This window comes from Sorex fumeus, unplaced genomic scaffold (assembly GCF_029834395.1).
Source record: "Sorex fumeus unplaced genomic scaffold, SorFum_2.1 ptg000067l, whole genome shotgun sequence".
NCBI classification, from domain to species: Eukaryota; Metazoa; Chordata; class Mammalia; order Eulipotyphla; family Soricidae; genus Sorex; species Sorex fumeus.
Window position 1 is genome coordinate 4,609,533 of NW_026606124.1, and position 121,896 is coordinate 4,731,428.

General features: G+C 47.4%; 3 protein-coding genes and 1 pseudogene across 6 annotated transcripts; 3 read left to right on the forward strand and 1 right to left on the reverse strand.

Moving 5' to 3' along the window:
• Positions 1-6,384: 6,384 nt before the first annotated feature.
• On the reverse strand, positions 6,385-15,732 carry TMEM202 (transmembrane protein 202). The gene is made up of 5 exons (XM_056128737.1): positions 15,652-15,732; positions 15,188-15,443; positions 7,964-8,113; positions 7,494-7,625; positions 6,385-6,578 (listed from the first exon to the last, which is right to left on the reverse strand). Exons 1-5 carry the CDS (start codon positions 15,730-15,732, stop codon positions 6,385-6,387), a joined length of 813 nt encoding a protein of 270 aa, XP_055984712.1.
• A 27,585-nt stretch (positions 15,733-43,317) lies between these two features.
• On the forward strand, positions 43,318-66,535 carry HEXA (hexosaminidase subunit alpha). The gene is made up of 15 exons (XM_056128823.1): positions 43,318-43,604; positions 45,047-45,169; positions 56,964-57,056; positions 57,672-57,737; positions 59,083-59,129; positions 59,509-59,619; positions 60,336-60,437; positions 60,760-60,892; positions 61,529-61,709; positions 63,074-63,160; positions 63,351-63,423; positions 64,131-64,314; positions 64,427-64,517; positions 65,159-65,263; positions 66,316-66,535. The coding sequence occupies exons 1-15, from the start codon at positions 43,349-43,351 to the stop codon at positions 66,377-66,379; spliced, it is 1,716 nt and encodes a 571-aa protein (XP_055984798.1). The 5' UTR covers positions 43,318-43,348; the 3' UTR covers positions 66,380-66,535.
• Positions 66,536-74,830: 8,295 nt separating this feature from the next.
• Positions 74,831-78,357, forward strand: LOC130036833 (RNA-binding protein EWS-like; annotated as a pseudogene).
• A 2,906-nt stretch (positions 78,358-81,263) lies between these two features.
• Positions 81,264-112,897, forward strand: CELF6 (CUGBP Elav-like family member 6). 4 transcript variants are annotated; one of them, XM_056128709.1, is made up of 12 exons: positions 81,264-81,795; positions 85,708-85,790; positions 94,707-94,755; positions 109,089-109,217; positions 109,331-109,410; positions 109,544-109,687; positions 109,767-109,899; positions 109,989-110,135; positions 110,539-110,616; positions 110,706-110,849; positions 111,369-111,522; positions 112,498-112,897. In XM_056128709.1, exons 1-11 carry the CDS (start codon positions 81,534-81,536, stop codon positions 111,494-111,496), a joined length of 1,377 nt encoding a protein of 458 aa, XP_055984684.1. In that variant the 5' UTR covers positions 81,264-81,533; the 3' UTR covers positions 111,497-111,522; positions 112,498-112,897. The 4 variants fall into 4 exon arrangements, with proteins under 4 accessions (XP_055984684.1, XP_055984683.1, XP_055984685.1 ...); XM_056128708.1 differs by having other exon boundaries at positions 81,267-81,795; positions 110,536-110,616; XM_056128710.1 differs by having other exon boundaries at positions 81,273-81,795; positions 109,992-110,135; positions 110,536-110,616.
• Positions 112,898-121,896: the final 8,999 nt, after the last annotated feature.

Below are 121,896 nucleotides of genomic sequence, written 5' to 3' on the forward strand. Positions count from 1 at the left end.
GCTACATGCAAAGGTAAGCACCTTAACTCCTGTACCTCTCTCTAGATGGCTAATACTTTTAAGTTTAAGGCCCCTGGACTCTGCAGCCCTATTCAGCGTTTGCTTATACAACTCATTCTGTGCAAGACATTTACCTGAGGAGGTAAAGAAAGAGAGAGGAAGGAAGGAAGGAAGGAAGGGAGGAAGGAAGGAAGGAAGGAAGGAAGGAAGGAAGGAAGGAAGGAAGGAAGGAAGGAAGGAAGAAAAAGAAAGAAAGAAAGAAAGAAAGAAAGAAAGAAAGAAAGAAAGAAAGAAAAAGGGGGAAGGGAGAAAGAGGGAGGGAGTGAGAGAAAGAGAAAGGAAGCAAGCGATGATAAGTAAGAAAGTTTATGAGACAGAAAGTAACTACATACTTATGTGTATATTGTATTATATTATAATATATTATTCAGCTGTAGTCCTACCTTTCCACACTCACGGTCAAAGTCAGCCAGCATTTGTGCCGCTTGGCTGATGTTTGGTGTTATTAAAAAATGTCATCAGCAAAGCGGAGGTGGTGTAATTGGTGTATATTATATATACACATCTCTCAAATTTACAGCTATGTAAGGGATAGTGGAATGATGAGTGGAAGGAGCAATTTCTTTTAGGATAAAATGGCCAAGGAAAGACTTTTTGAAAAGTGACATTTAGGCAGTCCTGAAGGAAGTGAAGGTGTAGGATTAGTAGGTTTCAGGGTTAATGCTTTAGCAAGGCAGGAAATAATGCAAGGCCTGGAGATTGTAGCATGTTGGATGAATTCAAGGAAGTACAAGAATGAGCAGGAGGCTGCAGTAAGATACAAAATTCTTTCTTCTGTCCATGAGTATTGAAGTTGTTTTTAATTTTTTGGGAGGAGGGAGGGCAGATCCCAAGCAGTGCTCAGGAAGCCCAGGGGCTACTGCCAGCAATACTCCGCCAATCTTGTCAGTAGATCAACGCAGAGGCCTGAGGGTATAGTGTGGCTCAGACTCTGCAGTGCTGGGGATTACAAAGCCACCCAGGTGGTGATGGGGGCCCTCCAGGGCTGTACCCTGCCATTCTCAGAAGGGGGGAGGGGAATGAGGTTGGGCCAGTGGAAAGCATGCCCCTAAGTGCTGTACTATCTCCTGACTTCTAGTTTATTTTTTAATTTTTGACTGTAACCGACAGAGGAACAAAGGCATGCGGGTCCCGGGGCTGAGATCTCCAAGCCTGCTCAGATCGGGGCTGAGCATCCTCCACCCAGATCCTCCAAATTCCAGTAGGCAGGGGTCATACTCACCAACTGGCCCCCTGGCGCCGTGTAATCCCATCAACGGCCAACACCTAGAGACTATAAAACCCAGCTCCCGGAAGAGATCAGCGCAGAGTCTCCTGTCCCCGCACCTGGCTGTCCTCACCGGGGCCCCTTGGAGGGAGCGGGTTGAGTTTTCCTCCCTGCCCCAACCAGGGCTCCGGCAGCCGAAGACCTTCAGAACCAGCCACCACCATGCTGAGACCACTCTCCACACACATGAAGGTACCAGCAGAGGAACAAAGGCATGCGGGTCCTGGGGCTGAGATCTCCAACCCTGCTCGGATCGGGGCTGAGCATCCTCCACTCAGATCCTCCAAATTCCAGTAGACAGGGGTCACACCCACCAACTGGCCCCCTGGCGCTGTGTAATCCCATCAATGGCCAAGACCCAGAGACTATAAAACCCAGCTCCCAGAAGCTCTCATTCCTACTTTGGACAAACTGGCAGGTTACCGAATGTAACCTGCCCACACGGCAAAGTCTGGCAAACTCCCCGTGTTGTACCCAACATGCCAAATACCAGTAACAATGATGGGTCTCATTCTCCTAACTCTGAAAGAGCCTTGGATATGGCACTTTTTAAAAAAAATCTCAGGGCTAGGACGAACGAGACATTACTGGGGCCTGCTCAAGGTAATCGATGAATAACAGGATGGTTGTGATCGTGATCGTGATCAACTGTAACAAATGGTCTATACTGAAGATCCTTATATATGCCTTTATTCAATACCAAAATCCCTCCTGAATGTTGCTATCTAAAGATTCAGTTATAGGCAGGAGAGATAGTAGAGCGGGCAGGGTGCTTACCTTGCACTTGGTCGACATTGGTTGAATCCCCAACATCCCATAAGGTCCCACAAGCCCACCAAGAGTGATCCCTGAGCACGGGGGAGCCAGGAGTAAGCAGAGCCAGGCGTGGCCCAAAAACAAAACAGAAGGTTCAATTTGCAAGTCATAGGTTGTGTGTATCTTCCTGAATGTTAACAAAGGGAGGGTTGAGGTGCTCAAGACTTAATCCAGGCTCTGCTCAGGGATCATTCCTGATGGTTCTTAGGGGACCATATGTGCTGCTGAGAATCAAATCTGCATCCAACACATGCATGCTAAGTACCTTATCTCCATATTCTCTCTGGCCCAATCAAAGCATTTTATTTTATTTTATTTTTATAAAGTTATTCACAATAGTTCATTGCAGTTAATATTCAAACACCAATCCCACCACCATGCACCTTCCCACCATTAGAGGAAAGTATGTGAAGATTGTTGTATTTCATCCTGGAGCCATTTAAGCCCTTATATAAGAAATTACAATTATGTATGTTAAAACCAAATAAATGTCTGCTACTTTTGGTGCATTGGTGGGGTAGTGTATAAGAGGTCAAGCGGCTGCGAATGTGGCCATGCACTCCAAGACGTTCTATGTTGCTCTCTTACAGGAGAATCAAAGCATTTTTAAAGCAATTTACACTACCACCAGTGGTGTAAAAAAATTCCAATTTTCAATTGCTAATGTCAGGCTTTTTAATTTAATACTAAATTATGCATCTTACTTTCACATTACATTAAATGCTATAATATGTAGTGATGTTATTATAATAACATTTTATCACTGCTGATTTATTTTGTTTCCCTAATGATTGGAAAATTTGAACATTCTTTTTATGTTATTACCATTTGATTTCTTGGTTTTCTTTTTTTTTTTTTAAGCTTTCTTGAGGGGACCAACCTCCTAAGTAGTGCCCAGGAGGCCTGGGAACCCCAGCAGGGATTTTTCGCCAGAGAGCGGCATACAAGACAAGGACAGGGGATGCTGTGCTGCCCAGGTACAACCGTGCTGGGGCAGGAGCCCTGTGGGAACAAAGTCAGGCGAGGATCAAACCCAGGTCAGGCCTGTGAAAGACAAGCATCCTACATTAAAAAAAAAAAAAAAAAAAAAAAAAACCCTTTTAGCTTTTCAGTCTTTGTACCTCTCTCTCTCTCTGCCTCTGGCTGCTCTCTCTTCTTCGGGGACACACCAATAGTCCTCAGAGGCTATTCTCTCATTCTCTCTTCCATACTTGGGAGTCACTCTTGGAGGTTTTCAGGGGACTATATCATGTCAGGGATCAAACCCAGATCTCCTGCATGCAAAGCATGTGCTCAGCCGGTTGAATGATCTCCCAGACCCCCAAATTTTCTAGTATACTTTATGTCAAGGATGCTTTTAATAGAATCCTAAATATATAACTATAGTCATTGTTAAATGTTCCTATCTCAAAATTGTAGCAAATAAAGGATAGATGTTGTTCTACAGTTCAGTCCACCTTTTCTCCAAATTATGCACATACTAGATTTTTTTTTTTTTGCTTTTTGTGTCACACCCAGCGATGCTCAGGGGTTATTCCTGGCTCTGCACTCAGGAATTACTCCTGGTGGTGCTTGGGGGACCATATGGGATGCCGGGGATTGAACCCAGGTTGGCCGCATGCAAGGCAAATGCCCTACCGCTGTGCTATTGCTCCGGCCCCAGCACATACTAGCTTTAAGCTAATTGTGGGTTATGTTATAGGTTGTTGTGTTGATTTTTTGGATATATTTTTCATTAAAAAAAATTTTAATCACCATTTTTTGTGCACTCAATGTTTCAATACCACACCCCACCTCCACGAGAGTGTCTATTTCCCTTTACCTTCGTCTCATGGTCCCCTCTTCAAACTCCCTCCCACCCTGGCATCTGAGTGACCCCTAAGTGTAGACTGGAAAGATACCTCAGTGTTAGGGGACTGACCAGGGTTTGATTCCTTGTATCACATACGGTTCCCTGAGTCCCAGAAGGATGATCCTTGAGCATAGAGTCAGAACTTAGCCTGGAGCTCTGCTGGCTGTAGCCCAATCCTCATCCCAAATAAATAAAAATAAGAATGTTAAAATTTTTAAATTGTCCAAAAAATTTGTTCTATCTTTAGCAGTATATAATTGGAACAATATCAAGATTAGACTGCAAAATTAATTGGTTACAAAATTAATTAATTACAAATTTTCAAAAATAGTACACATAAAAGAAATCTTTAACCATTAAAAGATCCACTTAAGTTGTGTTCCCCATTCACAGGGTATATAAAACATAAAAAATATCTTTCAGTCTTGTCATTCTTTATACCTCTCTCTCTCTCTCTCTCTCATTCCCTCCTCCTCTCTCTCTCTCTTTCCCTCCCTCCCTATCTCACACACACAGACACACACAACAATTGAAGAAAGTATTTAGCCCCTTTTGGCTAACAAAATGTAACTGATGCCTGAGGAACAAGGGTACCAGGAGGTAGCTCAATGGATAAAGCACCTGCCTTGCAAGCATGAAGCCATGAGTTTGGTCATGCTGCTGCATGCACTGAGCATGATCCTGGAGCTCTGCTCTCACAAGTCATTTCCAGCTGCACCACGTATTGAGTATTGAGCTGTATTGAGTACTGCAACTCAAAAGTGCACCCCTCAGCAAGTACATGACCGAACAGATGTGAAAACACCGTGGCCAGGCATGTGCACCCCAGCAAACACATGTGTGAGCACACATATGAGAACACTGGTCACTGCAGTAACAACATCAAGAGATCACAAAAACAAGAAGGAGGAAAGCGGAGAATTAACAAAATAATAAAATAAAACCAAAGATGGGGTGTGGGCATTTGTCTTGCACATGGCCTAGCCAGGTTTGATCCCTGGAACCCCATATGGTCCCCGAATCCTGCCAGGAGTGACTCCTGAGCACACGAACAGGAGTAAGCCCTGAGCACTGCTGGATGTGGTCCCTATGCCCTCGAAAATAAAACACCAAATCAATGAGTTCGAAATAGATAACAAATGAACGTCAAGCATATGATATAATCTGTAGTCGCCTTCACAGAAAGATATGTATGGAAGTTCTGTATAAAGTTTTGGGGTTGGGGCTGGAGTGATAGTACAATGGGTGGGGAGCTTGCATTGCACGCAGCTGACCCCGGTTCAATCCCCAGAACCCTATACGGTTCCCTGAGCCTCACCAGGCGTAATCCCTGAGCATATAGCCAGGGATAAGTCAGGATCAGGACCCTAAACCCAAATCAACAACATTTTCTGAGTCACATCTGGCGGTACACAGGGCCTACTCCTTTGCGTTCAGGGTTCACTCCTTGTGGGGCTCACTGGGCTCACTCATATGGGGTGAGTGCACCTTACCTACTGTTCTCTCTCTCTCTCTCTCTCTCTCTCTCTCTGGTTCCTCACTTTTTTTTTTCAGTTTGTGAATGCCCAGTCAAAGTATTTCCCAGCCCAGGGTAGTAAGTTTACATAATTGATTGATTTCAAATTAGTGACCCTCAAAGAAACTGGGATCCTCAAAGAAACTGATTCTCTAGAATCCACCCCCATCCCCAACTCCAACTCCTTTGGGTGGTAGGTATTATCCTCATTGGCATCACTGGAATTGATCATTCCATTTCTGGTAATGATCTCCAGTTCAAATTCAATAATTTGTGTTCATGTTCCTTCCATCCTGACTAAATCCAAAGTCACACATCACAAAGAAAATCTCAAACAGATGGGTAACATTTCTCTCCACGAACCATTTTGTTCCAGAAGATTCCCTGACGACCAGCAAGATCTTTGGTCCCCACAATGCCTTAATCGCTGGTTTCTTTCCTTCATGACACTCAACAATGATATTTTACTTTACAATTTTCCTTGTTATTTTGTTTTGGGGCTCCAAACAGCAGTGCTCAGGGCTTACTCCTGACTCTGCACTCAGGGACCACTCCCTGCAGGCTCAGGGGACCATATGGGGTAGTAGAGATCAAATCCAAGCCATCTGTGTGTAAGGGAAATTCTCTACCTTCCCGCTCTACTATTGCTCCAGTTCTAGAATTTTTCTTAAGGGAGGTTTGTGACTTTCTTTATGACTTGCTTCGATATTTTGGGCCCAGTGCACAATATAGGACATTTATAAGCTTTAATGCTGTTTCCTTCAGTAATGCAGACATGATATTAGGAGTTTCCTAGGTTCTGCACATTCTCAGCCCAATCAGCCTCTCCCCAATGTGTTTGTTATAAGGCAGGCAAGGGTTTTCTTGGAGCCATCACAGATCTGCATTTGGAACTTTTATGTTTTCCGCAGGTAAATATTCTTTTTCAAATGCTGGTCTTTCGACTTCAAACAGTTCTGGTTCTGTCACAGGGCCAACCCCCAGCCTTGACTTCTCTACAGGTTTCACATTGACATTTTGATCAGGAAGTTGTCTGGAATGTAGGTGGTTGAGGAAGGAGATGATCCCTAGAGAAGTAGAAGAATTTTATGTGAGGTTCTGTAGACATCAGATCTTTTGGCTTTTGAAATTCTTGCTCATTGGGTAAATGCTTGGCTCAAAAAAACCCTTGTTTCCAGTAATACCCACCCCTCTCACACACACACCAACCCCCACTAGGCAGAATTTTTTTCTTTTGGCATTTTGGGTCACACCGGCAATACGCAGGGCTTGCTCCTGGCTCTATGCTCAGGAATTATTCCTGGCAGTACTTGGGGGATCATATAGGATGGATGCTGGGGATCGAATCCAGGCCAGTTGCATAAAAGGCAAAAACTTTACTGGCTGTACTATACCCCCGGCCCCAGAATTATTTTACCTTACTGTGTACCCACTGCATTACAGTATTTCTCACGTGGTTAATAAAAAACTCGAACCACATGAATTTAAATCGTAGGTCCACTATTGTCTCTGTGGACTTGGGCAAATTACCCACCATATCAACAAATCATCAACAGATCTACCACAGTTAGAGGTAGAATAAATAGTCAGCTTTCAGGGGCCAGAGCAATAGCACAGGGATAGGGCATTTGCCTTGCACACGGTCAACTTGAGTTCGATTCCCCAGCACTGCTTATGGTTCTCTCAACCAGGAGTAAGTCCTGAGTACTTCCAGATATAGACCACCCTCCCCCCGAAAATAAAGAGGTTTTCAGATTCCAAACTCCATATTTCTTCACCATCCTTTCTAGCTGCACACAACCAGATGTGAGTGAGCACCACAACTAAAAGGTGCAGGCCCCAGCAAGCACACACCTGCCCATCAAGGTATCAATTGTATTAAAAGCACTAGCCAATGTTTCTGTCGCTACTGCATGCCATCTCTCATGCAAGAAGTAAATTTCCCTCCCATTCTTCTAGCATAAAGCAAGAAAATGACTCACCAGCAAGGGTGTACAAGAGATCACACCAACAATTAAGATGATAAGTCCATAGAAAATCTATCTCCATGATATCCTTCGCGTGCCAGTGAACCTGTTCCAGAAATAGGATGAGGCAGAGGAGCAAGCAGATGGCTAGGATCAGAAGAAAAGATGTCAGGTCCCCTCAGCGTTTCCAATCTGCCTTAATCACCACCCCCGACTCCTCTGTTTCCACACACACCATCAGTACAAAAAGATCAAAAGGATCCCAATTGGGAGATTAGCCTACATGGAAGAGAGAAAGGGGCTTGTCCTTTGCTGGGATAAGTGAGCCAAAGTATGTTTTATAGATTAAGAAAGGGCAGGTAGCTGGCAATGTGTTGTGATACTGAAGAAGAGAAAAGGGGCACATGAAGGAGGAGGATACCCATAGAGACATTTTTTCCCTTGTGACAATATTAGATAATTACCCTGTAGTTCTAGGTCTATACCTGACAGGAAGCTGAGTATGGTTAGCTTCAGATCCAAGTTGTCTACTATGCCTCCTCGTCTAGGAAGGCAAGAGGCAATGAGGCAGCCAAGGGCAATGAGAATAAAGAGGACAGAGATGATGAAGAAGGCTCTGGAATATTGGAGATAATCTGTGAAGGAGAAGGAGAAATAAAAGTCTTGGTTAGTTCAGAGGTGGACATCCTCTTTAAAAACCAAGAAGTGAGTTAGGACAAAGGAGGATGAAGTATAGATTGACCCACGGAATCCAGGAAACAAGTAAGAATATTTCTCCCAACTCTTAACTGATAGTTAGAATGTTCTAGGCAGTGCCAGAGCCTTATACATGTGAGGCAAGCACTTGACTGCTGAGCCATTTGTCAGGACTGAATTTATTTACTATGAAGGCAAGAACTTCATTGTGAAATGAAAGATAATCTACTAATACTTTCTAAGTAAGTGACACTTGAATGTTGGTATTAAGCTTGTTCATAAGAGTTGCATATGCATTTGCAAGACACTATTTTCATGTTCTTAATTCTAATTGTAAAAGCAGTCCATGTTCAATGTAAGTTTAGGAAAAGTTATATTGTACCAAATATCACAAAAGTACCAAGAAGAAAGAAAATTAGCCATAAATTAATTACTCATAACTTACTATTTTAGTGGACCCGGGTTCAATTCCTCCGCTCCTCTCGGAGAGCCCGGCAAGCTACCTAGAGTATTCCGCCCTCACAGCAAAGCCTGGCAAACTACCTGTGACGTATTCGATATGCCAAAAACAGTAACAACAAGTCTTACAATGGAGACGTTACTGGAGCCCGCTCGAGCAAATTGATGAACAACAGGAGGACAGTGCTACAGTGCTACTATTTTAGTATTTAATTTTCTATTATCTTTCTATTATCTTTCTTTCTATTATCAATATATAGTGATAATGCAAATCTTGTGATTTACTTAAAATCAGTTAGTGAAAGAGGAGAGATGGTACAGGTTGTAAGGTATTGGTCTTGCATGTAGCTAACCCTGGTTTGATCTCAGTCACCACATATATGGACCTCCATAACCAATAGGAGTGACCCCAGAGCACAGAACTAAGAGTACTATTGAGCACTGCTGAGTGTGGCCCAAAAACAGATAACAAAAAGTCAAAAATATTAACATGTATCACTTAGTAATTTGTTCATGTTGAACTTGGAGTATGTTTCTACTTGCTTTTTCATTCAAATAAATCTTTCAGGTCATGCCATGCTATGACTACAAAATGAAGTAAAATTTACTTTGACTCTTATAATATTATGATTTCCAGTCCCAATTTTATGGATTGTAGAAATTGAACCCTACCATCTTCCCCACACCCTTTTAAATTTTTTTTTTGAGGCAGAACTGGCTTGCTCAGGGCTTTTGCTCCTTGCTCTGAGCTTAGGGATCACTTCTGGCAGTGCTGGGGGCCCATGTACAGAACCAGGAATTGGACTGGAGTTAGTTTTACTGAAGAATGAATAAATACCTTACAGTTACAAGTAGATGCAGATTTTCTGAAGTCCAAAAATATTTGAATATGCTTTAAAGTGTAGCTTCCTTTCCTTTTTAAAAACTCTGTTTCAGCTATATCAGAGACCAGCTCACCCCCACCACTAAAAGTTGTCTCAGTGATTCTATACCTAAGAAGTCAAGTCTTTCAATGAACACAGAAGAAAGAAATAGTAAGTATACTGCGCTTAGCCTAGTCATTCTCTGAAATTTAGTAGTAGCAGGATTAGTAACAGTGATTTCTATTCAGAGAAAATGCATCCTTACTTATGAAGGTGAGTTGTTCTGTGATCCCAGCAAATTATCCACATTAATAATCAGGGGCTTGAGAGATAGTATAGTGGGTAAGGCACTTCCCTTGCACACTCCCCGAGTTCAATCCTTGGCACCCCATATGGTCCCCTAAACACCATCAGGTGTGACCCCTAAACACACAGGAAGTAAGACCTGAGCACAGCTGGGTGTGATCCCACACTTCTCCCAAAATAAACTGAAACCTGAGAGCAGCACGTTTTCTGAAGACTGGGAAATCCAGAATTAGCACTATATATGACCAACTAGAACTATCAGGACAGATGGAAATGCTCCTAATGGGGTTCAGAGGACCTTATGGGTGCTGGGGATCGAACCTTGGTTGTCCAAGTGCCATGCAAGTGCCCTACCCACTGTACTATCACTCCAGACCCTGAATCAACACTTTTATATTCAAATAAATGAAAATCTCCATGCTGCTGCTATCATGCTTCCCTTCTAATACACAGAAAGCTGAGAAAGAATCATATCAGAATCATAGAACCTGCCCAGAGATCATAATTCTGGATCTAACATCCTGGAGAGGAGGGTGTAAGGCCTGCGTAGTATTTTGAAACATGAGGGTGGAGCCCACAGTGGTACTCTGGGACCTGAGGGCCACTTTCAGCAATACTTGGCCAACCAGGCCCGAGGGAGCAGTGTCGCTAAGGTCTTGGGGTGCTAAGCACCACAAAGCCTCCCTGACAGCACCCAGGGGCCTCCGGAACTGCACTTGGTGATGGTGATACTCTAAGGACCATGCGGTGCCAGGGACTGAGCCCAGGTTGGGTATATGCCAGGTTAACTACTGTACTATCTTCTGGGCCTAAACCCTGTCTAGTATTTACATTCTTTCACAAACAGGCTGGCGTGTCAGAATCCAATATTACACACAACTTGGAACTGTGTCTGCGTGGTGATTTCCATGGCGCTGACTCTGGAGTGCCCAGCGCCTCTCTACCAGGAGCCCTCCCCATCCTTTCCACCCTAAACAAGGCAGCAACTTCCCCAACACTCTGCTCTGATTCATCGATGATGTGACAAATTCAAAAGAAGGCTCTGTTTGGGCCTGAGTGAGAGTACATTGGCCAACTGGGTTTGAATCCCCAGCACTTCTTATGTCCCCCAAGACAACCAGAAGTAACCCCTGAGTGCAGAGCCAGGAATATGCCCTGAGCACTGCCAGGTGTGGCCCACCAATACACAAAAAATGGTCACGGTCACAGTCACGGTCCTCTCGTTGTTCATCGATTTGCTCGAGTGGGCCCAGTAACATCTCCATCATGAGACTTGTTGTTACTGTGTTTGGCATATCGAATACGTCACGGGTAGCTTGCCAGGCTCTGCCGTGCAGGCGAGATACTCTCGGTAGCTTGCTGGGCTCTCCGAGAGGGGCAGAGGAATCGAACTTGGGTCAACCATGTTGGCCGTTTGTAAGGCAAATGCCCTACCACTGTGGTATCACTCCAGCCCATAAATTTTAAAAAGAAGATGGCTTTGTGAATAAAAGTGAAAAATGATATTTTCTACTCCTGGGCCCTCCATCTTTTATTATGGCTATTCAGCAGCTCTGAATCCCCTAGAAATGGGGAAGTTAGGGGTGGATATCTCAGGTTGAAGAAATAGCACACTACACACACACACACACACACACACACACACACACCTGAACTAGCCCTGTACAATTCTCAGAAACAACTGGCTGTACCTATAGAAGAGGGTTACGTTCTCAAATTTAGCCAATAATGTATTTGGGAGATTAATGTATTATTGTCAAAGATTGTGGAGATCTGAACACACTGATTATGTTTATGCCCTAGACTTAGGAAGTTAACTGTGAAAACAGAGAGACAATACAAAGGTTCATTTTCTTGCCTTACTTGCAGCCTACCCTGGCTATGTGGTCCTCTGAATACCAGCAGACATTAATTGGACTGAATACCCCAACACTGCCAGGTGTGGTCCAAAACCAAAACATTTAAAAAATAAACACTAAAAATAGGGCTTATAAGAACAAAATAGAAGAGAAGAGGGTAGGCACTGTGGTCAAACTAGGATAAAAGGGTCAACAGTTTGGTAAAATATGAAAATCAGACATAATATAGTATATAAAAATGTCCATTTATACGGCAGTACAACTGAGAACTATATACTATTATGAACAAATGTTGCTTCAACAGAACTTTTTTCTTGTGTGTGTGTGTATGTGTGTGTGTGTGTGTGTGTTTGGTTTTGGTTTGGGGGACACATCTGGCTGTACACAGAGATCACCACTGGCTCTGCGCTTAGGGGACCGCATGTGGTGCCAGGTTTCAAAACTGGGTCAGCCATGTGCCTTACCCGCTGTACTCTCTCTCTGGCCCTCATTAAAATGTTTTTAAAATAAATTTGATCACTAAAATATTTAAAAGAAAATAGGATGGTACTTGACTTGTAGTTATTATACTTAAAGGAGTTGCTTTATCAACTTTCTTTAATAGTTAACAGCATCTTTAGTAAATTCAAGGCCCTAAGAAATAAACTGTTTACACACTGACGGACAATGTTTCAGGATTGCTGCCTATTAAAGATATAGATAATAATCTTTTTTTTTCTTATTTTGGGATCACACCCGGTGATGCTCAGGGGTTACTCTTGGCTCTGCACTCAGGAATCACTCCTGGCGGTGCTCAGGGACCATATGGGATGCTGGGAATCGAACCCAGAGTTGGCTGCGTGCAAGGCAAATGCCCTACCTGCTATGCTATCGCTCCAGCCCCCAGGTAATAATCTTAAGACCTACTATTTAGCCTGATACCTGTTGACACAAATTTAATTGCTGTTTAATTTTAGTCCTATATCTTTTACTGTTTCTTTAAAAATTGCATTTGTGAGAGAAAATCTCTGAATATCATTGACATATTGCTGTAGTTATCCCCATTTGCATGGAACTCCAGGGTGTATAAGAATGAGCAGCACCATGAATAACATTTTGAAATTCTCTGGTTTGGCTTGCAGCTTAAGCCAGTGTTCTTCCTTGAGCACATATCTCTCACTTGTTTCTCTGCTTCTCTGCTTCCCTGTTGCCACTGTGGGGAAGCCTGTGTTCTCCCAATACACAATTCTCCCATTCTCTCCCCTCGCATCTTTCTAAGTAAGTTTCAATAAAAACTATATCGCTTCACCAAATCAATCATTTAATTAAATAAAATTATTTGTTTCGTGTGAGGCCCTGGATTCAATTTCTGGCACTACAAAAATGATTAGTTAAGTCATCTGGTAATGTCTTAGTGAAAATTTTTATCTCACTTATATTTTATTCATTTGATTTGCCTTCCTATAGGGATTAATTAGGGTTGAAATTGTTTTGCCATTAGCTATTAGACATTTGTAATTTCTATTTTATGAATTTTATACTTACAGAAAATTAATTTCTGTAATTAATTAATGTATTTTTATATTTTTCTGTTTTACTTTTTTCTGGTGCTGGAGATCAAACCAGGACGTCACATTTGCAAAGAAGGTGCTTTACTGCTGAGCTATATCCCTCTGCCCTCTGAATAATATTTTGTATCTTCCTTTCTTTCTTTCTTTCTTTCTTTCTTTCTTTCTTTCTTTCTTTCTCCCTTCCTTCCTTCCTCCCTCCCTCCTTCCCTCCCTCCCCCCTCTTTCTTTCTTTCTTTCTTTCTTTCTTTCTTTCTCCTTCCTTCCTTCCTTCCTTCCTTTCTTTCTTTTTTTCTTTCTCCCTTTCCTTCCTTTCTTTCTTTCTTTCTTTCTTTCTTTCTTTCTTTCTTTCTTTCTTTCTCCCTTTCTTTCTTTTTTGGTATTAGGGCCACACTAAGAGATGCCCAGTCATTACTTCTGACTATACACTCAAGGATCACTCCTGGTCAGGGTCAGGGTCAGGGGACCATATGGGATGCTAGCAATTGACCCCAGGTAAGCTGTGTGCAAGGTTCTCCCCACTATACTATTGCTCTGACCTCAAGTCTTCTATTTTTCAAACTTCTTTCTGCTTTTTCTTTTTAGTTGAAATTATAATGTCTCTCTGCCAATTATTTTTTATCGTCCAAAGATCTTGCTTTAGGATTCTGTCCTTTAGTTCCCAATACTATTGTTTCTGCTCATGCAGCTGATGTGCTACCTTCTGCATGGGTCCTGGTGAGACCCCATCCTAGAACATCTGGAACCTCTGTTTATCTGAGAAGGACAAATAATTTGGTCACACATTTTCTTTTCTTTTTGAGCCACATCAACTGTGATCAAGGCTTACTCCTGGCTCTATGCTCAAGGATCACTCCTGGCGGGGCTTGGGGGACCAAAAATGGCGCCAGGGATTGAACCGGGGTCAGCATATGCAAGGCAAGCACCCTCCTTGCTGTGCTCTCACTCTGGCCCCACTTACGTGTTTTATTTCATGACAACTATTTCTCTGTGGAAATGTTATCTCTTGAGATTTATAGGGAAATGGTTTAGTGCAATTCTCTCCTGCCTCGAACTCTGGCTGGAAAATCCATGCACGTGACATCTTGCCCTAGAAGCTTTTATTTTTATTTTCTTTTTGTTTGGGGTCTACACCCATGGGTGCTGAGGGCTTGCTCCTGGCTCCACACTCAGAGGAAGGCTTGGGGGACCAAAGAGGGCTCTGGGGATCAAATCCAGGTCTGCCACAAGCAAGGCAAATGCCCTATCTATACTATCACTCCGCCCTCCTTGAAGCTTATTTTTAAATATATTGTGCTGAATTTTCAGATTTTACTTAATCATAAAAAATAGACATTAGTAATTTACTCTTAGCAGCTGCCACTGATTTTTAATAAGTCGCTGTGTTTGATTTAGACTTCACTTCTGACAGACTCATCAGTACTTTTCTATTGCTAGCAGGACCAGCTGACCTTGAATGTTCGATCTGATGGAGGCTGAGACACATTTGCTTTAACTCCCGAGTATGCTCAAGTACGTCTCTGTTTGCAAGCCTTGTTGGAATACCATTCAAGGGGCCAAATGATAGCACGGCAGGCAGGGTGCTTGCCTTGTGGATGGCCGACCAGGTTCAATCCCCAGCACCACACAGAATCCCTTGAACCCTCTCAGGAGTGATTCCTGAGCACAGAGCCAGGATTCAGCCCTGCACACAGCTGTGTGGCCCCCCAAATCAAATAAATAAACATGCAAACTACCAGAGTTCCCAGAAAGTAAAGAGTATATTAACACATAGTATGGAAGAGAAAACTGGGGCAGGAGGGAAGAAAAGTATATGGAAGACACCAAAACAAAACAAAACAAAACAAAAACCGGTTTATCTTCTCAGTTTGACAATTTTCATCAGAGCCAAAAGGTCTTGGAGAAAGAAAGAAGAAGGAGCAATATGGAAGACAGTTCTGAAGCCACGGACCCTATGGCATTTAGTTGGTGGCACTCACAAGGGGATGTCTCCGTTTGTCTCCAGCACAGTTCGTGGCTGCAGGTGACCCAGAGTCCTGCGTAGAGCGCATGGCCGGTCTTGATCACCAGGAGCTCCACCCAATTCAATGGGGACGTGCTAAGCACCATGAGCATGCCGAACCCGCAGAGGCTGCCACTGAACATTCGGAAGTAGAGGTGTGTCTGATCCACATGATGCCGCCGCCTCTGGGGTGACATCGAGGCACCTGGGTGATTGCTGGTGGGAAGGGTAGGCTACAAGAGAAATATTGCCTAGCATAAAGGATGATTCTGGTCCCCATGGAGCCCCTCTCCTCTCTTCCAGCACCCCCAGGTGCTCTTGGTTTGTGACTCTTTCCCTACCCCTTCTTTAAAACCCATCTGGATGGTCTTTTGGGCTCTTAGACCTTGCTCGAAGCGAGCTCTGTTCCACCCATCTGCCTACAGTTCTCTGTCTCCTTACCCTTTTGTATTTTCGGTCCCCCTTAATTTTGGGAACTTTAGGAATATGGAAGGTCATGATTACTTCTTCCCTACCCTTCATCTGGGCAGCCATTGCACCGTCTAACTGTCACGGAACTTTTTCCCGCATCACCTCACACATGCTGCTAGATTCCGAAGGGGCCAGCACCCATGGCTCTAATATCATTTCTGCTTCATATTCCAGTTCTGGTCCTATCTGGAGGAAAACACTCCATTTAAACATGCACACATAGATGTGATGTTCTCCCACGCTCCCTCCACTGGCTGCTCTTACTCCCCAAAGCAATCCACAAATGCCTTGTGTGTTGCTCTTTGCACTACATCCTGGGACATAAAGATGAACAAGACACAGTTTCTTATGGAGAACCTAGAGGCCACACCTCAATGGTCCTCAAGGGACCCTGCAGTTGCTGAGGGTTAAACCTGGTCCTCAAGTCAAGGCATGGGATCCAGCGCTTTGAGCCATCTCCCTAGCCTTGCCCCCTTTTCGGTTGTTGGGCCAAATTCAATTGTGCTCAGGACTTACTCCTGGTTCTGCACTCAAGGCTCACTCCTTGTTGAGTTCGAGGACCGTATGAGGTGCCAGGGACAAAACCTGCGTCAGTCATGTACAAGGCAAGCACCCTATCCTCTGTACTATGACTATGGCCCATCTCTGCAACCTTTGGATTGATTTTGGATTTTCTCCCTGGTGGAAGAAAAGTTAGAGACAGTGTTGATAAGGTGACTTGAAAAGAGACTTGGAAACACTCTGGCACAAGCTGTGTGGACTGTGGCACCAAGGCCGTTCCCTCGTTTGTATGTCAAACAAGTCCTCTGAATGTCTGAAATGATTGTGCTGAGACATTTGTCAGGAGGTTCCTGAACTCAGGACACTGCGTTTTCCCAGTGGACTCTGTCAGTAATGGCAGCAAGAGAGATGTAGTACACTTAAATGGTTCCATGAGGGTATTGAAGTGAGGGCACCAGAACAAGAAAGAGGTTCAGGAAGGACTATGGGTGAGAAAGCAGTTCATGAGCCACTGGATTCCACTGAGAGTTGGGTTAAGAACATAAATTCTGTAATTTGTTTTTCTTTGTTTGTTTATTTGACTTTGTTTTGCTTTGGTGCCATATCTGGTTGTACTCAGGGCTCTGTGCTCATATATCACTCCTGGTGGCTCTAAGATCCACATGGAGTGCCAGGGATCAAACTCAGGTGCAAGGCAAATGTCATACCTGCTACACGATTGCTCCAGTCCCTTAAGAACATAAATTCTCAGCCTCCAATATGGTTTGGGGTTACTCCAGCACCAAGCTGAGAGTAGTACCCAAATATTGCTGGATATCATCTCAAAACCAAACTAAATAAAAATTAATCAGAGATGCCAAAAAGATGCCATTTTTTTCACAACATAAACACTGGAATAAATTTCCATCTGATGACAGTGCTCGGGGTCCTAGGGATCCAACCTAGGACCTCACACATTCACACATGCAAGGTAAATTCTACCACTGAGTCCCATCCCTGGCCCTCAACGATCAGCTTTGTTGTTCATAAACAGATAAACTTTGTTTCTAAGTCTGTGCTGAGTCAGAGTACCTTGCCTCATCTTTTTTTTCCAGCTTACTTTCTCCTCACCCACTGAAACTGGAAGCTATTCCTGATGACAGCTATGGAAACAACTGTTCTCTCTGTGCACACTTTAGTGTCTAATCCTCTGGAATGAGCATTATTTTTGTTGTTGTTGTTGGTTCGGGGCCACAGCCAGTGAGCAGTGAGACGTTGGGGTTATTTCTGGCTCTGCCTAAGGAAATACTCCTGGATATTCTCAGGGAACCACATGGGATGCCAGGAATTGAACCTGGGACAGACACATACTAGGTAAGGACGTTACCCACTGTGCCATTACTTTGGCCCCAAACAAGCATTATTTGAATCTCATCCTTCCACGGTACTTAGACTAGGGACTTGAAGACATAGTATTTAATGTTCAACAAATAAGTAAGTGATACATTTTAATATAAAGTACAGAGGTGAATGCAGAGGTCAGAGGTTGATCATTGTCAGAGAAACTTTAGGGAAAGTTTACTGAAAGTCATATGTTAGACGAATTTGAAAACAATGTGGCTGGCAACTGTTGGTGGGCATCCTTTTAAGACTTTTTTTAAAAATTTTTTAAAACTTTTATTACTGAGACACCATGAGGTACAACTGTAGACTTACAACTGTACCTTATGGTGGTGGAGGGATGGGTATTTGATCATTGTATAATTGAAACCCAAGCACAAGACTTTTTATTTTGGGGCTGGAGAGATAGCACAGCGGGCAGGGCATTTACCTTGCATGTGACCGACCTGGGTTCGATTCCCAGCATCCCATATGGTCCCCCGAGCACCGCCAGGAGTAATTCCTGAGTAACCCCTGTGCATCGCCAGGTGTGACCTCTCCCCCCCAAAAAACTTTTTATTTCAAAATGGTTTTCTCAAAAATTCTTTTTTATTACTTCGAAGGGTCTTTGAGACAAAGAGAACAATGTATTTTAAGGCAGTAATCCATAAACATCATGCAATTCTGCTAAGAAGCACTATGATTCTATTGGATAAAAAATATGAAAATTTTCAGTGGAGGGCACAACTGGATGTAATCAGGGCTTACTTCTTCACTCTGTACTTAGGGATCACTCCAAGCAGTGTTTGGAAAACCATATATGGTACTGGGGGTCAAACCCATGTTTGCCCCATGCAAGGCAAGTGCCTTACCTGCAGTACCACCTTTCTGCCTCATTCTAAAATTTCTGTTTGTTTGCTTTGGAACTACAACAGGTGATGCTCAGGTACTAATCCTGAGTCATACTAGACGTCACTCCAAATAGTGCTCAGGAAACTCTGAGGTACCATGAGTTGAACCTGGGTCTCCTGCATGCAAAACATGTGTTCCAGCTATTGGAATCTCTTTGGTCCCTACCTCCTAGGACCATACCATGCTTTTGCATGCATGATACCTGGATTCAATCCCCAACATCACACCAAAAACTTCCTGGAATTTTTTCAATGATTTGATAAGTTACTAGTGCGTATTAAACTCTCAACAGTGCCTTAATAAGTGCAAAATAAATGCTGTTTTGATGTATATTGATGCTACTGACATATAGTCTTGATATGTGATATACTGATATAGTATTGATAATGTTGTTTGATTAGCTTTGATTTTTTGTTTGTTTGCTTGCTTTGGGTCCACAGCTGGCAGCACTCAGGACTTTCTCCTGGCTCAGCATTCAGGAATTATTCTTGGTGTGGTTCAGAGGACCATATGCAGTTCTGGGATCACGTTTGACAGGCTTAGGGGACCGTATATAGACCGTAAACTGGGTCAGATGCATGCAAGGCAAGAGCCCTACCCAATGTTCTATCACTCTGGCACTGATATTTGTTATTGTTAATACATTATCTATTTTTAAATTGGTAATTTCTCAGTAAATAATATTAGTGATTATTTTTAAACTCTTTCTCCAAGTTTGCTTGAGTATGACCTTAGCCTAGGTCAATATGAACGTATGTGATATGAATGAAGTTTGAAAGGATGTGTTCATCCATCATTCCCTCACGACTGACTCCAAATAAGCAATTACCAAAGAGATGAAATTGAGACAACTTGGGGTAATAGGCCATTCTGTTAATAGGATCTCATTTGGTAAATGATACAAGTCTCTTATTTTATTTTTGTTTGTTCTTTTTTTTTTCTACTGGAAAGCCAACTTAGGTTTTATTCTTTCATCAACCATTCTCTAATGAACTGGAACTGGAACAATCACCAGGATTCACTAGAAAACATATTTTCTGAGCTGAAGTTATTAGTAGTGAATGATAAAAGTTTTTCCTTTTCTCTTATAGGTGTATAATTTTATTTTAATTGAATCATCGTGAGACACACAGTTACAAGGCTGTTCGTGATCAGGTTTCAATAATACAAAGTTCCAACACCCATCCCTCCACCAGTGTGCATTTCCCACCACCAACACCCCCAGTTTCTCTCCTGCTCCCCCTGTTTTGATGGCAGGCACTTTCCTTCTCTCTCTCTCTCTCTCTCTCTCTCTACTTTTGGGCATTATGGTTTGCAATACAGGTACTAAGGTTTTTATCATGCTTGTTCCTTCAAGCAGGCTTCCAACTATGGACCAATACTCCTAACCCTTGTTGTAAAAGGAACAGGTTAGACACTATTCAACTCTCAGGTCTACGTCAGGCCTAAAAAACTTACTAGGGCCTATGATGTAAATAACAGAACAAATGTTCATTCATCTCTGTCTATAACGTCATTCACCTACTTTAAAAAAAAACAGTTTGGCAATGTATCTAGTCAAAGTAGATAGAGTATTAACTAGAACTCATCTGCCTCACAGGAACTGGGAGGGGTGGGAGGTGGGGTTCTATTGGGGTTCACGGTTAAAAATAAGTATTGGTAAAGGGAAATGTGTTTGATACTTACATGACTGAGACCTAAACCCGAAAGCTCTGTAACTTTTCCCACAGTGATTCAATAAAGAAATAAACTATTAAAAAAAAAACAGTTTGGGAGCCTCAGTTAGTGAACATGCATGTAGCCCCTTCATGGGTACATGAAATCTTTTTTTTTTTCTCTTGGCAGAGGCGACACCTGACAGTGTTCAGGGCTTACTCCTGACTCCGTACTCAGGGATCACTCCTGGTGGGCTCAGTGGACGATATGGGGTGCTGGGGGAGGAACCCTTGTTGGCGGCATGCAAGGCAAGTGTCTTACTTGCTGTACTATCGCTCTGGCCCCAGGCCTGTGGAATCTGGATGAGTAGTGGCCACAGCCTGTAGACTTAGAGCTTCAGGCAATGAACCCAGGGCACACAGCTGCTGTGGGGAGATTATGAGGCTATGTGTGCTTCCTGCAGAAACCTGAGCCTCTGCATGTGTGTGTGCATGCACAAAAGTGTGTGATTGTATGTGCGCATGTGTGTGCGTGTGTGCATATCCGTGTATGTATGTATGTGTGTAGGGCCTCCAAGTGGTACTCAGGGAGCCAGGGGCCATCCTCTGATATTCTTGGACAACTGGACTAGCCAATTCAAGGTCCGAGGATGGTAGTGGTTCAGACCATGGGGTACAACACTCCTGGTTTGAAACCTGACACCACATGCCATTGTCCACCCCGGTGTCACTAGGTACAGCCCCAGCACATCACCAGCTGTGGCTCTGAAAGTGTCCAGGCACCACTGGGGTTTCTTGGTGGTCCCTGGCACCACAGGGCTGGAGCAGGCCTTCCTTTTTAGGCCTTGGCACGCAACAGTGCCCGAGTTAGTCACGTATTGCTGGAATGCCCCCGACACCCCTGAGTAAAGTTTGTGAGGCCAAGAATATGTTTATTAAAATTTTTTAAATGATTTGAGCCAGAGTGATAATGCAGCAGGTAGGGCATTTGCCTTGCACATAGCTGACCTGGGTTTAATTCCCAGCACCCCTATGATCCCCTGAACCCCTTCAGGAGTAATCCCTGAGAGCAGAGCCAGGAGTAATTGCTGAGATGTGGCCTAAAAACAAATAAATAAATAAATAAATATTCATTTACTGGGCCAGGGAGATAGTACAGCAGGTAGGGTGCTTGCTTTGCATGCGGTTCACCCAATTTCAATCCCCAGCATTCGATATGGTTCCCAGAGCACTGCCAAGAGTGATTTCTGAGTGAAGAGCCAGAAGTAAGCCCTGAGCCTGACCAGGTATGGCCAAAAAACCAAAAAAAGTTTAATTTCAATTATTTCGATTATCATATTTTTCAAAAAATAAAATTTTAAAATATTTTAATTATAAAAATTTTAGCATAAACATTTAAATTATTGAAATATTTTTAAACGTTTACAAAATGTTTTTAAAGAATAGTAATGTCATTGATAATGGGGAGAAAAGTAATTTGATTCAGAAAAAAATCTTTGTAACATTGTTGTAGACCAGAATTTAATGGGATATAAAAAAAAACTCATCAAGAAAGGGACCCTCCTTCACTGCTGGTGGGAATGCCGGCTGGTCCAACCCTTTTGGAAAACAGTATGGACGATTCTCAAAAAATTAGAATTTGATCTCCCATTTGACCCAGCTATAGCACTCCTGGGAATATATCCCAGAGAGGCAAAAAGGTATAGTCGAAGTGACATCTGCAATTGTTTGTTCATTGCAGCACTCTTTACAATAGCCAGAATCTGGAAAAAACCTGAGTGCCCGAGAACAGATGACTGGTTAAAGAAACTTTGGTACATTTACACAATGGAGTACTATGTAGCTGTTAGAAAAGATGAAGTTATGAAATTTACATACAAGTGGTACTACATGGAAAGTATCATGTTAAGCGAAATGAGTCAGAAAGAGCGGGATAGACACAGAAAGATTGCATTCATCTGGGGAACATAAAGCAACAAAAAGGGAGACTAACACCCAGGTATGGCTGAGATTAGTACCAGGAATTTTGCTCCATGACTTGAAGGCCAGCCACACGTTCTAGGTGAAAAGGAAGCTCAGATAGAGAAGAGAGCACCAAATGAAGGGTGTTGTGAGGACCCTCCCAGGGTGGGAGAAGCATGCTAAAAGTAGTCTATAGACCAAACATGATTGCCACTCAATGCCTCTCTTGCAAAACACAATACCAAAAGAAGAGAGAGAGAACAAGGGGGAATACCCTGCCACAGAGGTAGGATGGGATGGGGGGGATGGGGGTGGGGGGATGCTGGGACCCGTGGTGGTGGAGGATGGGCACTGGTGGAGGGATGGGTACTTGATCATTGTATAAATGAAACCCAAGCACAAAAATTTATAAGTCTATAACTGTACCTCATGGTGTTTCGCTAATAAAAAAAAGAACTCATCAAAAAGGAAAATTTTTATAAATTGTGTTTTATTAAAATTAAAAATGTTTTTAACCAGAAAATTTGACTGGCAATTAAAAAAGGAAATCCATATAATGGCTAGGAAATGAACATCTAACAAACGATTCATAGCAAGAATATACAGTCTTTCTAGCAAATCAATAGGAAATTTTAAAAAATCTGGGGCTGGAGCAATAGTACAGAGGGCAGGGAATTATTTGACTTGCATGCAGACAACCTGGGTTTGATCCCTGGAATCCCATATAGTCCCTCAAGCACTTCCAGGAATAATTCCTGAGTGCAGAGCCTGAAGTAAACACTAAGCATTGCCAGATGTGGCCCCAAAACAAAACGAAGGAAATTTTTAAAAATCAGAAACTTCTGGGCCAGAGAAATAATGTGGATGTCAAGGTGCTTGGTCAACCCTGGCTGGATACCTGACACCGCCTATGGTCTCCTGAATATTGAGTCCAGCCAGGAGGGATCCCTGAGTACAGAACCAGGAGTAATTTAGGCCCTGAGCACTGCCGGGTGTGGCCCTTCTATTTCCAAATCAGAAAATACTCCATAAAAGCTTTACAAAAAAAAAAAACAAAAGGAGCCATTAAACGATGCTAAGCTTGGCAGGAGAGACAGTACAGTGGGTAGGTGCTTGCTTTGCATGCTGCTGACTGGCTCAATCCCTGAGACCCCATATGGTCCTGCGAGCTCAGCCAGGAGTGACCCCTGAGCTCTGAACCAGGAGTAAACCCTGAGCACTGCTGAGTGTGACCGAGAAACAAAATAGTGTCCGACTTCATTAATCAGAGAAACACAGTTTAGGTCCATAAGCAATATCACTCACTGCACACTTAACAGAATAGCTCAAAGTATTGGCACGTAGATGAGCAAATGGAACCATCTTATGCTTCTGTTGTGAGTGTAAATTGGTAAAATCACTTTCAAAAACTGCTTGGTATGTTTGCCGGAGCTGAATAAGCACATGCCCTTCTCATTCTAAGTTGACGGGCAATAGAAAATAGTCCACATGTCCACCAAAAGACATGTATTCTATGTATTACAATTTCTCACAATGGCATGCTTTCAAAAGGCCCCAATTATAAATTATGCAACTGCCCACCAACAGAAGAATGGAGAGAGTGGAACATTCCTAGCATGAAACATTCACTATACAGCAGTATGAATAATCTACAGACACATGAGAAGGCTGAGTGAAACTTGTGTGATACTGAGTCAAAGAAACTAGACCAAAAAAAAGGGGGGGTACATGTGTATGTACTATTCATATGCAGTACAAAATAGGCAATAATTTGGGAAGAGTGGAAGGAAGAAGCAGATTCTGTGGTAGGGATGAGAAGTAGGATGGGTCTTGGGATATTCTACATTATTGACTCTGAATAGGATTAACTCCTATTAAGGAGTTAACATTAACATTAGTTCAGTGACTTGTGAAGATAATAAACTCCCACTCTTTAGGTAGTTGGTGTTCTTGCAACTAAAAGACCTTTGATAAGTATGTCAAGTGTTTGAGCTTTTGTACATAGAACAAGAGGAATCTTTTTTTTTTCCTTTTTGCCTTTTGGGTCACACTCAGTGATTCTCAGGGGTTACTCCTGGCCCTGCACTTAGGAATCACTCCTGGAGGGCCTCCAGGGACCATATGGGATGCCAGGAATTGAAATGGTGTCGGCCATGCTGTACTATCGCCCTATCCGTTGTGCTATTGCTCCAGCCCCAGGAATCTTTTATTTCTGAAGGATGCTTCAGAAATAAAAGAACTGGAAAGAGAGCACAGCAAGTAGGCCTTGCTGACCTGGGTTCGACCCCCAATATCCCCTAAGGTCTCTTGAGCACCGCCAGGAGTAATTCCTGAGTGCACAGCCAGTTACTCCTGGTGTGACCCCTAAGCAAAACAAAACAAAGGAAAATAAATCAATAAATCAATCAATGAAATTGAAAGTTGACCATGTGCATTCGAAGTCAAAACTCATTCCTTTTTTAGAAGCAGGTAGTCGATTAACACCAGGATGCAAGCCTGGTGAGCTCCACGACCAATCAGCACCTCATCTCAAGGAAATGGAATAATCACAGGAATTTCTGGAGGCACACTCCACACTGTAGGGGAGTACTGGTGAGGAAGGTCACAGATACGTGATCTATTTCCTTTATTACCACTCTGGCTATATTTGAATTTAGTTGAATTGTTTTAACTAAAAATTGTAATGGCATGCCTACTGTCTGCAAAGCAGTGTGCTATATGGAGTAAGGAACAAATTTAGTCATTTGACAACTGTGCTAGAGGCTAGAAGTATCACTACATAAAAGTTTGTTTTGAAATTTTATGGATTTTTGTAGTGCCAGGAGTTAAACCCAGGGTCTTTCATGTACAAGGCAAGCACACTCACTCCCTGAGTCGTTTGCCTTGCACGTGACCAAGCCGGATTCGAATCCCGGCATCCCATATGTTCCTCTAAACACCGCCGGGAGTAATTCCTGAGTGCAGAACCAGGAGTAACCTCTGTGCATCGCTGGGTATGACCCAAAGAGCAAAAAGAAAGAAATAAAAAAGAAAGAAAGAAAGAAAGAAAGAAAGAAAGAGAGAGAGGGAGAAAGAAAGAAAGAAAGAAAGAAAGAAAGAAAGAAAGAAAGAAAGAAAGAACAGCATTGCACCCCACTGATCATCACTTCTCTTTTTTAAATGCTGAGTTCAAGTTAAATAGTTCAACAAAAATTTTTAGTTTCAACAAAAATTCAAAGGTGATGTCTACTATGTACATTAGTTTGTTTCCCCCTGTGATGTAATTCTGGCTATTCTCACCATGGGAAGACTGGTCCCTCCCACACTCTGTAAGAAAGACTCTTTCAATCTCATACCACATCTGGCCAGGGCCTAAGGTCTTGTGTTTGAAGCACAATAGTAGTAACAAGAGGTTTTTCTGATAGTTGCTCACTACGGTCCAGCCTTAAAGTGTCCTAGGGCTCTCTTATGCTTAGAAAAATATTCTTTGCTTTTCTGGACATCAGGATTGATGATATCACTGCCTGGCTCCCAATCACCTGGGGACATGTTACTGTATCTGTTGGTGATGGCATGCTGTAGATGTCTGAGAAAGTCTGTAGATGTCTGAGTCTCATCTATGAGTGGCCAAGAGAAAGGCCATTATAGCAATCTGCCAAAGAGAGGCCTAAAAGAGAGGCCTTCATCAACCTTTAAAATACCATCACAGAGGACCCTAGGATGCTCAGCATTCCTGAGCCTCTTCCTGTTTGTCCCCAAAGCTGTGCTGTTCTTCTTCCCCTCCCAAGTCAGTTAACCCGTCAGTATTTGAACCTGGGACTTGGCTTTCTCCGTGCACGTGCCCCAGGCGTCCTCTAGGACCCTGGGACACCCAGCATTCCTGAGCCTCTTGCTGTTCGTCCCCAACACTGTGCCAGTCTTTGTCCCCTCCCAGGTGGTACCCCCCCACACACCAGGTACCCATGGAGGCGTGGCCTCTTCAGATGTGGGCGTGGCTTCTGTAGAAGTGGGTGTGGCCTGATTTTGGGCGGGCAGATGCTCACACGGCTGCAGGTAGGTTAGTCATACCAAGAAATCTAGTGTAACATCTCAGTCCCCATACCTCCGCACCAACATGAAGAAACAACGCAAATCCCCACCACGTGGGGAGGATGATGGAAAGAGTCCAGAAGCTTCACTAGGTGTTACTCACCTAAAGGACCGCTCTAGAAAGAATTCAGATATGAAGTAATGAAGATGTTCAATAAACTCAATGAAACAGTGAGACAGATATCCAGTAACATAAGAGAAACAATCGAGAAATTATGGGAAGAAATGAGAGCAGAAATTGGAAAGCTATGCACAGAAATGTCAAAAAAAAGTATAGTCAAAGTGATATCTGCCCTTGTTTGTTCTTGCAGCACTGTTTACAATAGCCAGAATCTGGAAAAAAACCTGAGTGCCTGAAAACAGATGATTGGTTAAAGAAACTTTGGCACATTTACACAATGGAGTACTATGTAGCTATTAGAAAAGATGAAACCATGAAATTTACATACAAGTGGTAATACATGGAAAGTATCATGCTAAGCCAAATGAGTCAGAAAGAGAGGGATAGACATAGAAATATTGCATTCATCTGGGGAACATAAAGTAACAAAACAGGAGACTAATACCCAAGAATAGCCAAGATAAGTACCAGGAGATTTACTCCATGGCTTGGAGGCCAGCCGCACATGCTAGGGGGAAAGGCAGCTCAGATAGAGAAGGGAGCACCAAATAAAGGATGTTGGGAGGATACTCCCAGGATGGGAGATTCATGCTGAAAGTAGACTATAGACTGAACATTATTGCTACTCAATGCCTCCTTTGCAAACCACAGCACCCAAAAGGAGAGCGAGAACAAAAGGGAATGTCCTGCCACAGAGACAGGGTGGGGTGGGGGGATGGGGGTGGGAGGGATACTGGGATTAGTGGTGGTGGAGAATGGACACTGGTGGAGGGATGGGTACTCTATCATTGTATAGCTGAAACCCAAGCACAAAAATTTGTAAGTTTACAACTCATGGTGTTTCACTAATAAAAATTTAAAAAAAATAAAATACCATTACATGTGCAATGGTTCACTAGAGTCCAACGCCAAGGGAATGTTCAGGGGTCCCAGTCTTCCTTATTTCTTGGATGTATTAATCCATGCCAGGGAACAAAAGTGAGAACCCCAGAAGCACCAATCACTTTGCAGTTGAGTTTATTAAATTCTTCTGCTTTATCATTGAACAATATGATCTCTGTGATGTTCACAATGGTGAAGTTGAAAGTGAAAGAACACAACGCATTTTCCTTTGTAGTCTGATAGGGTGAACATCTTTGGGTTGACCTGTACAATGGCTGTGGCACTGGAGTTGGGAGCAGAGCATCCAATTTTGACATTTCTGAACACATCCTGATATTTGGAAGCCCTAACAGATACCACCAAGAGAAGTCAGGAAGAAGACCACTACTCAATTCCCTTACACTGTGTGACGGAAGTGATCTCGAAGTTATGAAATCATGTTTACTGCTACAGTTTTATAATTCTCCATGTTTTCCTCAAGACCTCTGTACTCCTTTTGGTGGTGGTGGAGAGGAAAAACACAGAGATACTTTTGTTATTGTTGCTTCCATTCAAGGCATAGTTTACAGCCACACATGAAAGTTTCAGATATACATGCCACGTGGCACATATTAATTTGAGTTCTCCCCTAAGTGTTTGTTAGAGCTTTAATTATTTCTATGTGAAATTTTGTGTATGTTTGATCTTTATTCAGAATGGTAGAAAGCCAGTAGCAGCATCTTCAGCCATCAAATTTTGGCCAACTGCCTTGTATCTTTAAGACCCAGGCAGGCCCCTGAAGAAAGACAGGTTAGGGACACTCAAAGCTGTGCAACTTTCTAGCTAGGGCTTTGCTCCAATTTATGAATGAAAACACCTGGGGTGATTTAGGAATCACTGCTTTGAAGCAATTCCTTTTGCTCAGGCTGCTTCTGCCTGCTCCTAATCTCCTACCCTCAGTTCTCTCCAAGTGAGAGGCAGCACCAGGTTTTGTTTTGTGCCACTCCTGGGAGAGAAATTTTAAAAGGAGTAATATATCCCCAAATGAGAAAAAAATCACAAGAATCCCACAGAAAGATGAAAAAGGCATTGTAAGCAGAAAGTTAACCTTTGGGGGGAGCAGTTGGGCGGGGGACACACCTTCTGTTACTCAGAGTTTCTGGGTCTGTGCTCAGGGGTCACTCCCTGTGGACTTGGGGGACCATATGAGATGCTGGGTATCAGCCAGGACTGTGTGCAAGGCAAACCCCCTACCACTTGTACCACTGCTCCAACCTCAAGAAGACTTCTCATTTTATTTTCTCATCTAATTAATTTTTACAAAGTTGTTCATGATGATTTGTTACACTCAATATTCCAACACTAATTCCACCACCATTACACCTTCCTACCACCATCATTTCCAACTTTCAGAACCACTTCTTAAACCTGCCTCTATCGCATGGTTTCAGTAATTTAGTTTCCATTGCTAGTTATGAATAATTTGCTAAAAATTATTTTAAAATTTAAAAGTTTAGTGAAGATTATTGTATCTCACCATGGAGCCATTAAGCCTTTGTATAAGAGATTACTAACACGTTGTTACAGGTTAAGTCTTCTATTTTTATATTATATTGAGATTGGTTACATTCTACATTACATCCTATCCAATACGTGTACTACTCCTGATTTATCAGTACTGTGGAGTTTGAGAGCGCCACATTCATGGCTGTGCAGCCCAGGATATCCATAATTTTTAATGGAGTGATACAACTGGAGTTAATTTTTAACTGGGTAGTGGCTTTGGGTGTGTGCATGATTGCCAGGGCTTCCGGAAGTACAGGGAGATGGGTGAGGGAGGTAGCCCTTCCCTGACTCCCAAACAAGCCAGATGAACTTAGGAAGGAATGAGGTGTGCTAGAATTGACATAATGACAGTGGTGGATAGTCTCTGGCACATTGGTGGGAGCAAAAGTGAGTAACTTTGTACAACAAGAGCATAAACTAACAATATTGGGAAAAATAAATACCTTTTAAAATAAAATACCATGTGAGATAATGGAGAGGTAGTACAGCAGGTTTTCATACAGCAGGTAGGGTGTTTATCTTACACAGCCAACCTAGGTTCAACCACTGGCATCCCATATGGTCCCTCAAGCCCTGCCAGGAGTTATTCCTGAGTTCAGAGCCAGGAGTAAGTCCCGAGCACAGCTGGACGTAGCCCCCAAACCAAACCAAAGCACATTTAAGAAAAAAAAACCAAAAATGTGGAGCTCAGTCCAGATAAGCCATTCTGATGTCTAGGACCAAAAGAAATGGTTTAAGCAAAATTAATTCTTAACTATGAGCCTAAATGTCACACTACTGTCCTATCTTTATGATTTTTGCCTTTTAAGAAGAATACAAAATTCCTAACATTCTGCCAAAGATGTGGCTCAGTGGTAGGACACAGGCCTCGCATGGTTAATCCCTGAGTTTGTTATCCAGAAACAACACACACACAAATACACACATACCACAAACACACACACACACCACCTCCAATACCAGGTGCCCTGAGCATTGGTCTACCCCAGAATAGAATTTCTGATATTTTTCCATGAGATTATCTGATTTAGAGAAAAGCTTAAAGTGGGCAAAAGCCTTAATCAAACAGCTGCTCTGATAAAAGGGATGCTAACAATCCCTTCCCCACGGCATTCCTGTGAGAATCAAAGTAAATTACACAGGTTAAAAAAGCAGGAAAAAGGCTGGGATGTAGCTCAGGTAGTAGAGCACATACCTAGCACACTTATGACCCCAAGTTTGATCTCTGACCCTGCATGGCCCTCTGAGCACAGCTGATTATGGTTCTATTTAAAAAAATTTTTGGAATTTCTTTATTTCTTTTTCTTTCTTTCTTTCTTTCTTTCTTTCTTTCTCTTTCTTTCTTTCTTTCTTCCTTTCTCTCTTTCTTTCTCTCTCTTTCTTTCTTCCTTCCTTCTTTCTTTCTTTACTTCCTTCAGTCCTTCCTTTCTTTCTTTTCCCTTTCTTTCCCTTCTTTTCTCATTCTTTTTCACTTCCTTTCTTTCTCTCCTCCCTTTCTCTTTCCTCTTTCTTTATTCTCATTATTTTCTCATTCTTTCTCTTTTCCTCTTTTTATCTTTTTCCTCCTTCCTTCCCTCCCTTCTTCTCCTTCCTTCCTTCCTTCCTTCCTTCCTTCCTTCCTTCCTTCCTTCCTTCCTTCCTTCTTGCCTGCCACATCAACTGTGCTGGGGTTTACTCCTGGCTCTATGATCTCTCTGGCCCAGGGATATCATTTTTTTTCATTTTTTTAAATCACCATGAGTTTGAGTTTCAGTCATATAATAATCGAACATCCATCCCTCACTAGTGTACATTGTCCACCACCAATGTCCCCAGTATCCCTACTACCTCCATACCCCACTCCTCCCCCTGCCTCTATGTGAGAAAATTTTCTCCTTACTCTATCTCTATTCATGGACATTGTCACTGTCACTGTCCCTGTTTTCCCGTTGTTTATCGATTTGCTCGAGCGGGCCCAGTAACATCTCCACCGTGACAATTGTTACTGTGTTTGGCATATCGAATACGTCACAGGTAGCTTGCAAGGCTTTGCCTTGCGGATGAGATACTCTCGGTAGCTTGCTGGGCTCTCCGAGAGGGGCGGAAGAATTGAACTCGGGTTGGTCATGTTGGCCGCCTGCAAGGCAAACGCCCTACCCGTTGTGCTATTGCTCCAGCCCTCATGGACATTATGGTTTGCAATACAGATCCCAAGAGACCATCATTTATGGTCCTTTATCTGCTTTCAGCACACATCTTCCAGCCCGAGACATCCCTCTAACCATATTTGACCTAGTGGGGATACCTTTTTTCAACATAGTTATTTCAGGGAAGTGACTGAAACCAGTCTGAAAAAACATTTCTTTTGATGACAGTAATAGAAATTGAGACTAGTTGTTTTCTTAAGTAAGATATCATGTGATGTTGGCGAAAAAGCATCATCTTTTTAAGATTTGTGAATAACTAATGATGAATAATCAAAACTTAAGAGAAATCCATTAGTCTCACTTCGATGGGTGGGAAAAGAACATTTTTAAACCACTGGAAGTATCATTTTCTTACTGAACCTCATCATACTCTCAGTCAGGGCCTGAGAGTCAATCCCTGATGTTTCGTAGAAAGATAACTGAGACTAACAGAAGCAGCTATGCTGGTGAATCTTACCAGCACTGCCCAGGGCCACACCTGGTGAGATGCCCAGGGGTTACTCCAGGCTCTGCACTCAGAATCACTCCTGGAGATGATCTGGAGATGATCTGAGATGCCAGGGATCAAACCCAGGCCAACTTCATGCAAGGCAAGTGCCTTACCCACCGCACTATCTTGCTAGCACCCATCAACATATATTTTTAAAGAAAAATAACAGACAACACTAGGGACTGGATAGGTAGTACAGCAGGCAAGGCGCTTGCCTTGCACACAGCTGACCCAGATTCAATCCCCCACACCGCATATGATTCCCTGAGCACAGAGCCAGGAGTAAATACTGAGCATTGCTAAATGTGGCCCACTCCTCAAAAACAAACAAATAAAAAACAGTATTGCAGATCCTGGATTAAGTACACTCTGGAGGTTCTTTGTCACCTTTATACTCTTGATGCTGAGATAGACGAGTAACAGGAAGTAAGAGTAAAAACACAGATTTTTACTCTTTTTACTATAGCTTTTTACTATAATCACTTAATCACTTAACTTCCCGTTAGTCGTCGATTTGCTCGAGCGGGCACCAGTAACGTCTCTATTTGTCCCTGTCTCGTGCTAGTGTAGCCCAATGGCATCTGTTCGCTCCGGGAACATGAAGGGCCTCAAACCGATCGTTCATGATCTTGACGAGGAAGTCTGACCATCTGGAAGGTGGGCGGCCACGCGGTCTTTTGACATCCTGTGGAATCCAGTCGGTAACAGCTCTAGTCCAGCGGTCGTCTTTAAATCTCATTACGTGACCAGCCCATCTGATTTTCGACACCTTGGCAAATGAGACAGCGTCCCTGATTCTTGATCGTCGACGGATGTCGGAACTCCGGATTCTTTCTCTCATTTGAGTGAAACGTGATATTCCAAGCATAGCTCTTTCTATTCTTCTTTGGGAGACCTGAATATATATTTTACTCTAGTTTAAATAAAATCATCAAATTGAGATATGTCAGAGGTGAATTCAGTATCTCCTGAAGACGAGAGGAGGGCTTGTGATGACACATTCTGATCAGAAGGGACTGTGATGTGTTTAAAGTGGGAGGCTGGCTAGAGAAACAACGCAGAGGGCTGAGCACATGCTCTGCATGCTGGAGCCCCAGGTTTGATCCCCAGCACCACTAGGGGTAACCCCCAAGCACAGAGCTGGGAATGTTCTTAAAGATCGCTTGTGTGGTCCAAAATCCAAACTTTTAAAAATAATTATAAAAATCTTTTAAAAACTTGATAATGAGGGTTGGAGAGATAGCACAGGAGCTAAGGGTATGTTTAACATGCACCTGACACAGTTCAATCTCGGGTACCGCATGGTCCTCTGAACTTCACTGGGTGAAGGCCTGGAAGCCCCTAAGGACTCCCCATGTAATTCCCCACTCCACTAGCCCCAGAGCAGCACCACATACATCTTTGCATTGAACCTTCGACCCAATTGGCTGAGAATCTCCAGAGTTGGCCTCTGGTCCCCCTGAGCACTGTTTGGGAGACTCAAGCAGAGGAAAAAAGGAAGGAGGAGGGAGAGAGGAAGAGAAAGAGGAAGGGAAAGAGGGAGAGAGGGAGCGAGGGAGGAAGGAAGGTCATTCCTGGTAATCTCCTTTCTTTATCTAATCTCTGATCTACTCGTCCACTCGTCTACCACACTCTGTCCTCTTTTCTCCTCTTGTCACTCACAGACTTTTCTCTCACTCTCCTGCATTTGACTGCTTTCCTCGACCTACTGCATGATTTCAACAGTCATCTCCAGAAATATGACAGAACACTGGCTCTAGATCACAGATACAAAAATGCAAAGTAAGGAGAGAAAGGAAAATGTAAGAATAAGAAGGGGGAGGCGGGCTGGAGCAATAGCACAGCAGGTAGGGCGTTTGCCTTGCACACAGCCAACCCGAGTTCAATTCCCAGCATCCCATAGGGTCCCCTGAGCACTGCCAGGGGTGATTACTGAGTGCAGAGCCAGGAGTAACCTCTGTGCATTGCTGGGTGTGACCCAAAAAAGCAAAAAAAAAAAAAAAAGAATAAGAAGAAGGGGCTGGAGCAATAGCATAGCGGGTAGGGCGTTTGTCTTGCACGATGCTGACCCAGGTTTGATTCCCAGCATCCCATATGGTTCCCTGAGCACTTCCAGGGTAATTCCTGAGTGAAGAGCCAGGAGTAATACCTGTGAATTGCCAGGTGTGACCCAAAAACCAAAAAAAAAAAAAAACAAAGAAGAAGAAGAAGAGGTCTAGAAGTAACATAGGGCCAGGGTCAGGGTCCTTGGACTCATCTGAAGTTTAGAGATGAGGTTCCTGCGTATGTCTAAATCACCCTAGTCAACACTACTGAAACCATGGGCCCAAACAACAATAGCTGAATTTTATAAAATATCTGTCAAGTCTTCAATCTGGGGGTTTGGAGGGAAACTGGGGGTCATAAGTGGAGAGATGGTGCCACCGGTTGGTGGAACTGGAAGTGGTAATATTGTAAGCTTGAAACCCTATTACACGGCGCCAGGGGGCCAGGTGGTGGGTGTGGGCCAAGACTCAGAGACTATAAAATCCAGATCCCGGACGAGAACAGTGCAGTCTTCTGCCCCCGCGCCTGGGTGTTCCTTCCAGGGGCCCCTTGGAGGGGAGCGGGTTGAGCTTTCCTCCCCGCCCCGACCGGGGCTCCGGCAGCCGAAGACCTCCAGGACCAGCCACCACCATGCTGAGACCACTCTCCGCACACATGAAGGTACTGGCAGAGGGACAAAGCCACGCGGGTTCCGGGGCCGAGACCTCCAAGCCTACTCGGATTGGAGTCAAGCATCTTCCACCCAGATCCTCCAAATTCCAGTAGGCGGGGGTCACACCCACCACCTGACCCCTTGGCGCGGTGTAATCCCATCAGCGGCCAAGACTCAGAGACTATAAAATCCAGATCCCGGAACCGCGCAGCCGCATTCGCGGCCGCGCGACATCTTATCAGAACTTTTTTTTATGATATCTTATTGTCTCATTCCTACTTTGGACAAACTTGCAGGCTATCGAATGTAGCCTGCCCACAGGGCAGAGTCTGGCAAACTCCCCGTGGCGTACCAAATATGCCAAATACCAGCAACAATGATGGGTCTCATTCTCCTAAAGAGCCTTGAATATAATCTCAGGGCTAGGATGAAAGAGACGTTACTGGGGCCTGCTCGAGGCAATCGACGAATAACAGGATGATGAAATGAAATAAAAATGAAATGAAACCCTATTATAAAAAAATCATGGCATCTAAATAAAAAATAAATTTAAAAAGCAATAGACTTTGGAACAGAAGACCTGGACGCAAAATACTGGCCATGACAACTGGTCTTGGCAAGTTATTTTCATTTTCTATCCTGTTTCCTATTTTGTAAAATGTTTCATAGACATGCAGCTGATACATGGTGGCTTGCTCTCTAATTTCCTGTCTTTATTTTCATGACCCAACACCAATGTACATTTCTAGCATTTTTTGCATTTCTCTTCATGCACTGCTGGTTCTAAGCAAACAGATTCCTCATTCCTCTGCAATTTCTCTCTCTTTTTAAAAACCTTATTCTAATGTAGACAAAAGCCACAACTCTACAATTCTAGATTTGAAATTGATTAGATAACAAAGATCCAATATTAAAATAATTATATAAAAATCTGCTCATTCTAGGAACATGAAGAGCCTCAAACTGATCATTCAGGGTCTTGACAAAGAAGTCTGACCATCTCGTAGGTGGGCGTCCACGGGATTTTTTGGCATTCTTAGAACAAGCAGATGTCACTGGGCTACGCTAGCACGCAACAGGGATGAATGGAGACTTGACTGGCGCCCGCTCGAGCAAATCGATGAGTAACGGGGTATCAAGTGATCAAGTGATATAAAAATCAGTTTTTGTGTGAAAATTGTTATATCTGTTCACAGGGTTGTTAAGACATTTTCTAAGAATTTATTAAGTTACTTGTTGCTAGTTTGACTTTCTGTGTTACTGTTTTTGTTTGCTGACTTCAGTTGGCTTCCATGTTCTTTGCCATCTAATTTTGTGTGCTCCGACTGGAGTTTCCTGCGGAACTAGGAGGTTCTGGTATGGCTGCATAGTGGCCACAGGGTCCAGAGACTTCAGGATCTTTGGTCTGGGCTAATGAGTTGACATGGCAGTGGTGTGGGTCGCGGGTGTGGTTGCCAGAGCTTCTGAAAGTACAAGGTTGGGGGTGGGGAGGCTATCCATCCCAACTCTGAGAAGACTGGGCACCGAGCTACCTGCAACCATTCACAGTTTGGTGTCTCTGCAGAGAATACTCCTGAAGGAGTGGAGCTGAGCCCTTGGGGTGGGCTGCAACAGTAGGGTGTGGGTGCAGCTCCCTGGGCTTCCGCAGAGTGGGGACTCAGCCTGCCCACCTCGTGAGGTTGTCCCAGAGGTTTCAGTCACAGGGATGATGTTTCCATACGTTTTAGCTGACTGGTGTGCATCTCCTAGATGATATAGTCGGAAATTGGTAGAGCTGGTGCGTGTGAGTCAATATGGCAATGGTTGTCTTCCTCTGGCAATCTTCTATGGCGGTCATTAAATGATCATGATATACCAGGAACATTCTTGGGATCTGGAGATACTAAAGTGAATGAGTTATCAACATGAGATCCACCCTCAACAATGTTTTAAACAATTTTAAATATATAATGAGTAGATGCCATTGGGCTACATTAGCACGCGGCAGGGTCGAATGGAGACATTACAGGTGCCCACTCGAGCAAATCGACAACTGATTACAAGTGATAATAAAATATTGTTGCTCTATTTAAACAAATAAATAAAGTGAATGAGTTATAGTTTCCTTTAAAAAAATTTTTGTTTTTGGGTCACACATGACTGTGCTCAGGGCTCTCTTCTGGCTTTACACTCAAAGGTCAGGTCCCTGTTCGGCTCAGGGACCATACAAGGTGCTGGGGATTGAACCCGGGTCGGCCATGTGCACAGCAAGTGTCTTACCTGCTATACTACCTCTCTAGGCAGCTTTCTTTTTTTAAAATTTTTTTATTTTATAAGGTGGTTCACAACATTTTAATACAGTTAATAGTCAAACACTAATCCTACCACCATTACACCTTCCCACCACCAAATTTGGGATGTTTTCACCCCAATCCCCAATCCCTGTCTCAAAGCACAACCAAAATAACATATTAGTGGTAGGGCATTTGCCTTGCACATAGCCAGCACGGCTGAGTTGGGCTCAATTCTTCCGCCCCTCTCAGAGAGCCTGGTAAGCTACCGAGAGTATCTCACCCTCATGGCAAAGCCTGGCAAGCTACCCGCGACGTATTCAATATGCCACACACAGTAACAAGAAGTCTCGGGGCTGGAGCGATAGCACAGCGGGTAGGGCGTTTGCCTTGCACGCAGCCAACATGGCCGATCCAGGTTCAATTCCCAGCATCCCATATGGTCCCCCGAGCACCGCCAGGAGTAATTCCTGAGTGCATAAGCCAGGAGTAACCCCTGAGCATCGCTGGGTGTGACCCAAAAAGCAAAAAAAAAAAAGTCTCACAATGGAGACATTACTGGGCCAGCTTGAGCAAATCGATGAACAATGGGAGGACAGTGCTACAGTATTGTCTGTTATGGAAAACCGCTGAAATGCTACAAAAAAGTATACATAAAGGAGACAGTGTGAAGATTGTTCTATTTTGGCAGGGGCTATCATGACATTCTTTAGAATATCACTAACATGTTGTTCAAGGTTGAGTGATGTGAGCTTTCGTATATATATCTAAAACTACATATATATGCATATATATATATATATTTCCCTCTGTGACTTGTTGCCTACCATTTGAACCCCATCAAATGTGGTGTGGTACTTATGGAGAATGGGTAGGGAGTGTCTTATAATGTGTCACGCGGCTGAGGCCTCGGTCCAGGAATACGTTCTCATACATGAGGCTCGGCTGGAGTGTGTGGGGCCTTGAGCGTGGTGGCGATTGGGTTCTGGAGGTTTTCAGCTGCTAGGGCTGAGTCCCTTGGGGCAGGGAGGGCTCTCACTCATCCCCTTCTGGGGTGCCCGAGTGAAACAAACTGGTGCAGAGTCCAGTGGCATGACTATGGCGGGCATCACGTTGCTCCCTTCCAGGAGAAAAACCAGTGTGATCTAGATGGTGACCAATGAGGAGATTATCTGGCACCGGCAGGAGGTGGCTTATGGGCATGACCCCTGGGTCATCAGCGACTGATCCCTGGAAGTTTTCTTTTATACTATAGTCCTCCATGGAATGTCCTTTGCAATTACTTGTTAAAATCATGAACTTTTGGGTTTTGTTTTGGGACCAAACCCGGTGGTGCTCAGGGATCACTTTTGGTGGGGATCAGGGGAACACAAGGGGTACTGGGAGCAAACCTTGGTCAACCATGTGCAAGGCACGTGCTTTGCCTTCTGCAATATCAATTCACCTGCTGAAATTATGGCTTTAAATAGCTAATACGAGTGCATTTACATGCATACATTTCACTCTATCACTGTCATCCTATTGGTCATTGATTGCCTCGAGCAGGCCCCAGTAACGTCTCCTTCGTCCTTCGTCCTAGCCCTGAGATTTTAAAAAGCCCCAATCCGAGCAGGCTTGGAGATCTATGCCCCGGGTCCTGCACACCTGGGTTCCTCTGACGGTTGCTTCATACGTGAGGCTCGTCCGATCGTGTGGAGAGTGGTCTTAAGCATTGGCTGTGGCTGGAACCGGAGGTCTTTAGCTGACGGGGTTCTGCTCGGGGTGGGGAGGGAAACTCAAGCCTGCTCGGATTGGGACTGGGGTCTCCTCCACCCAGATCCCCCACCTTCCAGGCGTTACACCCACCAACTGCCCCCAGCGCTGTGTAATCCCATCAACGGCCAAGACCCAGAGACTATAAAACCCTGCTCCCAAAAGAAAACAGCGCAGAGTCTCCTGCCTCCGCGCCTGGCTGTGGCTGTCCTCACCGGGGCCCCTTGAAGGAGGGTGGGTTGAGTTTCCCTCCCCACCGCGATGCATACATTTGCTCAAGAAATATTTGCTGGAAATTTATGAATGTGCAGCATTCTGGCTCAGGTAATAGGAAGCAAAGCTCTGAACAAGATAAAACCCGTGCAGCACGTGTTGTAAGGAGGACAGAGATAAACGGCTGAATTGAAGGTGATATATAGAATTATTCAAGAGGAGGAGATGTGTGAATGTTCCCCAGAGTTTCCTGCATCAAAGTACCCCAGGGGATTGATTTTAGCTGGAGGGGACCAGATGGCCTGGTGCAACTTGGCCACTGTAAGGACTGAGAGGATCACTGTCCCAGCACACCTGTAATTTCACACAAAGCATCCTCGTTGTTCTGGGCTCAACTAAGAACTGGAGTATAAATAGATATTGTACAGGAGAAAAGTGATTTATGGCCCTTCAGAAGCTTGTATGGTGCTTGTGGAGTAACTGGACATTGCTGCGAGTTACAACAGTGAACACAGGAACATGTAGTCTCATAAGACAGACAAGTGGACAGGAAGTTGCTGTATTATGAACTAAGTGTTCTGATGAGGATATATTCAGAGGATGATGGGATCATATCCAGGTCTGAAAATTCGGAGTTGGGGGATTAAATTTTTTTGAGGTGAGAAAGGCTCAGGGATAAAGGGGTATGGTCCATCTTTTGCTATGTCCTCAAATGTGATGCTCAATTTATAAAACTTGTCCACACTTCCATGTTTTGTCCCTGCTCCTTTTCCCTGCCTGGATAACTCATGTTTTGGGAACTAGCTTAAAAGTTACTTTCATCCTGAAAGACTTCCCCAGGCAGGGACTGAAGAGATAGTATAGTGGGTAGGGTTTTGCCTTGCAACGTTCCCTATCTCTGTCAACATCTGAGTTCACAAGGAGTGATTCCAGAGCACAGAGACAAAAGTAAGCCCTAAGCACTGCTGTGAGAGACCCCCCCCCAAAAAAAAAGACTCTTCCAGGCAAAATTAGTCCTTGTCTCGTCCCGGCTTCTATAGAGATGACCCTACTTTATAAGCCAAAAATCAGGACACATTGTCTGTGAATTCTTTTCTTATTAAGTAAACAAACTGCATTAAAAGTGACAAATTTGTGAATCAAATCATATTTTGTTCATATAACAAAGCTGCCTTTAATTTAAAAAATGGGAAAAGCAACCATTAAACATTATTTATGCCTTTGTAATTTATATAATATTAAACTTATAGCTATATATATTTACTAGTTCAGAGCTAAATAACTGAATTTAAATTTTCGCTACCATATGATAGGCTCTAAAAATAACCACAATTTTAAAAACCTTTTTTGGAGGATTCAGAGAGATAGAAAAACATGTAAGGCATTTGCCTTGAGTGCAGCTGACTTGGGTTTAAGCTCTGGCATTCCAGGTCCCATAACACTACCAAGAATGATTATTGAGTGAAGAGTCAGGAGCAACACCTGAATACTGCCAAGAGTGGCCCCCAAACCAGAAAAATTAAAAATAAACTTTTTTGAGGCGAGATAGTTTTTATTGAAACTTTTTTAGAAGGATGTGAGGAGGTGGAAAGAGAAAAGTGTGTGTTCAAGAGAGAACACAGGCTTCTTCAGATCAGAAATAAGCAAAGGAACATAAGAACAAATAAGATGTATGTTCAAGGGAGATGCATGTTGAAGAGCAAGCCTAAAAAAACTTTAATGTTTCTTTTCTTTTCCATCTGAAATATTGGCCAGAAGAAGATAATTAGAACAATATTCTTGGAACATTCTCTCAATGAGAATATCTTATTTTAATTAGCAAGTGCAGTTCTTATGACTCTTTGACCCTAGTACAAGCCGAGTGTTGCAGAAAGGGGTGTCTTGTTAATGCTGTCCTGAAACCCGACTTTTACCTACTGCTTACATATTTGAACCTGCTCTGATCCCTCCTCCAGATTGTTGATCCTGTGTAAGGGGACCTGATTACGAGACCGTTTTGGGGTGCAGTGATCAGGGATTACTCCTGGCTCTGCAATCAGCGATCACTTCTAATAGAGCTTGATGGTCCATGTGGGGTGATGAGAATAGAACCAAGGTCAGCGGCATGCAAGGCAAACACCCTACCTGCAGTCCTACCACTCTGGCCATAGAGGCCTGATTCTGAACTTGACTCTTATGACTATGATCCTGAGCTGGCTCTTCCTTCGTATCTTGGGTAATGTCACTCAGACTATTGGCACACTTGCACTCAAACATTTCTGTTGATGAAAATTCAGTCAAGTAGAAATTACTGTATATATGCAAACAAGCTCCCTAGACTATCTAATTCTGTGCTGGTGAAATATAGTTTCTGATTTTCTGCCACAGCTTAGTCTAGACTAATAAACTTTCTAAGGGACAATTTCCGATGAATCCTGAGAAGTCAGACAAGCAAGAGACAAGGCTGGGAGTTTAGTGTTTAACATGCTAAAAACACACCTTGTTTGGGAGGCATATCCTCACACCACATGGTCCCCCAAGCATTGTAGGTTGTAGACCTGAGCACCACTGGGATGGCCCAGATAATCCCTGGAACTGCAAGACCCCCAAAGCATAGCATTCTTGGGCTCTTTCATCCAACCACTCGTCCCACAAGGAAAGTGGGGGTTTTGGGGCCTCTCCAATATCCCACCTCCCAAAAAAAGTTAAGTTTTTTTACTTGATTGTCCTTATGAGTCATGGATATAAAATTAAATATTATAAAACTAAAATATAAGTATAAAATTACTATTTCCAAAGTCTTTTAAGTTTACCTAATGTTCCACACATTTTATTAGATATGTTTATGTATATATTTAAAATTGAATCACTGTGAGACACAGTTACAAAGTTGTTCATTATTGGGTTTCAGTCATACAATGTTTCAACACCCAGCACATCTTCCACCACCAGTGTGTCCAGTTTCCCTCCCTCTTGTTTCCCTTCCCCCAGCCTATCTCTATGGCAGGTCCTCTCTCTTTCTCTCTCTCTCTTTCTCTTTCTCTGCCACTCTCTCCTTTTGGGAATTATGGTTTGCAATACAGGCACTGTAAGATCATCATGTTTTTCCCTTTACCTATTTTCGGCACTTAGTTCTTGACCAGAGTGATCATTTCTGATGACCTTTGGCCTAGTGGTCCCTTCTCTATCCTAGACGCCCACTACCACTACCACCATCACCACAACTGTTTTTCACATTTTAATCCTAAAATGCAATTTGGGGATTTTTTTTAAATGTGTCAATAATGGCACATAAGAGCATTTTATCTCTTTCTGCAAGTCAAGAATTAAACTATGCCCAAGTAATACAACGATAAACAGGGAGTACAGACCTGGACTTGGTTACTATCTGCCTCTGAGTACTCCTTGACCAACCCTCAAACTCCACTTTTATTCGCCCCTTGCTTTTGGGTACCCACTATTTCCTCCATCTATAGCTCTTTTCCTTCCAGTTCAAGCTCTTATGGACCTTGATCTCCGATTAAAAAGCAGAGGGCTCCTAACTGGTTTAATTTAAAATTTTTTTGGTTGTATTTGAGGTGAAATGGTTACAAGAATGTAAATGTTGGTATAGTTACGGCACCTCCACCACCAAAGTGTCAAAGATAACCCCAATACCGCCCACTTCTTCACAACTTACCTACAAACCCTCTCCCGCCCACACTAACCTCAGCTCTGTAATCAAAACCCAGAGGTTTGTTATCATTTTATACTGTCCGTCCCTTGCTTTCTTTTTTGTATGTGTCAGATATTTGAGTTCTTCTGGTATTTGTCCCTCTCTCTCTTATCTCAATGCCTTTCGAACTCCATTTATGTTGTAAAAAAGGGCAAGATTTCATCTTTTCTTATAGTTGGATAGTCCACGGTGTGTATATATATTATAATTTCTTTTTCCCAATCATCTGTCATCAGACATTTGGGTTATTTCCACATCTGGGCGCTATATTAGCTGGTATTCTCTTCTTACCTATACAGTTATTCAACACACAATTTCTAAAATTCAAATCTTTGTGAGAATGACGACCTGAATCTTGGGCTTCCTTTGCGTACCTTTGGAGCCCTAGCCCTGGTGTCATTGTTGTCTTTAGCACAAGAGCTTATTGAAAGACAAAAATTCTCCCTGGTTTTCTCTACAAAACCTTGCTCTCTAGGCTGCTCTTGTCATGCCTAATCTCTGGCCATTCTTCATCTCCAAAGTCTAAGCAGTAGTTTGGTCTCCTACAGTATGTACTGGGTCTCATTCTCCTAAAGAGCCTTGACTATAATCTCAGGGCTAGGATGAAAGAGACGTTACTGGGGCCTGCTCGAGGCAATCCACGAATAACAGGATGATGAAAAAAAAAAAAAAAGAAATGAAAAACAGTATGTACTGATTCCATTTTGTGGGGGGTTAGCCATCGGGGAGGGAATTCGAAGGTAACTAGCAAAGTCATGATCAACCATCAACAGCAGGGCACCCAGCAAGGCCTAAGAGCCAACGCCTGCAGTTCACCCTAAAAAAAAACAAAAAAAAAAAAGCAAAAGCAAAAAACGCCTCCCGGGGTAGCTCCCCTTCCTGCGGCCCGGCGTTCCCTTTGCAGCGGGGCTGAGCGTCCGGCTCCCCAGAGCCTTTCCGGGCAACAGCGGCCGGGGACTGGAATCTCCCGTTCTCCAGTTCCTGGCGTTTCCTGGGCCCGGGGGTCTTCCTACCTCCCACCCGACCCCCCAACTCCTTCCACCTCCGGACTGCGCCTCGATGGCCTGGATCGAGCGACTCGGCCGCCCGCGCGTCTACACTGGCGCCCTCTGACCCGGACGGCGGGTGTGGCCGGGGGGGGGGGGGGTGCGGGTGCGTTAGTTATTGTGCCACCCACCCGGTACGCCGCCGAGCCCCGGCCCCCCGACACCACCCCGCCAGGCGCCGCGACGACCCCGGGCTGCAGACGGGGGCGGAGCGCCCCGGTCACGTGGCGCGCCGGTTATCACGTGGGGCGCCGCTCACCTGACCAGGCCGTCACGTGGGGCGGCCGGCGGGCCGAGGGGCGGACAGCGGGCCATGGCAGCCTCGGGACTCTGGTTTTCGCTGCTGCTGGCGGCAGCGATCGCCTGGCGGGTGACTGCCCTGTGGCCTTGGCCCCAGTACATCCAAACCACCGACTTCCACTACACCATTTCCCCGCACCGATTCCGGTTCAAGTACCACGTCCAGTCGGGCGCGCAGCCGGGCTGCTCGGTCCTGGACGAGGCCTTCCGGCGCTACGGCGAGCTGCTCTTCAGTTCCAGGCCGGAGCGCCAGCACCAGAGCGTCGCAGGTGAGTGGGATCCGCCCGCGTTCCTTGCGGTGGCCCCGGGGACCGGCCACCCACGCCCCCTGCGGCGCCCGTTAGAGCGTTGCCCAGCCCGCAGCGTTGCTCCACTTCCTCCTGCCCTTTTTCTCTAGCCGCTTCCTCAGCGTCTCCCCAGGCTAGATCTAACCCCGCCTCCGTCCCGGGCTCCAAACTGACGCCTGGGGCCAAAACGCATCCTGAGAGCGGGCCCGCGGCAGTCCCTCCCCACCCGCCTGTGGTTCATCGGAAATGCCAGGCACAAGCACAAGACGCTGGTTCGATCAGGACATCAGTGCCCTGAAGATATGGGACCCGTCCTCGCCTTGTGTTCAACGGCCACAGGATCTGAGAGTCGCAGTGACCCGGGCTGGAGACCTGAGCTGACACCCCACATTGCCAAAACCTAATCATGTCAGACACGCTAAGCACTACTGTGGCCCCTAATGGTACCTGAATACTACCGGGGTGAGCTGGTGGTCCCTGGTACTTCAGGGCTCATGCAGCCTCATCCTGGGGACCTGGCATTGAACCAGTCAGCCTCGTTGGCTGGGAATTGTCCGGAGAGCAGCAGAGACTCACGCTGAGCACCACTTGGGAGACCCCAAATAAACATATCAACAAATAGGGAAGTTATGTGATTGCTATGCTGTAAACTCTTTAAAGACGTTTAGTTATCTGTCTTTTAAGGTAACTAGAGAAACTACATACGGTGTTTTGTCCATTTATTGCCTTTTTTTATGAATGAATTTGCTTTATTAAAAAGTCAGGATTTTTTTTTCCCTTAAAAAAAAGAAAACTGTGGCTGGAGCAATAGCACAGCGTAGGTAGGGCGTTTGCGTTGCACGCAGCCTCCGGGTTCAATTCCCAGCATCCCGTATGGTCTCCTGAACACTTCCAGGGTTAACTCCTGAGTGCAGAGCCAGGAGTAACCCCTGTGCATCGCCGGGTGTGACCCAAAAAGCAAAAAAAAAAAGAAGATAAAAGAAGAAAAAAAAAGAAAAGAAAACTGGGCTGGAGCGATAGCACAGCGGATAGGGCATTTGCCTTGCATGCAGCTGACCCAGGTTCAATTCCCCGCATCCCATATGGTCCCTCGAACACCACCAGGAGTAATTCCTGAGTGCAGAGCCAGGAGTAACCCCTGTGCATCACCGGGTGTGACCCCAAAAAGCGAAAAAAAAAAACTGGCTGAAATGTAGTACAGTGGGTAGGGCGTTTGCATGCAGCAGATTCAGGCTCTATCCCTGGCATTCTATATGGTACCCTAAGCCCACAAGGAATGATTCCTGAGTGCAGAACTAGGAAAAATCCCTGAGCATTATCGGGTGTTGTCCCAAAATGAAAAAAGGGGAAAAAACTGGTTTGGATGAACATTACCAAAGACATAACATTCAAGTAACTACCTACCTTTTTATTCTTCCAAGTAGCCACCTCTATGGAATCTAGTTTCCTGGGAAGACCTTCAGAATCCAAATACAGACCTGCTTCTGCAAAAACAAGAGAGCACCGTGAGATGGAACCACATCATCATCATCAAGGACCAAACCAGAGTATGTTTTTCTGTGACAATGATTTTAGCAAAGAAAAGTAAAGTGCGCACCTACCTGCTGTACTATCTCTGTGGCCCTAGGTTTATTATTTTAAAAGCCAAGAGGATGCAGACAAGGCAGGAAGAGTGTCTGTGGTAGATTTCTTTTTCTTGTGCGGGGGAATGTGAAGAATGGAGGGATGCAGCAGGAGAAACTCACTGGTGTAGTTTCTGTTGTGTCTATGAGGGGCAGGATGGCTGAACTCCATTTGGTATCATGAGGGCTGGATCATTTTGGCCTGTGAACCTCAGTCAGCCGCTGTTCTCACAACCCTCATTTGTTCATTTTGAGTTACACTCTGTGGTCCTCAGGGACCCTGCAGTAGCGGATGTCTGGCCCAACTCAGGACATGCTCTAGCTGTTTGAGTCATCTCCCTGGCTAGAACCTTGACTTTATTATTTGGTGTTTTGTTTGTTATGTTTTTGAGCCACATCTAGTGATTCTCAGGGGTTACTCCTGGATTTGCACTTAGGAATCACTCCTGGCGGGGCCCAGGGGAGCATTTGGGATTCTTGGGGATTGAATCCGGGTTGGCCATGTGCAAGGCCTTAACCACTGTGCTTGTTTGCTCTGGCTCCATGGACTTTTTATTTATGTATTTATTTATTTTTCAATGCACTTTTTAAAAAAAAAAATCACAAAACTGTGTTCTTCCAGAGGCTCTTTGGAGCATAATTTTCTGGGGAGGCTTTCTAGGGGCTTGGGCTCTAAACTTGTTTCTGCAGTAGTACTAACCCCAGGAAGTCTGCTTGATTCAAAGTGGACCTAGTTCCTGACAAATTGAAGTCTCAGCTTTCTTCAGCTCTTGTTACCCCTCCTGCTATGGCTTTTGTTAGAAGATCTGTGTTGGAGAATTCAGGGTCTGGGACATGATTTTATTTTTTTCAGGAGTCAGCTAGAAAAGAGTCATAAATTGCTTGTTTAATTATGTTTCTGTAGGCACACTGCCTAGTTTTCAAGTTCCTGCTGCTGTTTCATAATTTCTCTTTGAATTAATCAATTTTATTACCAATATTTTTGGACACGTCCAGTGGCGATCAGGGACCCCAATGGTGATGAGGAAATCACGCAGTGCCCCCGCCCCTGTGAACTTGCAGCATGGAAAGCGTGCCCTCAGCCCATTCACTGATTTTTCCAGGTCCTGTCTTTTTTTTTGTTTTTCGTCTGTTTCACATTTTTCTGAAGATGACATAGTAGTGATTTATCTTTACAATCTTTGAAGGAGGTTGCCAAGAAAAGAAAGAAGGAAGAACTTGGTGATACAGTGCAACAGTGTGTGTAAAAGTCTGGGCCCTCGAGGGACCCTACTCTCCTCAGCATCCATTCTGCTTCCCTGCCTTCAAACAGGAGAGTGAAGCCGGGATTGCAGGGTTTTGGCCAGTGGTTAACTTCTTTCAAGGTGTCAGGGATCAAACTCAGGAACTCACAACATGCATGGAGACATGTTCTCTGCCACTGAGCCACGCCCCCAGTGCTTTAATATGTTTTTCCTTTTGGTTTTGGGGGCCAAACCTGGAGGTACTCAGTGTTTTCTCCTAACTCTGTGCTCATATGCAGAATTGGGGATCAAACCTGGATCAGCCTAGTTCAAGGCAAATGCCTTCCCTGTCTCTCTCCAGCCCCTTCATTTTTTAAAAAAATTTTTATCTTATTTTTGTGAAGTTGTTCACAATAGTTCATTACAGATAATATTCGAACACCAGTCCCCCCACCATGCACCTTCCCACTACCAGAAGAGTAAAGTGTGCGAAGATTTCTGTATTTCATCCTGGAGCCATTTAAGCCCTTGCAGAAGAGATTACAAGGATGTATTTTAAACCCAAATAAACGTGTGCTACTTTTGGCATATCACTGGGCTAGAGTATAAGAGGTTGCTCCAGGACAGTGTGTGTCACTCTCTTCCAGCAGCTTTTATTTCAGAGTCTCTGGATCTTGGCCATTGATGAGATTACATGGTCCTGGAGGCAGTTGGTGGGTGTGACTGCCAAGCTACTGGGAAACTGGGGAGTTGGTGGGAGGAGGCCCAGCCCCGTTCTGAGCCAGCCTGGAGATCTCAGTCACGGGTCCTGCATCCCTGGGTTTTTCTGCAGGTTCCCTCCTAGGTGAGACTCTTCCAGGTCTTTGGCGAGTGATCTTGAGCATGGCTCGTTGTTGGGTTCTGGAGGTTTTTAGCTGCCAGGGTTCTGCTGGGGCAGGGAGGGAAACTCAACCCTCCCCTCTCCAAGTTGCCTCAGTGAAGACAGCCTGGCATGGGGTCAGGACGTTCTGTGTCAGCCCCTTCCTTTTTTGGAGCCGGAGTGGCGTTCTCCCTTAATGGATTGTGTTTTGCTGAATTGTGTTGTCAGTTGTTCTAGTCTCTTAAAGGGACAGACATAAATGATTCTGTTGATTAGACAGAAGGCAAAGGGCCTTTGTTGTCCAACCCTTACTTCTTTCAGAAATGAAAGAGGGCTGCCATTACATTTCTGCATTTCCTGAATTTCCTCTGGTCACCCTAGCCTAGAGCTGGTGTGTATCATCCCGGAGCCAAATTCACTGGACTAGAAACTTTGCCTGCTCTTTCTGGGTTCTCATTCTGGGTTCTCTGACAAGAAGGTCATGGCAGGGAGGAGGTTGGATCTGGAGGACTGAGAGAGGTGATTGTGGGAAGGCTTTTCCTGCAGTGTGCCTCAAGATTTAATTCGTGTCACAGAACCATAGATTTGCTTTTCCTCCCAAGTCCTGACTCGTGAGTAAAAGCAGACATGTGTTTGATGTGTTTGAGTACTTCCATTTTTTTCTGTCTTTTGATTCTGCTTTACACAGTGGCATTGCTTAATCTTCCTGGTCCAATGCACTCAGCCCTGAACCCCTAGTCTATAGGAGGGGCTATTGTTGGATCCGTAACCTGAGTTTTTTGGGGCGTGGGTGCAAGGGGTCAGGTGTGGTGTTGAGTCTTTCCTCTTAGTATAAATAGCAAGGATGGAGGAAGAAGGAACACCTTCATCTTTGGTAAAGCAGCCAATAAGCAGCGCCCCCCCTTTTACTCCCCACCACATCGTTGTGATGCTCTGAGATGATGGGAGAAAGAAAATGGAGTCCCCAATGCACTGTGTCCCAGATGCAAAGGAGAAGGTGACTCCCGACTCCCTTAACCTAGTAGCCACAAGCATCAGAATTATTTGACTGACAATGATCTTTCGCCTAGGGCCATTCCCTAGTTTCAATGGAGCTCGAGTGCTTACAGCTATGTCCTGTTATCTGTTATAGGGGACAGTGGCTTGTCTTAGGGACTGGCATCACCCTCAAGGCTCCTGTCCAGGTCTTCTGGAACCTCGGGAGGTGATGGGGCTCTCCCACAATGTCCCCTGACCCAGAGCTCAGCCAAGTGGCAGAACTGACTTATGAGGCAGGAGAACTGGGAGAACCGGGAGAACTCAGGCATTCACATAGCGCCTGACACATTCTGTTTCCGGTCCCTTACTCATCATGGTAGCTACTGGTGTCTGGTTTCTTCCCATCTTCAGAATCAGCCAGGACTCACTGACACTCAGTAACGTACGTGTGTGTGCGTGCGTGCGTGCGTGCGTGCGTGCGTGTGTGTGTGTGTATGTGTGTGTGATGTATGGAAGGTCCAGTCAGACCTGTTTGTCTACAGAGATTTTGCACTTTTTCCCATACAGTCATGAGTCAGTCTGCCCAGAAGAACTTCAAACGTTATACCAGTGAGTGATTTGGAAAACTACTGACCTCTGGTAGGATTTAAGCCCTGATCATGTCTCAGTAATTAATCACTTCAATTAGTAACTTCTGCCATCTAATTGCTTGTTCATTAGCACTCAGATTAGAAATGTTTTGATCCCACCCCATTGTTTTCAGATTGCAGCTCTAGTTTTGGCTTCCTTCAGTCCTTCATTATCTATTGAACAACAATAATTTTTCAGTAGCACTCGTCCAGATGTTTTTTTCTTTAATTTTTTTTTATTGAATCACTGTGAGATAGTTAAAAAGCTTTCATGTTTGAGTTTCATTCAGACAATGATCTAACACCCATCCCTCCACCAGTGCACTTTTTCTACCACCAGTGTCTCTAGTATCCTCCCCCCCAATCCCAGCCCTCCCCCTGCCTCTATGGCAGACAATTTCCCCCATACCTTCTCTCTACTTTCGGGCATTATGGTTTGCAATACAGATACTGAGAGGCTATCACGTTTGGTCCTTTATCTGCTTTCAGCACACATCTTCCCATACTGACTAACGATCCCTCCAACCATCATTGACTTAGTGATCCCTTCTCTATTCCGTCTCCCTCAGCTCATGAGGCAGGCTTCCGACCATGGAGCGATATTTCTGGCCCTTGTCTCTACTGTCCTTGGGTGTCAGTCTCATGTTATTTTATGTTCCACAAAGGAGTGCAGTCATTCTATATCTGTCCTTCTCTTTCTGGCTCATTTCACTTAGCATGATACTCTCCATGACCATCCACTTATAAGCAAATTTCATGACTTCATCTTTCCTAACAGCTGCATGGTACTCCATTGTGTAGATGTACCAAAGTTTCTTTTTTTTTGAATCACCATGAGCTACAATTACAAAACTTACATGTTTGAGTTTCAGTCATATAATCATTGAACACCCATTCCTACACCAGTGTACATTTTCCGCCACCAGTGTCCCCAGTATCCCTTCCCCTCCCCGCTCCACCCCTCCTCCTGCATCTATGGCAATTTCCCTCTTACTCTCTCTCTACTTATGGGCATTATAGTTTGCAATACAGATAATGAGAAGCCATCATGTTGTACCAAAGTTTCTTTAGCCAGTCGTCTGTTCTTGTTTCTGGTTATTGTAAACAGTGCTGCAATGACCATACAAGTTCAGATGTCCTTTCTACTGAATTTTTTTGCACCCTCGGGATATAATCCCAGAAGTGTTATTGCTGGGTCATAGAAGCTTAATTTTTAGTTTTTTAAGAAATACCCATATTGTTTTCCAAAAAGGCTGGACTAGTCGGTATTCCCACCAACAATGAAAGAGAGTCCCTTTTCCACACATCTTTGCCAGCACTAGTTGTTCTTTTTGATATATGCCAGTCTCTGTGGTGTGAGATAATATCTCATAGTTGTTTCGATTTGCGTTTCCCTGATGATTGGCAATGTAGAGCATTTTTTCATGTGCCTTTTGGCCATTTGTATTTCTTTTTTGAGGAAGCTTCTGTTCATTTCTTCTCCCCCATTTTTTGATGGGGTTGGAGGGTTTTTTTTTCTTGTCAAAATTCTACTAGTGTCGGGCTGGAGCAATAGCACAGCAGATAGGGTGTTTGCCTTGCACGCGACTGACCTGGGTTCGATTTCCAGCATCCCATATGGTCCCCCGAGCACTGCCAGGAGTAATTCCTGAGTGGAGAGCCAGGAGCAACCCCTGTGCATGGCCAGGTGTGACCCAAAAAGGAAAAGAAAATCTACTAGTGTCTTGTATATCCTGTATACTAATGCCTTATCAGATGGGTCATGGTCACGGTCCTCCTGTTGTTCATCGATTTGCTCAAGCGGGCCCAGTAATGTCTCCATCGTGAGACTTGTTGTTACTGTGTTTGGCATATTGAATACGTCACGGGTAGTTTGCCAGGCTTTGCTGTGCGGGCGAGATACTCTCGGTAGCTTGCCGGGCTCTCTGAGAGGGACGGAGGAATTGAACCCAGCTCAGCCAGGCCGGCTGCGCGCAAGGCAAATGCCCTACCACTGTGCTATCACTCCAGCCCATCAGATGCATATTTGGTAAATATTCTTTCCTATTCCATGGGCTCTCTCTGTATTTGGGTCCCTGTTTCTTTTGAGGTGCAGAAGCTTCTTGGTTTAATATTGGTCCAGAAATGTTAAGTGACTTTTTTTCCGTCCTTAAAGAAATGATTGTCTCTGAAATGAGGACACAGAAAATAAAGCCCAGGTTTTGCTGCCAGTAGAATCCAAGGTGCTTCAAGGGTATAGAGAAGGATCCCTTGGCCAAGTGTGTGTGGCTCAGACCTCTTGGGACTGGGAGTTTTGGGGACATAGGACTCCTGTGTCCTGTGTTGAACACATACTCCTTTCTGAAGTACAAGTCAGAAAGGCTGTCGGGAAGAAACTTCATGTGGTGTGCAAGTAACTCCAGGTCAGTATGATGGAGGCACACAGCCCTGAGGTTCTGGTGCCATAGAGAGGAGACGCGAAGTCTTGAGAGACTGGTGAGGAGCCTGAATTTTATCCTGACATCAAGGGAGGCCAGGAAGGCCATTAAACAGAAAAGGTGTACCAATCTCTGGATGCATTGGAGATTGGTGGGAAGCAGGACTAGAAGCTGGACATTCAGGTGAAAGACAGGGACCAGGGAGGTCGCTCAAGTCGCGAATTCTATCCCTGACACCTCATACCTACCCCCCTGCGCCTGTGGCACCATCTTTATGTATAGATAAACATTTTACTGTGATCTAGGTTGGAGATGTTATGGCTAATGATGGTAAATTAGAAAGAGTCAAGGAAAACTTAGGAGGTGACAGGTTAAAAAATGGGGGCATTTGATGGAGGCGGGGTGCTAACGATGAATCCAAATTTATGAGTTTGCAATTTGAATATTCTACTGCCATTCACACAGATCGGGAAGATTGTGAGGGAGGAGGAGCTGGAAAGGCAATAGAGTTCAAGGGAAATCAAAGGCAACATGGCAATCGAGAGAAACCAAGTCCACTGTGGGGACAGTTGAGTGTCTTGCAAACTCTTGGATGTGTTTGCTAGAACCTAGGCACTAGACACCAGACTAAAGTGGAGGGTATGGGGTCTCAAGAGAACAAGTCACTTGAACACTAAAGAAACTCAAAGTCTCCCTTGAACACTTCCACCAGGGAAGCACCTTGAGGAAAGGGCAGATGTAAAAGACTGCTCAGCCAGGGATGGGCTGGTTCTTTCCTAGGACTCATCTAGGATGAAAAGATGACAACCATCTTCAGGGTGAAGAGGGAGATGAGGCAGGATCCAAAGTCTTGGGTAGATGGAGAAGTGGCCAGGAAATCGCAGGGTGTTTTGACAAGGAGAGGCTGGGGACCTTCCAGGTGGATGGTGCGAGGACTAGGAGAGAGAGAGGTGGGTTTTCTCTCGGGATGGTGGAGGATAGGCGTGTGTCCCACCTAGGAGGGGAGAACGCACTGCCTCTCAGCAAGCCGAGTTGAGGGAATAGGATTCCAGGGGAGTCAGACTTTAGTGAGGAAGCTGAAAGGACTCAGGATGTGGGTTGTTAAGTAACCACAGAACAGGATTCCTGAGTGTTTGTGGGGGTGGGTGATGTGTCATACAGGTGGGTAGTGGTAGAGAGAAAAAAACACTTAGAGGAACAGGAATGTGGGCCAGAGATGGTCAGAGCGGCCAGAGAGACAGCTCTCAAGGGCTTAACCACTTGACTCAAGTGCAGCCAACTCTGTTTCACTCTGTTTCGTTCTTCGGGAGTAGCCCCTCGGTGCAGAGCCAGAAGTAAATTCAGAGCCCACTGGGTGTGGCCCAAAACAGCTAACCAACAAAAAAGAAACAAAATCCAGAAATGGGGAAAGTGACAAAAAATGATAGAAATATGATAGATTTCCCTGAAGCTAGGATGGCAAGAAAACAAATTCCAGAGAAAACCACGAGTTCACATGTAGGCAGGAGTTTAACATTCCAGTCAAAAGTGTCAGTAATTATGTAGGGAAGACTGATTAGCCATTTGAAAAACATTTGTCTTTACCTCATGGTAAGCACAAGAATGTATTCCTGGTAGATGTAAGATGAAACACAGGTCATCGGGGGCTGGAGTGATAGCACAGCAGGTAGGGCGTTTGCCTTACACGAGGCTGACCTGGGTTCAATGCCCAGCATCCCATATTGTCTACTGAGCACCACCAGCATTTCTGAGTGCATAATCCAGGAGTAACCCCTGAGCATTGCTGGGTGTGACCCCCCAAAAAAAATCACATCACAAATCATAAAAACCTTAGAAATAAATAAGAAAAATATGTAAAAAAAAATTTGCTCTCTAAAACAAGCAAACAAAGGGGCTGGAGAGATAGCACAGCGGGTAGGGCGTTTGCCTTGCACGCGGCCGACCCGGGTTCGATTCCCAGCATCCCATATGGTCCCCTGAGCACCACCAGGAGTAACTTCTGAGTGCAGAGCCAGGAGGAACCCCTGTGCATCAACAGGTGTGACCCAAAAAGACAAAAAAAAAAAAGCAAACAAAGGGAGCCATAAAGGAAAATGCAAACAGATTTGATTACAGAAAGAGTAAAGCCGAAGAATTGATAAGGTTGAAAAATAAAGGAAAAAGAGGAGGAAATATTTAAACTGTAAGTGACATGGGACCAGGAGATAGTGCAGGGATTAACGTGCAGCCAACCAGGGTTCAATCCCTGGCGTCACATGGTTCCCTGAACACTGCCTGGTGTGGCCCGGGTAATCCTTAGCACCACAAGGGCCAAGCTGTATCACGGCCTTATATCCTTGCATTGATCCTTGCATGGTCGACTGAGAATCACTGGTGGGGCCCGCGAGCCTCCCAAGCACCACTTGGGAGCCCCACCATAAATAAAACAAGGTCAAAAATTGAGAAAGAGCTCTATTAATAAAAGAAAAGTACAAATAATGTAGTCAGAAAGTGCAATGCTATGTACAAATGCTATGGTCATTTTTTAAAAAGAAATACAAATTAGAACTGAAATATAAGGTAATGCAAAAATGGTTTGAACTGAAGAAGGCAGTGTGTGAAATCCCACATCCAGGCCTGATCTATCAGTGATGACCCAGGCCAGTGCAGGCTAGGGGACACCAGGTGGAGGGGTTGGGGTTGGAACATTATAAGTACGAGCATTGTCAGTCATGGGCCCTTGAATGAAAGCAAAAGCCCCAAATACCCCGCCTCAGGGTGTTCGGCTGAAATAGCGACTGTGTCTCTTCGGGGAGAGAGGAGAGAGAGCGTGCCGAAGCTGCTTCAGTGTTCAGTGTATAAACACTTTTTCTCATGAGGGTTTTCAGCCGTTTAAGTGGGGAGACAAAACCACCCCACTTTTTCTCTCAGAGTGGCGGCCGGGGGTGGCCCCACAGGCTGGGCTGGCACTGAACTGTCTGGGAAGAGCAGTAAGGAACCAGAATGTATGCCACCTGCCATTGTTTAGCAGGGAGCAAATGGGAGCACCCAAACCCGAACCAGCCTTTCCTGATTGCCAGCACAGTGCCTTTCTGAGCGTGCCTTGTCACCTGGACTCTCCGTACCACCCAGAGCCTCTTGCGCAGCTCAAGGAGGCAGAATCACCACGTAGATCCCATTGGCTTATGTTTTTTGTTTTTTGTTTTTTTTTTTCCTTTTTGGGTCACACCTGGCGATGCACAGGGGTTCCTCCTGGCTCTGCACTCAGGAGTTACTCCTGGCAGTGCTCAGGGGACCATATGGGATGCTGGGAATTGAACCTGGGTCGGCCGTATGCAAGGCAAACGCCCTACCCGCTGTGCTGTCTCTCCAGCCCCCCATTGTCTTGTTTTAAAATGACCCTGCACCCCTCCTGCTATGCCGTCCTCACCCCTTTCCATCCTGCTCACTGGCCCCAGAACTTTTTTTTTTTTTGCTTTTGGGGTCATGCCCGTCAATGTACAGGGGTTACTCCTGGCTCATGCACTCAGGAATTACTCCTGGCGGTGCTCGGGGACCATATGGGATGCTGGGAATCGAACCGGGTCAGCCGTGTGCAAATGCCCTGCCCGCTGTGCTATCACTCCAGCCCCGTGCCCAGAGCTTTGTCTGAGCAGCAGCCCTGATTCTGTCCGGGCTTTGTGGTCAGCCCAAAGCCCGGTAACAGAGAGCACTGAGAACAGGGATTCTCCGGGCTCCCGGTTAGCTTGGCAGCAGGGGGTGGAGAAAGGAACTGTTAGATTAGTGACATTGTTTTAGAGGGGGGAAAAAATCTTGATTTTTATCAGCTCTTCAAAGGAGCTCGAGCAGGCCCAGTAATGTCTCCATTGGAGACTTTGTTGTTACTGTGTCTGGCATATCGAATACTCTCGGTAGCTTGCCGGGCTCTCCGAGAGGGGCGGAGGAATCAAACTCGGGTCGGCCATGTTGGCCGCTTGTAAGGCGAGCGCCCTACCCGCTGTGCTATCGCTCCAGCCCGAGCAGTAGAAAGCGCTGCATCCCGTGGATTCCAGGGGGAGGCTCCAGGGTTGATGCCGGATGAGGTGCTCAACAATCCCCAGCACTGACCAGAAGGAGTCCCTGAGCATCAGTGGGGGTGGCCACAGACAAAGCCAAAGGAATCTCCAAAACCCGTGTTTTGGGTTCTAACTTACAGAATGGAGTCATTATATTTTAGAACAGTAAAAAGATAACAGCAACCTCAATAACAGTGCACTCCCCTCCATGGAGCAGTTCCCACCAGCCTGGTGTCTGCGCCCCCTCGCCCCGACTGTGGCGGCTCCTGTGGATGAACTGTGGTTTGTCCTCAGCGGGGTGACCGGAGCAGCCTGTCCGGCTCCCTGGGAGAGGTGCAGAAAAGCGTCTCACTCCACAGTAGCAGGGCTGTCCGGGCTTTGCAGAGTGTGAGCCTGATGAGCCATCTACCCTGCCGACCCTGGCTTCAGCATGATCTCTGCCCCCCAAAACTTAGCTGCCTACGCGCATTGTAGAGCTCCTTTTCTAGGGTTTAGTATGGAGTTTCTCGAGCCGGACTGGCCTGGGCTTGCATCTGTTCCTGTTCCTCGGCAGGCCTTGGGCAGGGATCAGTTGGTGTGGGTGTAGGACGCGAGGAGAGGAAAGAAGATGCTTATTTGTGATGGCAGATTCCTCGCGAGACTGGTGCAGGCCTCGGAGTGCTTCAGGGCTCTTGGGGACCCTCTGCCTTGAGATCAGTCGCCTCCGGGAATCCAGTTCAACTCTGAGCTCTCCCCACGCTCCCTACCAGCCACATCTCAGCCCTGTGGCCGGCTCCCAGGAAGCCCTGGATGTTTCCTGCCAGTGGGACTGCACGAGGCTTCACGACAGAGAAGCCAGAGGAAGGTCCCCAGAGGCAGACCCTGAGGGTCGCAGAATGGAGAGCAGCTGGGAAGGACAGTGTTTTCTTGAATCTTAGGCTTTCCCTCTGGATGGTCTGGGGTCTGTAGACTATCCTAGAGGGTATGAGTTGGCTTGTTCTTGAATGACTGCCCTGTGCTCGGGCAGAAGGAAGCTGGAGGGGACGCGTGACCCCGTGTCTTCCTCAGGGCCACCACTGGGCCATCTCAGGCATCGTCTATGAAGACATCCTCCCGTCATCTGCTTTATTGCTCACAGGAGCTCCTGGGCTGTTACCAAACTGCAGACCCTTCATGGAAGGCCTGGGGGTGGGGGTGGGGTTGCTGGGGACGCCAGTCGAAGCTGTGACAGTGCTGACAGTGGCGGCGTGGTGAGAAGCCTGAGAACTTCTGGAAAACCTCCTTCTATAGCAAACAGTGTTTCCTGGGCTGTTACTGGTGTACAGCCAAGGGCACAGATACTTCCTCTCTGGGCCTATAAGCTGTGCGACCACACTTCTGAGGAGCAGCTCAGGGGCCGCCTCTGGACTCATGAGTAACGGTTGCGGTCTGAGAATGCACACTGACACTCGTGCTCACGGGGGACAGGAGGCACAGACAGTGCGTGTGCCAGGAGAGATGCCGCAGTCTCCCTGCCATCTTAGCCTGTGGTGGGCTGAGGTTGCCTCCCGTGGAGCTCGTGACAGCAGCTTGCCCCCACTGAGCCTCTCTCTCCTTTCAGGAAAAAGCAAATCCACGGAGAAGAATTCTTTGACTCTCTTTGTGGTCTCGCGTTCCTGTGAGAGACTTCCAACTCTGAAGTCCCTGGAGAATTGTAAGTACCCCTCTGTCCCCCTGGGCAGGGCCTATCACCCTGGAAGGCCGGGCCTCAGTGTGGACCCCGGCAGGGAGCCATTCAGGAGCGTGTATGTCTGAAGGAGCATATGCAGAGCGTCCCATGGTCCTACAGGACAGGACTTGGCTCCTGGACTGAGTGTGAGTCCCGCCCAACACTGGGCAGGGGGCCTGAGTCCTGGCGATGAGTCCCATGTCTGCTCCCCTCCTCCCCCAGATCATCAGCCTTCGGGGCTGATTCGGCTCCAGTGTGAGCCTTGACTTGAACCCCAGCTCCTTTTTTCTGTTCAAGAGCAAATAGCCAAGGCCTGGAGGTGGAACAGAGCCAGACGCACCCCTCCAGGCCTCCCAGAGGAGACTGACAGCGGAAGTGCCCCCTTAGTGAGAGGGCTCTGCTCCCCCCTGAGCGTGTCCCTTGTCATGCCCAGGGTGACCACCCTCCCGCCAGCCCTAGGTCTTGGCATCCTGCTCTGCCCCCCAGGGATGCTGCCTCTCCGGGGAGCTTGAGTTTCCAAGGGCTTTCGCAGCCTCTGGTCTCATCTGTGAGCAGGCGGCCCTGACCGGGGGGTTGGGGGGGTGGTTTCTGTCGTTCCAGACACGCTGACCATAAACGATGAGCAGTCTTTCCTCCTAGCCGATACAGTCTGGGGAGCCCTCCGAGGTAAGGAGGGGGCAGTGCTGCCGGGAGGGTAAAGACAAGGTTCAACAGGGCCCCCCATGAGATGTTCTCTGTGGAGATCAGCGGTGTATAGCCCCATCTCGGGCGGACGGGTTCCTCCCGCTGCCACCCTGGCAGCTGGTAGTTTCCATCTGTGGCCGTGGGGGCCCAGCAGCTCCTGCAGGCAGAGGGCATGCAGCCAGAGATGTGGCCACAGGATGCTGCGGCCGCCATGAGGTGCACTTTATTGGGAAAGTTCTTTTTGGGGAATTTGGGGTCACATCTGGCAGTGCTCAGGAACCATGTGGGGCCTTCAGCATGCCAAGCTTGTGCTCAGCCCATTGAGCTGTCACTCTGCCCCAGGTTTTTGTTTTCATTTTTTATTTACACATTTAGTTAATTTTTTCCCTTTTTGTTTTGCTATTTATACATTTATTTTTGCATTCTGGGCCACACGCAGCAGTGCTCAGGGATAGTCCTGGCTCTGCTCAGGGGATCATATGGGGTGCCGGGGATCAAACCCAGGTCAGCCACGTGCTGGACAAGTGCCCTCCCCACTGGACTCTGGCTCCAGCCCCTCCCCTCCCCTGTTTCTTGGAGAAACTGCAGACCAGCTCCTCCCAAGTGCACTGTGTGCAGGTGCTAGTGCTTGGTCAGATTGTAGTAGGGATACCTGAGTTCCTGGGCCCCCCCCCAGAATGCACGGTGTCCTCTAAAGCTTTAGAGTGGAGAGAAACCAAACCCCTTTCCAGGCTGTGTGCTTGCCTGAGCCTGACCAGCTGCTGGGCAGGTGCCAGGTCTGGACTGGGCCCTCGGGCCTGGCTGACATCCAGGACAATGGTTCTAGGGGCCTGGGGCTTTGTTTAAGCCGAAGAGAAATGGATGGTGGTTTTCTAGACCAGCTGAGGACCCGCATGCCCTAGAGTCAAGCTTGTGAGCACTTTCCCACTGTGTGCTCTAGGAGCACAAAGGGGCACCCTTTTCTCGGCTCCTCCAGCCCCCGTGGGTGTCTCTTGTAGAAAGCTGCTCTCCCGTCCCCAACCCCAGCACACGGCTTCCTGCAAGTGGACGTGGCCTCTACTGTCCTCACAGTGCTCTCTGGGCCTCAGTGTTCTCTGTGCGTGCAGGGATGGGGGCTCAGGCAAGGCGCTGGTGGCCGACATGTGGCCAGGAGAGGGCCCCCAGGAGTCAGTACAGTCTCTCTAGTGACCCCATCTCCTAAGTGTCAAGAGGCACCAGGCCCACTCTCCACCTACTCTTCAGAGGCTCCTCTGCCCTGCACCTCCCAGCAGACTCCTCTTTCTCCCTAGACCCTAAGCCTTCTCTCTGCGTCTCCTGTTTCCCCCAGGCCTGGAGACTTTTAGCCAGCTCGTTTGGAGAGGTTCTGAGGGCACGGTGAGTGACGTCCCACACAAAGGGTCCCTTTCTCGTCCTGGTGGCTGGGGCTGGCCCCCCCAACGGGTACAAAGAGACGGGTGGGCACTGGGGCAGCACCTCCTTGGCCTTTCCCGGAATTGCTGTGACTCAGTCCCCCTGAGCAGAGCTTGAGGACCACAGCTGCAGTGTGGAGAGTGGCCGTGCAGCCTTGGCTGGACAAGCAGTGGCGGGCAGCTGTTAGGCCACCTGGGACTCTGGCTCGAGGTCACATGGGAGGTGTGGGCACCAGGGACCAGTCCTGAATGGGCTCTTCACCTTGGGATGCTTTTTCTTGTCCCCTGTCTCTCCGGTGACTTGCCTTGGCCCCCACACATGGTCCACATGTTGCCCCCCACAGTACTTCATCAACAAGACGGAGATCGAGGACTATCCACGCTTCCCGCACCGGGGCCTCCTGCTAGATACCTCTCGCCATTACCTGCCACTGCCCACCATCCTGGACACGCTGGTACCTGAGGCTTAAAGCCACCTTAGCGTTTTAGGGCCTGGGGTGTCGGGGCAAGGTAGGCCAGGTGCCATTTTCCTGTCAGAACCAGGAAACACCCGTTCCCTTCTGAGCTCGTAGGGAACGTGTAGATCATTTGCTCTAAGACAGGTCAGTGCCGAGTGTATTTAAAATGAGTCTCCCTGGGACTAGAACAATAGCGCAGCAGGTAGAGTGTTTGCCTAACATGCAGCCGGCCTGTGTTGGATCCCTGGCACTCCAGATGGTCCTCTGAGCCCCTCCAAGAGTTGAACTCCTCCAAAAGTGACCCCTGAGCATTGAGCCAGGAGTAAGCCCTAAGCACAACCAGGTGTGGCCTCCAAACCAAAAATAAAATGGGTCCTCCTTGCTGCCGTGGAGTGGCCACATCTGTCGGCTTGGACCTCAGATCAGTGGCTTCTGGGGCCCGCACACCTCATCAATTGGATCTGTGCGAGTTGGACAGCTCCGGGGGCAGGAGGAAGCCTTAGTGTGCAGGGGTGAGGTCAGATCATGACAGTGCGGTGGTCCCTGGGTAGTGGCTAGAGGCAGCGCTGCAGAGGTGCAGTGCTGTGCGGGCGGGGCCCTGGGAAGAGGCACGCTGTCTCCTCTGCAGGTCGGGCTCTCCTGCAGGGAGGCTGGGGAGAGACGCTGGTGTGCGGGGAGAAGGCTGCAGGCTCTCACCGTGCGCTTCCCCACAGGACGTCATGGCGTTCAACAAGCTCAACGTGTTCCACTGGCACCTGGTGGATGACCCTTCCTTCCCGTATGAGAGCTTCACGTTCCCAGAGCTCACCAGGAAGGTCGGTCCTGGTCTCGCCCAGAATGGACATTCGAGGGCCCTGTCTGAGCAGCCCATCTTCAAACCCTCTGTGGGGGCCGCAAAGCGGGGGAATGAGCCCTGGACCTGGAATGTGTACACCTAAGTTGTAGTTCGGTCTTTGCCGTTGGGTTTCTCTGAGCTCCTCAAGAGATTCTCCCTCACTCAGGTGTTTCCTTTTGATCAGCTAGGCATGGTCCCTGCCCTGGTTGGTCTCTGGCATTTTGCTGTCCAGCCAGCAGTCGGTGCAGTTGGTGCGACTGCATTCCGGGAACGGCATCCTGAGAGTGTCTTGTGCCTTCCAGGGCTCCTTCAACCCTGTCACCCACATCTACACTGCGCAGGACATCAAGGAAGTGATCGAGTACGCACGACTGCGGGGCATCCGCGTCCTGGCCGAGTTTGACACTCCGGGCCACACCCTGTCCTGGGGCCCAGGTAAGGATGATACTCGGGGATCAGGGGACATGGGCACGCCCCCTCGGGGGCGTTTAGGGCCTCAACTCTGTGTTCTCGGATGTGAGGAGATGCCCTCTTTGCTCCCTGTGTTCCATCAGCTTCTTTGATTGGGAAGTCCAGATTGGCAGAACTCAGTGTGAGCAAAGGTGGCCACAACTTGCTCTCAAAGTACAGCCGATTTTTCCCCCAGATACCCTTAGTTTATTTTGGGGTTTAGGCCACAACCAGCAACGTTCAGGGTTCGCACTGGGTTCTGGGCAGGGTTTGGGGTGGAACCCAGGGCCCCTGTACACAAAACTCATGCTCCAGCACACAGAACTCATGCTCCTGCCCCTAAGGTAACTCGTCTGATTGGTGCCTTTGAACAAAAGAAGGCCTGTGCCAGTCTGGCTAGGCCACACCGTCTCTGTCCTTCTGCTGGGAGGCAGTGGCCAGGAGCCCCGGTCACTCCTGGAAGCAGATGTCCCTCTGACTGTGTTTCCCTGGGACTCAGTGCTCCCCACAGCCCTTGTCTGGGATTGTGTGTGTTGATGCTGGGGCTGAACACGCTGCTTCTCTCTGCGTCGTCTGTGCCCAGGTCCCAGTGACACCCGTGTGGGCTCTCTCTCGGCTCAGGTGCGCCTGGACTGTTGACCCCGTGCTACTCTGGGTCCCACCCCTCCGGGAATTATGGCCCAGTGAATCCCATCCTCAACAGTACCTATGAGTTCATGAACACCTTCTTCCTGGAGATCAGCTCTGTCTTCCCAGACTTCTATATCCACCTCGGAGGAGACGAGGTGGATTTCACCTGCTGGTATGTGCCCTTTGAACCTCCCCACCTGCTTTGAAACGTTGACCCTGAAGAGAGCCCAGCCTCCCAGAAGCTGCCTTTGGGCTCTGCCCCCCTCTGCTCAGTGGGTACCTTTCCTTTTCTACCTGCACAGAGGCCCTGGTAGACTTTTTTTTCTTTTGAGGGAGGCCCACACCTGGCAGGCTTGGGGATTACTCCTTGCTCTGTGCTCAGGGATCACTCCTGGCAGTGCTCGGGGGACCATATGGCAAGCACCCTGCCACTGCATTGTCGCTCCAGCCCTCCTGTTGGACTTTGGCTCCTCTTCCTCCCTCCTCTCTAATTCTCAGTCGACTTTCAGAAAACCCTGCAGGGGGTGGGGGCAGGGGTGGGACCAGAGAGATAATTCAGGAGAAATGTACTTGCCTTGCATGTCACTGGTCATGGTTCATTCCCTGACACTGCAGGATGGTTCCTTGAGCCCCTCCAGGAGTGATCCCTGGGCACCACCAGGTGTGGCCTAAAACAGAAAGAAAGAAAGCTAGCCCCAAGGTTAGAATTTTCTTGGAAAATATCAGGACATGGGAAAATTTTACCTGCTTTTGAAGAACTTAACATCGCCTCTTTGTGCCCCGGCCCCAAGAGGTTGGAGACTTGCCTATGCACGTACCTGGTGAGCAGGCAGTTGTAAGGTCTGAGCCCACATACTCAGTCACCGCGGAGGTTGTGGCACTTCTCTGAGAGGTGAGCCCTAGACTAACTGCACTGGGGAAGTAGTAGGCTCTTCGGAGATATGGCAGGGCCGGGAAGAAAAGCCAGGAAGAAACGGCAGCAAAACGTTGATATGGTCAGGTCGGGGGTGAGGGGGTTTCCTATAGACAGGCTTAGTTAGATCCAGCTGGAATAAGGCTCAGTAGCAAAGGAGAAGCAGAGCGTGCTGTGAGCTGAGCAGGAAACTGTAACCCAGTGAGCTAGAGTACCAGGCACAGCCCAGAGCAGCCTGTGGGGCCTAAGACCATTGGGTGTCCCTGACCTTCAGCCTCCCCAGGCCCACACTCCTGTCCCCAGCCTCTGCTCCCATATTTGGGGCTTCTGAGTTCCTCCGTCAATGGCTTTGTAGGTGAAATGGAAGTTAAGGGACCAGAGAGACACTCAGGGCTAAGGCACTTGCCTTGCACGTGGCTGGCCTGCTCTGATCCCCTGAGCCCTTCCAGCAGTGATCCCTGAGCACAGAGCCAGGAGTGAGCCCTGAGCCCTGCCAGGTGTGACCCAAACTCCTCCACACCAAAAACAAAAAAAGAAGGAAGTTGAGGGGATCTGGGTGACTGTCCCTAGGCTTCGGGCTTGAGGACCTTGACGAGCTCTTCTCACTTTCTCCTGGATTACAGGAAATCCAACCCCGGTATCCAGGCCTTTATGAAGAAGAAAGGCTTTGGCACCGACTACAAGCAGCTGGAATCCTTCTACATCCAGATGTGAGAAAGGAAATTGGAGGTCCCCATCTTTGGAGCCCTTTGTGGACCCCTGGAAGAGGGGGATTGGGGGGAGCCCTCTGTTCTTTGCTTTCTGGTCTGGAGCAATCTATGCCCACCTGGAAGCCTCGGTGAGGACAGGGGCCAGCAGCTGCGAGCCTGAGGCCCTGAGCAGATGCCCTTCACTCTCCAGACTGCTGGATATCGTGGCCGCCTACGGCAAGGGCTATGTGGTGTGGCAGGAGGTGTTTGACAACAAAGTCAAGGTGAGCCGGTAGCTACCTATTCTTGTCTCTCTCTGCACCTGCCCTTCTCCACCCCTGTGCAACAGATCTCCTGGGCTTGGACCCTGCATAGCCTTTAGCCAGCTCGGGGCCTCTCGTCCCCGTCCCCCAGGGAGCTACAGAGAGCAGAGCCCTCGGCAGTGTCAGGGCCTTTGTCTCTCAGCCCATGGCAGGCCCCTGGGTGCTCAGTGCAGCGGGGCACCAGGGAGGCCATGGTGCTGTGCGTTGTCCTTCCAGAGCCCTAGACTCGGACCTTCCAGATCTGCAGAAGCTGTTGGAAGCTCTGTAGAGAGAAGGAGAAAGGGCCCACCTCCCACCACACACACGAGGCTTCTGCAGGTTTTGTCTCGTGCTCAGAAGCCTCTGGAGGCTCTTGGCCATGGCAGCCTCTGAGGAATGTTTGGTTCCCACTGCTTGACTCCCTGAAGCTCTCAGGGAGTTTCCTTGAGCAAGCAAAGCTAGGGCAAGGGGCAGGCAGCGGGGAGCACTCCTGGGCCCTGGAGTGGGCAGGCGGCGGGCAGCTCTCCTCGCCCTGTTGGCTTCTTGGCCTGCGTCCCAGGGTAGGAGCTCCATGTTAGGTTTTGAATCTTTGGGGAGATGCTCTGCTTCTCAGAGTGGGCCACACCCATAAGAACAGGATGCTGACATCTCCGCCGTGCTGACTACTGCCCTTGGGCCTTTCGCCCCAGATCCGGCCAAACACCATCGTCCAGGTGTGGCGAGAAGAGTCCCCAGTGCCATACCTCAAGGAGCTGAAGCTCATCACCAAGGCCGGCTTCCGGGCCCTGTTGTCGGCCCCCTGGTACCTGAACCGCATCACCTATGGGCCCGACTGGCAGGACGCCTACCTGGTGGAGCCCCTGGAGTTTGAAGGTGAGAGCAGGATGGGTGGCGGTTCCCGGGGCAGCCCGGCAGCCTTCCTGAGGGGACAGTTGCGAGGGCACCTGGAGGCTCCCTGCCACCCACTCTCCTGGTCATTTCGCAGGAACCCAGGAACAGAAGGCCCTGGTGATCGGCGGAGAGGCCTGTATGTGGGGGGAGTATGTGGACAGCACAAACCTGGAGCCCAGACTCTGGTGAGGACATGGAGGGGGTGCTGGGGGGCTCCCCTGACAGACTAACCCGGCCCCCCCCCCCCCCCCGTTCACTTGCAGATGAGTGAGAGGAGGGCCTGGTGGTGTGTAGGCAGTGTGGTCCCCGCCCCCCACTCATCTCTGGCGGGATCTCAGGGAGCTGTTGGGGCGGTCAGTTATGCCCATTTCACAGAGACACAGTGTAGCCTGCAGGCGATGCTCCCTCTCTGAAGTGCCCTGTCCCCTGGGCCTCTCCTCGCTGTGCTGGCGCACTGGTGTCGCCACTGCTGTTCGAAGCTGCTCGGGGTCGCCTCAGCTCCCGTGTGCGTCCTCCCTTGTGGGGAGAGGAGGGTGGAGTCACAGCCCTCATCACGATGGGTGCTGGGGCCCTTCAGGGCTGCTCATGCCCTCGGGGCCACACCCTCGGGGAACCCCTGTCCCATCTCTGCTCCTCACTCCACACCGTTGGACGAAGGAGGAGGAGTTCCAGGCTCTTGCTCTGAAGAAGGACTTGCCCCTCTCCCTGCCCCCCACCCCAGTCTTCTCTGAGTAAACTCCACGTGCCTAAAGGCAGTCCCCCTGGGTGTGAGGCCTCTCTGGGGGCAGCTCATGGCCTGACCTGGTGTACCCCCCTTTTCCTCTAGGCCGAGAGCAGGGGCTATTGCTGAGCGGCTGTGGAGCAGCCAGACCGTGACTGACCTGGACTTTGCTTTTTCCCGCCTGTCAGATTTCCGCTGTGAGCTGCTAAGGTACGAGATCAGCCAGGGGCCTGAGGGGGTTGCGGGGAGGGCTTCCTGCGGGGATGGGGCGGCTGGTGACAGCTGGCACTGTGGGCACCTCCCAGCGACCCTCCAAGGTGACGTGCTCCCGCCTGAGAGAAGACTCCTGCCCAGAGTCACAGAGGGCAGTTTGTGCTCTCATCCATGGCCTGCTCCAGGGGCTCTGCGGCGCTATGGCCCTGGTTGGCTGGGCAGAAGCTCACAGGGTATCTGGGTGATTAATGTGTCTCCTCAGGAGAGGGGTCGAGTGGGAGGCCTTGAGAGGAACGTTTCCTCCTGCCCCAGGGCACGCTGGCTTCCCTCAGATGGCACTGAGGGGGCCGGGGAGCAGAGAGGCTGGCGAGAAACAGGGAGAAGTGGCCTCAGTCCCTGGGTCAGAATTGCCCAAGCATCTGCGCAGAAGGCAGGAAGGCCCCACGCCAAGCAAGAATCGCTGCAGAAACTGAAATAACTCACTCTGTGATAAACTTTTAGTCTTCCGTAGTTATTTGTTTTGTTTTGTTTGTGTCATACCTGGCTGAGCTCAGGGCTTACTCCTGGCTCTGTGCTCAAGGATCACTCCTGGCAGGGTTCAGGGGACCATATGGGGTGCCAGGGATGAAACCAGGGCCAGCCATGTGCAGGACAAGCACCATGCCCACTGCACTGTATCTTCAGCCCCCATAGTGGAATTTCGGTTTTGGATTTGTTGTTTTGGGTCACACCCTGCCACGATGCTCAGGGCTTACTTCCTGTCTCTGCACTCGGGAATCACTCCTGGCAGTGCTTGGGGGACCGTATGGGATGCCAGGGTTTGAACCTAGGTCGACTGCGTGGAAGCCCAGCTATATCATCGCTCCAGCCCCCATAATGAAGTTTTTAAATTTGCTTTTATAGAAGCTCTGCAAGGGCGGATCTGCATTGTGTTGGTGCGTGGGAGCAGTTGAGTCTTTAATGGGGCCGGGCAGAGTGGGGAGAAGATGGCACCAGGGCCTTGCCCCACACCGAATGGCTCCCCTCACTGGATTCTTGTTCTCTCACAGGCGAGGCGTCCAGGCACAGCCCCTCGGCATTGGCTTCTGTGAACAGGAGTTTGAACAGAGCTGAGCAGGCATCCAGGCACCGAGGAGGGTGTTGGGCCTCAGGGCATGAGCGAGGCTTCTCCAGGGGGTAGGGCGCCTGGTGCCCACGTACCCCTGTGTCCCAGAGAGGAGGCTGGTGCTGGTGCTGGCGTCCAATAAAGAGTGATATGGCTGTTTTCTATGATCAGTGTGGGTCACTGTTTCTAAAGGACATCAGGTAGGGACCAGAGTGCCAACCGGCATGATTCTCCCACCCAGCCCCCAAGCACAGCCGTGTTTGGCACTGGTGGCCCCAAGCACCACGAGGGTGCGCCCAGGGGTCCTCCACTCTGGCTCAGTTGGCTGAAAACTGACAAGAGTGCCCCCAAGGTCCTCTGAGCACTGCTTGAGAGCTCCCCCCCAAAATGGAAAGCATTTGCCTTGCGTGTGTGAGGCCCTGAGTTTTTGGTTTTTGTTTTGTTTTTGTTTTGATAATTCCAGGCACTGAAACAAAAGTGTGAGTGGCTTTGGGAAGGGGAAACTGTTGAGGCTGCTGTGCCCCTCAGGAAGCCTCAGGATTAAAACTACAAATGAACAGATCAACTGGGTCAAGAAGCTGTGATACAACACACACAATGGAAGGTTTACTCAGCCATGAGAAAAGATAAAGTCTTGGGGGCTGAGGCAATAGCACGGCGGGTAGGGCGTTTGCCTTGCACACAGCCAACCCGGGTTCAATTCCCAGCATCCCATATGGTCCCCCGAGCACCGCCAGGGGTAATTCCTGAGTGCATGAGCCAGGAGTCACCCCTGTGCATCGCTGGGTGTGGCCCAAAAAGAAAAAAAAAAAGATAAAGACTCCTCCCTCCAGTTCCCCAGTTAACCAGTAGCTTGGCAGTCACACCCACAAACTGCCCCCAGCAGCATGTAATCTCATCAGATCCAGAGACTAAACCAAAGCGCCAGGAAGAGAGCAACGCAGAATTCCCTGGAGTGCGCGGCCACAAATACCTCCTATCCTCTGGCCCACTTAGGTACCAAAAGTAGCTCACATTTGTTTGGTTTTAACATACTTGCTTTTATTCTCATATATGGGCTTAAATGGCTCCAGAATGAAATACAACAACATACAAAAATCTTCACACACTTCCCTCTTATTGCGGTGGGAAGGTGCTCGGTGGTGCATTGGTGTTTGAATATTGTCTGTAGTGAACTATTGTGAACTACTTTATGAAAAATAAAATATATAAAAATTGCAAAAAAAAAAAAAAGATAAAGTCAGCAGCTTGCTGCTACACCAAAGGACCCGGAGTGTCATGCTGAGTGAAGTTCGTCTGAGGAGAGAGACTGATACAGAATGATCTCTCATATGCAGAGCACAAGGAACCGTGGGAAATAATGAATACCAAAGACAATGGAAACAACATGAGAACTGGTTGTCAGGAGGAAGCAGGCCATCTGAGGGGGCTGGGGGCAGGACAGGGAGGGGGCAGTGGCTGTACTGGAGGGTAGCTCAAACGGGAGGAGGAGGTGGTGCTGAAAGGGGTTAGACGTTTTGCATAAAACCCTATCGGCAACAGCATAGTAAACCCACCATACAAAAACTTAAATTTTTTTTTTTTACTTTTGCTTTTTGGGTCACACCTGGCTATGTATAGGGGTTACTTCTGGCTCATGCACTCAGGAATTATTCCTCCTGGTGCTCGGGGGACCATATGGGATGTTGGGAATCGAACCTGGGTCTGCCGCATGCAAAGCAAACATCCTACCCGCTGTGTTATTGCTCCAGCCCCAAACTTATATATTTTTAAAAAGCGCCCCTCAGAGAGACAGACCAGTTGGGATAGGCAAAGGGGGGGAGCGGGAAGTTGGTGGAGGGAAGTGGGCACTGGTGAAGCATGGGTGTTTAACAGTGTATGTCTGAATCCCAGTCATGAATGACTAATTTCATGATGACTAACAAAAGAAAATCCTGGAACTGGAGCAATAGCGCAGTGGGTAGGGCGTTTGCCTTGCACGCGGCCGACCTGGGTTTTGATCTCCAGCATCCCATTTGGTCCCCCGAGCACCTCCAGGAGTAATTCCTGAGTGCGTGAGCCAGGAGTAACTGCTGTGCATCGCTGGGTGTGACCCAAAAAGCAAAAATAAATAAAAAACGAAAGAAAATCCTGAAAAATAAAGCTCCAAAGCAAACCTCAGAGTTCACCTACTTGGCCTGTGGCCTACAGGATCCGCCACCCCAAACCCAGCCTCCGAGAGCACTGGACACAGGCCCTTCCCCACTGAGGCTTCTGGGGGAGAGGATGCATGAGAGTCCAGGGGGTTCTGGGTGGTGGCGGGATGTGTGTGCAGACACACCCTAGAGCTTTGCTGCTAAGTGTTTTGTCCCTTTGGTGTTAACTCATTCTTCGTTTGAACATGACAACACATGAAATGGTTGTGGTGCTGTCACAGGGTGTCTGCTCTGAAGGAGTCTGCCTCCCTGAGGCCCTGGTCAACAGTCACCCTCCACAGCCAACTCCACACTCAAGTCACACCCATTTTCTGCCAAGTACCATAAAGGAAAGCCTCAGGGGTTCGCACCAGGAGGTAAGTTTAGCATTGGTGATGGGTCTCCCCTGGCCCATAGCTCCTCGCCGGCCCGCTCACCTGTTTCATGATAAAAGTCAGCAGTGGAGTCTGACGCCAGGGCAGGATGGAGCAGCATCCGTGTTCTCTGCGTTCCGTGAGAGTGCCTGAAGTCCTTGTAGCTGATTCACTGCTGGAAGGACATAGGAGCAATCCTGGGCATTCGCTTCCAATTCCCAGTTTGGCTGAATATCAACCCTTTTTGGAATGGGCAGGTTTGCAGTGGGATCTGGGTGCATTGTGAACCTTGGTCAGCATCCTTCATCCGAGCATCCTTGGTTCGCTTCCTCGCTCTCCCCTGGGACCTGAATGGAGATCTTCAGCCTTACCTTCTGGTGCTGTGTGTGGAAGAAACCATCTGTAGAAAGTGGGGATGGAGTCATTCAGGAGTCAGTCCTGGGGCTCTCCTCCAGGGACAAGAGCTACGACTCAAGCATCTGCACCCACTAAAGGAGCCCTTTTGCCACACACATGGGGTAGACAAGTTCATGCACAGCAAATGCCCACACTTCCTTCTAGATCCCAGCCAAGGCTGCTGCTGATTGGGAGGACATTGTACGGGAAAAACAGACACTAAGCTGCCTCAAGTCAATGGAAGCGATCATGAAAACATGACAGCAGCAAGTTTCTATGCTTTCTCGTTGCTCTTGCAAACGTTTCCTACAATGTTATCCTTATCACTGTATCACTGTCCTCCCGTTGTTCATCGATTTGCTCGAGCGGGCCCAGTAACGTCTCCATTGGAGACTTTGTTGTTACTGTGTCTGGCATATCGAATACTCTCGGTAGCTTGCCGGGCTCTCCGAGAGGGGCGGAGGAATCGAACTCGGGTCGGCCATGTTGGCCGCTTGTAAGGTGAACACCCTACCCGCTGTGCTATCACTCCAGCCCATTGATAAGGGCTGTTCAGAAAAAAATTCCTGCTGTCAATTTAGACTATACTAATTAAAATAATCTATTAGTATATAAACTTTATGAAGAAACCCTAACCTTTGGTTAGCTTTAAAAATAATCCCTATTGTTTACTTAACTCGAGGATTACAAAAATAATAACCTGCTATAATACTGGAATATAAATGCCCCCGTCCTGGCTGGCATTTTTTAAAGGGTTGCTGCTCTACCATATTCTTTCAGAAACCACATGCTCAATCTAATGAGGCCCATGCCAAACTGGCTTCAGGTTGGACCCAGGTCTGGAAAATGGTTTTGAAACCATCCTGTCTCCACCCTCCCAGTCAGTGGTATGTTGGAGGAGGACCCGGTACTATAAAGGCACTGTCTTCAGATTCTCTAAGTAGAAGGGGTGACAGCTGTGAGGGTGGGGAGAGGGAATGGCAGGTTCAGCCAATCTTAGGGGCAAAGGCCCTAGCAACTGACTTCCTTCAGAGATTTCCTTATAATTAAAAAAAAAATCTACATGGCCTTATCAAGACCATCAGTGGTGTTATAACTGATTTAGGGCCACCGGCCCACCAAGAGAGACACGTTTGACCTGGGTCTGATCAAGATCTCAAACTTCGGGCAAGTCAGACTGGGGCCTGCAGTCATCACACCCAACCCCAGCGTCCCTTCAAAGGCAGGCAGCGGGCTCCACCCAACAGCCCCACCCAGCACCGCGAGACTGCCGTGCTCTCTGTCGCCACCAGGGGGCATGGAAGAGTCCCAGTTGATTTCCCATCTCCAGTCCTCTGAGGGCAGGATCCGCCCTGCTCTGCTATGAATGGATGCAAAGGAGCGACGGAGGGGGCTTCAGTTTCCCCTGCCCTTCTAGGAATCGTGTTTTCAGGGAATCCTCGGTAGATTCTGTGGGGACGGGAAGGGCAGATGGCTTGGGATTCGAGGGGCTCAGTAGCACTCCTGAGCAAGGCATCAGCAAATGACAGGGAAAGGGTGAGGAAGGGCTGTAGGGTACAAGCACTGCCTGGCTTGTGTGAGGTTCTGGGTTTCCCGGCGCTGGAGTGGTAAATGAGTCCCCACCACACTTAGTGTATATTTATGTGAAAATGCTTGCCCAGTAATAACATTGTTGGCACTGTTCAAAATTTTTTAAATTTTTATCAGTATCACGGCTGAGCCTGGCAAGCTACCGTATTATTCGATACGCCAGAAACAGTAACAACAACGGGTCTCATTCCCCTGACCCTGAAAGAGCCTCCAATACGTTGGGAAAGAGTCAGAAGAGGCTGCTAAAATCTCAAGGCTGGAACGAATGAAGACGTTACTGGTGCCCGCTCGAGTAAATTGATGAACAATGGGATGACAGTGATACAGTGAACAATATCATTGGCAGATCAATACAGGTCATGCTATAATGTGTACCATATAATCTTCCTCCATTAAGAAAGTAAGTAGGAATTGGGTGGTTTTTTAAAAAAAATAATAATTTGGGGGACCAGAGATGTAGTACAGCAGGTGAAGCTTGTCTTGCACACAATCAGCGTGGGTTCAGTGGCCCACAAATCATCCTCTGAGCCCCTCCAGGAGTGATCCCTGAGCACAGAGCCAGGAGTCAGCCCTGAGCACCGCAGGGTGTGACCCCAAAACCAACAAATAATAATGACGATAATTTGTATTTTTTCATAAACTCTTGTCAAGTTTAAAATTAGCCTGTTATACTAACTGCTAACAAATAAATGTACAACATATAAATACATATTAATTTTAGTGAAATGTTGACTTGAGTTTTTCCCATTGCTATTCACTTTCTGTAAATCTTCAGGGTCCCCAGTTTGTTTTCTTGCAGGGCAGGGCCACTCAAGCAGTGTCCAGGGTCCAGGACCACTCCCAGGGGTAGTTGGCCTGCTGTGTGGGCCAGACAGCTCAGTGGTCAGGCCCAGTGACCCTGAGGGCTCTCAGGGCTGTACCTGGGATCAAACTGGAGCTGTAGCACAGTCCTTGAGTTAACTCCTGGACCCTCACAATAGTTTTTTTTAAATCCTTTTTGCATTTTATTTTTAATTAATTTTGCTTTTGGGGCCACACCCAGTGGTGCTCAGGGGTTACTCCTGGCTCTGTGTTCAGGAATTACTCCTGGCAGTGTCCCGGGAGACTATATGAGCTCCTGGGGATCGAACCCTGGTTGGTTACGTGCAAAGCAAGAACCTTACCTGCTGCAGTATCATTCCAGCCCCTTGTCTTTTTTTATATATAATATTATTTATTGAATCACCGTGAGAGCAGTTACAAAGCTTTCGGGTCTAAGTCTCGGTCATACAATGAAACACCCATACCTTCACCAGTGCCCATTTTCTACCACCAAAACCCCCAGTATACCCTCATCCCACACCCTCCCCCTACCTGTGGGGCAGATGATTTCCACATTACTCTCTCTCTACTTTGATCGCATTCAATATTTCAACACTAGACCCACCATTATTATTTGAGATTTTACCCCAACACTCAGATCTGCTGAAAAGTAGACAGTTTGTGTTTTATTACTGGTTATGAATAACATATGATGTCGTGTGGCTGCAGTAGGGCCATGTGATTTTGAAATTCCAAAATTTTAACACTTAAATCTGGAGGGATTTCTGCCAAAAGCCCCTGGGTTTCGAGATTTGCTCCTGAATCTCTGGGATCATGGCCATTGAGCAGCTTGATCAGGAGCCAGAGAGGGTGTTCGTGACCAGCCCCTTTCAAGTTTATTTATTTATTTATTTATTTATTTATTATTAGTGAAACACCATGAGGTACAGTTGTAGATTTACAATTTTTTGTGCTTGGGTTTCGATTATACAATGATCAGATACCCATCCCTCCACCAGTGCCCATTTTCCACCACCATGGATAATATCCCCTCACCCCCATCCCCCCATCCCCCCCGCCTCTGTGGCAGGGCAATCCCCTGTGTTCTCTCTCTCGTTTTGGGTGTTGTGGTCTGCAAAAGAGGCATTGAGTGGCAAACATGTTCAGTCCATAGTCTACTTTCGACATGCATCTCCCCTCCTGGGAGGATCCTCCAAACACCCTTTATTTGGTGCTCCCTTCTCTATCTGAGCTGCCCTTTCCCCTAGAATGCCCGGCTGGCCTCTAAGCTATGGAGTAATCCTCCTGGTGCTGATCTCAGCTATTCTTGGGTATTAATCTCATATTTTGTTACTTTATATTCCCCAGATGAATGCAATCTTTCTATGTCTGTCCCTCTCTTTCTGACTCATTTCGCTTAGCATGATACTTTCCATGTTGTACTACTTGTATATAAATTTCATGACTTCATCTTTTCTAACAGCTACATAGTACTCCATTGTGTAGATGTACCAAAGTTTCTTTAACCAGTCATCTGTTCTTGGGCATTCAGGTTTCTTCCAGTTTCTGGCTATTGTAAAGAGTGCTGCAATGAACAAACAAGTGCAGATGTCACTTCCACTATACATTTTTGCCTCTCTGGAATATATTCCCAGGAGTGGTATGCTGGGTCAAATGGGAGCTCAATTTCTAATTTTTTGAGCATCGTCCATACTGTTTTCCAGAACAGCCCCTTTTAAGTTTTAACTCACAAAGAAATTCTTTGTATTTTCTTGCACTTTCAAAAAAAAAAGCTGTTGGGGCTGGAGCAATAGCACAGCGAGTAGGGCGTTTGCCTTGCACGCGGCCAACCCAGGTTCGATTCCCAGCATCCCATATGGTCCCCTGAGCACCGCCAGGGGTAATTCCTGAGTACAGAGCCAGGAGGAACCCCTGTGCATTGCCAGGTGTGACCCAAAAAGAAAAAAAAAGCTGTTTATTCTGTTTAGAACAAAACTTTACAGGTGAACAAATTTAACACCAGGAATTTTTTTGTTTTTGTTTTTTTGTCATGACAGTGTACTGTATAACTTGTTCCCCTCACAAAATGATTGTGAGGGGCTGTAGTGATAGTACAGTGGATATGGCAGTTGCCTTGTACATAGCCAACCTAAGTTTGATTCCCAGCACACCATAAGGTCCCCAAGCAACACCAGGAATGATCCCTGAGTGCAGAATCAGTGGTAAGCCCTGAGCACCACTGGGTGTAGCCCATAAGCCTAAGGGGAAAAAAAATAACATAGTGAATTTTCAAGAAAATAAATATATGGGGTTGGAGCGAAGGCACAGCTGGTAGGGCATTTGCCTTGCATGTGGCAGACCCGGATTCAAGTCCCAGCATCCCATATGGTCCCCCGAGCACCGCCAGGAGTAATTCCTGAGTGCAGAGCCAGGAGTAACCCCTGTGCGTGGCCAGGTGTGACCCAAAAAGCAATATATATATATATATATGTATATATATATGTATATATATATATATACTCCAGAGTGATTCTGTTTATGCTCTTTCTTCAGTTTACCCCTGCAGATGGTTCAGTTACATAAATTTCACTTATAGAGTATCATTTATAGGGGTATAGTTGTATGTGGTACACTGTATTTATGGTCAGCATCTATTCTGAGTCTCTGCCCCCATGCCTGGCTTTCCTCGCCGGGGCCCCTTGGAGGGGAACGGGTTGAGTTTCCCTCCCCGCCCCGACCAGGGCTCCGGCAGCCAAAGACCTCCAGAACCAGCCACCACCATGCTGAGACCACTCTCCACACGCATGAAGGTACCGGCAGAGGAACAAAGGCATGCGGGTCCCGGGGCTGAGATCTCCAAGCCTGCTCGGATCGGGGCTGAGCATCTTATTATCTCATTCTTACTTTGGACAAATTGGCAGGCTACTGAATGTAACCTGCCCACATGGAAGAGTCTGGCAAACTCCCCGTGACGTACCCAGTATGCCAAATACCAGTAACAATGATGGGTCTCATTCTCCTAATCCTGAAAAAGCCTTGAATATGGCAGTTTTTTAAAAAATCTCAGGGCTAGAATGAAGGGGATGTTACTGGGGCCTGCTCAAGGCAATTGACGAACAGCAGGATGGTCGTGATCGTGATCGTGATCTCTTCTGATTGGCCAAATACACACATTATTTCAAGACTCATAGTAAAGCTATAATGATCAGAAATGCTTGGTATTGGTAAAGAAATAAATTACATGTAACACGGAGTAGAGAACCTCAAAACTTAAACATACACATAAATAAACTTTAAAACATGTTAGGTGTAGTTACAAATGAGCAGGAGTTCTTGGTCAATGTAACACAATTAGTCTGAGCCAGGATTTGTATTCAGAAAATACGGCTTCAAAATATAGGACTAGTTTCAAAACTTCAGTATAAATATTTTGTTTGTAAAGAATTGATGAAAAGAAAAATAAGGCCTCTGATTCTTGAGAACTGCAGTCTCGACTGTCCCATTATCTACTCTTTTATCTGCTCCCTTTTCTTCTTTTGCTCTTTTTTTAATCCATGCCTATCTAGAGTTGGTTTTACCCCATTAGTTTCTTTTCAGTTTGAGCTTCATCTGAGAAGGAAGCCTCAGTTTGTTCATATTAAGTATATTGGTAGTGAGAGCGCAGTGGGGAAGTTCCCTGCCTTGCACACAGCCTACCCGGATTCGATCCCTGGCATCCCCTGAGAACTACCAGGAGTAATTCCTGAGTGCAGAGCTAGGAATAAGCCCTGAGCATTGCTGAGTGTTACCCAAATCTTTCCCCTACCCCCAGCGCCCCCCCTCCCGCCAAGCACAAAAAAAAAATTATAGGCTCAGGCTGAGGGGTTATAGCTCAGCCGTAGAGACCTTAGGTTCAATCCCCAGAACAAGGAAGGAAGGATAGAAGGAAGGGAGGGAGGGAAGGAGGGAAGGGAGAGACACAGAAGAAAGAAGAGGGGCTGGAGAGATAGTATAGTTGGCAGAGCACTTGCCTTGCACACAGGTAACCTGGGTTCAGTTTCCAGTTCTCCATATGTACCCTGAGTCCTGAGTGATCCCTGAGCACAAGCACAGGAATAAGCTCTGAGCACTGTCAGGGATGGCCCAAAAACTGAAAGGAAAATAAAAGAGAGAAAGTATAAACTCAACCATTTCAGTATCTCCAGAAGTGACTGCAGTTTCCTTTCATTCACTTGCAAATCAAGTCTTTAGTTTCCTCAGCATTTTGGTGCTATTCTCAGATTGCATTTAACCATTTGATTCCTGTTGGCGACTTGGGGTTTTTCCTATTCTTAGGGGCATGATGCTCCTCATTGACTCCCCTTTGCTTTATCCAGCACAGATGTTGGAGTTGGTTTTTCAGGCATAAATGGTAACCCCCAGATGCTAGTATTCTATGGTATTAATGGCAACACCTTGTTTAAAAAACAAAACTTTAGGGGCTGGAGTGATAGTACAGTGTGTAGGGTGTTTGCCTTGCAAGCGGCTTATCAAGTTTTGATGCCTGGCATCCCAAATGGTTCCCAGAGCCCTGCAAGAATGAGCCCTGAGTGCAGAGCCAGGTATGAGTCATGACCATGGCCTGGCATGGCCCCAAAACAAAACAAAACAAAAAAAATTATACCTTAACATTGTTTTCCTGAAGTAACTGGCTTCCAAGTGTATATTGAGTAGACACATCTGTGCTTGAGAGCTGAAAAACTAACACTTGGAGAACTGGTGATGCCTCTGAACTGCTAAGGCAGGGACCTTGTTGGCTAACTCTCAAAGAAATGGGAAGGAAGGAATAAAAATGGTATCCAAGGATTGCAGTTCCTACAGCCAAGCTGCAGCCTAGGCATATGGGCAACAAAGTTATGGAACTTATGGACAGCCCACGATGACAGCTCTACCCAGGTGCAGACCGCAGCCACCTATGGACAGAACTCCTATGCGACTTCTCATGGACAGCCTTCCGCTGGTTATATTCCACCTGCCCCAGCCATACAGTCAGGGGTACAACACTGGTGCTGATGGTGCCACCACTGCTACAGTCACTACCACCCAGACCCCCTATGCAGCTCAGACTGCATATGGCACTCAGCGTGCTTGTCTAGCATATGGGCAGCAACTGGCAACCACTGCACCTGCAAGACCACAGGATGGTAACAAGTCCGCTGAGACTAGTTAACCTCAATTTAGCAAAGGAGGTTACAACCAGCCCAGCCTAGGATGTGGACGGAGTAACCACAGTTAACCCCAGGTAGCTGGAGCTAGCCCATGTGCCAGTGACAGCACCACCATCCTATCCACCTACCAGCGATTCCTCCGCACAGACAACTAGTTATAATCAGAGCAGTCATTCACAGGAAAACATGTTTGGGCAGTCACGCAGCTGTGGACAGCAGAGCAGCCATGACTGGAAGTCACCTACCAGTTACCCCCACCCAACTGGATGCTATGGCCAGGCTCCGAGTCAATATACCCAACAGAGCAGCAGCTGCGGGCTGTAGAATTCATTCCCACAGGACCACCCCACTGGCATGGGTATCCATGGGCAGAAATCTGGAGGATTTTCCGGACAAGGAGAGAACTGGAGCGTGAGTGGCCCTGATAAGGAGGGCAGGGAAGAGGGGGGTTTGATCATGGAGGCATGAGCAGAGGTGGGCGTGATGGAATGGTTAGTACTGGAGAGCAAGGTGGCTTCAATAAGTCTGCTGGACCCATAGAAGAAGGACTAGATCTAGGCCTTCCTGTATAGATCCAGATGAAGATTCTGACAATAGTACAATTTGCATGCAAGGATTAAATGATAATGAAGTCAGATGACCTGGCAGGCTTCTTTAAGCAGTGTGGAGTTATTAAAATGAACAAAGGAACTGGACTACCCATGATTCATATTACTTGGACAAGGAAATAGGAGAACCCAAAGGTGATGCCACAGCGTCCTTTGAAGACCCGTCAACTGCCAAGGCTACCGTGGAGTGGTCTGAGGGGGAAGATTCTCAAGGAAGCAAACTTAAAATTTCTCCTGCCCAAAAGAAGCCTCCAGTGAACAGCATGGGAGGTGGTTTGCCACCCGGTGAGGGCAGAGGAATGCCACACAGCTCTGTGGAGGTCCAGGGGAGCCAGGAGGTCTGGGTGGACCAATGGGTCTCATGGTAGGCTGAGGAGGACACAGGGGAGCCTTCCCCCAAGAGCACCTTGGGGTTCCTGAGGGAACCCATCAGAAGGAGGAAAGGTCCAACACAGAGCTGGAGACTGGCAGTAACCAGTCTGGGATGTAGGAACCAGAACTTTGCCTGGAGAACAGAAAGCAACCAGTGCGAAGCCCCAAAACTTTTCTTTTTCTCCCACCACCCTTTCCACCCCTTGTGGTGACTGGGGCAGAGGTGGCCCTCGAGGCACGTGGGGAAGAGTGGCCGCATGGACCACAGTGGTCTTAGAGGAATGTTCAGAGGTGGTCTTGGGGGAGACAGAGGCAGCTTCTGTGGTGGCTGGAACATGGACTAAGTTGACCTTGGTGGAGGCAGACAAGATGGTCCTGAGGGAACAGATGGAAGGAAGAAGAGGCGGACGTGGAGGACTGGAAAAGTGGAAAAAGGCAAGAACCATCAGAAATGCAGAGACAGACTAGTCCCGCTTGATGCATAGAACAGGAAGCGCTGCATGGACTTACTTTTTAAACCAGAATTTTTTTAAGTTTTAAATTCCATATTTATAATGTTGGTCACAACATTATGATTATTCCTCACTGTACTTTAGTATTTTTTCACCATTTGTGAAGAAACATTAAAACAAGTCAAATGGGGGCTGGAGCAATAGCACAGCGGGGAGGGCGTTTGCCTTGCAAGCGGCCGACCCGGATTCGATTCCCAGCATCCCATATGGTCCCCTGAGCACCACCAGGAGTGATTCCTGAGTGCATGAGCCAGGAGTAATCCCTGAGCATTGCCAGGTGTGACCCAAAAAGAAAAAAAAAAAAGTCAAATGGTAGTATGCTGGGGGTTTTTTGCCTTCTTTTATAAGATGGTTTTCTAAGACTAAATAAACAAAGGAAATCCTTTGTGAGCATGCTCAGTGTCACTGTGGAGGGCCTCTAACTGTAACAGTGTTCATGGTTGTGATGTTGTTTTCTTAAAATAAAATTCCAAATGTTCATAAACAAACAGACAATAAATATATAAATAATCAATCCAAAGAGACCATATGGGGTGCCGGGGATCAAACCCAGGCCAGCCACACGCAAGGGCCTCACGATGAGCAGTTCGTAAGATACTTAAAGACTCTCTGTTTTGTATACTTTGTGGAACTCAATCTAACATGTATTTGCTGCAGGTAAAATAAAGCCCAGTCTATCAAAGATAGGCAACTTGTAACTGAATCAATACATATCTATAGAACTTTATCTACCATAACAGTTGGCAAGCCAAACACGATTTCCAGCTTCCTTCTCCTTCCCCAAATCATAGAAATTATTGTTATTATTATTGTTTGGGGCGTAGGAGACCACTAATCCCGGGTGCTGGGGACTAAACCCAGTTTGACCACATGCAAAACAGTGCCCTAACCACTGTACTATCACTCCAGCCCTAGTAATTAATATTAAATATATTCTACAATTGGAGCAGATAATAGATTAGGATTAAAAATCGTGGGTAGGTTGGGATATAGATCATTAGTAGAACACTTACCTTGCATGTTTGAGGCCCATGAGTTCAATCATTGAAAAAGAGAGAGGAGAAAGGAAAAAAGGAAAGAAATAAAGAAAGAAATTTAAAAAAGAGAGAGAAAAGAAGTGATGGAGAAAGGGAGAGACAGGGAGAATGGGGGAAAGAAGCAAAGAGAGAGAGTGAGAGAGAGAAAGAGAGAGAAAGGATGGACTAACGAACAATTTCTCTAACATAGAAACAGGAGCTGTGGCGATAGTACTGTGAGCAAGACATTTGCCTTACATGTAAGTAACCTTAATTCCACCTCTGGTATGCATTTGGCCCCCCCATCCCCTCTGGGAATGATGCCTGAGCACAGAGGCAGGATCGATCCCTGAACACTGCAGAGTGTGGGTCAAAACAAAAGCAAAGTATACATAATTTCAGAAATAGAAAAAAATGATAAAATGAATAAAGTACAGTGCAAATATGTACTTAAGTTTTAGTATAGTTTAACATGGTTATAATAATGTTATATTTTATGGCCATGCATGACAGTTGTTTTTTAGGTGTTTTGGGGGGGTGAGGGTATGGGGTAACACACCGGTTAACATTAAATAAATAAAGTATTATAAAATATATAACATGTATTATTTATTTTCATTGTATCACTCCTTCCTCCCCATCAAGCAAATACTCAAATATGAAAGTGTTAAAAACTTTCATCAGCTCTGCTTTTGTGCTACCTTTAAGTCACAAAACCCCTCTTTCATCTTCCTTCCTTCCTTTCTTCCTTCCTTCCTTCCTTCCTTCCTTCCTCCCTCCCTCCGTCCTCCATCCCTCTTCCCTCCCTTCCTTTTTGGGCCACATCCAACTGTATTCAGGGGTTACTCCTGGCTCTGCTCAGGAGGAATCACTCGTGGAGAGCTCAAGGGACCATACAGATGTCTAGCATTTAACCCAGGTTGACACATGCAAGGTAAATGCCCCACCCTATGTACTCCGCTCCCTTCCTCCCCCTTTTTAAAAAAAATTTTATCATGATTATTTGTAAAACAAGAGAACATCCTATTTAATGAACCTGATGGACTTCTTTGAATTATTTAGCCACTCGGTCGGCTATATCCTTCTTTTCTCCTGTTCGGGACCCAGAAGAAATTGCGACGGCTGGCCTGAATCGTCCCAGTCGCTGGGTCCTCGGACCGCAGCTTCCTTTTGCGGGACAGGAGGCTCACAAAACTGGGGCAAAGCCGGAGCAAAAAGCAGCTTAACTTTCGGCCGTGTTTGGAGTTGTTGTTCTGTTTTCGTTGAAAGGAAAGGTGGGAGAGGGACGGGCTGCGGTTCTGGGGGGTGCGCCTGAAGGTGGCGAGTAAGGCGGCGGCTGGGGACACCCACGGGAGGTGAGCCGGGGCGCGGCGGGGGCGGGGACCGGAGGAATCCCCCGTCCAGCTGGCAGACGGGGCTCGGGGCACTACGAGCGCGTGTGCCTGTGGGAGCGGGGAGGGGGCTGCTTCCGACGCCCGCAGACAGCAGCACGCATGACGAAGCTCCTTCCCCTCCCGCGCACACGCGCGATGCACGGCCACGCCCGCACATCTCCACGCCCGCACATCTCCACGCGCGCGCACACACACGCACACGCGCGCACACGCACAGACACACACACACACGCGCGCGCGCACACACACACACACGCGCACGCGCGCGCGCGCACGCGCCGGGCCCGGACAGCCCCGGGTCCGGTTGCCATGGCGAGCCGGAGCGCGTGAGCCCCGCCGCCCCGCCCGCCCCCGGCCGAGCCCGGCCAGCTCCGGCGCTGATTGGCCGCCGCGCCCTCATTATGCAAATCGCGTGCGTAGACCCGGCGGCCGGCTGCCTGACGTCACCGGGCACGGGGGCTGGGGCGCAGGGTTCGGCGCCAGCCGCGCTCCAGCGCGAGTCCACGGAGCGCGGCGCGCGGGGGCACCTCCCGCCGGACCCCGGAGTCCCGCCGGCCCCGCCCGGCCGGCCCCGCCCCCGGCCCCGCCCCTCCCGCCGCCCACCTCCCCCGCCCCTGCGCTCGGACCCCGCCCCCTGTGCCGCCCGCCCCCTCCCCTGGCCCCCGCCTCCGGTCCAGGGAGGGGACGGCGGGACCGGCGGGACCGGCGGGACCGGCGCGAGGGCTGGCCTGGCGGGGACATGGCCGCGGCGCCCGGAGGGTCTGCGCCGCCCGCCGGCCCCGGCCCGCGCCTGGGTTTCAGCACCGCGGACAGCGGCGTCGGCATGGGCGGGCTCAACCCGGGTCCCGCCGTGCCCATGAAGGACCACGACGCCATCAAGCTCTTCGTGGGGCAGATCCCGCGGGGCTTGGACGAGCAGGACCTCAAGCCGCTGTTCGAGGAGTTCGGCCGCATCTACGAGCTGACGGTGCTGAAGGACCGGCTCACCGGCCTCCACAAAGGTGCGCGGGGTCAGCCCAGCCCAGTCCAGCCCAGCCCCAATCCGGTTTAGGAGTGCGGCCCAGCCCCAGCCCCAGCCCCACCTAGAGCCAGCCCAGCTCCAGTCCCGCGCCTGCCCCACCTCTGCCCCGTCCCCTCCCCGGCGCACAGAGCCTCCAGCCCGGAATTCTCTCTCTGACATCTTGTCATCATCATCCTGGTTCCTGACCGTTCTCCACTCTCACTCCCAGCCCCCAGCCTCTCACCCCTCACGTCGCCCCATCCCTGTGAACCTTTCTCCACCCCTCCCACCATACACCCACAACCCAGGAACTGGGAAACTTATTCCACCTTCTGATACCCTCAGTCTCCCAAGCCTGGGACCCCGTCCTTCCCAAGCCTCCCCTTCAGTGCCTCCCCACTCTGGCCTCCTCACAGACAGTCCCTGACTCAGGCCTCCAGGCCCGCTAGGTCTCCAGAGCCTCCTTTGACTCTGGACCTCTAACTCACACCCCAACAGACCCCAACTCTTCCTTTTTCAGAACCCAGGCCTGCCTGGCTAAATCAAAAATTCCAACTCCTCTCCCGGGAGCTCTTAGTCCCAAATTCCACCTTCAAGTTTAGAATTCCCAGCACCTTCTGCCTCTTCTTCTTCTTCTTTCTTCCTTTTTTGTTTTTGTTTTTGGGCCACACCCTGCAGTGCTCAGGGCTTTCTCCTGGCTCTGTGCTCAGGGATCGCTCCTGGTGGGCTCAGGGGACCATATGTTGCCGGCGATCAAACCTGGGTCAGCCGTGTGCAAAGCAAGCACCCTACTGTACTATCACTCCAGCCCTGCCTTCTGCCTCTTTTGAGTCCTCCAGGACCCTACGCTCAGCTGTGATACTCCCTCAGCCTTGAACTCCTCTTCTCTAGTCTCCCCCCTCAATGAAACCCACAGCCCTTTCGTTCTCTGAAATCTCTCCTTTCCTAGGCTTCCCCTTCCCTCCTCCCTGATCTTGCTCCTTATGGCCTCCTGCTTCTCCTCTGACAACTGGGTTCTGGACCAGAACCTCAGGATGGTCAGGGTGAAGGAGCACAAAGGGGTCTTCTCTCCATCATTGCTTGAGACTGAGGCCCACAGTCCTGCCCAGCCACACCCCTTTCTTTCTGTAGCGAGAGGGAGGAGGCTTGTTTACATGTAGAAAAGTCTATCCAGGCTGGGCTGGAGTAAGACAGACAGTCACATGTCATGCATGGGCGGGGAAGGGAATGATTTGAGGAGAAACACCTTCATCCCTCCCCACCTGCACCTTGCTGCAGTTTCAGGATTAACGGAGGGCAGGGTTACCAACTGTTTCTTCACCAGGACCCCAGGAGAAAACTCAAGAGCCCTGAATAAAGGATTTTAGGTACTTTCTTAAGGACTGGATGATGGAACAGGCTCCACATCTTTCCAACCAGGAAAACTTGGAGCATCTAGGCACATTAACACAGGGCCCACTGGAAAGTGTCCCTAGAAGAGCTGTGAATAGCTGGACAGGGCTGCGTCTTCTGCCCTTGCGGTGGGGTTTTGATAAAGGGGACTTGACAGGATAAGACCACACTATTCATATTCCTTCTAACGCAGTCAGATGCCTGAGTGACTAACTGGCTGTCCACCCATTAATAGCAACTTATTTTCTAGACATTTATTTCTATCTGTAAGAATTGCTCCTCTTTCTGGCTCATCTGTACAATAGAGAAAGTGTATCAAATACTTTTAATTCACACTTTTCTTACTGAAACACTATCACAGTCTCTGATATGTTCTCTCAGTCTTTCTCTTTCCACTTAGCTCTAATTTTTCATTCACCTGCCCCTTGAACCACATTTCTCTGTTTTTACACTCCTCCATTTTCTCACTTCTTATTCCAGATACTTCTCCACAGGTTCCTTTAGTCAGTGACTGGACCCTTGAAGACTCAGACAGGGCCTCAGCCCTGCTTGATTCTGACGTCAGCTGATATGACTTGGTGGCAGAAAAGGATGCAGAGATGCACAGCAGAATCAAGTGTTTCCTGATTATCCCACAGCTCTCCAAATCAGGGATGCCTCCCAAGATGATTGGTGGGGACAGGGCCTCCAAGTCAGTATCTCCTCCCCTCCCACCCCATGACAAGGGTATCCAAAAGCCAGAGTGACCCATTTTATTTTGATTGCTAGGCATTGAGGGAGGTCATCGTGATTCTTTAAAAAATATCAGCCTTTGGGACTGGGGCAATAGCACAGTGGGTAGGGTGTTTGCTTTGCACGCGGCTGACCAGGGTTCAATTCCCAGCATCCCATATGGTACCCCGAGCACCACCAGGAGTAATTCCTGAGTGCATGAGCAAGGAGTAACCCCTGTGCAACGCCAGGTGTGACCCAAAATATATATATATCATCCTTCTAATCAGGAGGTTCCAAGCCCTACCCTGCCACCAATACCTCACTGAACTGCAGTTTTTCTATTGCCATGGATCAGATTTTGTCCCAGGAATTCCCTAAGGAGTAGAAGATCCCAAACCACCTTAAGGGATGGCCCCAGAGAAGACAATGCAGAATGCTTTCTCATCTGCCTTTCCAGTTGCTGAGCTCTAAATGGAAAACTGCATCAGCTCCTAATGGCTTCCATGTCTACGTTCTTCCTCCATTCTTTCTCCTTACTACACTCAGAAAGCCCTCTTAGAAAACACAGATCTGATTGCCTCGCAGACTTGTAACTCTGTAGTGTCTCTCTTCTGAGGGGTAAAATTGAAAACCTAGACAGACTTGCCAAGTTGAAGATGAGCCAATTTCAGCACATATTACACTACTTACTCTAGCAACATTCACCAGTTTCCAATGATATTAGCTTTATCCATCTACCTCCTTAACATAGAGTTCTCGCCTCAGTCTTTATACTGTGTTCACTATTCCCTCTGCCTCAAATAATCACCAGTCTTCTTACCACCTGGATAACCTGTTGTTTTTCCTTGAAGACACTTTGACTTCTTTAAGATATTACTTAACTTCTTCACCCTCAGTTATTTGCCTCTCATTATCCCTGTGAGGATAAGGGATGTATCTGTCTTATTACCGTTCTATCCCCAAGCCCACTATCATGCTCCCCTCGTAATAAGTTGATGTTCAATAAATATTTCCTGAATGAGTGAGTGTTCAATGACTGTTGGAAATGAAAAAAAAATCAATGCTTCTTAGCAGGCTACAGGTTCTGGGACTGAACAAAGACAAGTAGGACTGAGCCTTTGACTCAGCCCAGACTCCTCATCCCTGCATCTACTATTTCTCCTTTGGATAAATCAGATTTGGGGTACAGCAACCCCTGAAGAGGCTCTATCTTAAAGTCCTGGGGTAGCTAATTGATCAAACTTCTTGAACAGGTTTGGAATTCCCTGGAAATTCCTACTCCTGAAAAGTCCTTAAATCAGTCCCAGCCTCTAATGAAGCTGTTCCTCCATTTCAAACTTGACAGAGAGGAGCAGGTGTTAGGAGTCACGGAATCCTGGGATTGGCTCCCAGTCCCCCTCCTTCCCCTTTGTCTCCTCCCTCCTGAGCCAGAAAGGAATTGAATTGAATTCTGGGATACTCTGTATGAATCCCAAAAACAAGGGGGAGACTGGAGTTAAAGCTGAAGGCAAAGCTGCTTAGGGAGGCTTAACCCCAGCAGGGCTTATGGCTGGAGTGGGGCGGGGAGAAGTGGGATCATATGAGCATGTGACTGGGTTGGGAACACATGTCCCCTAGCCAAGAGTCCAGCAGCAAATGAGGCAATCCGGGTTTGAGACACATAAAGTTCCTCCCTTTGGTGAAGATGGGAGGCAGAGAAGACATCTCAGAAGCAGTACCCTTGTTTAAGTCTGTCTGCTTAATGGAGTTAATTCCAGAATATATGGGGGTCTCAGAAACCCCCCTGAGCCAGCCTCTTCCTCCCCAGGCTGTGCCTTCCTCACCTACTGCGCCCGGGACTCTGCTCTCAAGGCCCAGAGTGCACTGCACGAGCAGAAGACCCTACCAGGGGTAAGTCCACCAGGGTTGGGGGGTGGGACTCACCTCAGACTGGGAACACACCCTCTGTGCATGCTAAAGCAACATGTAGGACCTGGATTGAGACCTGGAACTAGAAGCAGAGTCTTTTTTTTTTTTCCTAGAGGGGGCTTACCTGTGCCCTGAACAGAGACAGGTGCTTTGGTTTATTCAATTTATTTTGCTCAAAGGAATGGACTTGAGCTTTGGGCTCAATGTTCTAAATGTTCTGCTCCTTCTTCAGGAGAAGTGTCTAGGACATCTAAGCTAGAGCTGAAATCCTGACTGCGGGTATCATTTGTCTCTGGTATTAGCATGGATGCAGATCCCAGAGTAGAGGTGCTAGTGAGTTACCAATCCCATTTTCTCCAGCCTTAGGGTCTTTGATAGCACGTCCCACTTGTCCCCTTTCTGTCATGTGTTATTGGCCCACCAAGACGGCATTCCTTGACAGTGCACACACTGATGAAAGTTAGCAGAGCATTGACTCTATAGACAGCCAGCTGTTGGGTGTCAGTGGCACCTGATATATGTTCTTGGCCAAGGGCTAATGTCAGAAGGCCAGGCAGGGGCACACTCATCATAGGGCAAGAGGAAAATGACGATTGTTAGGAACCAGCATGGTTGTATTAAGAGCAGTTTGCTACATAGCCTCTGTTCTCTTGTCCACAAAGCAAAGGCACTAACCGGATGCCTTGGACACACCTATCTAGCACTCCATCCAACTCTTGGACTTCTCAGATTTGGGAGGTTTCATGAGCCTACCAGTGAGAGACCAGCATAGGATGGGGCATCAACAGGTCACGGGATGACAGTTTGAGGGAATGGGGTATTCATTTGGAGAAGTTGTGGTTTAGTGAGATTTTGTTAAAGAATCATCGTAATGTATTTGAGAATAGTAGTTTTCCACTCTGACAGACCCGCATTTGAATCCCAGAACTGTCATTTACCAGTTCTATGAAATATTACTCAGACTCTTAAGTTTTAATTTTCTCATCTATAAAATGTAGGGTTGTTTGTTATTTGTTTGTTTGTTTTTGGGCAATACACAGCAGTGCTCAGGACTTACTCCTTGCTCTGTGCTTAGAGATCACTCCTAGCCATGCTCAGAGGGCCATATGGGGTGCCAGGAATCTAACCTGGATTGGATTTGTGCAAGGTAAACACCCTGCCCACTATATTATCTTCCAGCTCCTATGTGATGTACCAGTACTTAGCTCACTGCGTTATTGTGAGGATTAATTGAGGTTTAGCAAGTGCTTGACAGAGAATTTGATCTTGATAAATATTACTGCTGGTGACTTTCCGATTACAAAGGGGAATATCATTTCCTATGGGTAACATGAAAGGGCAGAGTTATGATTTGGGTATAAAGAATAGATACACTACTTTCAGCAGAGTATAAAGAAGTAATTTCTGTAATCTGAAACAGCCCAGCACATGGAACAAGCATTGCTAAAACTAATCAAGCTGTTAGTGAATACAGGTCCTAGAACCCATTCTAGTCAATGAATCTCACTTGTAAAGACTTAGCTCCAATCAACACCATCAGCAATATTCCAGTTTTGGAGTTGCACAGACCTGAGTGTGGACCCAGGTCCTTTGACACACTAACTCCGTCACCTTGGCCCATCTCACCTCTTTAAATCTAAGCTTCCTCATCTGTAAAATTGAACTCATTGAGTTATTATAATGATTAAATAATCCATCATGTCTAGCTACTGGCAGATAGTAAGTACTCAGTATATATTTGTGGTGGTGATGGTGGTAGTAAGAGCAACAGACTATTAGTAAGAGCAGTAGTAGGAGTCATTATTCATCCAACCATACGAGTAAATGGCTTCTGCTGCTAGAATTGAGATTCAGTGAGACAAGCTGTAACATTGCATGTGGGAAACAGCATGGTAAAGGTACAGAGCCAGAAGGAACAGGATGGGTGTGAAAAAGAATTAGGATTGTGTGTGTGTGTGTGTGTTGGGGTGGGTGTGATAGTGACTGTGAGCCATGCCAGAGTAAAAGAAAAAGAATTCACAAAGAATTGTGGAATAGGAAAACTAATGTCAGGTTTAAGGGATTGGACTTTATCCTGAAAGCAAATGGAAGAATGGGAAAAAAAAGGAAGATGAGCTTTGGGAAGGCAAAACCCCATTCAACCAGCCACAAAACTCTGCAAGATCATGGCTGTCTCAGGGACTCAAGAGATGGAAGAATCTGAAAGAAGGGTTGCAGAGTGAATTTTTGGAGGAAGAGGATCCCTGGGGAGAAAATAAAAATAAAAACATTTATTGATACAAGACAGTGTTCCTAGGGCTGCATGTTCACAGACATTTGCTCTCCTGTGAAGATATTGCTATCAGCATTTGTGTTTTACAGGTGAGGAAACTGTCATAGAGGCCAAGTGACTTGCCTAAGGTCACCCGGATGGTCTCACTGAACTGCCACCTGAGCCAATCTGGTGGCAGATGGGAGCTGAAGGTTATAACGGAGGTGTTGACCTGGGTGCATCTTCTTCTTCCCACCCCAGCTTCCACGCCCCGTGCCTTTATCCATAGTCCTCTAACAGCCTGGTCTCTAGAACTGCCAGCATTGGCCTTATTCACCCTTCCCAGCTTAACAAAGTGAAAATTAATATTTAATTATTCTCTTAAATGAAAATCGATGGCTCTGTTGGCCAGCCCCAGCAGTGTCCGTGCCATCAATCTTTCCTCTGGGTCTGCCAGGGGCAGCAGCAGTTTTAGTCACCTGGCCTCAGGCCCACCAGCACGCAGGGAGGCGGTGCCCTACTCTAAAGGCGCTGGGTCCTGCCCACAGCCGCCACCTGCTGGGGAAGCAGAGCTAAGGCCCCGTCTGGGACAAGGCAGGCCTGGCACTGTAGGATCAGGAAAGTTTGATAACCACCAAACAGAAAGTCTAGATGCCTGGGAGAAATGTCATAACGTTTGCTAGACTGAGGCCTCTCCCTTCATGCCCACACACCTGCCCCCCGCTCATTTCTGCCACCTCTCAGAGTTTGGCTTCTTATTCGGAGCTTCTTCCAAACCTCAGTGAGCTGTACCATCTTTGCAGCCTCTTCCCCCATGAAACTGGAACTAGTTCCATCATCTTCATGTTAGTTGCATAAATCTACATGAACAAGAGGGCAAAGCCCAACTCTGACCCCACTTGCTGTTACTTAGAAGGTGCCTCCTTGTCCCTCACCCTGATCATGCCCTCCATTCCCCCAGGCACTTACCCCTTCCAATGCTGTGAAGGAGACTGAACATACTTGCTTCTGCATATTGTCCCCCTTCACAAAACGGCCTCAGTAGAAAAGGCAAAGGGAGTTAAAGTCTGGCACTGACCCCTTGACCAAGTCGTTCTCACATTATTAACCCTGAAGAGGAGTCACACTTTTGTAATTATTCCCAGGACTGGGGTGGCCCCTTTGCAACTCATACAGAGGCTCTGTATATATTAGCAACTATCCAGGGAATGAGACAGAGCCTTGTCCTCAAGAAGATGCCGAACCTTAGACGCTTCATTGCATCCCAGTGTGGCTTGCAGCTGGGCTCACACAAGCAGCATCAAAAGTGGGGATGGAGGAGAAGCGACCAAAGCTAAATCATGACCACGTTTGCTAGTCTAGAAACCTAAGAGACAAAGGCCACTTTGAAATTCTGGAGGCAGTGTGAGAGCTTGGAGAGAAGGTGTCTAGCAGAAGGGCTAAGGAAGACTCCCATGTGAATATGGAGTATTCTGCAGACCAGGATAGGGACCCACAAGTTTTGACTGCCACCTTAGAATCTTACTGGAAGGCTCACAGTGGAGAACCATGTGTGGATCTGAAGAGTGAGGGTGAGTGAGGGAGCTATTTTAAAAGATTCCAGCATCACATATGGCCCCCGAATCCCATCAGAAGTGATCCCTGAGCACAGAGCCAGGAGTAAGAACAGAGAATATCGGAGTGTGACCGTAAAATAATAAAATAATATATATATAAAACATTGCTCTGGCTACAATGTGGGAGGGAGAGGTAACACAGGAAGTAGGATGTCCCTTTAAGACACTGTTGCTTGTATGCAGGCAAACGATGATGGTGCTGACGTGGAGCTGGGGATAGAGCAGGAATGGAGAGGGGAGGAGGGCCCAAGAGCTAGTTCAGATATTTATAGAGATTCTAGAATCAGTGGACCTTGGTAGGGAATTGACTTAGAGGAGGTGATGAGCAAAGCACTGAAAATGATACAAACCCAACCTTTGTCCTTATCCTGTCTTCAAGTAGCCGCGACTCCCCTCTCAGAACCAACAGTTGGTGCATTTTTGGGATGGTTCTGATAAAGCCTCTCATATGGAGGGGAAGGAGCTGAGGGCTCGTGTGCTGAGTGGAGGCAGTGGTCGCCCCTGGAATGGAGATGTTTGAGGCCACAGGCAGGAATTTCATCAAGTTAAGCTGAGTGAGGGTCTTCCCTCACCTTCTGTTCATGGGGCAGTTCTTAGGCCTGTGCATCTGGGCTGCCTCTGACCAACCACTGGACTAGGTCCTATCTGCTTCCTTGCCTTCCCCTGCAGAGCTGGGTCCTGAAGCAGACACCAGCCTGGAGTCTACCTGGGAGACTCTCAGAGCAGGTGCTCAGCTGAGGCCAGGTCTTGTGGGAAGTTCTTGGTTAAGGAGGTAAAACCCTCTTTTCCTCAGCAAAGAGCCATGACTTCTCACCCTTGCTCACAGCCCTCTCCTCCCGAGTCAGGAGTGAGGCAGAGTAGTTGTCTATCAGGTTCCCAGATGCTCTTTCTCTCTCCCCCTTCCCCCCCCACCACACAGAGCAAAGCTAAATCCTGGGTGTCCACATTTCCCAGAGAGGCCTGCAATCCTGGGCCCCGGGGCACACCAGTCTTCTCAATTTTGTTCTCATCGTCTTTAGTATTTCCCCTCCCAACTCCCTGTAACCCTTCAAACTCCCAAACTGCCAGCTTCCTTGATACCTAAGACAAGAATCTGAGAGCCATCGTCCCCCTGACCCACCCCCAGGCTCCCAAGCCAAGAAAACATTAGATCCTTCATTTTTCTAAGTCTCTCTTGAATCTTTCCATTCCTTCTGCCCAGGCCCAGGATACCTCCTGGCCCCCCACACACCTTACCTGTGTCACGGATGTTCCTGTTTCTTCCCTTTCTAATTCTTTCTCAGCTCAAGGATGGTTAATAAGATCCTTCATAAGATAAATTGTACTAGATCATTTCTTTGCTTCTAATCTTTCCCTGGATCCCTATTGCCTTCAAAATACAGCAGAGTCAAAATTCCTTGTTGTGGTTTGCACAACCTGCCCAGTCTGACCCCTGCCGATTTTACCATTTCACATCTTTAAATAAAAACAAAACAAAACAACACTTATTATATCTGAGCAACCTACTGAGCCACTGTCGTTTTTAACACAACTCTGCAAGGCAGGACCACATTTCCCTTTACTAATGTGATACTGAGTCTCAGAGACCTTGGAAAGGCTGCCAGAGATAGCACTTGGGTTATAATCCACGTCTGTCTGACTATACCCTGGCTAAGATTTTGGACGGCTACTGGAACTCTTGCTGCTCCGGAGGGGTAGCCTCCTCCCTCTCCCCTAGCAGTCCAAAGTGCTCAGACTCCAACCCGGCTTCTTCCATTATTGCCAGCGGTCCAGTGGTCCCAGTTCTGCAAGGCGTAGGTCAGGAGCAGCCTCAGCCACAGCACCTCACCTCACACACCTCCCAGGACCCAGGACCTTCTGTGCTATGTCACTTGTTTTCATGTATTAAGAACGAGTCCAAGGGGGTTGGAATGATAGCACAGCAGGTAGGATGTTTGCCTTGCATGCGGCTGACCCGGGTTCGAATCCCAGCGTCTCATATGGTCCCCTGAGCACCGCCAGGAGTAATTCCTGAGTGCAGAGCCAGGAGTAACCCCTGTGCATCGCCAGGTGTGACCCAAAAAGCAAAAAAAAAAAAAAAAAAAGAAGAACGAATCCAAGCCAGGGAGATAGCTCACAGGACAAAGCACATGCTTTACATGCTAGAGGTCTGGGTTTGGTCCCCGTCACCACATGGACCCTGAGTACCACTGTGTGTGGCCCAAGTGCTCCTTTTCCTTACAAAAAGTGTCTTGAGAAGCACATTACAAAGTTCATGGATTTTGATTCAGACAAATCTGGGGCAAACCCCAGCTCAACCATGTACCTGCCATGTGATCTGGAACAAGTGACAGCCTTTCTCTACCTCAGCTTTCGCATCTCTGTTATGGGGCCATGGCATCACCTTGCAATGTGGTTGGGAGGAATTGAGAGACAACGTATGTGAAATGTCCCAGGAAGGGCCTGGTGCCTAGAGGGCTTTCAGGAAAAGTTGGTCTTATTTCCTTCATTTTGAACTTTTGAGGACAGGGAGGGTCCCCAGAGCCATCGCCATGTTCTCTGAACGAGCCAGACCGGGGAGTTCATAAGTTCAGAGAATACTGGCAGCAAGCCTGGGTGGTGAGAAGCCTGGATGCCAGCCGCCACGGCATACCCTCTGCCCAATCCCTGTGGGGGGCAGGTCCATGCCGCCTCATACCCGCTCTCTGTCAGGGAGAGGTGGAGTGTGGAGGAGAGAGAGAAAGGGGCGTCTTCCAGAGCACCGACGAGATCCATCTCCCCGGAAACCCAGCCGGGCAGCCGCTGCCATGGAAACCGCTGCTGTCACATGGACTCTTCACTCTAGGCTCTGGAGAGTAATTCTCGGAATCTATTTAAGAACTAATAAAATAATGATGGTCTTGCTCACCCTCACTGCCCCCCCATCCCAGGCTTCCATTCTCCCTCCCTCCCCCCCTCCATACTCCTCCCTGCCTTGCCTGCATCCTCTTCATGGCCCGTCATGCCCTCCTTTTCCTCACATTATCTGCCCCACTGCTTCTCTCTTCCTGGACCCCCTTCTTGGTCTGTCTATCTGTCTGCCTGTCTGTCTGTCTCTCTCCATCTCTCTCTCCCTCCCCATCTTTCTCTCTGTCTTTCTCACCCACGCCGCTGTCTTCCCTTGTTTCTTCAACTCTCCCCATGTCTCTGCTCTCCATGGCTCTGTCTCTTGGTCTCTCCTCCACAATCACAGGTGGCCATGCCCAGGGACGGGTCCTGTTCTCCTGGTCCCTGGTCCAGGCCAGTCCAGACCTGTCCAGCTCGCCCTGATCTGCTTGGATTGATCTGTCATCCCCTCTAGACTGCAGCCTGAGTCCTGTCGGTGTCTCAGCCCCCACCCACTGCCTGGTACACTGCGGATGCTCCACCGCCAGCGGGTGGGTGTGTCAGAGCGGATAGGACCCCGAGAGCTGGTTGGGAGGGGAATTCGGCTGGTTCAAGTTTGGCCTGTTTTCCTTTTCTGCCTTCTTTCTTTTCTTTTCTTTTCTTTTCTTTTTTTTTTTAATAAGCCCTCCCTACTCCCCCACCCCCAAATTTGATCCAAAGGAAATTGCTCAACTGTGACTGCCAGGGCGTTGCCATGGTTACCGGGTAGCACTTGTGGCTATGGTAACAGGAAGCTGCTTGTTGTCTCGGCAACCAGCACTTTGGTAGGGGATGGAGTGGCCCCTGATTGGTGCAGAAGCAGTGCATTTCCTGAGGGGAGGGGGTCAGATCACCACCTTCTCAGGCCAGATGGGCATCAGTACCCCTTCCTCCATGAACGGAAGGCCGCTGTTCTTTTCTCCCGGCACTCAGCTGTCTGCCCCCCAACAATAATTCCTCACATCCTACGCACCAAGCTCCTGGCAGTTTACAAAGACCTTTTGCGTTCCCATTCTCTCATGTGATCCCCACAACACCCATGAGAGGAAGGTGAGATGGGGATTCAATCATGAATTCTCTCAGGGCGGTTGGGGGCTGGGAGTGTGTGGCGTGTATATGGGGATCACCGAGGAGCTTTGTACAAATGATATGACGCCCCACGTTGAGAGTCTGCTACGTTACCAGGTGATTCTTATCCGCCCCGCTCAGGTAACCCCTGAATTAGAAGGGGAAATTGGTCTGGGTGGGAAGGGGTGGTGTCAAGCTGCTTGTCAGGTTTAGGGCTTGGGGGAGTGGCAGAATCAAGTTCGGGCATGGAGATGAGCTCTGGTTTGTGGGTGCCGAGTGGAAGGGGCCAGTGGAACGTCCGAGATGGCCTGTCCAGCAAGCAGCTGGGCCTTTGGGTCTGAAGCTCAGGAGGGAGGTGTGGGCTGGAGACGCAGAACTCTGAGTCATCCATGGGGAGACGGTGGCGGAGGCTGAGGTGGGGGTGGCACTCCCTAGGAAGGGAAGAGCAGGGTGTGTGAGACAAGAATGGTGCCCGAGAGGTTCCGGCATCACAGGGGAAGGCGGGCCTGGGCACTGCATGAGGGAGCGAGTGTGGAAATATTGGTGACGCGGGAGCTGGGGGCAGCAGCACCCACCCGACTGGCTGACTCTCAGAGAGGGTAACTTGCTTACAGTCGCGACGTTCAATGGCGGAGTGGAGGGTTTTCAGCCCTGTAAGATGCCCAGATGGTTTCGTCTAAATGACACGTAGAATTATATTCTCAGTTTTAGAGAAAAACAAAATATCGGCACCACCCTCCCACCCATTTTTTCTCACCCAGAGCTTCTGAATCCAGCGGCTAGCCGAGCTGGGCTTTCCACAGTCTCCACCCGGGACCCCAGGGAGGGGAAGCACTTTTACTGCCACATTCCACCCTGTCTTTGCCACTAAGCTTCTATTACCAAACCTTTTCAGCACCATCTCAATGTCTGGGTTTAAGGAAGGCATTTTGGTGATAATCTATAATCCCTTTCCCAATATGTGAGTGGTGGCGTGCAGAGGCCTAGTACTTAGATCCTTAGAAGCCCAGGGGTGGAGACGCCAGGGACCAGGGGCCAGGCAGTAATACTGATGGGGTGTGTTGATCTGATGTCTTTCAGATGAATCGTCCGATCCAGGTGAAGCCGGCTGCCAGTGAGGGCCGAGGAGGTAACTTACCTGTTCGAAGAAGCTCAGGGGTCACCCATGGAGGGCTCACTCTTGGAGTCAGGCCACGCCCTGCTTTATAACTTGAACCCTATTGCAGCAGGGGAATAGTGGGGTTGTTCAGTCCTAGGAGTTCCCACCCTTAGATGGAGGTGGGGTTGGGTCCTGGGGCCTTCAGACCCAACACCATCCAAAAGGGCCTAAGCAAACACTGTGGAAACAGAGCCAGGGAACTCTTGCTGCCTTGTCCTCGGAGAGGGGACATTACTGTTTTTGCAGGTGGTTTGAAGATCCAAGCTAGATGTAGTCTCCTTTTCCAGTGGTTCTAGAGAACCCACTCCATACTGGATTGGGACCATTCATTCCTTCATCTCAGTTGTGTATTTACTCATGATCAAGAAGAGCCTGGTAAGACGGTAAGACAGGCTTTGTAAACCACATTAAGGAATTTTTCTCTATGCTGAAAACCAGATGTGTTCTGGTTAGCTTCCGTGCCGGAAAAGCAATGTTACCTTCTGCTGTTAGTTATTGGTGAATTTATCTTGATCTCATATTGTTCCAGAATATCTGCTTCTAGTCCTCCCCTGATGTCTATTGATTCTTTGCCTCAGATAAATCTTTCTCCCTGCCTTTTCCCAACATCAGTTATGGTTTTTCAGGTGAAATAAGCCGCCCCAGATCAGGGGGAGAATGGAATCCAGACGTTTATTGCTCCCTAGTAATTCTGTACACTCTTTCAGACTTCATGCTCCATGTCCATCCTACAGGGACTCTCATAATTCTATGGCTCCATTTGGGAGTTCTCTCCTTCAAGAATTCTCTTCATCCTTTCAGATTCTCTGATCTCTGGACTTGGAGTCTCAATTTCTCATCTAAGATGTTATCACCTCCTTGCCTATCTTAAAGAGATATATTCTACTTCCTTCTTGCTATCCACATACACATATACACATATATATCTCTATATATCCTTTTCTATGTCATTGTTTGCAGACCAGTGTTTGAAAAGTTCCGATCTGCATACCAAGCCTCTGGTTCACTTTCTTCCCAAATTTTTGCTTCCTGGAAAACCATTATGCATCAAAGCCATTGCTGTCAATCTCCTAGGCTCTGCCTACAAACACAAGGTAGTGCCACAGCTGAGGCCAGCTGAGAGCCATGAGGGAGTCAGGGAGCCATCTACAGAAAGTTGGGCTGTAGTTCATTTCCACCATCCAACCAACATCTTCTGATTACAGGTGTGAGTGAGGCAGACCTGGTGCCTGGCTGCTCCTGGAGCTCTGGAGCAATGAAAAGACATGGGCAAGTAAGCAAGGGGACACAGTTCAATGTAATCAGCACTTCTCCAGGACTGGGGAAGGAGATCTTGGGGATTAATATAGTCTGATAAACAAGGGCACTTACATAGTCTGGGAGTTCAAATTGGGTTCCCAGCGGAGTAATATTGAAGCTGCTATTTCAAGGACAAAGAAGTAGTCAGCTGGAGATGGAGGCCAATGGAGGTGCATTCCTTGCAGGAAGGATGGTCTATAAAGAGCTCAGAGAAACATAGAGCAACTTGGGTATCGGGTTCAGGAACTAAAGACCCCCGGTACCAGAGCACCCCTACTGTTTGCCGACCACCCTATCTTGTCAGGGTGGGTCACTGCACAAAGATGGGCTCCATGCTGCTAAGGCTTTTGCTGGACCTGGTCCATGTGTCCAACTCAACTGGGCCCAAGCAGTGGCATCTGTCTGAGTTTTATAGTTTTCTCCATCTATTTTTTGGTACGAGCTGGAGCGATAGCACAGCGGTAGGGTGTTTGCCTTGCGTGCAGTCAGCCCAGTCCAGGCGGATTCGATTCCTCCGCCCCTCTCGGAGAGCCCCGCAAGCTACCAGGAGTATCTCGCCCACACGGCGAAGCCTGGCAAGCTACCCGTGACGTATTCAATATGCCAAACCCAGTAACAAGAAGTCTCAAAATGGAGATGCTACTGGGCCCGGATGAGCAAAATTGATGAACAGCGGGAGGACAGTGTTTGTTTGTTTGTTTTGTGTTTTGGTACAATTTTTCAACTGTCACTTTACTGACAAGTACTGTACGTGTGGCATCCTACCTGTGCCACCTCTAAAACTCATCATTTTAGTGCTAATGTTTTACACAGATACCTCTTACCTCCTGACAAGCATAACTCTCAGGAGCACATACTCCACATGTGCCTGTGGATAATCCTTCTTGTAGGCTGGCATAATCAGGTCTTTCAGTTCCCCTCTGCTCTCACTCATACCCACCAGATGTTCCTTGCTACATATTCAGGAGAAAGAAGGCATATGTACTCAGTCTTGCAGAGCATTTAAAAGTGTTTAAGCTTTGTGATTTTTGCACTATAGATGTGCTTTATAATTTATAATAGCTTGTAATCTAAGTATTTTACTATAAACTGATCTTAGTTATCTTTTTCTTTGGAAATATATAAAATTTTTATTTCCTTCCCTGGATTTATTGATTTACAATATTATAAAGCTCCAGGACCGGGAAGATGGCTCAAGTGGTAGAAAGTACATGCCTGGCATGAGTGAGACACTGAGTTTAATCCCTGGCACCAAGGAGTCCTTAGAACTGTCCAGGAGTGACCCTGGGCTTCCAGGCTGCACCAGGAGAAGAGTCCCTATCGAGAAACATTTCAGGGTGTTGGGAAATAAATAAAGGGGCTGAGTGCATGCCAGAGGTTCAGGTTTCCCTGAGTACCCCAGAGAGCAATCCCTGAGCACAGGGTCCAGAAGAACCCCATCAGCACTGCTGGGTATGGCCAAACAAGAAACCTCAACATTTTCAGAAATACAGCTTTACTACTCTTTAGTGAATCTTTTTTGTTTGATTGGATGGTTATGTGTAATTGGGCCACAATCAATATAGCCCAGGGCTTACTCTGGGTTCTGAACTCAGGAATCACTCCTGGCAGTGCTCAGAGGAGCTTATGAGATGCCAGGCATTGAACCTGGATCAGCTATATGCAAGGCAAGTGCCTTCCCTACTGTACTGTCACTCCAGCCCGACTCCTCTCTAGCGTATAAGCCTCAGTGCAACTTCCACCAGAGTCCCTGTGCCATTATTGCCCTCTCTGTTCTTCCCATGCCTTCCCCTGGCCCCTCTGGAAACCGTTGTATTTGTCAGTGTTGGTAGATAATCTTGCTACTAACCAAACTGTACTGTTTTTCTTCAGTGCTTCTCATTATTGCTCTTGTAAATTAAATTTAGCTCTCTGCCAATTTTGGAGGGTGACACCCTGCTATGATTAGGATTACTCCTGGTTCTGTACTGAGGAATCATTCCTGGCAGCCTTGGGGGACCAAATGGGAGGCAGGGATCAAACTGAAGTCAGTCACATGCAAGACAAGCTGCTCTACTCCGGCTCCCTGCCAAATTTTAATACAAACTAATGATTTAGAAACTCCACTCTGAAAGATGGAATTGGGTTTTGCTTTTGCAATGCAGTATTTGACATATTTGTGGGGGCAGGTCTCATCTCTCTGTAATCTCCAAAATTCTATCAACCTTCAGACTTAATGATCACACCTTTCTTGAAGATTTAATCCTGTGAGACTTCAAGTATTTTTATTATACTTGAAATGTAATCCCTTAATTTACAGTTAATAGTGATTTCTGTGTCACTCAGGATGTTGGTAACAATGCAGACATAATCTATGGGGTGGGTATCAAGGCAAATATAATTTAAAAAATATTCCATTTTCTTCTGGAAGGGACTCGTAGATTCCACACCGCTCCAGTGGAAATTCTACAGGAGCCGGGTAGGTAAGGTTGTCATGATTTAATGAAAAGTTAACATTTCAATTCAATTTCGTGTTAACAACAAAATTCCATTAAAAAGAAAAAGAACCAGCATTATGAGAGCTTAATCAAACCTATCAGGTGTGTTCCTTGGTCTAAAGGCTTCCATTTTGTTCCCCAAAGAAGAATATTCTGTTGTACCCACAATTTAAAAAATTTTCTTCCTTATTCCTGGCTTTGGGGACATGCTGGCATTGCTTGGCCACTTGTTCCTAGCTGTGTGCTTAGGTGGGGATGAACCCAGCTTCCTGCAGGCCATTCAGGAAATCCAGCTCACTGAGCTATCTCTCTGGTGGCTCACACAAGTATTTTTTGGTTTGTTTATTTTTTAGTTTTTAAAGTTTTAAATTTTGTTGCCAGTACAACATAGTAATAATATCATTTTAAATCAGTAGGCACTAACTTCCTAGTCAAAATAACCTATGTTTTAAATATAATTTATATTTTTTTTACTTTTAGAAATTATTGGTAACACTTATTCATTCCAAACCCATGATAAAATAATAGTAACAATACAACAGCATCCACCTGAAAGGAAGGTACTGTGATTCTCTTCCTCCACGGTCAAATCCCTTCAGTCCTCGTGATGCTCTGTTCAGCAGCCAGTTATGACCCTGTATCTTCATGGATTGTATTATGGCAGTCTCTTAATATATCCGATAGCACAGCGGGTAGGGCGTTCGCCTTACACGCGGCCAACATGGCCGACCCGAGTTCGATTCCTCCGCCCCTCTCGGAGAGCCCGGCAAGCTACCGAGAGTATTCGATATGCCAGACACAGTAACAACAAAGTCTCCAATGGAGACGTTACTGGGCCCGCTCGAGCAAATCGACGATCAACGGGAGGGCCTTTAATTAATTTAATTTAATATATCCTAGCCAGTTCCCATGAATTCTGTAGCCAAGTTTTCACTGTTCGAATAGACCATACTCTTTCTGTAGTTAATACCTTGTGTGTTGAACGCTAGGAAAATACATCTGGTTTTGCAATTAAAGTTATCTCTAATAGACCAAAGCCATCCATTTCTACATTAAAAATGCATGATAGCAAAAAAAATTATACATTAGTATTTGTATTTATTTAAATATGAACATTGAAACATTTATCTGGGTAGTAATTCAGTGCTCTCAGGGCTGGAGAGATAGTACAGAAGGTAGGGCTCTTGCCTTGCACAAGGCTGATCAGGTTCAATTGCCAATATTCCATGTGGTCTCCCAAGTCCATCAGGAGTAATTCCTGAGTGCAGAGCCAGGAATTACCCCTGAGCACCACCGGGTGTAGCTCACCCTGCCTCTCAAAATAGTCAGAGCTCCTGTATTTAAAAAAACGGTGTCCTGAATTATATGAGGTCAGAGCGAAGGATCCCCAAGTCCCTCAACCAATTGTAATTAAATAAGTCTATTTTATTTGCTTTTCAGCTTGAAGTCTATGGCTGATTTTTTTCTAACACATTATCTCTATGTGGAAACAGTAAAAATGAGTTCAAGTGTAAACTTCAATCTTATTAGAAAGTTATATTTTTGGTCCCAAGGCAAAAATCTTAAAAATCATTGAATTCCTGTATATTTTCCTTGCTTTCAGATTTCATAACATAAGATCAATAATTTCATAAATCACAATGGTGATTGCTCTGCTTTTTTCATTTCCCAACTTGACTATATTTTTACTCAGCAAATATTTATGTATGAGATGTGTAAGGTATAGGCATAGTTTAGGTAATTGAGCCATGCACTCTACACGTCAGTGTTTTTTTTTTAATTTAAAATGAAAACATTCTCCAAGGTGAGATACTCTTTTTTTTTAAAAAAAAAACAATTTTGGGGGGAGGGGTTGGTGTGGGCCAGCTACACCTGGTGGTGCTTAGGGATTACTCCTGGCTCTGTGCCCAAGAATTACTTTTAGGGGCTGAAGTGATAGCACAGCGGGTAGGGCGTTTGCCTTGCATGCGGCCAACCGGGGTTCAATTCCCAGCATCCCATTTGGTCCCCTGAGCACCGCCAGGGGTAATTCCTGAGTGCAGAGCCAGGAGTGATCCCTGTACATCATCAGATGTGACCCAAAAAGAAAAATAAAAGAATAACTTTTGGTGGGGCTCAGGCAACCATATCAGAGTGGCAAGATAAAACCTCGGTCAGCTGTGTGTAAAGCAAGTGCCTTACCCCTGCTGTACTATCTCTCTGGCCCTCCAGTTTGTTTGTTTTTTGGCTTTTTTTTTTTTTAATTTGAAGCACCGTGATGTAAAAAACAAAAGCCACTTCTTTTTATATCTTGATATCTCTTTTAATTCAAAAGCCAATTGGTGTGTTATCACGGTAACCTCCAACCACCATTATCTAATTGTCTTTTAATTTCTGCTTGAATTTGCAAGTGTTAAATCAAACATCAATGTGGCATTTGAGTAATACCTAACTAGGTGAGCCATTTTCTCCAATATTTTTTTTTCGGAGACTCTATTCACTATTTAGCAACTAAACTCTGAGTTAAAGTTTTGAGATAGAATTTTCAGAATTTTAAACTACAAAGACATGGTCTCTTCTTTGACCACTCACGCCACTCACGCCACTCCTAGTGATTCCTTTCTCTTTTTTATTTCTTTTTTCTGGGGGTGGGGAGGGCTTTGGGTACCACACCAGCTGTGCTCAGGGCTTACTCCTGGATCTGCATTCAGGGAGCACTCCTAACAGGCTCATGGGACCACCTGGGGTGCCAGGAATCGAACCACGGTTGGCTGTGTGCGAGGCAAATGGTCTACCTGTCCTACTATCACTCTGGCCTCCATCCAGATGATTCTTTTATTTATTTATTTATTTATTTATTTATTTGTTGCTTTTTGGGTGACACTCAGCGATGCACAGGGGTTACTCCTGGCTCTGTGCTCAGAGTTACTCCTGGCGGTGCTCAGGGAACCACATTGGGATGCCAGGGATTGAACCTGGGGTCTGCCGTGTGCAAGGCAACTCCCCTCCCCGCTGTACTATTGCTCAGTCCCCCAGGTGATTCTTAAGGATCGCCAAGAGTATACCTGGCAGCGTTCAGGAGCATGTGGTGTCAGGATTCAGCCCAGTGCTTGAGCCATATCCCAGGCCCTGATGCCTTTAGCCTAAGGTAGGGACCCTAGCAACAATTTCTATGAGTCAAATGACACTTGTTCCTATCTTTGATCCTTAATACCTACATAATTCTAAAAAGGTTCTTTCTGACTGAGACCTGACTGGTTTAAGTTTCACATGACTGCGTAAGACTTTGTTCGAGTGAATGCTTCACTTCCTGAGCGGCACCCCACCGCTCCAGGCGAAGGGACACGCTGTTCCACCTGCCTGACTCGGAGCAAAGCACCCAGAGCTACTGGTTGTTATTTCCTTTAGACCACTGGCAAGTCCCCCCGCCCCCACACAGCCCAGTGTGTGACAGTGCCCCAGCATCAGCTGCATGCCTGTAAGGGAAATCGTGTCCCTACGGGCTGCCTGCTTCTGTCTGCAAGAGGCAGTCAGCCCAGACGCCCTTTCCCGCTCACCTCCCTGGTCTCCTGGATTGAGGTGAAGGAACCATGGCATCTCTGTTCTGTTACCTGGTTGAAGTTGCTATTTGACATCTCACTTTGTAAAACCTTTTTTCTTTTATTTTCCAGTTGTAATGAAATAGATATGACATAAATGTCACCATTTTTACCATTTTTGGCGTACTTTTCTGTAATATTAAGCATTATGTTGCACATAACTGTGCAACCAATCTGCGGAACTTTTTTATCTTACAAGACTTAGCTTTGCCTACTCAATGGTCCTGCCTTTCTCCTCCTCCCTGGTCACTGGCGGCCGCCATTATACCTTGTTTCTTTCAGTTTGACTATTCTAGGTGACTCAGATAGTAATTGTTAAATAAAATCAGATAGTAATTTTTTTTTTTGTCAACAGACTTATCACAATAGCCTCAAGGCTTTTGTGTTGTAGCATTTTTCATGATTTTCTCCCTTGTACACTATGTAATATTTTATTTCATTTTTTTATCCATTTGTAGGTTGCCTGATATTTGGGTTCTTTCCACCATTTAGTTACTGCAAATAATATGAATGAACACATATCTCTTTAGGACCTTGCTTTCAATTCTTCTTGACATGTACCAAAAGTGTTATTACTGGATCACGTGATAATTCTTTTTTTAATTTCTTGAGAATCTACCTTACTGTTTTCCAAAGTGGCTGTGCCAATTCACATTCCCACTGACAGCACAAAAGTGTTTCAGTTTCTCCACATCCATCACCAATACGGCTTAATGAGTATTAGATTGTGGTTTTGCTTTGTGCTTCCTCAGTGTTTAGTGATGTTGGGCATCTTTTTATATAGTTACTGGTCATTTGTAGTATCTATTCAAGTCATTTTAAAATTCAGTTATTTGATTTTTGTTATTGAGTATCTACATGTATTTTTTAATGCTGGTTTGTTTTATTTGGGGGACCACACCCTCTGTGCTACCTCTCTAGTCCCCTAATCTTTGATTTTATTACATTCTGTAAGTAACCTTTTCAGTATGATAATATCCTTCGATATGATGTGGTCCAATTTATTTTTGTTTCAGTTGTCATTTTAGAAAAACATTGCCAAATACGAAATAATGAAGTTTTTCTGCTAAGTCTTCTTCTAATGGTTTTACAGTTGAAGCATTTTCATTTATTTTCAGTTAATTTTTGTATATGATGTAGAATAAGGCACTAAGTTCATACCTTTGCATGTAGAAGTAAAGACTGACATGCTTGTCAAAAATCAGTTGACTTGGTACTGGACAGTGGACAAGGTCTTTGCCTTGCATGCAGCCTATCTGGGTTCCATCCCAGCACCCCCATATGGCCCCCCAAGCCCACTGTGAGTGATCCCTGAGTGCAAGCCAGGAGTAGGCCCTGAGTATTGCAGAATGTGGCCAAAACAACAACAAAATCACTTGACCATTATGAAAATTCTTGTTTCTGGGCTGTCTATTCTATTCTGTTGGTTTCTTGTTTCTGGGCTGTCTATTCTATTCTCTTGGTTTCTATGTCTGTCTTTAGGTTAGTACCACACTGTTTTAATTAGTATAGCCTGTGATAAGATTTTAAATCAGGAATCTTAAGCCCTCGAACTTTGTTCTTTTTGCTTTGTCTGTTCAACTTCTTTTGAGAATTCATTTAAAATTTAGGATGGATTTTTCTGGAGGGAAAAGTCATTGGAATTTTGATAGAACTTGTGCTAAATATGTGAATCACTTTGACTGTGAAATCTTCGTGATGCTGTCTTTTACTCTGTGAACAAAAATTCGTTTCCATCTATCTTCTTTCATTCCTTTCAGCAGTGTTCTATCATTTTCAGAGTACAAGTCTTTATTCTTCTAGGTTAAATTTATTCCAAGCTTATTTTTTATTCTTTTTTATGAATTCATAAGTGCAATGCTCCCCCTCACTATCATTTTCAGGTTTCCCACTGTTTTCCTATTATTTTTGTAATTTGATATTTTGCTTAATTTGTTTATTCTATGGTGTGTGTTTGTGTGTGTGTGTGTGTGTGTGTGTGTGTATTAAAGTCATTCTTGAGGCTCATAGACCTGACCAGGAGATTTGCTTTCACAATCACCCACAGGACTCTGCTGCCATCATCACTAAGAGCATCAGAGGGAGAGATACTTTACTCCAAATGCTATCACCTGTAGGCCCACCTTTGTTGATATTTGGACTGAAACATGGACTAGTATTTTCAGGATGTATTCGGTGGCTGCTGAGCCCTGGTCCCTAAAAGGTCCCTATAACTATGACATCCTGGCAGGACATGAGACTTAGACTCCAAATCTCAGGCACCTCAGATATGCCTTTGGGTCTGGCTGAGGTGGAGTCCCCTTTCTCCCCCCACTTTCTGCTCCTTTGTTGTTACAAGTAGCACGTTTGGATGCTGTACTTGTACACTCAGTGTATGCTCACCTGGGGTGGCCCTTTTTTAATTGTGTTGCTCTTACACACTTGGTTGTGGTACAGTGAGGAGTACATACTTACTGTGGTACTGGAGATTGCAAGAAGCATTGTTGCCGGATTGTACTGGGTATGTGGGGCACGGCTGGGAATGGAGTAAGCAGGTGCTTGCTAGAGTCACATCCAGTGTCCCAGAGCCTTCTTTCTTGGACAGCACTTTGGTGCCTTTTCCTGAGGCAGATAGAGTGGTCTGACTCTGACTCTGGATCTCATTTGCTGCATTAGAATCCCTGATCTGTATAGCCAGAATCAAAATTAACACCAAGGAAATGGGAATCTGTGGCTCCAGCCATTTGATTTGGGTTCAAAATGTTTTTGATTTAAAAAAAAGAAAAAGAGGGCTTGAACAATAGCACAGCGGGTAGGGCGTTTGCCTTGCACGCAGCCAACCTAGGTTCGATTCCCAGCATCCCATATGGTCCCCCGAGCACCGCCAGTAGTAATTCCTGAGTGTATGAACCAGGAGTAACCCCTGTGCATCGCCAGGTGTGACCAAAAAAGCAAAAGAAAGAAAGAAAGAAAAGAAAGAAAGAAAGAAAGAAAGAAAGAAAAGAAAGAAAGAGAGCACATTCATCAACAGAAAAATGCAGTTATACCATTCAGTGATGTATCTTTTTGACCATCTCTTAACACTGAAGCTACATTCTAATTCCTTCTACGCTTGCAAAGCTTATCTTCTCTGTCTGCTAGTCCCATCTTTTTAGAGGATGTACTTGTGACCCATGAAATACCTTTATTCAGAAAGTTATGACTTAGCAGAATCTCTTTTTTGCCAAACTGGTGGAGTTTACCCAAAAGGAAATTTAATTACCCAAAACAAAATTATTAAACTATATGAACTAAATCCCATCATCAGGGGCCTGGAGAGATAGTGTAGTGGGGAGGGCACTTGTCTTGCATATGACTGACTCAGGTTCAATTTCCAGCACCCCATATGGTCCTCAGGGCACTGCACAGAGCCAGAAGTAAGTTTTGAATATTGCTGGGTGTGACATAAAAGTCAAAGATCAAACCAAACCAAACAAAAAATATCCCATCACTGTCTCTATCTAGGGCATTATTTGGTGCTCAGAATCTTTAAGATTACGAATTAAGGGCCTCCTCTCTCAGGGATCTAGCCTACTCTTCTCCTTGTCCAGATATTTTTATTTATTTCCTTGTCAGGTCTTTTAAGAAGCTTATCCCACTGCATGGGATGACTCTAAAGTTCGTGGTCATTGTGACTCAGAGCCACTTCCTGCCAGGCAGCATCAAGGTCCCTGTAAAATGGCAAAGAAGAGAGTAGGGTACAAATAGTGCCATGACATGGGCAGAGCGCTCGCTCTGGAGTCCACCCTCATTTCAGCTTCAAACTCGGGGAGCCCCATAATCCAGATCCACTGAGTAGCCCTCCACTTCATGTGTCACCCTCTCATGAAAATAAAAGTTTTTAATTTGGGAGGCTCTTATGGGGGGAAAATAAAATGGATAATAAAATTTTATGGTCTCTGACATGAGCCTAAACAAATCACCACTGGGGTCGAAAAGATAGTGCTGTGGGTAGAGCACTTGCCTGGCATGTGGTCAGCTCTGCTTGATTCCAAACATACCATATGGTCTATTGTGCCTGCCAGGGGGTAATTCCCGTGTGCCGAGTCAGAAGCAAACCCTGAGCACTGCTGGGTGTGACCCAAAAACTAACAAAAAAATTCTAAATTGACCATCATCCATAAAGAAAATAACAAGGATGCAGAGAGAAAGTACAGTGGGAAGGATACTTGCCTTATGTGCGACTGACCTAGGTTCAATCCCCAGCATCCCATATGGTCCCCTGGGCCCACCAAGAGTGATCCCATATGGCCCCCTCTAAAAAATAGAGCAAAAATAGGAATAGCAGAGGAAGTGTCAGACCACTGTCCACATAAACTCTTCCATGTCTTGAGAACCGAGCTCAGCCTATGACATCTCTACTTAAGTTCCGGTGCCTTCTTGTAGATCCTTCTCAACCACACAACTGCAGTATAAATTAGGGTGTTTTGAATCTCCCTTCCTCCTTGGGTTTCTGGAGACCCTTTTATCTTCTCCAAATCCTCCTGGGTCTCTTGAAGAAACACTGGGTATATTAATGTTCCAACTTAGAATAATGCTACATTTTTCTGGGACTTGAGTTCCGATCGTCTAGTGATCAAGGAGAGAGAACCTCGGGAGATTCATATCTCCAGTTCTGGGGAAAGATATCTCATACCCCTCAGTGTATGCCATGTGGAACACTCTGGGATGCACAAAGTCTTTAACTTTCTGGGGGTTTTGGAAGGACTTTTCTTGGGGACCCTTTTAAGAGGGACTAAGATAAAGCAGGAGGAACTCCAGATTGTTTCACCCCATGCTCTGGATTCCCCTAAAAGCACTTCTGATTTTCTTGCATATTCTGAGCTTTATCCCAGTGCTTGGGGTTGGGGCTTATAAGTGTTTCTCAGAGAACTGAAGGTCACTGCTGCCAAGTCTTGGCCAACAGGACCAGACAGCTGCATGATAGACTCAAAGATATGGTCCTGATTGGACTCTCTGGTGCTTGGGGGCCACCAGCAGTGATAGAGGTAGGAACATAGGGTGCTGGGGGTTGAGTGCAGGTTGAGTCCACCATCACCCCATACTATCTTCCTGGTCCTCACCGTAATACTTTTGTTAGAACAAGGGATTCCACAACATTTTTTAAGGATTAGAAAACCAGCAATCTGTTCCAAGGTACAAGTTTGTGGCTAACACTCTCCTAAATAAAACACACCCAGTTGATTGTATCCTCATCACAGAAGGCTCTTACCTCCTCCAGAATTCTGGTTGCAAGCTCATTGTCCATCTCTTACCCCTCAAGGTTGCTGGGCACTACTGCTTTGAATAATTTCCTCTACCTATCCCAGATAAATGTCAGTGCCCACTCTCCACACAGACACCACATCGACAGACATCTTCAGGGTAGTAGGAAGGATAATGGAAGTTGAATCCCACACCATCCAAGAAAAACACAGTTTTAGTGGCGATTCCTTCCACTGATAACTTGAGTCTGTCTGTTCTTCATTTTCACTGTTACCCTGACTTCAGTCTGTGATTCCCAACCAGCCTTGTCTCCCTCATACCCAGGAACCAAGACCTCCCATCTGCCTAGCCCAGTTTGTTGAGGGGTAATGGACTATGGATTAGGGTTTCTTAGACTCTGGGACCTTGTGAGTACCGGAAACCAGGTACACCCTCAGACCTCTCCAACTTGTGTTAACCCATTCAAAATTCAGACACTTAGCTTGGTGCAGGCGGGGGAGGGGGCAAAGTGGGCACCCTTCTCCCTAAATTTTATTTTTATACTTGTTCACAGTAATGTATTACATGCAATATTTCAATGCCAATCCCAACACCATTACACCTTCCCACCACCATTATTTTAAATTTTCCCACCACCATCCAAACCTGCCCCAAAGGCAGATGTTAAATAATTTATTTTGTGTTGCTTGTTGTGAAGAGACCACTAAAAATGATCAAAAAAGGTTTCCTTAGAGGAAAATGTGTGGAAATTGTTGTAGCTCCCCTTGGAGCCATTACGCCCCTGTATAAGAGACCATTAACATGTTGTTACAGGTTGAGTCTTGTGTGCTTATACATATAATCTAAAGATCTGTTGCTTTCTACTTTACACCCCCTCAAATGTGATGTGCTAGTCTTGGTATATCGGCGGCATAAAGTGTGAGATGTCGTGGCCATGTGCTCCAGGAATTCTAAAATTTTAAATAGGGTGCTGGAGCTGGAGTTAAATTTTTAACTGGAGGGTGATTTGGGGTCTCTACAGCATCTTGCTCCCTTCGGAGATTTATTTGTGCGTCTCTGGATCTTGGTTGTTAATGTGCTTTTTTGGTGCCCAGAGGCGTTCATGGGTGTGACTGCCAGGCAGCTGGAAGCACAATGAGATGGGGCAGGGGGCCCATTCCCACCTCTTTGAGATCCTGGAGGTTTCGGTCACAAAACCCGTGTATTTTTCAGCAGATTCATTCTCATGCCAGAGGAACTTGTCCCCAGCCTGTGAAGATCTTGATTACCGCGACAGTCTTTGGTTCTGTTGGGGCCGGCTGAGGGCCCCACCCGTCCCCCTCTGAGCGGGGCCAGATCTGGGTGACTTATGTGACACCCAGCTAAGTCAGCCTGGCCTGGGTGAGGCGGCACCTCTCAGAGCGGGAGGCTGTACCTGCAGGCCCCTTCTGTCTCCAGATTGGACTTGCATCCCAGCCAAACCCAGGTTTCTAGTCCCAGCACTTCAGGATTCTCCAGGGTCACAGGGCTCGCCTGAAGGGCCCTTTCCCGGGAGGGGGGCAATCTGCCGACCCGGGCCTTCCCCACTGGAAATGGGGCTTGGGTCCCTTGAGTTCCGACCCTCCGAGAACCCCTCGTGTTGCCCAGCGCGGTGCTCGAGGCCTGCGAGCGAGCCCCTGGTGAAGGGCCTCTCCCAGCCGCTCCCGCTGGCCGGGGGGCCCCAGGTCACTGCTGGCTTCGTCCCCAGAGGACCGAAAGCTGTTCGTGGGGATGCTGGGCAAGCAGCAGGGCGAGGACGACGTCCGGCGCCTCTTCCAGCCCTTCGGCCACATCGAGGAGTGCACGGTCCTGCGCAGCCCCGACGGCACCAGCAAAGGTGACTTGCGCGCCCGGGGCGGCCCGGAGACCCCACCGCTCTGCGGCCACGCGGCTGGCTGAGCCCTGGACCCGTGACGGACGCAGCCCCCCGCCCCCTCTGCCCGCTTCCAGGCTGTGCCTTCGTGAAGTTCGGGAGCCAGGGGGAAGCCCAGGCGGCCATCCAGGGCCTGCACGGCAGCCGGACCATGGCGGTGAGGGCGGGCGCGCGGGGCGTGGGGGAGGCCGGCGGGGTGGGCACGGCCCCCGGCGGCCCGCCGCGGGGACGGGGTGACGGCCGGCGCTGGGTCACCGTCCCCCGCCCGCTGCCCCGCCCCGCCTGCCCAGGGCGCCTCGTCCAGCCTGGTGGTCAAGCTGGCCGACACGGACCGCGAGCGCGCGCTGCGCAGGATGCAGCAGATGGCCGGGCAGCTGGGCGCCTTCCACCCCGCGCCGCTGCCGCTCGGGGCCTGCGGGGCCTACACCACGGCGGTAGGTGGAGGGGAGGGCGGGGCGGGGGTCGCGACCCCCGCACCCCCTCATCGCGCCCCCCCCACCCCGCCGCCCGCAGATCCTGCAGCACCAGGCGGCCCTGCTGGCGGCGGCGCAGGGCCCCGGCCTCGGGCCCGTGGCCGCGGTGGCGGCGCAGATGCAGCACGTGGCGGCCTTCAGCCTGGTGGCCGCGCCCCTGCTGCCCCCCGCAGGTAGGGCGCGCCGGGCAGGGGGGTGCTGCGCGGCGGCCGCCAGCGGGGCCCACCCGGCGCCTCACACCTCCCGCCCCCTGCCCCACAAGCAGCCAGTTCCCCGGGCGGCGGCCCCGGCGCGCTCCCCGGCCTGCCGGCGCCCCTGGGGGTCAACGGATTCGGGCCCCTGACCCCGCAGACCAACGGGCAGCCGGCCACGGACACGCTCTACAACAACGGGCTCTCCCCCTACACAGGTGGGCACTCCGCCCAGCGCACGGCGATGGAGCGGGGAGCGGGGAGCGGGGGGATGTGGCCCAGCACCCCCGGGGAAGGGGCTCCTTCCCCCCACCCCCACAGCGTGGTCTCCGACCGCCCCTTGGGCCAACCCTGCCACCGTCTCCCCAGCCCTGCGTCTGGCTGTGGCTGTAACCTACGCAGGGGTGCAGCACTAAGCCCGGCTGCGCTCGCTGCACTAGGGGTGGGGGTCGGGGTGTGGGTAGACGCTGATGAGAAGTCGACCTTCCCATGCCCCTACCCCTGAACTTAGGCGACCTCTCCAGAGTTTAGACTCAACTGAAAGGGTGCACGAGTTCCCAGCCCCCAAGATGGGACCCTAGTTGGGGGTCACCGCCCACGCCCCATGTCTGTCTCCAGCAGCCTATCCGTCGGCCTATGGCCCCGTGAGCACAGCGTTTGCCCAGCAGCCTTCGGCCCTGCCACAGCAGCAGAGAGAAGGTGAGTGGCTGGGAGCCGCAGTGGAAGGTCGTTGGGAAGGGCTGTGCTCGGGACCCCTCCCCTAAATCAGCCCGCCCCTGTTCCTGCAGGCCCAGAAGGCTGTAACCTCTTCATCTATCACCTGCCTCAGGAGTTTGGTGATGCAGAACTCATCCAGACATTCCTGCCCTTTGGAGCTGTTGTCTCTGCCAAGGTCTTTGTGGACCGAGCCACCAACCAGAGCAAGTGTTTCGGTGAGCTGGGCCCCAGTCCCCCGGGCCTCCTGGCCCTATGCGGTTCCCAGTAGACCCTAAGACAGTCCCTCCACACGTTAATGATTCCTGAAGACTTGTGGGTGAGGGTGGGGGGCAATGCCAAGCTCAGAGAAGAACCACATGTTTCCCATATCCTGGAGACAGATGTCCGGATGTAGTTTGACTAGCTCAGATTGTTAGAGACGAGCTAGGGAAGGAGTCTGGGTACCTTCAACTCGAGAGGTGGTCAGGAAAACCACAGTGGGAGCCGTGGTAGGAGAAAGCCACCTGCCCTCCAGGGAAAGACAGGGAACAGCCCAGGCAACCACACAGTGGCTTCTTGTGCTTTCAAGAATCACACCCTGAGGAAAGTCAGGTTGTTCTCCTATGTGAGTACAAGCGCGTGCGTTCACCAAGAGTCCTAGAGTGCGTGTGAGCAGGATGCAGAGGGCACTGGTCAGAGTTAGGAGGCCCAGCCAGGCAGACCTCTCAGTTAACCTGTTTTCCTCACGCCTTCAGGGTTTGTTAGCTTTGACAATCCAACCAGTGCCCAGACTGCTATTCAAGCCATGAATGGCTTTCAGATTGGCATGAAGAGGCTCAAGGTCCAGCTAAAGAGGCCCAAGGATGCCAACCGGCCTTACTGATCTTCTCTCACTAACCAGCCACAGAGGTGAGTCCTTGGTGGACCCCAGGTGGATGGTGCCAGTGTAATAAGACAGTCTCAACTTAGATGTTCCTTTGGGATATTGAGGGCACTCACTTGTATTTGCTTTGGGGGAGGGGGTCACACCCAGCAGAGCTCAAGCCATACCCTTGGCTCTGCGCTCAGGGATCTCTCCTGGTGGGGATTGGGGTGCCAGGAATGGAACCGAGGTGTGAGGCAAACTCCCTACTCACTGTACTGTCCCTCCCACCCAGGGGGAACCCACTTCTGAAAATGCCTGGGAAATAGACAAGAGTCAGGAATGAAGAAAAAAAATCACAGTTGGAGACTGTATTTTCCCCTTAATCCAAGGACAGATAAATTTTAAAATATCCCTGCCCATCGCCAGATGCATCCAACTAGCTATGCTCCAGTATAGCTCCAGGGCACTATGGACTATAGGGAAAGCCCCACGTGTAGGAAGGTTGGTGGGGTGGGGGAGACTGGGAAAGTAGATTTGGGGTGATGGATATTGAAAACCTTGAATTTGGGCTCCACCGTGAAGATGGCAGTGAACCATCTTCATGCTTCACCAAGGGGAAAAGAACAGACCAGAGGATAGGCCAAGGATCATGGGTTTGAGAAGAGGAACAAGTACACTTAGGATGCCGAATCTGTGGGGTGTGATGGATGATAGCCGACCCTCTCAGATGTCTGGCAGGGCCAGCCGCCTGCAGCTTTGACATTTGCGATCTTAGAAGGCGCCCATGACCGTAACCTCACTTGGGCTCCCCCTGGGAGGCATCCAGAGTGGGTGTTGGGCCAGGATCCCCTTCAGTGAATCAGGCTGCAGCCTTTGCCCTGGCTGTTGGGAAGAGAGCATCGTCCACCCCACCTGGCACTGATATCTGGCTGAGCTGCTCTTCTTACCTTGCCCTCCAAAGTGACCCTGATCTTTTTTCTCCCCTGCCCGCTCCCTTATCAATGAATCCCTCCCAACAGAAACTGAAGAGTGAGAAGAAAGGAACGGAAAAGCACAGAAACGCTTGAGCCGCCCTTCCTGAAGGAGCAGCCGCGGATGAAGGTGGATCGAACCCAGGCCTGGTGCCTGGGCTCAGGCCACTCTAACGATTGTTTCATCACGCGGGTGGTTCTGTGCCTGGGACACACGTGCTCAGGCTGGTGAGGCAGCTGGGGCTGGCTGAGGATTGACCGTCTAGGGAGCCAGCAGAGGGCATTGGGGGTGCCAAGGGTTTGTCCGCAAGGGAAGCCCAGTTTTACTTCTTTCAAACTCATATCATTCCTTAGAGTTTAGGGACCAAAGGACTATTGTGTGTGTGTTTTTTTTTAAGAATATATATATCTCTATATAAATTAAAAAAAGAAAAAAAGGAAAAAAAAACCCACAAGAGAAACTAGATGGTATAGAGTCTCATAAAAGCTGCCTTTAACTATCCCTAGGAGACAGGGTGAAAGAGACCCTTGAAAGCCCAGCCGAGGCAGAGGGAGGTACAGAAAGATGGTTCTGTGTCTCGTTCCCTCCTCAGTGATGCCCTCCCATACCCCACCTTTCCGAAGGAAGGAAGGACTTGCAGTCAGGCTCAGATGCTGGTCATGAGAATTATGGAAGCAGTGACCCCATAAACTCAGAGAGGATCCTCCAAGGGACCCCAGGAGAAGTTCTGGCCTGCCTGGGCCTTTGCCACCCCAAGAACCCCCAAACCAGCAGGGGTGAGCCCGCCTTTCCTCCCTGACTGCCTTTTCCCTGGGATCACTGCTTCCCCAGGCAGGAAGAAGGAGGGCGGTCTTAGGCCATCCCACCCTTCTCTTTCCCATCCAGATAGAGGCCCTGCCTTTGGCTCAGTTGAGACACCTCCTGTGTGCCCTCCCCTTAAGCCAGCCCCTGTGTCCCCTCGCTCCAGGCCACCTTCTGTCTCGAAGTGTAAGTTTGTCCACCTGTAGAGTCAGGGTGTAGGTGGAAAGCTGTGAAGACAGACCGAGAAGGTTTGCTACTGTAAATACTGCCATTGAAAAAAGGGGGATCATTTCCACTATGTAGAAGCTTCAGAATTTAGAGGTCCCTCTCTACCCAGGACCTGGGAGGGAAGTAGATGTTTTGCCAAAATACTTCTTCATTCCTTAAAAAACAAAAACAGTCCATCTTTCCTATGCAAGAGTGTCTCACATGTGCTTATCCACGGTGCTTCTAGATGGTGAGCGGTGTTCAGCTTAGAAGTAGTGTGTGCTCTGTCCGTCTGTCCGTGTCTGTCTGTCGTATACAGTGGGTGCCATATTAAGCTGATCAATGGTGGTGCTTTCTGCCTGCTTCTGTGAGATGGGCAAAAGATTCAGCTTCGATCACCATGACTCACCTTGCCTTGGTCAGCCTCTCCTGGGCCTGCAGGGCCTACCACATGTTTTCCCCTAGGCAGATTTTCCCTTCCACCCCACAGACATGGGCCAAGCTAATCTGGGACCTCAGTGGTGTGGGGGGTGATCATCTGATGCCCGGATGTTGCTGAGGCGAGAGGCCTCTGAGTTGATAGCACATCAGATAGCGAAGGATGTGGGTGTGGGGGAAGAGGGTTCCTCCTTCCTAACAGTTTCTAAGAAAACTTGTTCCCACTTGTTCCTCTGTCTTTGACTCATTTTTGGAGGGAATGGGAATCCAAAATATGGTAATCACATTATCACATAAGGCGTGCTGCGTGTCAACCAGCAGTTTCCCAGTGGAAAGAGGAGCAAGAACCAAGGCACCTGTATACCTCCACTAGGCTGATGCTGAGACTGGCCCTCAGTGAACATGGAGGAGAGCTGGACCGCCCACATATCCAAGCAGATATTCCCCTCAAGGCACAGGGGCCCTTAGAGCTAGGTGCAGAGCACTTTATTAGGAGTGAGGGCATAGGTGTACTCCAAGGACTCAGTTTTTGGGAAAAGACCAATATTGTAGTCAGTAGTCACAGCAGCCTATAATAGCAAGATGAGTACTTAACTAAGACTTGATTGAGATGTCATGAAGGTTTCCAGAAGGAGGTGAAGGTTCTTTAAGAAAGAACTGAAACATTTGTACAGATCTGTTTAGACCAATGCTTCATTTTTATAAATTGTTTTCATTGCCAATAAATAATAACAATTACCATTTATTTATGGCCTGTTATAAGGCAGAAAATTGGCACAAAGCAAGCCCTTCCCCCCACACCACTTTCTCTGCTTTGAAACTTAATTCCTTAGCAAAGCATTTGTCGAAATGCTTGAACCAAAATGGAATTTTAAGTCTTTAGATTCATGCTTAGGAGCTGGCAGACTCTGTGCTTCCAGGGTTGGAGCGATTTAGGTCAGGGATCTGCATGCATGGTCTGTGGACAAATCTGACCTGTTATCTGTTCTCTCTATGGCCTCCCAACTCAGAATATGGAACAGAGACAATTTTTCTTCTTTTTTTTTCTTTTCTTGTCACACCTGGAAATGCATAGGGGTTACTCCTGGCTAGGCACTGAGGAATTACTCCTGGCAGTGCTCAGGGGACCATATGGGATACTGCAAATCGAACCTGGGTTGGCCATGTGCAAGGCAAACAAATGCCCTACCCACTGTGCTATTGCTCCAGCCCAAAGACAGATTTGTGGCCCACTAAGCCAAAAATGTTTATTTTTTTATATGAAAAGTTTGCTGGCCCCTATAAGATCATGAAGACTTGTATAATGTCTAGTGAGTTTGAACCACATGGCATCTGTGCCTGTTTGTGTGTTCATATATTAGACGGGACCTTTTCAGTTAAAAGTATCAACAGACACAAGTGACCAAGTCAGTAGAAAAGTCATTGGTTTAGACAACTGAAAAATCCAATGTTTCTGCCTGCATTCTGGATGGAGGGTTCAAATGATGCTGTCTCTGTTTCTTGGTTCTGCCGCCTATGTGTGGCCCATTAGTTCTCATGCTGGAGGACATGGGCCAGAATGAACATGTGTAGTCTAGAAAAATAGGCCACTGTAATCAACAGTTGTACTGGACTGTGTGGAGGAGAGAGGCTGGTTCCCAAAGAGGGAGAGGTTTGTACCCAAAGGAAGGAATGATAAGCAGGGAAACAATATAGATTCTTTATGTTTTCCATTTGTTGCTGAACATTCACCGATGCATTTTTTGACAAACCTTCAATTTAAAAAATGTGTCTAATGATGCAATAATTTTAGATCCAACGTTCCCTCAAAAAATCCACTTTGCAGTGAGATTAGAAACATAATCAGTGAAGTTACTGATCCCTTAGCCCAGGGTTTCTTAGAAGTATAAGTCTACATCTGAGATGAATATGACTTCTTATGAATCTTTCATCTGTGGCTAAAAAAGTAATTTTAACTACCCTTATGTTACTAAAATGAAATTGTGGAGGAAGTAAGAGAACCATTTAAAAAGGGAAAGGGGAGAAGAGAAAACTTAAGTCATTAAACTACAGCATATCCTGGACAGTGGGGTGAGTTCTTTGATTAACAAAATGGGTTGCTTTTGATCCTTTCCACTGGAAATTTCTCCTTTCCCCGCTGCCTGTTACATATGGCCCTCATAAGATGTTACCTCTGGAATGTCCCTTCTGGAAACTTTCCATTTGGGCATGAGATTATGTTTGACAGGTGTGAGAATTCTCTGCTGATCCAGTTCTTTCAAACCCATTAATTTGATTCTGGGCTCTCTGTGAGCTTAGAAAGTATCACCAAGAGTCTGATTTTGTTTTGTTTGAGGGCACACCCAGTAATACTCTGCAATCAGGAGTCACTCCTTGCAGTGCCTGGGGAATCCCATATGGGAAGCTGGGGATTGAACCCGAGTCAGCCACATGCAAAGCAAGTGCCTTATTCACTGTACTATCCCTTTAAGTTCTCAAGAATCTGAGTTCTTTACCCTAAGTTTGGATCTGGCCTTGTAGTTTTTGTGTCTTACTACCACGTCAGGGCGGAGCAATAGCACAGCGGGTAGGATGTTTGCCTTGCACTCCGGCCGACCCAGGTTTGATTCCTCTATCCCTCTCGGAGAGCCCGGTAAGCTACCGAGAGTATCCTGCCCACACAGCAAAGATCCTCATGGTGTAGTCAATATGCCAAAAACAGTAACAACAAGTTTCACAATGGAGACATTACTGGCGCCCGCTTGAGCAAATCTATGAACAATGGGAGGAGAGTGCTACAGTGCTACCACCATGTCACACTTTGCCCATCCTCCACTACCCCTCCTTACTAGCCTCATGACCTCCAGAAGTTATTCATGGTGTGAGTCTATCTTAACCTTCTCCTGGAGGGAGATTTAACTGGCTTTGACATTTGGCTAGGTCATGTTCCAGTAGTCACAACCCAATACTAACCCCTGAGAGGTTCTGGCCCCTAGACTTAGCCCCAAGGAGATGTTTATGACAGGTGAGGCAACCATACACACTTTCATTTCTGACCTACAAACAGCCTGCACTTGATCCTCCCCTGTCTGTCCCTGACTGTGACCCAATGCAACACTTGAGACCCCCATCACCAAAGCACTTCCCAGGGGACTGTTGAATTTGGGGGTCCTCTGAGAACTTGGGGACTATAGGCAGAGCCTTTGGACTCAACAGGGTCCCTGTACTTCATTCTCTGGATACAATCTGGATGTTCATGACATAGGAACAAAAGATCTTGTCTGATCTGAAAGGGAGATTTCTGGGCTTGGAAGAAGCTTGGGGATCTTCTTGCTGTATGCTTTGACAAGGTTCGGAGTCCTGCCTCTGGCTCAGTGGAACAGAAAAGGCATGTAAAACCCTCCAAATGAAGGCGCAAAAGACCTGGAGATCACAGTTTTAATCATTGGGCATCTACTGTTCTCACCGCCCCTGCTGACATCATGGCACAACCAAAGCCAGCAGGGATCCAGAGGCTATTTTTGGCTTCTGAGCCTTCTGTCTTAGCCAGTATATTTGCACAACTCTGATAGAGTCCTGTGTTCTTTGGAAGTGCTGAAGAAAGAACCCCATGGGCTCAGGGCCCACGCAGGCCATGCAGCTCCTCGTCCAGCTTGAGCTGTGTGGGCTCTGCAGAGAGGAGACCAAGTCTTTGCCAACTGCATACTCAGAAAGGGTTGGGAGTCACCCTCTTCCTCTTTCGCCCTGGCTTCACACACTACTGTCACAGTGTTTTTTTTTTTTTACCCTCTTGCCATCTGCTCTGAACAGTGCTTTGACAGACCATCTGTAAGGGGGGCTTTGAACTGCCAGCCTCTGGCCTACTGCCCTTTAGTTGCCTAAAAGCAGAGACCCGGGAGACAGCAGGCTGCAAACCCAGGTCTGCCCAGGAGAAAATGTGAGAACCCATACAGAGAGCCATGAAATGAGCTTTAACTCCTAGGGAGTAGGATAGAGAAAGCGAGGTGCAAGTACCCTGGCATGGGGCCGCTGACAGGTTGCCAGCAGGCTGGGCTGCATGTCCTTCATCTGAGCAGGAAACATCAATTGTGTCTTCAGGATCTTCTTGCTGTGGGGACACCATGTTGGAACAAAGATTTTGCGTGTGGCAACAGCTTCACCGTGTGCTTGAGAAAGCAAGTTCTGAGGCAAGGATTCGAGTGTTCACGCATATTTGGGGAAGGGGTTGCACGAAATGGTGGGAGAAGATATGGGAGAGGGGAGATGTGGAGAAACAGAGGAGGTGTGAGGGAGTTGGCCGCTGATCTCTATGAGTGGTGAGGAGAGTGCAGGCATGTTGGCAGGGCTGTTTGTAGGTGCACAGTATTTAGGGAAACCATACCATACCTCAGAACAGTCCATTCAGAGAACAATCGAGAGAATTTTTATTTTTTCCCTCTCGTTGTCTTGTTATGTTCCACTGGCCAAGGGCGGAGCAGGCACTCTGTTGCACTTATGAGTGGTACCATTTGCCCACCGAGTGGTTACGTAGGAAGTCAGATCCTCAACTGGAATTTCTATCACAGATGTGGGGGGCTTCATGACAGAAGGTGAGGTGCCAAACTAGACAGTGAAAGGAGATGGCCTAGAGGGTTCAAGGGGATGCTTGAGATCTCTAACCGTTATGCCACACTGTTTCCCACAGAATTCACAGCCAAGTTTTTCAGGTAGCAGAATCTCCAGCACTGTCTGAATTCTAAGCAAAACCATTACTTTATTGGAAGGCATGGAGAGAAGCATTTGGGAGTGAGTGGAGGATCAGGCTTTATCTTTGGAACACCCTGGGACCTAAGCTCCTATTGAATGCCCTACCTTTGTATACTTCTTCATTCTAGTTTAGTGAAGAGGCTACGACTTTCAGAAGCTCTGTGGGATATTATTATCTGGCTTTTGGCAGTTTAGCTTGCTGATCTAGAAACAAAGGTCTAGACAAAGCTACTATATTCAGTTCTAAATCTACTAGTACAGAGGAGAACTGAACTACTGGGCCTTTGAAAATCTTAAGACCAACATACTCCAACTTCCAGACATTTTTCTGTGTCCCTGAAATCTCCATCTATAGTGGATACATGATCAAAAGTTCAAGAAACAGAAAAGGAAGATCACTGACCCAATTTGTATGATACCACCTATCTGAGATTTCCAACTTCCCAGTCAAGAGTCACTGGATCTCCACTGCCTCCATTTCACTCCAGATCTGCCAGTTTCACCTTCTTGAGTCTGCGGTTTAATTACGTTCATCCCTTTAATTACAAGTGTTAGGAACAAACACAGACCTATGTAAGTAAGAAGGCGGCTGAGAAGTGCAGGGACAAGCGATAGAGCAGGAATTAAAAAGCATGCCTTGCACCCAGCCAACCCAGGTTTTCTCCTGCACCACATGACACCCCACGCATTGCCAAGTGCAGTCCTGGCGGCCTCTAAAAACTTCTGGTGTGACCGGTGTAATCCCTGGTCCCAGAGGGATCAAGAAACACCACGACTTGGCCCCTCACATTAAGCTGCAAGGCCAGTTTACCCACCGAGAAGTATCACTAGTAAAGTCTCCAGAACACCACTTGGGAAACTGTACCCCATAGAAATGTATTTGAGTCCTTAAATTAGGAAGAGTTGGTTTTTTGTTTGTGTGGGGGGCCATAATCAGCAATGTTCAGGGCTTACTCCTGGCTCTGAACTCAGAAATTACTCCTGGTGGTGCTCAGGAGACTATATGGGCTGTTGGGAGTCAACCGAGTTGGCTACATGCAAGGCCCTACCCATTGTGCTACTGCTCCGGTCCCAAGGAAGGGTTGAATTTTAAGGGACCAAATACATGTAACCCAGGTCTTGCTCCAACTTCCACGGGGCTGTACTTCACTTTATGCCTGGGTCTCATTCCCCTTCAAGCTTTCGACATATTTTATCCACGAGGAGGGCAGAGCTGGGTATTGCAGCATCAACCACATATCCTAGCGTCATGGCCCCAAAAGCAATAGAGTTTGGGCCAGAGAGACCAACAGGTTGAAGTGCCTTGCTTCACATGCGGGAGGCCCAGGATTAATCCCCGGCACCACATTGTCTCCTGAGCACTTCTAGAAGTGGCTCCTGAGTATTGCCATGTGTGGTTCAAGCAAGCAAGATGATTTTTAGTGGAAGATTATGAATGGTTCTATGTAGGTCACAGACCTGTACCTGAACTAATCACGCTGACCATGGTGATGGAGCGCCCTCTCTTGACCTGACAGGGTATGTATATATCTTTGTGTGCTTGTAAGAAATGGTGAGAAGAGCTAACTTGGTGTTCTGTAGCCTCACCAAACCACTATGGAAAGTAAAGACACATCCTGCATGGTCTGGAAGATTGTGCAATTTGGGATGACTGGAGTATCAGATGCAAGTAAGGAAGTGGTGAGAGTTAGGCAGAAACTAGATCTAAAGAATTGGCAAAAGTTAGTTCAGTGACATGAGTTCAGTAGTAGAGCAGCACTTGCCTTGTACATTGAGGGTCCTAGGACAAGAATAAAGTAAAGTAAAGGCCCTCCCGTTGATCATCGATTTGCTCGAGCGGGCCCAGTAACATCTCCATTGGAGACTTTGTTGTTACTGTGTCTGGCATATCGAATACGTCACGGGGAGCTTGCCAGGCTCTGCTGTGCGGACGAGATACTCTCGGTAGCTTGCCGGGCTCTCCGAGAGGGGCGGAGGAATCGAACTCGGGTCGGCCACGTTGGCTGCGTGCAAGGCAAACGCCCTACCACTGTGCTATCGCTCCAGCCCTAGGACAAGAAAGAAAGGAAAAAAAGAAGAAAGAAAGAAAGAAAGAAAGAAAGAAAGAAAGGAAGGAAGGACGGAAGAAAGGAAGGAAGAAAGAAGGAAAGAGAGAAAGAGAAATAGAGAAAGAAGAAAGAAAAAAGAAGAAGGGAAGAGAGAACAAAAGAGAAAGAAGGAGAGAAAGAGAGTGCGGGGGAAAAAGGAACAGGAGGGAAAAGGAAGGAAGAAAGAAAGAAAGAAAGAAAGAAAGAAAGAAAGAAGAAAGAAAGGAAGGAAGAAGAGAGAAAGAGAAAGAAAGAGAAATAGAAATATAGAAAGAGTAAGGGGAAAAGAAAGAGGAGTGATAGCGCAGTGGGCATTTGCCTTGCATGTGGCCGATCCGGGTTCAATTCCCAGCATTCCATGTGGTCCCCTGAGCACCGCCAGGAGTAATTCCTGAGTGCATGAGCTAGGAGTAACCCCTGTGCATTGCCAGTTGTGACCCAAAAAGAAAAGAAGAGGAGAATAAGGAAGGAAGGAAGGAAGGAAGGAAGGAAGGAAGGAAGGAAGGAAGGAAGGAAGGAAGGAAAGAAGGAACGAAGGAAGGAACGAAGGAAGGAAGGGAAAACTGACATAAATTTTACCCTGAGACCAATAGGCAATTAAGAAGAACATAAATTGGAAAAACAGACGTTGGATTTGGAGTTTAGTTAGGTGCAATGATTCCTGTGAAAAGAGGGAGAGCTATAAGGGAAAGATTGAGTCGAGATGTATAGAACACTGGAGAGGTAGAACAGCTTGCAGGGGACCCGGGTTCAGTCTCCAGCACCACAAATACAGTCTTTTGAGCAACTTCAGGAGAAGGCCTAAGCACAGCCAGGTGTGGGCCCAACACACAGCAAAACAAAACCAGAAAAGATGTCTAGGAGATAAAATTTAAGATGCTTACAAGGTAAAATTAAAAATTTCTGTTTTAATGAAAGGGAGAGATAGACATCTGAAATGCTTCCTTCTCGTGGTTCAGATTGAATAAGTTGTAATATTAAATGGCAAAACTAGCAACAAGAAAGAAATGGAAATTCAGAAGAAGGCTTATTTGACTTTGAGACAAGTAGAGTTTTCTCACCAGCAACTTATGTACAAGGCAACTTCAAGTATCAAATCTGTCTTTATTCTAAATGCACAGGGTGAAGACAACTTGGGAAAACTAATAACCAGCTGTCAGTGTGCTACTCAGGCTGATCTAAACAGAA

Excerpts from the sequence above, each read along its gene's own strand:
- HEXA (XM_056128823.1), top strand. The coding sequence starts at position 43,349 with ATGGCAGCCTCGGGACTCTGGTTTTCGCTGCTGCTGGCGGCAGCGATC. Across the intron at positions 59,130-59,508 it reads GGAGAGGTTCTGAGGGCACG|TACTTCATCAACAAGACGGA; the intron begins GTGAGTGACGTC and ends TGCCCCCCACAG. Across the intron at positions 63,424-64,130 it reads TGTTTGACAACAAAGTCAAG|ATCCGGCCAAACACCATCGT; the intron begins GTGAGCCGGTAG and ends CTTTCGCCCCAG.
- CELF6 (XM_056128708.1), top strand. The coding sequence starts at position 81,534 with ATGGCCGCGGCGCCCGGAGGGTCTGCGCCGCCCGCCGGCCCCGGCCCG. Across the intron at positions 109,900-109,988 it reads GCCCCTGCTGCCCCCCGCAG|CAGCCAGTTCCCCGGGCGGC; the intron begins GTAGGGCGCGCC and ends CTGCCCCACAAG. Across the intron at positions 110,850-111,368 it reads CAACCAGAGCAAGTGTTTCG|GGTTTGTTAGCTTTGACAAT; the intron begins GTGAGCTGGGCC and ends TCACGCCTTCAG.
- TMEM202 (XM_056128737.1), bottom strand. The coding sequence starts at position 15,732 with ATGAAGGGTAGGGAAGAAGTAATCATGACCTTCCATATTCCTAAAGTT. Across the intron at positions 15,444-15,651 it reads GGGACCGAAAATACAAAAGG|CCTACCCTTCCCACCAGCAA; the intron begins GTAAGGAGACAG and ends TTTCTCTTGTAG. Across the intron at positions 6,579-7,493 it reads TCTCTTGTACACCCTTGCTG|GGATCATCTCCTTCCTCAAC; the intron begins GTGAGTCATTTT and ends CTACTTCTCTAG.